Below are 121,896 nucleotides of genomic sequence, written 5' to 3'. Positions count from 1 at the left end.
ACAACTTGACATGAACATCCTTGAAGTAATTTATGCATCCCTATAGATAAGGCAGCCATGCCCAAAGCAGTTCCTTGCAAATGTTTTGTTCATCTTTTCATAAGGTTTCAATGAAGGTGAAGCCTGATAATCTACCACAAAGCTACACTTCTTTCCCCTTTACAATAAATAATATCAAATTTTCAAAGATGCTATAAATTCTTGTAACAGAAAACAAAACTCCATCTTGTGAAATTCTCAGAAATGCAGAAATAATAATTAAAAAAAATATGTAATATGCCAAAATGCCATTCTTTCCCTGGTTTGGTTTGCCTCTATCAAAACGTAGAGGTTTATTGTTCAATGTGTCATCTTAAACGGCATCGTTTGTCCAATTGCTGTTGGTTCTGTCAGCTAGGTTAGCATTTTTGCATGAAATTTAATCTAAGTGCACAGAATTTTTAGGATTTGGCATGACTCTGGGATCATCTTGGAAGTAGTTCATACATCCATAGTAAACTACCAGAAAACTAACATTTTTGCTCCTTAACAGTAACGGTCTTTAGCCACAGATGCTATACATTCTTGTAACAGCAACATTTTATCTCATGACATACTCCGAAAATCAAAAATCAGAAATGTTTAGATTATAGGAATGTCACTGTTTTTTCTTCCTGGTTTGCATTGTGTCTATTAAAATGCAAAAGCTTCTGTTCGTAAGAGACTCTGCCTGTTCAACATGCTGCTAGTTTTGTCAGCTGGGTGACAACTTTAGATAACACGCTACATTTTACGAAACGAGGTAGGAGCTGAGAGTCACAGAAATGCAATTTAGGAATGTGGTGCCAGAGAACGAAAAAACAAACAAAACCCACGTAAAGCTAAAATTACTGCAGAAACCACAGTATATAAACGTTGCTCTCAGGATTTCAACCAATACTCATTGAAAGTGGTAATTCATCACACTGACTTTAAATTTCACGTCCAAAATCAGTCTCTTAAAAGTGAAACTAGGTCTAAACAGAGAAATATGCATCGTGCTCCATCAGCTTACTGGGAGTGTTTATTCCAAAGGGTTATTAAAATAAAAATAAAAAGGGGAAAAAAGGAGCAGGTTAATGGCACTGATTGAAGTTTTTGAATACTAATTGCACAAAGGGAATGACCCTCTAGGGAAAGTCTGACCCATTCTTCGTTACACTACCCGTTGCATGGGGATTTGAGGCATTACTGCCCCCGGCACATGGCGCAGATCCAGCCTTAAATCTACGGGACTCTTGTTCCAGCTGAGCGAAGGGATGGAGATGCGGAGGGCACAGCATCAGCACCACGGCGGTCAGAGCGCAGCAGCAGCAGCAGCAGTAGCAACAGCAGCAGCAGCAGCAGCAGCTTCTTCTCCTCAGCAGCAGCAGCAGCGCACACAACAAGGCGGACAGGCTCGACCTAAATTATTTTAGTAGCGCAATTATCCGCAAACTCCCCCGAGGTGTTCAGCAGTCGGCAAAGGAAATTAATGAAGAAGGAGGGCGAAGTAAATTACACGACTCTGGTGAGACAGATGTTGGCAAAGTCTGCGTGAATGTAGGCAGAAGAAGAAGAGGGGCAAAGTGTCCTGAACAGAGATGTTCTTCTGTTGGACTGTTACAGCGGTGGAGGCTTTGTTGCCATGATTTCCTTCTGTGAAAACCTCAGCTGGTGAGTTTCGTTCATTCAAAAAACTTTTATAGATTTTCAACAGTTTTACTTGTTGTTCAACCTGAAACCAGCTGTTATGTCTCTGTGCCATTTCTGGAGACTAACAGACTGCACTGTATTTATAGCATGCGATGAGTTTAGGGTTATAATTTGATGGTAGGAGAATCAGTGTTGCCTTTATGTTACATTCTAGATCATTTATTATCACAGGATCACTGTTCTCTGTGATTTTTACCCCACATTTCTGTTGCTATTTGTAGGTCTGTCGTCACATTTTTTGTAAACTTGAGTTGTAAATTTTCCAATAATATCATCAAAAATGGATTGTAGATTTCAAAGATAATACGTCAGTTTGATTTTCAGTAGAATTAACGCAAAAAAGGAGAGAAGAAAGTTGCTGTTTCATTGTTTAACAATGATTCCATGTCTAAAGCTAAGTTTTCTGTTAATAAATTGTTATTAAAAATAAAATGTCGGCAATAAAGTCGACCTATTTGGATGTCTGGAGACTGGTTATATTTTTCATGCCTTCATAGCCAAAACCAAGTCTCCAGAATGGCAAATCCCATTTTCAAAAGCCCATAACAGTGTTTTAATAGTATATTAATTGTGTGTGGTTTTAGGGCAATGCTGAATTTTAACTCTGACCTATATTGACACAATTAATCCTTGTGTTTTTATTAAATCACTGGAAACCATTAATTCTGAAAACCCAGAAAGATATGTCATTATTGTCACTCTCCAGCGTTCAGCCTAGTTGCTTTGTTGGTTGTGTACATCTGTCTTTTTGTTGTTGTTGTTCTTGTGGAGTTAGAGTGTCCAATGTGGGAACAGTAATCCTCGGGATAGTTTGTTCTATAAACCTAAAAAGGGCCACAGCAGACTGTGTTTTAACTGCAGGATTACAGACGGCAGTAACTGCAGCCTCATTTCCCTCTGGGACATTGTGAGGCTGAGTGTGTGTGTTTAAAAATCAAGAAGCTTTCATGTCACAGTAACTGATCAAACCTCTGATTTTCAACCAAGACTGTGTCGGTTCCAAACTTGACTCCCCGTGTTTGATTTGGTTATTATCACCTCAGCTACGGTCTGATATAAGCCAGGATCAGCATGTCAGTGAGGGCGCAGAGGTGAGGCGAGACCAGCAGCAAACTCTCCGTCCTCTCCTCCTGTCATAATGAGGACACACATCACATCGGTTGTGGCTCAGGAGGAGCAGATCACCATCAAGGGAGAACCAAGGATTTGGCGCTTGGGATTTTGCCAAATGGGCAATTTAATCAGAGGGCATTTTATGCACAGGAAGTATGTCAGTCTCCTTGTTAGGAAATGATTTATCTGGACTGTTATATTGGGTAGCAGCTCCAGACCTCAATTGATTTCAGCCTCAGGCAAAGAAGTATATGACAAGCGTTTAAGTGGTTTTTGTGCTTTGCTTGTGCTACCACAGTGGTGGAAATATGCCACCAGGCCTAGAGGTGTACACGTTAGCACATGATTAAACAATGCATTCTAGCTGTACTAATACACCTGTGTGTCAGTACATTGTTCTGGCCGTGTTGCTTGTACGATATCCTGCAAATAGATAAGATGTAAACAGGTACACACATTGCAGTAAAGGCTGCAATGTTAAGATTTGCATTGCATGTTTTTCAAGATTTCAATCACCATTTTGTGGATAATCCAGCGCTTTAACAAACTCAAGATGTGTAGATTTAACTGCTGGGTCTGGTTTTTGGATTATGCCGAGCAAAATGATTAACAGGAAAAGCTTTGGTCACGGTTAGAGAGCAGGCTCCTTGAGAGAGTCGAAACAAACCAAAAGAGATTAAATACTTCAGTTTTCTGCATTTTCAATATCTATTTATTTATTTAATTTTTGTTGTGATTTAATACTTTCTCTACATATATAATTCAGTCCACTCACTTTCCACCAGTGGAACATGCTGTCCTTGGCTGGATTAACTTCCCAATGTGCCCCTGGGCAAAAATTTGTTATTAGGACCCCGATTCCTCCGTTATGTCTGTGCCATTATTTTTCCAAGGTACCCAGAACGCAAATATTTTAGAGGTGAAATGATGCTGGACCAAAATGCTGATAATAACAATAATGTTTTGGTCATTGGTAAATATTTGCTACAATTCATAGTGTGCTGAAGGTAAATGGAATATTTTAAATTTTTGACAGTTGAGTTGACAAAGCACAAAATTTGAATTTGCTAACTTGAGCTTTAGGGAATAATGAGAGGCAGTTTTCACAGTTTCTGTCACTGTGCACTAAACTGATTTGAGAAAATAACAGTCAGATTTAATGAGTGTTAGTTGCACCTGGGTTTTATATGGAAAAATGCAGCTTTTGCTTAACAATTTCTGTCTGTTTTTTTCCTCAACAGACAAAAAAACATAGACACACATTCATTAAATAGAATTTTACAAACAAAATGCTCAATATAACTAAGCTCCTCTTTGAATGAAGGACTGCAAGGTACTGCTAACTGTGCTGACACCCATTTTGGTGGCATATAATTACATTTTTTTTAAAGAGTGGGATAAAAAAATATCTTCTATAACAACAACCAAACTTTTTCTTAAAAAAATACAAAGCACTACAACTGTGAAGTTATCAAGCCATGAGATGATTTTACCCGCTCATTAGTATCCAGTGGCTCCCACTAACATGATCCGCCACATAGCATCTTTCCCCTGAATACCAATGTACAACAATCTCAGCCTAGCCGCACTAGACAACCCACGGCAATGAATTTAATTCTCTGCCAGGGTGGGTCTAGTTACCCTCGGTAAGCCTCGAGGCTGGATGCTCCTAAAACTGGCCGACGAATCACCATGAAGTGTAGAGTCAGAAGGCCGGCGTAACTAAGTGACGACAGAGGCGCGACGATTCTGACAGAAACAACCGGAAACAACTAGCCTAGCCGTGCTAGACAACCCACGGCAATGAATTTAATTCTCTGCCAGGGTCGACAACAAAAACGACAACAGTCGTTGAGCTCCATTAGCACCGACTCTGAATAATCTTTCTGCTAACATGTTTGTAATATACTTGAGCTTCACCCATTGACTGTATAAATAAGGCTTCACCGAACTACCGCATCCTCTGATTCCCGGCGCTCTAGGAACTACGTCAGCCTATTCGTTGCGCTGATTGGTTGTATACCTACCCAATTGCTGCAGAGTGATTTGAAAGACCACCTTTTAGCCCGCCTCCCTCCCTGTCGAGAGTTCCTAGACCCTTGTGCCTTCAGACCTGGGTCTAGCACGGCTAGGCTACAATAATCTAACACTGAATCAGGATTGCTTGGTCCATTTCATTTTTTCATTGTGTTCTAGTTAGCTTTTGAAAATACTGTACACTGAAAATGTCTCTATCATTTACAGAATTGTTAGGCATCAGCCTACCTTGAAGAATTGTAGACAAACTTCATAAATAATTCATTATGTTTTCGTTGTGCTTAATATTCACCAGTGACCGTAGCCTGAAAGTAATGCTTTAAATACATTGGTCATATACACTCACTGTCCACTTCATTAGGTACACTGTAAAAACTAACTGTAAAAAAAGCCTAAAACAGTTATATTCTGGCAGCTCGGGTGCCAAGAAATACCAACAAACCATCTTTTCCCAATAAAATAAATTTTGTACCACTAACCATGAATTGCACCTTGTTTCACAATTATATTTACAGTAATTAAAATGGATTTTTAACTAAAATGTGGAAAAACAAAATGTTTACACATGCATCCAGAAGTATATAAATGTGGTGGGGAAAAATAACACTTTTTATATTGCACTTCTGTAAAACACCACCACTACCCACTATGACTTCACTAATGAACATAACGTATAATTATCGCTTTTTTGATAACATCAGATCACACTGAAAACACCAATACTCCCTAAGCATAGAAATCCTAGCAGAGCTGTTGTATAGGATTATTTTAGGTTTTACAGATATGCCTATTCAAATGGACGTTGAGCGCATACATGTATAAACTCACAGAAGAAAAACTGATACAATTGCGTGAGAGCATGTTCCTGCAGCTTTGATTCCTTTCCAAAAGCAGCTCCTTAATACCAAGCTTAGCCACAGATGGAGCTGTCTGGGAAGAAGGTGTATCTGAGCCTGGAACAATGCATCCTCATATCTGCACATCCACCCACCACGATGAGATTAACATCGCAGTTATGCTCAATACTTTTCTATTATTTTTCTTTTGCAGAGGATGAATCTATCAATTTTCACACGAGACCCGTGCCATGTTCAGTGGTTTGTGTTTTCATCACACTCTCAACTGGTCCTGCTTTTGAAGGGATTGCACATGAAAACATCCATGCAGGGCAGAATCTGTACTGCACAGCACTTTTGAACTCATCGTGCACACGAGCACCATTCCGACCACACAGTCATTTGAACTCCTTTTGTAGATGAATAGAAAGATCAGATGTTCACTGCCACTGGAGAAATGCAGTCAGGGCATGAATAAAGAGCCGAATGCCACTAGCCCAGGGCTTGTGTCAGCAGCAGCCTTGTGTTGTTTGGCCATGAAAAAGCATCTTTATATTAGATGACTCCTTTCATGGTGCATGTTTTTTTTTTCGTTTTTCATCTTGTGTTTCTGTTCCCTTTTCCAAGATGAGTGTGTCCTTTCCCGTTTCATTATATTTAAAAACTTATTTATATTTTATTTTACTTATATTTTAAAACTAACTGGGTTAAGCCACGCAAATGAGATCCGGAAGAGTCTTAGAACAATACATAAGAGAGAAGGCTTCAAGGATGAGCATTGAAGCAACTTTCTTGCCTCTAACAGAGAGCAAAGCACAGCCAGTTCCTTCAGCTTTTCTATATGAAGCATCCAATACTCGCACACAGAGGGTGAGAGACTGCCAGGGTGAAGGAGAAGAAAATGAGACAGGCCCTGTGTTGAAATGTCGCAACGAATTCACAACTGTGGGAGTTTTTCATCCACTTTTACTCCTAGATTATCTGTCAGTCAGTGAGTTGCATGCTATGACTTAGTGCTTTCTTTATAGGTGAAGGGTTATTCAGATGGTCTTTGATCATCAATAAAGAAATTAGTTTGAAACATACGGGGCCCCTTATACTGATACACTCCTTCTTCTTATGTGTGAGGCACGCATAGGCGATAAAAACACGCAACCTGAAAATCAATCTTTGTCAGCTTTAAGGCTTGCTAAAGTCTACTTTACGTGATAATCAGTCAGGTGCGTGGTGGTTGAAAACTCATGTTAAGCTTGTTGTTTTGTTGATATTCACACAACCACATCCATCACTTTCTGCGTGCACAACCAAGTGCAATTTCACGGATGATTTCAAGGGCAGGCTGCACAACAACGTGCCCCAATTTGTACAATTCAGTGCATCAAGACTACAAAACCACACAAAAGATAGAGTCTTGGAAGGTTTTTAAGATGACACAAACTGTGAACTTCTTTCCTAAGTGCACTGAACTCTGTAACCTACCCATTATCTCCTCTTCACTGCAGACAAAGTGATCTCACTGCTATGAGAAACATCGCTTCCCGTCCAGCAGATTTGACAAAGCAAAGAGCTCTTAAGCAGTGAGAACAGTTAGAATATCAAATGTAAAAGCCGCCATACTGCTATATGTTCAGCCATAATTTCATCTCCTTGTGTCCATTTTCTGTTCAGTCAAGCTCATAGAGGCTGGAGTCTTTTCAGTATGCAGCAGGCAAGAAGCTGAGTACTTGTTGGAGATATGTTCCCTTCCATCCTGAGCTCTGATCAGGAACTACAAAAGAATAACTAAAAGTAATTAATACAATTACATGATGTCACAGTTACACAAGCAGGTTACTTGGAGAGGATAAGGAGAAGCAGTCTAAGGGTCATGTCCTTTTTGCTGCAGCTCCTGGTCAAAGTCTTTGTATCATCTATTTCCCTCCACATGCATGAAAGCATTGGTGATTTGTCAAAAGGCTTTAAAAACACAAAGTCTAAGCTTTTAAGGGCAAGTGACCTCTTGCAGTCTTGCAATTGCTTTGTCTTAGCAAAGACATTAGCTGTATGATGTCGCTGCACCACCACAAAAAAAAATGTGCTTTGGAAGAGATGATATTATTCATTTCAATATTTCTTTCAATTTAACGAAGGTCTAAGGACAAAACATTAAACCTTTGAGATGAGAACTGCCCAGATTTATTAAATTTACTGATTGGGATGCCATACCTTGAGATACCCAAGGAGGAACTGAAAAATGCTGCTGGAGAGAGGGACGTCTGGAATTTCCTGCTTGGCCTGCTGGCTTGGCAACCAGACTCTGGATTAGCGGAAGAAGATGGATGGATAGATGAATGATGCACAGCTCCATAACAATGTCAGACTCACAATGGACAGCTAAAAAAAAATACAAAATCAAAGCAGCAGAATCCCAGATACTGTATTCTTCTTTTCAAAACCAGAAACCTACATTACTAACAACGCAACTTAACAGCTAAGTGTTGTTCTGCAAAAGTCACCTTGACTTAGCTGCTAGTCTCAAGAGGGGGAAGAGTAGACTGCAGAATCCAGTCTGGCAACCTATTTTTTTTTTTATTTCTACATACCCACATTTTCTTACTTTTCAACTTGATTCAAGTTCTATAACTTGAAGCAATTTAGCAAAAATCCAATACAGAATTAAAAAAATATTTGAAGCAGCTCTCACAGTTCTTGAGAGGAGACTTTAGTGTGTGAAATTGACACACTTCCCCATTAAGGCATGTTCGTATATGTGATTTTTCGCCATTAACTGACAGAATGAGACTTGACTGAAAGAAGAGGCCAGGGATGGTACGGTTTAAAAATGACATGGGACTCTGACATGTGATCTGTGCCCTTCCAACACTCAAATGTTAGTTAATTTTAATCACAAATGTTTCTCAGCATAAACTAATGCCTAAAGTTGGTTTTATCTAAATGGCAGAGTGGCAGAAGGGGCAACTCATGTTCATATGACGTGTAGCTCAGAACAGTTTTGGGCCATTTGAGGTGGAAGATGGTGTCTATAAAAAGTTATCTTACTACTTAGAGTTAACTGGTGATCTCACAGGAAAGCAAAGTACCATCACTATGGTTGCTGGCCGTTTTACACACCATGTGCACTGATTTAGAAGAGTCAAGTAACTTCAGATGGGGAAGGCAACAAGATTAACTGTTTTATTATTGAATATATTTCTTCCAGGAGGCCTCCTCTCCTCTGCTGAGTGGTGTGCAACATCAGCCTCTCGGGGTGTAAATGTCCAAATAAAGGTTAAAATCTCTGGGCCTTCTGCCTTTGACGTAGTGGTTCTGCATTTTTGGTAAAGTCACTTTTGGAGTCACATAAAAAAATCACAAACCTTTACATAAAAGTTTTACCATTGCAATTCAGGTCTGTTAAAGTAGGGCAACATAGATCAGTGCTACCTATTGAAGAAATGTGCAAGAGGATTAAACATGGATTAAAAGAGAAAATATAAGTGTACCTCTTATCCATTCCATCCATGTTTCTTCCATCTATACTGTCGACATGTGAGAAGTGATAGTAATGCTTGCATGTATAGCTGACACAGTGAGATGACAGAATAAATATCACATACATGCCTTTAGAAGTGCTATTTGTTTAAATATACTTTAACACCAACGGACACGTCACAGGCTGCGGAGAATCAAGTTTGTGACCTGCCAGTTACAGGAAGCCTTGATCCCAATGCCTCCCACACATGTACAGCACTGGCTCTCAGATTAGCATGCAGGATGGAAAGTGTGGCAAAGAGGAAAAGCTCCACCTGCACACTCGTGAGGGGAGATTATGGAGTTAATCGCTTTCCTGTGAAATAGAGGAAAAAAAAAATATCACAATAGAGACCTGTGGGAGTTTTTGGTCACAGAGGTTCTTGGACAAAGCCACCAAGCAGAGAAACTGAAGTGTTTACGGAAGTATTGGACATGAGCAGAAGTTTAATTTTTGACACTTTGTGCTGTTTGTACGTCAGAGCTAACATTTCTCCTGATATGTGATTTCTATTTTGACTGTTTCTCCACACTTTCCCTGCATCAAATGTTTTCTGTCTAGTGTCTTTTCCCCCCAATTTCTCCTCCCTTTCTTTCCTTTCCTCCCATTTCTTGGTATCTCCACTCATTTTTCCTATTTTATTTGCCACACTGCATTACTTCCTTATAAGATCTGACAAAAATAACTGTGACCTTATTGTTTGAGTATTCCTTACATATTAGTTCTTCTTAGACATTAGTTTGTTTCAGAAAGTCCTTATATAATTGAACACAAGGCCACCTTTTGGTATTTGATGTTCCAGGTTGTACAATTAGCTGATTGCAGTTGAACCTTGCAGTCAGTATATAAGGTGCCCTGGATTAGTCAGTGTTTTTACATATGACCTGTTCCAGGTTAAGAGTCCTCTGTCTCCCATCAGTCAGCTCCCCTTTAACGCGTGACCTCCCATCATCTCTCTGATGTACGCTGATGGATCCAATGCATCACTTCTGTTAGCGGAGACGACCTAATTTGTCACATCACATAGGCGCTGCACTGAGACTAATTCCCTTCCCTCATTTATTTGTGCTATTATTAATATTGCAGACGGTGCACTTTGCATGACGTTGCACAGAGTCTTAACTCTCTCGTTGTCAGACTGAGGAATTACAGCAGAGTGCTTCACCCAACACACAGTCTGGAACATAACTGATGTGAGTGGATCTGTCAATGTGACCCACTTCCGCCACACAATACTTTGGTAAATACTCAAACACACACGTATTTAACGTATCTGCCCCTTTTCTATGTTTTACTTACAATCATGCTTACTTTGACATGTGAAAATATCCACTCCTGTGTCTTACGTTGAAATGTTTCTCATGGGATTTCATGTAAGTGCAGCAGGCAATCTCTATTAATATATATACTCATTCATGCAACACATTTTATGACAAGTATATCTAATAGGAGTGACACGCTCATGCTGCATACAGCAACAGGTAAAAGTAACAAAGGAAAGTGTTCCATCTATCTTACCACACACACACTTACTGTAACTAATTATAAACCAGAAAAAAAATTCTAAATTTGTGTCTCTTCTGAATGTGGACATTGTTACGATAGAGCTCATACCATCGGGCAGTTTTTTTTCCCTGAGTAAAAACTTTACCGTGTCAAAATAGGCTCAAATAACATGCACGATCCACAACATTCAGATGAAATAAATCCATTTCAATATGTAGGCACAGAGGCAAACAATTAATATAATCCCATTTGTCACAGGCACAAGCTCGCAGTCACACTTCCCTTTATCTCCATTCCACATGCCAGTTTCAAACATGCAAAAAAGCAAACGTACTCGAGTGGCTATATTAGTATTCGTGGCTCTGCGTTTTCGTCACAGCCTTTTTAAAAACTGATCAAATTAGAAATGGCTTGCTTGACCTCCACACAGAGTGTAAAATATCAGGAGAGACTGCAAATATTAGGCAGTGTAGTCATGAATTATGTAACGATTACATTCTACCACTAAACTGGATCACGTAATGATGACAGATGCCCAACTTTCACCTGTCCAGCAAAATATAATTCGTCAAATTTTGCCAATAAGCTAAATAGTTGTGTCTAAATATGAAAACCTAATTGCATGATCAGCTTGATCTTCGTATACCATATTATCACAGTTAGATATGAAAACAGTGTAAGAATATTTGAACAAGCCAAATTAATAAATGTGCAATTTCTTCCACCGTCATGTGATGGGTGATGATAAATACATTTGTTTGGTTCAGAAGCAGCTTCCTGCTGTGTTGTATATTTATTCCCATAGTAATGTTAGTAATCCAAGCTAAAACTAATATTATTTCACATATATGAATGACAACAAATAACTACCATAGTTTAAAATAAAGTTTGTGTAGTTGGTAGTTGAGATGTGTAGAGCTGTGCGCTAAACTTAACCAAACAAGCATAAATAAAATGTAGGGTTGCAGTCAGCAGATATCTGGAAAAGAAAAAAAAAGAATAGAATTGCCCAAATTTGAAAAAAGGGCCTGGAGGAGGTGCAGAAGTCTAGTTTTCATTTGAACTGCAATATGGCGAGAGGTCTGTATGGGATTTCTACCCAGTGATGCCAAAAATAATGCTTACCTCTGCTTTAAAGATCCCATGCGGTGATTTTCTGTGAACCATCTTTACAGTATTTTGAAAGATACACTATGGAGATGTGAGACTTTAAACATTTTGGTAGAAAGGGACACAATATGGGACCGTTATATCTACCAGTTACACGGGCTTTATAGCACTATCAAACTAAAAGCCTTTCCTACTCTGTCACAAAATATGATTCTTTCAAAATGAAATTACATGCATCCAATATCTCTATACACCGCTTTATCCTCACTAGGGTCGCGGGGGGTGCTGGAGCCTATCTCAGCTGACTCAGGCGAAGGCAGGGGACACCCTGGACAGGTCACCAGTCTGTCGCAGGGCTACATATACAGACACACAATCACACTCACATTCACACCTCCGGGCAATTTAGAATTATCAATTAACCTCAGCATATTTTTGGACTGTGGGAGGAAGCCGGAGTACCCAGAGAAAACCCACGCATGCACAGGGAGAACATGCAAACTCCATGCAGAAAGATCCCAGGCCGGGATTTGAACCGGAGATCTTCTTGCTGCAAGGCAAAAGTGCTAACCACTACTCCACTGTGCAGCCCAAAATTACATCTCTTTTCAAATTTGAATGAAAATGCAGTTTAATTGAATAGGGATTTCACTTTTGGAATACAGGGTTGAGATGCTGTTAAACAGTTTTAACTTTTTTTGTTTTTATTTTACAGATTTTTTGTTTTATGAAATTACAGATAATAACTGTACTTCTATGGATGGTACTTTCTTCTTTTACAATGTTTGACAGCATTTAAATAAGACAGAAAAACTGGCATTTCACAGGTATTTGCCAGCATTTGACAGAAAAATTCTGTATATTAAGGACTAAATAATAGCATTTTTTCACTGTTATTTCACAAATTATGTCTGTTTTGTGATGTTGCACATAATTAGTAAAATTACAAATAAAAACATCAATTCTGTTAAAAGTATTTATTTCATTTTATTTCAAACAGTATGTGAACTTTACAAGGCATCATTTTACCTCATCCAATTGCAATGTGAAATCTAATTAGCTTGGATACATTTGTAAACTTTAGTTTTGTTTTGTGTATCCAAGCAAGGTTTTAAATCCACAGCATACGTCTGCAGTGACTAAGCCACTGGTGGAAAACTTAACACAGTGTTTGCACTTCTTATAACTGTATTTTCTTGTGTGGTATCAGAAAAGTTTTCAGTTTTACTTTTCTGTTGCGTCTCACACATTTCATTTGCTAAAGACAAATGTGGCGTCTGACACGATCGTGTTTACAAGCTCTTTGCCAGACAAACCCAAAGGGGAAAGACCGGGAGACTTTTGTTTTCCTGCTCTGCACCCGACAGCTGTTCTGCCAGCAAACCTTTTAATATTTACTGCTTGCATGCAGGAGGTCTCGGGGGTCTCACACTGCAGCAGGTGCCAGAAGCCCTGAAAACCCCCAACACAAAACAAGAAGCACACGAACACAGCTCCACCGCCGCAGTCAAACACACTTCAAGCGTGCACGATCGCACAGGAAAACACACATAGCGCAAAGACACAAGCTCATGCTCTGTGATCCCCGCACTGTTGTTCTGTTCCAGCCGCTTTAATTGGGGATTTGAGCCAGGCTCTTGTCTTTCTCACTGTGACAAGCTAAAAATAGCTCTTTGACAAGTGTCAGAAAACCCAGCCAGGCTCAGACTGTGTATTCTCTGTCAGATGGGCCGCTTGGCAAAGGGATTCATGCTCTGGGCACCAAATTGAGAGAAAAAAACAACAAAAACCCCCAAAAGAACCAAAGACTGTCATCCTTTGGCTCATGTAGGGTCACATTCCTGTTTCATGCACCTGTTGTAAAGAAAGTTTTCGCCTGAAATCTTCATCTCAGTAATTGCTCACTGTCTGTCACAGTGTGTCACATACTGCTGCAAGTCCCTAAGTAACAGCGAGAGATCGAGTGTTGAGGAATAGCTGATAAGGTAAAACTTAAAAGAGGCGAGCTCTTAGAGAGACTTTCCCTGTCAAAGCTAATGAAGTCATAATCCAGACGAGAAGAGGAGCTCAGTTTAACTGAGAATCGCTGCTACTTCCTTTGCTCCTGGCAGAGTTACAACAAGATAATGAAATGAGTTGTTGTTCACTGTGGCACTTTGTTGAATGTGATCCCGGCCAGAAATGATCATGTTAGCAGTTTGGTGAATAGGAGAAGAGCTAAGTTGCTGAGTTGAGCATTTCTGACAAGTATCAACAACGCGAAAATGCCACACAAGCTGCTTAAAAAAAACACTTCAGAAAAACACTTCCATGCCAAAAACATTAATGATATGGTGCCCAGCGAAATCATGTCGGAATTGTTTTTAATTTTACTGGTAATTTGATCATTATAAGCATTGGGGAAGCCGAGAGCGGCTCTGTAGGGCCAAATAATTACTAACGCCGCAGCTGTGTTCAGTCAGTGAAGAAAGTCCTAATTTTAACATGTGGTGGCAACTGGCCTCAGATTGATGTAAGGCGATAAGGGCCCAAGCTGAGAGGCTTGATGAGTTTTGTGTGATGACAGAGCAGAGAGGGCAAACTGGGGAAGCTGAATTATTTCAAACAATTATGCGACAGTGGGAGGCCATCCAAATGCCGGCTGGACTCTGCCAAAGGCTCGTCTGAAGAGATGTTTTCTTCCAGTCCCATTGGCTCTGACGTTGTTTTCATTTGGGCGTCACAAGAGTTTATTAGGTAAGGGCTGGTCCTCACTTAGCTTCATGAACGTTGATATTTTTGACTTATTCAAAAAGGTTTTTAGAAGAACAGCAAACAGCAGCATGAGTTTGGTCAATCGGGCTCTGCAGTATCGGGGCAGACTCTGGGAAAAGCAAGTAAATCCGAGGAACAACTGGATGAAAGGACTTCACTCTGTGATCAAACAGCATTATTAAACTGAATTTAAGAGGAAAAGCCTTCCAAGAAATGAGATAAAAGAGGTGGAGGCAGAGTTTTATTACTACTATAAGCTAGGATGCTACTGTGAATCACATTACATGCTTCTAATATTATGAAATTATGGTTAACATGTCAGTAATTACTATGAATAAAATGCAAATTTTTCAGTATTATCTGAGGAGATCAGTATGAAGGAAGTCTTGTGGAAAGTACCGCATTGTTTCCTGGAAATTGGTTTATACTTACTTCTTCCTAAAAACATTATGCTATGAAAATAAATTCCTGCTCATTTGACATGTAGCAGGTCTGTATCATATTCCTGAAGGCATCGCGGGTGTTTTCAGTTCCCTATGTGTGTCAGAGTCTTACAACAGCGGTAACACCTCTTTAAGTGACTGTTGTCCGCTATAATTTGAAACATTAATAGAACCAACAAGTGGCTGTGCGTAATAGAAAATAGTTAGGGTAATTAACGCTGTAACGTGACACTCATGTGACTGCGCTCCGAGCAGGGCGAGAAATAGATGACGATATTACAAATGCATTTATTCCCTCACTTTCTAATTTGATGGATGGGGTCAGTACTGGCTGTGACTCTGAGGTCTTGACCTTTGGCTGGACTCTGGCTTTATGGTGTGTGCAGAGATGTGGAAGAGAACTGATCCTGATCCCTGATTGGCTCAAAGGGCTCAGCAACTGACAGCCTACCAGCCTGAGATATCACACACCTGCCAGTCTCTGTCTCTGACGACTTAGCTCAGGGGAGGAGGAGGAACACATTTAAATTGTGAACCTCACCCATGTTTTACACACCAACTGGACACTAATATAGGTTCTGAATAGCCAATATGTGTTGCTGGTTGCATGATATTGTCTTTATCTGGGGAGAGAAGATGAAAAAAGTCAAAAACTCACACTAGATCCCAGAGGAAAACATTTTTTAAATAATCATAAAGTTCTTTAGGATGCCAGTATGTCAATATTAGAAGGTCAAAAGTCAAATCTTCAAACCATCAAATAAAAGTGTAACTTGCACAGAACTACAAAAAATAAAAGAGAAAAGCCCGAAATGAATAAAAGTGTCAGTTTGTTCAATAAAAACTGGCCTCTGACCAATTTTGACTGGCTGAAGGCCAAGAAGCAATAAAAAAGGCGAGTACTGGTATCCGTTTTGTGTGTCTGCACTCTGATATATCGGTCTAACATTAGTCCTGGGAGTCTAAAAGCACAAGTGTTGGGTTGTGAGTCAGCGCTCCCAGCCAGCCAGCCAGTATAAGAGCTGTTTGCATGAAGAACAGGGATGAGACAAAGACTGAACAGCTCTGGGACTGTTGGCAGCTCTGCCACTCAGAGCAGAGGCTGCAGCGAGGGTGGGTCCACATGCTGGAAACCGTCTGATGGTGAAGAGTGAGAAGCTGCAGCTGCTGCAGGTTAGACTCAGTTTGGCATTTAGTATTTTTAAGTATTCGAATTGTATTTCTGGAGTGTACATGTTATCATTGTTTGTTCCGAGAGGAAACTTTGTGGTGTGAATGCAGTTCATCGTTTGGTCTTCTAGGTTCCTGTATAGCAGTGGGACATTGCGCCATGTCAAGAATTAGAGTTCCGGGGGTTTTTTTTTTCCCGTTTTTTGGCTTGTTAGCTTTGTTGCACGTAGCAGGTCCCAACTCAGCAATGGCTGTTGGAGAGGAGATACATAATTTACATCACATTCTTTCCCAGCGCTTGTTTTATTCAGCCGCCAAGGCCAGACAGAGGCAGAATAATGTAATTATGTAATATTTCAATGGACGGCATTTGACATCAGTTCTCCTCTTTTTAGACTGTGTTTCTCAGCAGTTCATTTTTACTCTTTACTCTGTAACGCTGCTATTTATTTCGATCCACCTATATTTTCATGACTTAAATCAAGTGAAGTCACAGTTTTATTGTGTAACACATTTAAAACTACAGCTGCGCCAAAGTGCTTTCCAGTAAAGAAAAATAAACTAAAAAAACAAAACAAAAACAGACTGGTGTTACAAATTAACCACACAAGTTAAATATTATGCTGAAGACTTCACAATGTTATTTAAAATGTGACTTTTCCTAAGTGATTTGCATTGTAGGGATTAAATCCCAACAAAATTTATTTAAAATACAACTTTACCTAATTATTTGAGATGTGATCTGATTTTAAGCATACTTTTCTACTTGCACTTACTCATACTAGTGTATAATTATGGTAACTGTATGTTTTCATTTGACATGATTTAAATTATTATTAAACAATTTAACTCTACAACATATTACTGTTGATGAAGCTCAGATAGTATTTTCTATAAAACTGTCAGCAATCACAGAAAAAAATCTTTCTTAATTTGTAGCTGTGTTGTTATCTAAAAACTAAAATCTAATTCCCAAACTAAAATAAGTAGATTTTCTGCTTTTTTTGGACTCTGCAAAATAGAATTTTATATTAATTTAAGTGCAATTAAAAAATGTTTTTGAAAGGTTATTTTATAACACTGTGTACTGTATAAAAATTATTAGAAAAAGTTATAGCTGTGACTTACTTTAAGCAGCCCTAAATTGCAAATCTGTCTTTGATTTATTAGCAATCAGCATTTAAAACTAAACAAAACAAAAGAACAACCCCAATACCGACTAAGAAAAAAATAACAACAGGTGAATTATGTCAAATTCATTCATCATTTATAATATATATAGCCCATTCAGGGCAACAGTTGTTGCATCAAAGTGCCCTTCACTAAAAAGGATTAGAATTTTCATTAGGGGAGTAACCCCACAAGTGTAAGTAGCGGTGTCAAGACCATAAAGTGGTATTTAACAGTGTAATTTTTATAATAGAGATAAAACATGACATAATACTACTTTACTTGATAATAGAAAAAACTAAGGCCGAGATCTTACAGTGTTATTAATCATGGACAATAACCTAACTAATGCCATGCTATAGCTAAGACCCTACAGTCTGATGGAATGTAACCAAACTCATTTAAATATAATGGAGACAGCATTATGGCACAATTAATTAATTAACAGCTAATGTTTTGTCCCTATAAAGGCATACATGAAAACCCAAAACTAGACAGAGGTGCTCACTATCACTTATTTTTAAATGTTGTTCTTTTTTGCTTAGTTGATATAAAGCAAATACGATACTGAGAAACTGTACCACTGTCACTCTGTTGCTGGCTCAGACTCCACTTAGAGTGCCTTAACTCCAGATGGCTGGCCCACGGGGCAGAGCTCTCATCCCAGTGAGGTCTCATCTGCACCCTCAGAGGCGTCGCACATGTGGCCGGGCGCACTAATACTATTTTTTTTTTTTCGAGGGCATGTCATATGTGGTCGCTTCCAGGGTGCTAAGTGCTGTTAATGGTACTTTCCCAGTCTTTCGGAGGATAAAATGTCCTGAATAAAAAGTGAGATGTATTCTTTCCTAATCAGTTAAGTAGGGATTTTGTTGTATGCGATACAGAGATGTAGGCTAGTCTCATCAGCTGCAACATCTGCTTCATTTTGGATACACTCTTGCTTCCCAAATGTGCACTTTTTGTTTTGTTCCTAATATCAAATGTTAATTATGGGACTTAGCTGTTGTCAGGATTCAAAATTACATCGCTATTTAGTTGTCTTGGCCTTTTAGGGGTGGTGATTTAGTATGCTGCCAATTGTGATAATCCTTACTAAACAAAGAACAAGCTCTAGAAAAGACTAGAAAAAGTTTCTCAGCCCTTCATTTAAGATCCACATTAGCACCGCTTTCACTTTTCTGTTTGTAACCAGCTTCTACAAAATAAATCATTTAACACCCAAGACAGGACAGCCTACTTAGAAAGTTGTGCTTGTGCTGGTTCCTTATGGTTTGTCCTGGTCTTCCATTAGCAAGAACATCAAGCTGATGAGCTGGACGGTGCTAATAGTTCTTAAGTCTATTTTAAGAAAAGCTGAAACCTGTGAACTTAACACTCTTAGTCATTGTAGTGGTGTGGGTAAATAGCTTGAGTTGAATTGAATTTTGGATGCTAAATTAAACTCTGCGCTTAAAGGTGTTCTTTTCATCAATTTGATAAGACTTGTTTTTCTGTCTCTGTTCTGTCCAGGTCACTCTAAAGGGCATGTTATTGACAGAAAAATATCTCTGCAGAGGGCTTAACTCAAGTCTGATCCCGACTTGACTGCCACTGGTTATGAAAATCTGCACTCCAAGACTGAAACGGTATGTTTTCACACAAGTTTGTACTTAATGAAGAACATCTGACTTAAAAACATGAAACAATTGTTTATGTAATGACTTCTTGTTACATGTGTTAATCATTGTCTTCGTCTCTTTTCAGGCAGGGGGTAAGATGTTTGTGGAGTCAGTTGTTCAATGGGGGGTTTTGAGTATCTTGCTCCAGTTTGGACTCGGTGTATCTGCAGGAAGCTGTCCTCCACGCTGTGTGTGTCGACCGGAGGCTAAAGAAGTCATCTGCGCTGGCAAACATTTAAATTCAGTGCCTGAAGGCTTTTCCAGTGATGCCAGACGTTTGGATTTATCCCACAATAAGATTAAGACTGTGGGACGCCGCCAGTTCTCTGGCCTCCCGCAACTTCAAGAGTTGGACCTCAGTGATAACATAATCTCCATGATTGAGGTAGAAGCTTTCTATGGCCTACAGAGTCTCAGGACACTTCGGATTAGGAATAACCGTCTCAAGATCATCCCAGTTGGGGTGTTTTCCGGTCTATCCAGTCTGCGCTTTTTGGATTTGAGCCAGAATGAGATTCTGGTTTTCCTGGACTACACCTTTAAAGAAATGGTGAACTTGCAAATTCTGGAAGCTGGGGAGAATGACTTGGTCTTCATCTCTCAGAGAGCTTTCTTTGGTCTGCAGAATCTGCAGGAGCTCAATATAGACCGCAGTAACCTGACCTCCATTCCCACTGAAGCATTGTCCCAGCTCCAGAGTCTGACACGTCTTCGCATGCAACGCCTCACCATTTCCACACTGCCCAACAATGCTTTCCGACGGCTCCACCGTATGCGCAGCCTCCTGATCACAAACTGGCCAGCGCTGGACACGATGGCTGGCAACAGCCTAATTGGTCTCAATTTGACCTCACTTGTCATCAGCAGTTGCAACCTCAGTGCTGTTCCTTACTCAGCACTTCGTCACCTAGTGTATCTACGCTTCCTAGACCTGTCCTACAACCCCATCACTGTTATCCAAGGTAACCTGCTAGGGGACCTACTGAGACTCCAGGAGTTACACCTAGCAGGGGGGAGCCTGCTACGAATAGAGCCGGGAGCCTTCAGGGGACTGGCCTACTTTCGCATGCTTAATGTGACGTCCAATCAGCTCACTACTTTGGAGGAGAGCGCCTTCCACTCTGTGGGGAATCTTCAAGTGTTGCGGTTAGATGGGAATCCCCTAGCATGTGACTGCCGGCTTCTCTGGGTGGTCCGTCGCAGATTGCGTTTGAACTTTGATGGACATCAACCCACTTGTTCCTCTCCTGATGCAGTAAGACAGCGTGAATTCAGAGACTTCTCAGAGAAGGAACTCCCGAAGCTGTTTACCTGCCGCCCCGCTCGTATCATGGACCGCAGGCCGCAGGAGGCTAGAGTAGAAGAGGGCACTACAGTTCTCTTTTCCTGTAAGGCCGATGGGGATCCATTCCCATCTATCACCTGGATTGCATCCCATAAGAATGTGATTTCTCCAACAGGAAGAATCAGAGTTTTACCAAATGGTACTCTAGAAGTACGTTTTGCCCAGGTTCAGGACAGCGGTACATACCAGTGCCTGGCAGGAAACGCAGCTGGTAATGACAGCCTAACTGTTGGCCTGTATGTGAAGGGGCTCCCGCGTAATCGAACCATCCCTTTCTTCACAGAGGAGGGCTGGGTTGAGCCTTCAAATTCCCAAGCTGCCAACTCCTCAGCTCAAATGGCCAAGCCATACCCGTTTGATGCAAAGACCCTAATCATCGCCACCACCATGGGCTTCCTGTCTTTCCTCAGCTCGGTGGCAATCTGTTTTGTCTTCATGTTTTTCTGGAGCCAGAGCAAAGGTCAAATCAAGCACACAGCAACTATTGACTTTGTTCCTCGGTCTTCCATGGGTGGAGGAGGAGGGGATGGAGGTGATGGTGGCAGGTTTACTATGAAACTTATTTAAACCCAGTGAAGAGGTGAGAGGGGTCTTCATATTGACTGTGAGTTGTTCTGCACTATGGACTTCCATTGGGACAGACAAAGATGGGGACCTCTGGTCTAAGGCCACTTTAGAAGTCAAATCAGAGCCAGTTTGTTGCACTTGTGCCAGTCCTCTTCTAATTTTAGAGCTGAAAGTTACATCTCAGCAACCACTTGGCTGTGTTATCTAACTAATGAATATCTCATGATCCCGGAATAGAAAGATGTTAACAGATTGTAGGCAGAGCTGTCTTATGATTGCTGTGCATTTTGTTTTCAACCACTTGTACTTTAAATAAGCAAATACTTACTGAGCGCAGGTTACTTTTTTATGTAGCATGTAATTATAAACTGTTCTGATTTTCACAGTTTGCATCATAGCACATGAATAGAGTTTGAATTTGACACATTAACACACTTTCAAGACATACCCGGTGCTTGTTTAATCATCCATATTATACTAATGTTCTCACTTTTGTCTTCACTTGCCAATACAAGCCAAGTAAACTTTTGCCCTTTGGACCCTCGGGTTTGCTATTTCTGCTTAACCACGGAGGTTAAAGACTGTCGGTTCAGGACTGTCGGTTCAGGACTGGTTGTAAGATTTTTAGATGTGAATATATGACTGTAAAGCTTTTGATATGTGCAATAAAGATATGGAATAGATTAGCCAAATAATTTCAGATTCTCAACTTAATGGTTAAAGTTTGGATATTTTAGAGCTTTGTAGTTTGTTTTGAGGTTGCTGCACTGGAAATGTGTTTTCTGTCATGAGTACTACTTACTTTAAATGATCATGTAGCAGTGCAAAGGGACTGATAGTTAACCATTATGTACATAGGAATGTATGCTTGCCCATTTCATACTTTAAATAAGTTTTTTCAAGTCTGTCTGATCTTTCTTTTGTTACATATTACCTTACTATATAATTGGATTAGGTGGCTCTGTCAAACAATGTTATGATTTCTCATTGTTTTTATATTCAAGAAACCACTTTCTTTTTTTTTTAACCCACACAAAAGACTGAAAAATATGTGCCTCAGTAACACTCTCACCATCGACAGAGAGAATGCTCACCTGATCAATGTTACCTTGTAAATATTTAGGTCAAGGGCGGTTGTGTGTGCTCGGTTTATTCTATCATTTTATCTAGTTCTGGGGATTAGTGTCACTCAAATATGGCACTCTTGTTGTGTGTAAACTTAGCTGTGTAGATGCACTACGCACAAAGCAATGCTTTATATTGCCAGGAAAAGAGGATGTAAATGATGCACACATACACCACTGACTTGTTTGTTATTTGCTATCTTGTAAATTCTTTTTTTTTCATTTTATGTCATTAAATGCCGATATTTAAACCTGCCTTGTGTGTATGCAATGCCTCGAATTGTTTTCTGTGAAATATCTTGGAATGTTATCAAATTATAAAAAAGAGAAACCATTCTAATCATCTTAAAACCAATCTCTCCGTGGATCTTCATCGGAAATGACTCTATTGTTGGAAAATTGGCAAGAGAACGACGCACTTTCTTGCATAAGCAGAGCGCTTAATCTCCGTGCTGTGAGCCCATTGGGAGGATTGTGTGTTTCAATTTGAGACAAAAAGTGGCCTTGTTGCCCCTTTACGAGACAACAAAACTACAGCTGGCAGTTAGCCACACAAATGTGCTTTTGTCTTCCCTTTTTCTGTTAAGACGAAGGATTATATGAGCAGAAGAATACCTCTGTGGCCGTCTGTTTTCTCGCAGTGCTGTGTACCTCTGCTGAGACACAATGAGTCTCTTTAGACATTTACTGGCATTTTCTCACTCCTTTGCTCACTATCCTTCAATGCTGACTCGCCATTTAAAAAAGAATATCGCACTTGAGAGTGATAAGATAAACGATAACCAAGGAATTACACGGATTTCGCTTTAGCACAGTTTAGAGACTTGCAGCGCTCTGACTGAAATCACTGGACAGTAAATAATTTCGTCCGTCTCATGCAGTTGCCCAGAATAACCCAGAAAAAAAAAGAGAAAAAAAAAGATAATCACGTGTATGAGTAGAGATTTAAAACCCTTTTGGATTACCTCTGCATGTCTCAATCTGTTATATAGGTCTGTCTGGCGGGTGCTATCCTCCCTCCCAGCTTGGCCCGTCATATTATCTATTTTAATACAAGTATTTGCTCCCATTGGACAGAAAGCCAAAGGGGCAGATTAAAGTGGTGTTTATAAGCCACTCCCCCACCCAATGACTGGCATGCACACACCACCGAAAACATTATGGTCTCTTCACATCTGCTGTTAGGTCAATTTCATCCTGCTTCTCTGGTTTGACGGCAAAGACGGGAGCATTTCTTTACAAAATAAGACACATTTTATATGCACAGGCATTTGGTTGACAGTGTTATCTAAAGTGAATATGTTTTAAATGATGAGAGCACCTAAATTACAAGCAACTAACAGCAAGAGTGGCAAATCTAAATATTCACATGCCTACAGATTATAAGAGCAGATATAAAGTGTGTCTATTTAGTATTTTTGTATCTTTTCATTGTAACAGATTTGCTGTTTAGGCTTAGATTTTGTTTCTCCGTTAGGTCTGCCTACTGGCCTTGGCTGTCTCAAACACAGCTTTGTCTGGTTTTGACTCATTTTGAAATGTCCTAGTCTGGACAAAAGTGGTCTCTGCAGCCCTTCAGTATAGAGATGAGAGGTCCTTGAAAAGATGAGAGAAGAGTGGAGATTTATCTGCCTGAATTACTGAGACAAAACTGAGCATGACTTTACATGTTAAGTCAGAAAATCCCAGAGACAGACAGCAGGCATTCCTGTTTGAACAAGAAATCTGAATTTCTAACGTGATCAGGCACTTTGAGGTCGTTATGTTGATTACACACTGGAAAACTAAAATGTCAGAGGGAAGAACAAGCAGAAACAATGTGACGTTCGGCTGCCAGGAGAAACGCTGTACTGTTACTGTTATCAGATGGATGAATACAGGTGGGATGAAGAAGGATTCTCTGCAATTTTAGGACATTTTATCATAAAACTGTGGCTCGCACCCCACGGTTCTTAGAAATGACATGCATATTATCTGACAATTACAATCAAATGTAATTGCTGCAAGGATTGTGGTACAAGGAAACATTTCTTAGCATGAATTAAGCACTTTTTCTTTCTTTTTTTGAAAGCACACCACAATCTTTCCTGACTAACTTAACCTTAACTAACCATAACATAACAAAAGAAGCAGATATTTTACAGCATGATCTCATATTTTGGCTGATAACAGTTAAATACATAAAATAATGGCATGCTCAGTATTGCCATTTATGCAACTTATAAGATGTGCATGGACATTCCCTCATTCGGTTAAATTTCCCCTCTGATGAAAATCTAAGTTTTATCCTGGTAAAAATGTCTATATGTCACTTCTTGTGTACTGGATGGCACATTATGAGTGAAAAAGCAGTCAATGCTAACTTAAAACTGCAGTGCACCAGTGAAAGTTAGAAAAACATGGATTCATATCACCAGGGTTTTCTATGTAACAAACCTAAGGAACCAATCCTGGCAGCCAGTGGGCTGAAGATTTCCAGATCTTCTTCAGAATCAATTTCCTGTTCAATCATGGCTAAATTATTCCAATATTACAACTTGTCCTTGTGCAGCACAGAGTCTTGCAGTTTTTTAGATGACTTACTGCAGCATGCAGTGGAAGGGTGAGTGGTAAAAGAGGCGGGGGCTTTAAAAATCTGCACATTCGAGAGGAAGCGACGGTGTAGAGTTACATCTTAGACACTGTGCAGTAGTAAGGGATTACTTTTCATGGAAAGGAAGCTTTTGAATATGCAATTTTGATACAGAGAGATGAATTTTTAGTGGATTAATAAATGACTGGAATCTGACTTTAAAAGAAAATGTAAGCCAATCAGTGTTGTGTGTCCCTTAAAGATTATTTGCTGTTGCATGTTTTGTTGCATATAATCATAATTTCCAGAAGACAGGGCTAAAGATTGATTTAAATGCAGATTCTGATTTAATATAAGGCCATTGTTCTGTTCTGTGGATTAGGTATTTGGATACCGTCTGCAGTTTAGGGATAGGCAGTATTTTGTTTCCATTTCTTTAGCTGTACTTTGCTTATTTAGTTCAACAGACTTGCAGTTTATTTCTGGTGATTGCTTTGGACGTGCCACTTGGAAGTTTATGTCTTCATATACTGACTAAGAAAAGAAACCTGCTGACAGCTTGGTCACTATTCCTGTCTCTGTTTGTCAACTGCTCTTTCACGGTTGGGGAAGACAATTCATTTCGTGCCGTTTCCAGGTTTTGCCCTGAGCTCCCTGCAACGCAAGCGCAAATTTTGACGGCATTATAGAGGAAAATGTCAAGTCAGGGAATCACGGGAGATTTTAGGCCTAATCCTCCTGACAGTATCAAGATTTGTATCACACTTCATGCCAGTGGCTTTCCATATATTTCACTCTGGAGCAAAACGCTGGACTGATGGAAGCTGATATTCCATTATTTTGCTGTTCTTAAGGTACTGCAGGATTTCTGCTTAATGAAATAATCAGTGTCTGTGTTTGGAAAATTAAATTCTACATCATATCCCCTCTTCACTGTGATATTGAGATAATTAAACTAAAAGCACATTTGCAACAATAAGTGTTCATAATCACAATTTAATAAAAATCTTTCCATATTTCCTGTGCTATCCAGCAGTCTACGCTTGAACCACAAATTAAATAGATTCATTACATTTAACAAGCACATACCAATTTACCCCAATTATCTTTAAGTGTTTGGTAATCAAACAGTCGGTAATGATTGTCTAATAGCTTTAGCCTGAGTCACTTTGGATAAAGAGGAAAGACTGAAAATTAACTACAAAGTAGACATGGTCTTTCTCCAGCTGTTTGCACATGTGCACTAACACACAGAGTCCACTCACTGATTTTAATTCATTCCTATTTCCTATGCTTGCTCTTTTATTTCCTGTTCCATTACATTAAGGCATAATATTTTCCAGCAATGCTCTTTTTCTTAATTCCTCATAAACACGCTGTTACATAAATGAACATATTCTTTCTTGCATTAGTATCCTTTTTGTTGATTTGGAATATTATGTAATATTCACACAGCCCACTATCCAGATTTGTTTCCTTCTCAGTTGGATCAGACAAAAAAAAAAGAGAGAAAAGAATATCGATCAGTGTTGCAGGTTACTCAAGCAAGTCGCCAAAAAAGGCAAAGGCTCACCAAAGGATGTCACCGATGAATCATTTATCAACGACAGCTAATCAGTGCGGTGAGCAGATGAAACAGACAGAACATCCTCCTTGCAATTATTCAGGAGGCAAAATCATTAAAATGGAGTAGTGGAACTTGGGACTGAAAACTCTACTTTTGCTGCCATCTAGTGGTTGAAAATTTCACACCCAAGCATTGCACTGAACAAATAAACAACACAAAAAAATAACGTCACTTTTTAGTGAAGTCATTTGTGAAACAGACTCATAAAGGCTTCATCACGAGTTAAATAATGTAGGACTGCTGTTCACCAAGTAGGCAGAGCAAGCAGAGAGAAATCAATAGGATCAGCTAAAAATACCAATTATTTAACTGCAATCCAGACAGACTGGGCACTGTATTAAGTTTTACAGCAGTTTGTACAAATCAAAAAACATTCTATCAAATTAGAGTTAAAATATAAGAACAATATTTCTTTTAAAAAAAGCATTATAAACTAAAGATAGCATGGCAGTACTATGTAAGTGAGCATACACTGTATTATTTTATAAGTAGATTTAACATTCAAACTAGTCATAAACATACATGTGTTCATCTGTCATTGTAACACATTTATCTGGCTGCTAATCACTCATTAAAGCACTAAATAAAAAGGAAACACAATCTCTTCTTACATCTTTTATACATGCAGTGACTGATGTTAACAACTAACCCTGAATGCCTGTGGAGTTTAGTCAGTCAGAGGTCATACAGCTCTGGCTGAGCTCAAAGGTCTTGATTTCAGGGGGCAACACTGACAGACAATTAAGGCTTTTGAAAGAAGTTAAAAAAGGAAAACTTGCCCCCTATAGTGGCTGGGGTTTCACAGGCTTGTAATGAATCTTCCAAGGATCCACCTGTGTGTCTCATACAGCACTTTATAGAGAGAGAAAAAGACAGGAATGCCTCTCCTGTGTTCATCAGTACAGTCTCCTACTGATTTCCCCCCTGCAAGGAGCTCACTGCTCATAGAAATGACTCACAGAAGCCCAGATGATGCTTTGGATGGCGCCTACGGGGAGCAATTTCGTGAAAAATGACACATCTGTGTGGCTTGAACAGGCTTTCGGCATTTAGAGCGGCGCAGTTATTCAAATTTGAAGTCAATTAACTTCACAAATGCAAGCACAGCAGAGTCAAACTGCTGATTCATTCCTATTCAGACACTGAGGAACTATTGACACATTGATTAGACATTACAGGGGAGGCAGTTTGCTGAGGCAATATCATTATTGGATGCTGGTGTGAGGGCTTGTGTGCAAACACAAAATGGCCATGAGAAAAATGGCTGGCAGACCTATATGTCAGAGAAATGAGAAATTACAAAATGCATCAGACAGATTATGCATAAGGACATGTATAAAAGGTGGGATCTGGAAGAGATGAATTAAAAAAATTAGATGTGTGTGTGTGGGGTTTTATTTTTAATGGGGCAAAAACATCTGTAAAAAACAGCAACAGGTATGACGTGTCTTGCTCCTACTGCTAAATTACAAACCACTGTGCTTCTAGTCATCCTTTTGCAGCCCCACATTTCATCCCTGAGCCCCTGTTGGAAAAGGCTACACTCCCCCCTTCATTTTTTGCCTTTTGTTTCCGAGGTGGAGCCTGATACCCCGACTTTACCAAACTGAACTGCCGGCGGAGCAGACGGACAAGAGAGGACCAGAAGCAGCAGTCGTTGGCACAGCTCTGGGACGCAGCAGCAGATCGGGGGAGGGAACATACAAGGCGGCTGCAAGGAGAAGGAAGAAGAAGAAGGATTTGGGGGGGGAAGCGCTTTGCACGGTTTGACATTCATTTTCATCACGAGAAAAGATGAATTCTTTCATCCTGCTGTCGCTTTTTGCCACGATCATCGCCGGAAAGTCACCTCGGCTGAAATTTGTGGTGCACGGTAGGCAGCTGCTCTATTCTCCCTGCATTATCAGATTTTTACGCATTTACACTCAAACAGCCAGTTATCCATGTCGTTTAGGGTGTTTTTCTTTTATCACGATCATGTTTGTGTGTTATGTGTGGCAGTGGATGAATGAAGGGGTGAATATTTGGAGAGATGAACGGATGAGTGAATGAATGAGTTGAATCAAAGCGTGAGGCATCCATTTGTTGTCCACTTCTTCTTATTTTTTTTTTTTGGGGGGGTGGGGGGGTGGGGGGGGTGGGAGCTGCATGAATAGTAGACATAAAGCCTGAAATGACAGGTCTGCCTCTGGATTCATCTCTCTAAATCGCCGCCCTCCCCCCGCTGACCGAGTAGTAAATTACGCGCTCCACCATTCGGGCCCAGCACACATGTTCACGGGCTATAACAGGATAAGCATCTGGAGGAAAACGAATTCTGCAACATATTCGCTGTGTTAACACTGAAAATGCACTGATTTAATGTTTTCTGTGTTTATTTCTTCACGTGTTTCTACTAATTCCCCCTGTTTCTGCTTGCGCGCCCGACTGGCAGTGTCCAATTTGGCTAAATTGGCTCAATTTGCGCAACTTGTGGCTTTTCTGTTGTTGTTGTTTTTAATGACAACTTGTGCGTTCGGTTGTTTTTTTAATATCAGCTCACTCCAAGCTCCCACTGGGTTCGTCTCGAGGTCACACCAACTCTAATTAGTGACCGTCCCTCCAGATCTTCCCATCTTCCACACGCACCGAGTGGAATATGAGAAAAATGAACAAAAAAGAAAGAAAAAAGAACAGACGCGCTTAAAAGCAACCTCTCCTCTGCCCTGAGGAGGAAAGGGGGGGTGAACATGGCGCCTTTTTTTTAACGCACACAGCCAGGCCCGTACCCTTTAAACACTCGCCGAAAAGCCATCGTTACTGTGAAATATGACTTTTTGGAGGTTGACACAGCCGCTGTAGCCTCCCGCGTCCTTGCGGAGCTGCAATGCGGGACAAGAGCAGCTGCTTCACACTGCAGCAAAGGCTCAGAAGAGGAGAGGGCTGCTTTACTGTAACACCCGTCGTAAATATGTATTTACATGTGCAAATATACAGCAAAAAAAAAAAAAAAAAAAAGCCCGAGAGAAGAAGGGAGAGAGGGGGAGGCAGAGAAAAAGGAGGGGAGAGCGATGAATGGAAAATTCCAAGCCGACTGCTGTTATCTATTCCACTCACGTCTTTTTACACCTCACACAGTCCTCTAATGTATTCAGCAATCAATAGAGATGGGGGGGGCTCTGTGCCAAGTTATCTGTATCTGTATCTCTCCCCTCCCCACCGATGGGTAGAGTACAAAACGCGCAAAATAACGGCCCAGGACGTGGATGTCATATCAATCAAACTCGTTGTTATGCAATTCCAGGGTTATCCATTGATGCCTGTCGTTAGAAATACACGCATACACACACACACACACACACACACACACATACAAAGAAGGAAGTACAGGTTGGAGACGGACAGAGGGGATCCATCAGAGGAACAGCTTCAGCACCTTGGACAGCTCCGAGGGACTGGAACGCTAAAAATGTCCCCATTTGGCGAAAAAAAAAAGCGAGCCAAATGAGGACGTTTGGCAGCTCCTCATACCTTCAAGGAATTGTTTGAAGGCTAGGATTTAGGTTAGAATGAGGTTTGCTTCGAGGAGTAGGAAGAGACCTGCTGTCATTGCTGAAGAGAATGGGAGTAAATTGGATTGCACTCATTTGGCATAGAGGTTTGTCCAAGTCTGAAAGGATGTAGAAACGACCAGAGAGACCAGGTTAGGACAATATACATTAATAAAGATTGGATGTTTCTATGTTTGTTTTATAGAGTTGACCTGCAAACATATAAACTAGGCTGACATTTAGAATTCTACATACAATGGAATGCAACAACACCATAACCTCCTAAATGGCCATGAAATTGAACACTTCTATTAAACAACGTCCACAGACACACAAAAAAATGATACTGATCATTATGCACTCAATTAAGGCAGATTTTAGGGTCACATGTTCAGGCATCGACCTGTCCGGGGTGTCCCCTGCCTTCGCCCGAGTCAGCTGGGATAGGCTCCAGCACCCGCCGCGACCCTAGTGAGGATAAAGCGGTGTATAGAGGATGGATGGATGGATGTTCAGGCGTAGTTACTAAAATGAAAGTGCTCTTTGTGGATAATGAAAGAGACTCTAATGTCAAATGACAAACAATTCATAATAAAGCAGCACAATTCACAATTCGTGGCCAGTTTGGGTAAAATTACACAACTGTGCCTTCAAATTTTGACACACCTGATGTGTCATCACCATTTACACATCCAGCAGTTCCAGATGAACATTATTATTCATTTTTAGTAGCGTCTCTGTCCACCTGATGAATGCAAGTTCAGTATTCACTCTACTTTTTGCCCCAGTTTGGTTGTCAACTCTTTAGAAGGGTGAGTGACTCTTGAGCGGCTAAATGCTCCATTATGTTGACCAGCTAGCTGCTCACTTTTGTATGCTTTTTGGTGCTTGGCAGGTGCAGTTAAGTTGGCTTTTCGAGCTTTTTCTCAGAAAATGGCTCCATTTGGGTGCTGGAGTGCAGACGGCAATGTGAGATAAATTTCATACAGGCCATGAACCCAAAACAGCTTGTTGAAATATGCTAAAAAGCTACACAGCTGAGGTAAAGTGACACATCTCTGTATGTTATGCAATTTGGGCTATTTATTTATGCCAAGTATTGATAAATGCAGCTTTAATAACAATAATAGCATAACCACTAACAGTCATATTCACTCATATGCAAATGTGTTTGTTGAGGAGTGGAAATAGCAGGAAACTGGTGGGTTTGTGCTTCTCCGTGTTTGTTTAAAGGACTGCATTTGGATTAGGATTGTGAATGGTGTGACAGAAAATGAAAGTCAGCCTTGCTTTACTGTGACTTATGATTGCGCACCTTCTTTGGAATTTGCCTGTTTGAGAATGACATCAAAAGGCAGATATAGGCAAAGTAGCAGAATTTTAAAAAACAGAAAAAAAAAAACCCAAAAGAGTGAGAAAGAGAAAAGACATGGAAACAATTTCAATGAAACATACTGAGTGGTTGAATGAATGCCTGAAAGAGAAACAGCAGCTCTGCTCAATTTGACACTTACAGCTGTATCCAAAATAATACATATTACTGAAGCTTTGCTATCATTTGTGTTGACCTTCTGTCTTAGTTGGAGGCCTGAACACGTCAATACGAAGATGGTATCAAACCAAAAGTCTCAGATTTTCTTGTCATTTTCATAATGGGAGACCTTGAGGTCCATCTACAAAAAAAAAAAAAAAAAAAAAAAAAAAAAAGTTTGCCATGAAAGATTCTAAGGAAAATAACAGCTGTCATATGATCTGCTGGAAAGCTTCAAAATCATTCCACTTTGCCTACGCTGCTTTTCTTTTCAATATTCAGAATGCCTTTCAAGTGGAGACTATTCACAGATATAACATCTGTGCTATACTGCTATACTTCTTTCTTTAATTTGCACATTTCTTAGTGCAATTAGGAATTTGTTTCTTTCAAAGTGGATCACTAATTTCACTTCAAGGATTACACACTCCTCTCAGGGGTAAGACACTCTCAGATCGTTGATTCTAATGAAGCCTTGTTTTTCAAGAACAAGCTAAAAAACAGAAAATAAGGCTGTTTATCAGAGTTCTTGAAAAGCTGACCTTTTAAAAATTCAAGGTTTTTCACCCGAGTAGCAATGATTGAATGCCTAAAGAGAAAAACAAGGAATGAAACACGGATACTTGCACAAACGGAGCGAAGCAGAGAACATTTAGGGGATCAGATTTCACATACAATGTGGCATATCAGATGTATTTGTGGGACCCTTTAGAAACTGTGTTTAGACATAGAAAAAATGGTAAAATGAATGTAAATTCTGTTCCTGTTGTGTGCTTTAGTTTTTTTTTAAAAGATGCAAATTAACAGATCACACAGTCAAGGTTAGTTGGGGAGAAGCTTAGCTTAAGTAGTAAAAATGCCTTGTACAGTTACCTTGTAAACAAAGTGTTATTTATCAAAGCGTATTGTGTTTGTACCTCAATTTTTTTGATTGCATGTTCTACTGAAAACATTAGCATTAGGGATATACAAATACGGATTTTTGAGGGGGTTTTTCTGGTTTGTTTTGTTTATTGGGGCTGATACTGATGCTGATTATTTGTCATCAAGAAACGCAGATGACCGATATTTGGAAGCGCTATACATTAAATGTAATGATTTAACAGCATGCCGTAGCAGAGAACTTTCCAGTCACAACTAGGCTTCTTCGTGAATAAGGGTGACTATAACTGAATATGTAAAACAGAAATAGGATGTTAAATTAGGACGCTCAACTCTGTTTATGTGGAATCAACTGAGATTGATTGGTTTGTCTCCTGCAGTTATGTTTGCTGAGTTCTCTATTTTCTACATCTTTCGCTGTTCTGTCTTCTTTATTGCCCACTAAGGTCCAGATCTCAAAACATTATTAAGTATGTTGTCCACACACCGCTGCAGGGTAATTTGTGGCTGCCTTCTAAACTAGCCACTAGCCGTTAGCTTAGCCTTCACCACTGTGAGAGAAGCTAGATTTCTGGTTTGTGGCAACGGTTTGTGTTTCTTCTTCGGATTTTGCAGTCTGTGCTTGAGAGACATGGCGGCATCAGACCTGAAGTAGCATGTTCACTTTATCAACAGTCTGCGACGCCAATTATCGGTGTAACCTTAATTTGTAAAGATATCTTTTTGTAAAACTTGCCTTGTATACATCCATATCCAGATATGTCCCTTTTGGCAGAACATTTCTGCCACTGTGAAGAATGTATGTTGTGTCATACGCGTGTTCATCTAGAATGTTGGGACAAGTTGTGAAAAATATTGGCCCTCAATTCCACTGTTAACTTGATGCTATGTAGTCATTCATGTGTGAATTTCTGGTAGAGAAATATCACACATGGTTTAATGTCCAGTAAAATCTGCACACTGTTTGTCAAGTCATGCTTTCAGTGGCTTTTACCACTCAGATTAACCAAACTCAAACATTTTTTATGAGTTTAAGTGGTGAGATTCTTTCTTCTAAATGGTGTATGAATGCCAGCCAAGTTTATTTCAGATTTTCTTCGAGCATGATGTAAGTCTGTGTAACAGAAGATTAACCTCCTCTCTGTTGTTGAAACCAGGCTAAATCAACAGACACATACTCAGGAGATTGTTCTGCCAAAGCAAATATTAATACAAATCTGTTGGTGTGCTTTGGCAGCAACATAATGTTCCCCTTAAGACTGTCAGACAGCGAAATTAATGTATATGTTTTTGCAGGCCATCAGCCATACCGGACTTCCTTGCGCATTTGTCACTTTCTTGTGAGGCTTTGCACAATTAGATTCCCACCAATAAGAGAGGCCGCTGTTTCCATAGAAACTTAGTTGGTTGGCTAGCAACCTGTATCACCACGACTCACCACTTCATCCTGATTTCTGCTGTCAGATTTCGTTTTTTTTTTTTTATGATGATTTCAGGGATGAGAAGGAAATCTCGTCTCTGAGAAGCCTTAACAGGTTGTGGTTTTGATATCAAGCTTTCGGACTGGAGTTTTCTGAAATCTCTTGACAAAATAAATGGAGACATCTCCTTCTAGAGCAAAGACTAAGTGAATAAAGCACTCATTATCCAACATGGCTGTTTTAAAGACCTCTTCAAGGTATTTTTTGTACATTTTCTGCATGTAGACACATCTTTCAAAGACAAGCTGTGGTTCAAATCTATTTCTAAACACAGGCACAGTTGCAGTGTAGGTAAGTGTGAGTCTGATTGGATGTGTGATTCACAGATGCTCAAATGTACTTTTGAGCCTTCTGGAGGTGTCCAAAGTGTAGTTTAATGAAGAATCAGTGACGGGATTTACCCACATGATTATCTCAGTGATATTTGCGCTCCCACCAGATGCCCTTTTCCTCTAGCACCCAGACTGAGTCCTGCAAAGGCTCTCTGTTAAATGCAGAAGCACACAGGGCAGTAATAGTGGATCAAGTGACTTGATAAATAAAACCAGTTTATAGCCAGTACTCCTTAAGCTGTTTCCTATACTGACAGGAGATTAAATGTAGATTAAAAATCAAAAGCTTGGCTCTTTGCCAGCAGACTTCAAGACTTTGATTCAACCTGCCTGAAGAGCTTAGACTGCTAAATCTGGATCATCTTTTAAAAATTATTTTCTGAAGCTCCGTCTTTGACCTTGTGTTACTGTGTTTGACCTCTACTTTTGAACCAGTTTCCAACAAAAAAATGTTTTCCTATCATTCGGAAGCAGCTTCCTTCCTTCCTTCCTCCTCTTCTTCATTGTTATTTACTGGTGTTTGTAGTCTATCAGTAGCAGTAGTCTTGTCATATCATGGAAGTCTTGCTGCTGTTGCTTTTCCTTTTGTTTATAGGATTCATCTCATTGAGTTCAGTGTATTTAAATTATTTAAACTCCACACCATATCACCACAGGGTATATTTTGATTGGGTGAATAAAAACCTACATTTTAACAATAAAACCAACAATGCACTCTAGTAAAGCTCTCATCTGCCAACTCATCCCTTTTTATTCTGATCCTTAGAGCCCTCTAGGTTCCACTTCAGCAAACCCGAGAACTACATCAGCATGTACCACCAGGAAGGAAGCGACACAATCTACGTGGGCGGCCGGGCAATGGTCTACGTTTTGACGTTCACTGACAGAGATGTCCGAGACTTTCAGGTAAAGTCTACTTCGAGCTTATTTTGCTGACTTTTAACCAGATGATCCAGTGGGATGTTTTATGGGATGTAATCTCTTAGGCACAGATAGACGTTTTTTTCTCGGGAAACCATTCTAAAGAGTAGTCATGAAAGACCAGAGCAACTACCAGATGAATACTGCTAAACCTGCAGGGTAGTCGACTTCAAAACCTTCCTTAGCAACCAAGAGTGGAAGTGTGGTTTGTACATAATTCTAGGATAGCTGATAAAAAAGGTAGCAGGCACCTCGATTATGTTTACAATGCAAGTCTTTGTGCTCAATTTAGATTTATTTCTAAGGTATGATTTTCTTTGCTTGTGTGTTGTTTGTCTCAATTTCAGTGTGAACTGTGTAAAGTCCAGAATTGACCCAAAAGTGTAAAACAACAGGACTGTACATGCTCTAAATTGTTGTATGGAAGGAAACATGTTAGCCAGTAAAGTCAACATTTACATGTCTGTATTATTTAAGTGACCCCAGCCAGTGCAGAATTGTGTGAATGTTGATCTGGAGTGATATAAAAATCACATGAATTTCATTATGACTGTTACGAATGAGAAGGCAATGCAAAAATAAGCCCCGTGTCCAATTCCTGACCGCATATAGAAGTCACCCAATTCTGAATTAAAACTGAAATGAAATCAAATTTCATGTGATTTGTGCAGTTCATACTGTTCTAAAATAAACACACACAAAAAAAAACAATTCTGAGTTTTGTTTGTAATCTGAGCACGTCCTTGGGTTTCTAGAAGTTTATTTGCGAAAGGTTTTGGTCACATTGACGCACTCAGTTCTGTGATTTATAGCATCTCAGTCCGGTTTTGAACTGAGCAAAGGTCTAATCAGCTCAAAACACTTGGGTGGAGGTGCAGGATCTTTAAATCAAGTCAAGAAACAATTCTGTGGCACAAAATTTCAAGCAGAGGTGCCCTTAGGCAAGACATTGAGCTGTGCTTACTTAGCAGGTTCTTGGTGTGAATCCGTGGGACTGTGTCAGGGCAGACCTGCCTATCTACTCTGCAGCAAAAGTTAAATATGAAACTGCTGTTCAACATTTCAGGGAAGTTTGCTCATTGGTTTTTCTTTTTTTTTGTGAAGCATTAGATGAAAAAATCAATAACAGTCTCTCATTTGTTAATTACAGAGCTGGAGACAGGGAGCAGTTAGCTTAGCTTAGCATCAAGACTGTAAACAAGGGGAAACAGGGAGAGAATGCTTATACATTCCTAAATGAATGAATGAATGAAGCCTTAAATTAACAAACTGGACCATAGCCCACGGTGCAGGTTTTTGCAAAAAATTCAGTTTGCTTTTGGTTAAATGCTAATGAACACATAAATGAACTTACAGTGTATTAAACCAGCTTGCTTTTGTTGTGCACAGTGCTGTTTGCATATTACATGAATTTTGTTTTAGAAAATTAATGAAGTATTAACAACGTATTTAAAAAAAAAAAAAAAAAAAACATCTTCCCCCGCTGCTGTTTCCCATGAGCTAGATGAAAATAAACACAGTTGCCATTTTTCCATGAGGACAACATGTTGAGCCAGAGAGGGCACAGAGACGTGATGGCCGACCTGCTGCTGACCCAATATAGCAGCCGAGACCCAGTGAAGGCAGTGGAAGTCAGGTCATGCATGCATTAATGAAGCTGCACTTCTCCCTGAGAGGGGAGACAACATCATTCACTGAACTAATAACAGCAACACAGGCTCCAGTTTACACAGCGTCTGGGCTACAGTCACACCATCGCTAAAGACTATTTTTCTGTACATTATAATCTATTAACTATTTTCCCGATTTGTTGATCTGTATAAATTATTCAGTTTTCTAAAATGATGTGTAGATGAGGAACAGTGCATGTTCCAACAAGGCTAACGTGCACAAACGCACACACACTGACACTGTCAAAGTGGAATACGTTCAGATTCTACTCTGAACATTTTTGCAAACATTTATTCAACAGAAATTCTTAGATAGCAGGCAGCCACTAAATATATTAAAAAGCTCTCTCTATTAACTCGATTTACTCTTTAGTGCTCATGTTGCTGTTGTTTCCAGTTAAGTGTAGCACACTTCCTTTTTGTATTGTCAAGACTTAAAATACTCCAATATGTTCAATGCCTTGGGTTTTTGCAAGATTTCACACTGAACCATGTCAGAGTCCAATCTAGTGACCATTTTTTAAATAGCAGCCCTGAGCAGAGTCCTGCGTGCGTCCAGGTCTGCAAAGCTCAGTAATGGAACTGACCCATTTCCTGTAATTATCTCCAAGGTAAATCCAGATTTGTCCCAACCCGTTAATACAACGCCTATGACCTGACCCATAATTTTACACACAGACTATACAGTCACTCACTTGAAAGAGCGCTATTTAACTTGCGCACTCGGAACATATAGAAGCACAAACTCAAGTCCTTATTGACTGTATTTGACACAATCAGTCACTAGCTATGTTACTACTTAGTATGCTGACAAGTAATTTCCCTGCTGTGCAGAACAAAAACATTGTCTGCAGTCCTTGGTTCTCCATTCATAAATCACAAATCCAAAAGAAAAGTCTCTTTACACTTGCTACACTCAAGGCTGGCATGGTGAGTACATTTTGCACAGTCAGTGCCAGGTCCGGAAACACTTTAGCAAGGTTGTGTCATAAGCTCTGACGATAAAAAAAGAAAAAGAAAAATCCTGGCAGCAGATTTCGGGTGATATTAGCTAATTGCACTACACACTGATTTTCATTTTTGATTTGTCCAGATCAAAAAATATATATATGTAGATTTTTTGTGCGTGTTTTTGCCCACTAGTTACACAACTTTTTTGCAGGTAGATGTATGTGGGTACGCAACCTGCTGCTGGACTCTGAGCCTGAGTGCAGCTGACCAATGACTGGAGCCCAGACTAATATCAATTACATGTTGATTTGAAAATAAAAAAAAACACATTAGTAGAATGCTTAAACCATGCTAGAGAACATTTAAAAACCATGCATCACTTTAAAATACTGATATCTTATGCACTTTCAGTGTTGACATCTACAGACATGGCTGCCTCCAGCTGCAGTCAGTCCTGACAAATTTAAGTAGTTCTCTGTCAGAATGAGCGATTTCTAGCAGAGACTGACTGCACTGTGAAGCATATAGCAGAAAAAGTTGCCATTTTAAATTCTTAAAAGCAGCAACAGTAAACACCAGCTCTTCGTGTCAGCCACACAGAATAAAAGGATTGTTTTTTATTGGAATTCAACAACTGGAAAAGAGGGCATTCATTATTAAAGGGTCAGAAAACTCAATTATCTCATTTGCAAATGAAGGCTTGCTTGGCCCAAGGGCACAACGCTCAGCAGTTTTCTCAAAAGGGTTTATTTCATCCTGCCTCTTTATCACTTTTTCTACTGCTCTCTCCACTTCAGTGTACCAGCAGCAACAAGTTCGCGGCAATTCTTTTAGAAGTTAGTGGAAGAAATTCAGAGAAATGCGAAGGCAGACTGAGTAAAAGCAGAGCTCCAGCAACAAGCTGTAAATGACACATGATGAAAAAGAAAAAAGACTCATGAATGCAGTGAACCAGCAGCGTGTTATCTAACAAGGTGGACTGTTTCTGTGAGAATGGGGTTTTAAGAACTGCACACAAAGTTCATGTGTTTCGTGCTGAAACAGAGCAATGGTGAAACAATTTGGCACCAACTAAACAGTCCCTCCTTCCTCCCACAGATCCCAGTGGCATCCGATCAGACTGCAATTGACACCTGCAAGGCAAAGGCGGCACCGCTCGAGGTAGAAACCCATCCTCACTGTCAGAGCCTGCATCACTTCTGCAGCTCCTCCTCCATCAGTGCATTATCACCCCCCCCCCGCCCGTTCATCATCCCCATCGTCATCATTATCATCTGCACTGAGTTTTGTGCTGCCATGTGTAGTTTTAATTCAATTATTGAGATTAGCTTCATGCTAATTTCGGGGGACGTAAGAGACCGTGATAATAACAATTCAAATAAACACAGAAAAAAAAAACAAATAAAGACATAGAGGCTGGTAATTTATGCAGATGAGATAAAATTACACAGGAGACAGCTTTACCTCAAAACAACAAATCCAAACATATTACAGTTCAGTGAGCAGTGAATAATTTAATGCGATTCCACAGAGAGACCGAGAAAATGGTAGAATACAGTATTCAAGACAGAATGAGTATTAAAACATGAAGATAACATTTCAACAGAGTGTTAAAACAGAGGTCTAAAGTGCAGGACACGGTGCTGTTTGATGTGCTGCTGCTTTGAAAATGTGGACAGAAGAATGGAACATCTTGGCATCTTAGCAAGATCATTTTTACCGGTTTACATCACTATATTATTGCTACAGTTGTGATAAAGCTGTATCATCATTACTTAGGTGATGTTAAGGAAGGTTACACTTTTAATAGCATGGAATGTAAACAAGATACATAATGGGAGCCATGAAATCCAACATTTGATCATACTTGAAGACACATATATTATTTTTTATGCCAATGGCCTCTGTGAGCAGCTTTCACTGGAATGAAAATGAATGAGGCATCATCTTAGTCCTACTCAAGGACAGACTCGCAATTTTTACAGTTTTACCTCTCCATATACTATTTTTTTATACATTAGAAGACATTTCTTGAGTGAAATAAGCAGCCAGCTGAGTGGGGGCGGCACAGCTCAGAGTGGCCGTCTTGTAACCGAAGGGTTGCCGGTTCGATCCTCGGCCCGTCGTGCTCATGTCGAGGTGTCCCTGAGCAAGACACCTAACCCCTAATTGCTCCTGATGGGGTCGTGGTTTCCGCCATCAGTGTGTGAATGGGTGAATGTGACGTATCCTGTAAAGCGCTTTGGGTACCTTGCAGGTATAGTAAAGCGCTATATAAATACAGACCATTTACCATATCTACCTTGAAATTAAGTCTGAATCCAAAAACATGGTTTACGACTGAATTAAGTTAAGGAACCAGTTGTGTCAAATTGGAGGTTGGGACTTTGTGTTCAATTATTAACTGTAAGAATCGATTCTGGTTCAAATGTGTATTGATGAATTACTGTAATATACAACTAGTAGCTAGTGAGCCTCTGCACATTTTAGATGAAGCAACAGTGTAGAGGCCATTCTAAAGTAGGAAAGGACTTTTTTTTTTTTACCAAAACAAGGACTAAATATTTAACTTTGATACACAGAGATGAGATTTTAGGGGTTGAATCAACGACCAGAGAGGAACTTTTAAATTGATCGAAGCAGTAGTAGGCTCCTATATGATCTTTGAAACAGGTTGGGCTCATTCGTCTTGTTCATTATGTAGAAATAAATGATCCTTTCATAATGAGCTTTCACAGTAAGATAGATTGGAAACAAAAACCATAGTCATTATTCTCTGACAAAAAATGCAATCCAAAATGTATCTAGAGCTAATGAGGGTTTTATGGATTAGCCTTGGATTTCACCATTTCTGTACTGCCACCCATATCTAAAAGGTAAAACCCACCACAGTTGTGTGTATGTAACTTTATAAAAATAAAAGTAAAAAAGTGTGATGGTGCATAACAAAGAGGGGAGTGTCTTTCCTGCACAGACAGAGTTCAAGCTCCCAGAGAGTCTGGCAGTGACAGATGGTGGAAAATGAGAAAGTCCTGAGTGATGCAGTAAAACCAACGGCCCTGTGAAGGGGAATGAAGGACAGGAGGCTACATCTTTCAGAAACATTCAGCCACAGGGTGTGTGGAAAACATTACCTCTAAAGAAAGATGGAGATTGAAGGTTAAGAGTAAGTGGCGCACCAAATTTAACAGACAGATTGGATGTCTAACTGTCACTACATGTCCAGAATGTCTTTCCAATTCAGCATCACTTTAGCTCAAGCACACGCTGTCTCTGAAAGCAAGGACACAAATGATAAAAATTGTTTATCTGGAACGTAAGTAAATCTTCCTTTAACTCCACTCATATCCGTGCGAAATGACCCAATCAGCTCTCGCCAGTTTGGGATCCGCATCTGAGCAATTTTCTCAAAATGAGTGATTTTACACTTGTAGATCAGTTAACGTATCCAAAGGTTTTTCACTCAGCCTATGGACAGTTGTATAAAATGTTCTGTGGCTCTGGAGGAGGGTTCAGTTCTGAGAGAAATACTCACTTGGCCTGAGTAATCCTGGCTTGGGGACTCCAAAACAGACGGGTATTTAGTAGAGATTCTTGACTTAGACTACTGGAGTCTCATGCTTTGATCTGCACCATTTTTTTTCTGTGTTGGTCCCAAGCCTACAATTTTAACTGAAATACAATAAATGTGCGCATGGGAGCTAGTTTAGATTAAGGTTACATTTGGAAAACTAAACATTGATTTAAGGTCTGGAAAAAGATTGTTACAGTTACAACCTGTCAAGAAAATATGTCCATATGGTGTTATACATACTGGAGGACATATCATGAGCGAAATAAACAGTCAACACCATGTCTGAGCATTTCCACTGCAGCACTGATGGTGCTGCATGATAGATTGTGGACAAAATCCATAGTCATTATTCCCTGCCAAAAATGCAATCTATTTATCTATTTATTATCTGAGGCTAATAAGGCTTTTATGGATTAGTCTTGAATTTAAGCATTTGTGCACTGCACACATTAAATCAAGTTTGTTATCGCAAAAAAAATTAAACAGTGATTTAGGAAAACTATCAAATGATAAATCCAGATATGTCTCTGGAGACACAGTGGAAGTACAGCATTAAATCCAAAAAACAGGGCCAGAGCTTGTTTGCCACATTTCTGCTTGTGTACTGTTTTCACTGCAGTATTGATGGTATCTAGGGTATAAAACTGAAATGTACCAATGGCTTGAAAACATGAATCCCACAGCCAAGGGTCTGATATGTAACAAACTTCAGGAACCAATAGTTCAACTTGCAGGGTAAGACCTTTTTTGTATTGTTCTTCTTCAGAATACACTTCCGGTTCCAACATACAACGCTAAATTACTGCAATACTGCAACTTGTCATAGTGTAGGGCAGAGCAGTTTTACAGTGTCTGAGCAGAGTGATAAACTGGTGTCCTCCAGCTGCAGCAAGTAGTGAAGAGATGGGAGGGTATAGATCTTCACATTCTGGAAGAAGCAGCAGTGTAGAGTTACATGCAGGCTATTTTAACCCATAAGAACCCATGGTGACACCAGTGTAACAAGCATTTTGAGTGCCCCAGTCTCTTCCTATTAAAGCTTTATGTCTGACCTTAACTCATTAAGTCCTTTAAGGAAAAATGGGTTAAGGCAGGAATGAGTTATATTTATAGAAAGACAAATATAAATATTTAACTTTTGTACACGGAGAGTAATTAGTGGTTTTATCAATGGTGAGGATAGGAGCTTTGAATAAGAGAGGACACAACAATAGTTCTCCGCATTAAACTGACATAGATACATAATGGCCATTCTACTACCAGCCTGAACACTGAAAGCTGACATCGGAAACAAACTGCGTGGAGCAGAATCTCTAAATAAGGAAGAAATTAGTGTATTTCTGAGCATATTGCTGGTATTTTCATGAGTTCTTTGGCTGATATTCTTGACAAACAGTAACATTTAAAATACTTAATACAAACTTCTGCTAAGTCAAATATGAAACCACTAAAGAAGACACTGGTTTGACTGGTGTAAACATGTTCTACAACAACAAAAACATGTCTGTTATTCTGCCAGATAGCATACAAACTCCCTAGCCCTAACTCTAGCCATTTAAACTCACTCGCTATAACTTCAGTGCTACATTTTAACTTGGACGACAAACAACTGCTGCCCAAACTATTTCTCTCAAGAACGGAAACTTGCATACATGCAGTAAAAAAGAAAAAGTCAGCCCACACACCCGCCTATCCAACCACCTACACACCCACCTACACACACTTGCACAAGCTCTGGCCCTGGTTTGGGCCTGGTTTGTGAATTTAGTTATGCACCTCCACAGTGTCTCTGGAGACCTGTCTGGATTTGGGATTTGATTGCTGTCTTTTCAAAGCACTTACCGCATTTTTTTTGTGAACTTGATTCAATGCGTGTATGACCTAAAGCCACAATTTACTCCTTCAAGTTATACACAGGATTCATTTCCATCCTCCATCCTGTAACATCTTGGGGACAGCAGTCCGTTTTCTGTACTTAATGAATAAGTGATGCATATGGAGTATTGCAGTGCTGTACTGCAGGTCTAAGCCTCCTGTGTGCTGTCTGCCAAAACTGTTCAGAGCATGGACGGCTTCCAGTTCTCCCCTTTAATCTCTCTTTCTTTGAGCAATCCTCCTTTCCTCTTGTAATCTGTTTTGTGTTGTGCTCCTGCTTTGTTTCCCTATCCCACCTTCCTCTCTTCCTCTGTGTGTTTTTCTGCAGTCCCTTGGCCGTTTTTCTTGTGTTCTTCCTCCCTTTGCGCTGCCTCTTTCTCTCTAATCAGTTTTCTCATACTCTCCTCTGTTTTTCCTCTCTTTAAATCTTTAATCCTTCTACCAATCTGTATGCTTTTCTCCCGCTCTGTATCGTTTTCTTCCTTTGTCCTTCTTCTTGTTGTCTCACTCAGTGTTCCTTTTCTCTAACAGCTGGAGTGTGATAATTTCATCACCGTCATTCAGAAAGTAAATGACACATTCATAGTATGTGGGACAAACGCTGGGAGCCCCAGGTGCTGGATGCTGGTAAGAGTTTCTTAAGACAAATTCCTTGAAGTATGTGTGTGTTCCACTTTTTTGTAAGCTGTAAGTGCTTTAACTTGAGTCTGAAGAATTAATTGCAATTAGCATTTATTTATTTGCTCATTTATTTCTTGTGTTGGTTAGATGAAAGCTGGGAGTTATTTGTAGCAGCAGAGGACGTTTTCACCAAGTAATGAATTTGCTCCCCCACAGATAAACTGAAACTGTGTCGAGACAGGAAGATAACAGAGAGTTCTGAGTATAATACATAAAGACACAGGCTTGGAATGAGGGTGCTTAAGATGTGATGTATCCCTCTCTCCTCTGCAGGTAAATGACACGGTGCTGACTGACGTCCAGGGTGCAGGGCAAATAGCCTCAGCCTCTGACATCTCACCACCCTACCCTTCCCAGAAGTCTATCACTTTGCCTGCAGGTAAAAGAAAAGCACACGTCAAGAGTTACACTAGAGGGAAATTACAAGTCTCCTCTGGAAATGTGTGTTCGACTGAGCGGGGAAAAAGAACAAAACCTGTAACATCCTTAACAAAGAGGACTTTCACTGTCGTCAGTGAGCCTGATGAACCTCAGCTGCAGGCAGCATGCAGGTAGTTAATTGGCTCCCTTGTGAGTCAAAGTGAAGGAATGATAGTTCAAAGTTGTTGTTTTTTTACTATAAGATGATATAAAGCAGAGAGAGGCTCTCTTAAGTTCAGAACTGAAAGGATTTGCTTTTCACTCTGCCTCGACAGCAAGAGAAAATAAAATGTTCTCACAAGCCATTAGGATTGGAATACAGTGCTGGTATGTAGCTGTCAACTTGGCAAAAAAGCTCAGCGGAGTGCAGGTGTGCTGCCTCACCAAATCAAAAGAAAACACACCTGTGGCTATTTAAGAAACACAGCAAGAGTACTCCAAGAAAATGGCAGCACCAGTTTGTGAAGATGTGTTTACACTTATTTGAAATAGACAGTAGTTTGAAACAACAAGTTTATGGATCGGTTGAGAAAGTGTTGGACTTTAACAAAAGGCTCCACAGTTTGTTTTCAGTTTCTCTCTGCGAGTCAGGGTTGGTTTCTTTTAAGCAGGCTCACAACACTAACTACTAACTACACACACAAACTATTTCTACCACAATGGAAAAGGCTTTATGACACAAATTATAACTCAAACCACATTTCCTTGTTTCCATTTAGAATAACCACCCTAATGCAAACCGAGATCTCTTCCAAACCCTAAGAGAAGGTTTCTTGTGCCTAAATCTGGCCAAACCTTTCTCATAACAGCATTTTTTTAAGGAAGAAATCTTAAGAATAATTTCTGTGGCAATGATGTGGAATGGTTGTGACAGACAATGCCCTGCAGGATGGATTGTTTTGTCGTCCAATTTGGTGGTCAAAAAACTGTAATATGTAATTTTGTTTTACTTTCCAGTACATATAATTGAATTGGACAACATCATAGTTATTTTCAAAGGTACTGATTTGCTTCAAATCAAAACTGACCAAATTTGAGCTCAAGTGAAGCCTGTGATTAAAAATGACACCAGTAGACTTTTTTGGATGCATATACACAAGTTTGGTTGGTTTTCCATTTGTGCGATTGTTGGAATTGTAAATGATGTTATGACCGATCACCAACAGCGATACTGAGAAAATAATGATTATTTAGGAAAGCAATGAATAAGGAAACTGCTGGGTAATCGGGCATGAAATTATGTTTTTTGATTGAAGACTCATTTATTCAAATTTCGTGAGAGCGTCGCCGTTTCAGAAGTCTTACTGATTTTTTTTCTAAAGCTGTCACTTTGTCACATAACTTATTTTGGAACAAAGCCACCTTCAGAGCTTTATATTTCCCTTTTCTTTGTGTCAGAAGCAGCAGAGTGACACTTGGCTCCCTGGAGCGATCTTTCTCTCATTATCACCCTCTATTCATATCATGCAAATGAGTAAAAGCTTTTATCTCAAGTACCTCGCAATACTTTAAAGAGTCAGTCCTCTACAAGTTAGATGCATCAGCAGATTTTAAAAAGTCATGTAGTACTTTGCTGGAGCATATGGACTCCATGTTGAACAAGATCTCCAATGATGCCTACTCATAAAGAGAATAGTGCTCCATGCTAATTGGTCAACATCTGCTATAGAAAACATGCTAACAAGATACTTTTCTTGTATTTAGTGAGTGATGAGTCTGCATTTCTATTTTAGGTTTGTAAATCACAAACATGCCCAAACATGCCGCACTTTATTCAGGCAAATTAATGAATAATGCAGTTCACAACCAACCAAAAACCCAGTTTAAAGCCCTATTGTAAAGTCACATCACCAACTGGCGCCATGGAGCTTTACAATGCATACAGCACACGACACCCTCTATCCTTAAGTTCAAGATCTAAAAAAGGAAAAGTTCATCCCCTCTTATTATCCACAACCGCCATTCAACCAATAATTTCACAGGAAGAGAAACAAAACAAACAACACTGGAATATAATGACAATGGCAACTAGTCAGGCAGTTGAGTGAAAAGATTCTTGCGCCTTACCAGATCATATATGTCATCTGTCAAGTATATCATCGTGAGGATCAGTTTGCCAAACATGCAACAGTCACCACCTGACATTGTGCATTCATAAGGAGAATAAATAAATCATGGAAAACATTGCTAAAATGGAAATGTGCAAAATAACTGCACAACTAGACTTCTGAAGTATTCAAGCAGCCATTTTTACAGTCTCATGGATACTTAAGAGAAAACTGTACGATGGTAGGGCTGTGAAGTGATTGCTTTTTGGAACCAAACGTGTTAAAATCAAAACATTTTTATTTTTCCATTGAAATGGAAATGTTTGGAGCCAGGCATACAAATTCTCCTTTTATAGTTAGACCCCAATGGAGGACTTTTTATTTAAAGTCACGTTCCGTCTTCATGCTTGAAGTGCTCTCAAAGTGTTTATTGCGGCTGGCGAGGTGAAGCACATATCAACTATAACCACATGACTTGACCTTTCCAATTGTGCTAGCTGTTACTCTGTGTCCGTGATAAACATTATTCTTGTATTTAGATCAAATTTAATGATATTTTAATCACACACGGGAGCTCTGTGTTCATCTCCACACCTATTATTCTTGTTTGAATTACTCAATAAATAATCTTTGCATAGATAAGCTAATACTTAGATATGTTAATATCTATGCAATGCAATCAATGTAATGACATGTTAACACCCTATCAGAAGAAAGAATGAAACTGGACCACTGTAATTATGTTTGTCACTATATAACCCACATGCACATACAAAAGTAGCAACATTTTGAATATGGATCTTCTCCCACTTTCACATTACCATGTCTATGAAACTATGAAAAGAACATTTAGTGGTGAAATAAATGCAAAAACATAAAATTGTTTAATTACAAAATAACTTCCCCTTGACATAAAGGCTAATATATATATATATATATATATATATATATATATATATATATATATATATATATATATATATATAAATATATAAATCTGCTCATATTTTTTAGATCAAATGATGAAAGATCACAGTAGTCTCCATTGGAAAAAAAACAAACAACATAATATAGCATCTATGCCCTAGCTTTCATAATGACCAAGATAGGAATTAAAAAGTGAAGGCAGTAAAATTACTCTGGGGTTATAGAGTTAAAACAGGATCATACATCTATGTATATGTTCCACAGGTTTTGTTTACTTCCGTTACTTCCCAGTGCCAAGACACACACACACACGTTTGTTTTTCTATACCGGTGGGGACTTACCATTGACTCCCATTCATATCGAACTCCTAACCCTTACCCTAACCCTAACCTTAACCATCACCAAATCAATACCTAACCCTAAACAAACGTTTTTGCACTTTTACATTTTTTATTAACAACGATATGGCCAAGAAAACGGTGTTGCCACCCGTGGGGACCTCATTTTAGGTCCCCACCGTAAGACAAGTCCCCACCTTTATAGCAAATAGTCAGGTCAAAGTCCCCACCGGAATAGCAGAAACAAGTACACACACACACACACACACACACACACACACACACACACACACACACACACACACACACACACACACACACACATACATACATACATATCTCAGAAAACTCAATATCTGACCTCATATCAGCATCCAACACCACTGAGTGTCTGGTTTGCTTTAGCAATGTCTGTGCAATTTGTTTTTACAAGATATTTATGGATTTCCTCCAATTTTCTCAACCATCTGCATTCAAAGGATGCATTTTGTTAAAATACTAATAAAATGGCACGTTTTGCATATCCAGTTTTAGTGGAAAAAAGGCAATCACTGCTGTTATAAGTCACCAGTTTCACAAGGTTGCAACATAGGGCATTAGCGCCTTCCCCCACTCCACTGGGAACGAAACTTCTAATTGTGTGATCATGAACGAGTGCGTCTCATTAACTAAATAGAGATGTGTCTAATTAAACCAACCTTTCAGTAGTCATAGCACTTGATGAGGGACACACAAGTCATCTGTTTGTTAAACCACACTGATGTAGAAGGATTTTCTAAAGAGACACTCATATCAATGAGAGGTTAGTTTGCGCTGCAGGATGCTCTTCCAGATGAGGATCGATCGCGGAGGCAACGAGCCAGCCCTTTGCCTGAGCTGAGCAGCATTCAGATAACGATCATTCCTAATTAAGATGTTACTGCCACGATTTCAAATGCTTCTCCCTCTGCATTGCTATGGAGACAGAGCTCTTAGTGAGGTTCTAAGAATATGGTGATTGGTGGCCGCTCGCCGGTGCACTGAGCTATTCTTTCTTGATGTCTTCTCTGCTCTTGCTCTCCTTTCTCTTCCATGTTTTGTTATTCTGTCTTTGTCCTCCTGGGTCTCCTTTTTTTCTTATTTTTACTCTCCTGCTCTGTGTTTAATGTTCTCCTTGCTGTGTCTTCCTCTCCTCTAGCCTCAGTCATTTCCCTTCTTGTGTCGCTCCAATCTCTCTTCCTCTCCCGCTGAACCTTGTACCAATCCATCAAGCTCACTGTGCGCCTTCTCCCTTTTTTTTTCTACCCACTGCTCACCCTCTTATTCTCTTGTCTGTCTGCTCTTTCTCACCGTCTCAGATGGGAGTCTGTATTCTGCTATGTCGTCGGTGGGAGGCTCCGCCGGCTCGATCCGGCGTACGTTTGGCCCCCAGAAACTCCTGAAGACTGAGAACGTTTGGCTGCTGAGTGAGTAGGAGGAGGGGAGTCACGCAGAGACTGAACAGGTTTAGACTAATGCATATGGAGATGTGGGTGGTGCTCTCTGTAAATCATCTACTATCATTCCCATGGGAAAGGACACGTAGGCGTATCTGCTGTCGCCGTCAGAAAAATATCCACAGCGATCAGTCATTTATGCTCCTGTTGATTCTGAAAATGTCCTTTGTAATGTTAGAAGTAACATTTAAATATTCAGATCATGAAATGAGGCTGCACATTGCTAAGCCAAGGAACATCTTTGAGATAATCTGTAAATAAATTGATAATACCTCATTTAAATGTCATCACCAGATCCACAATTTGCTGGTGCAGCCATTATCCCATCTTCGGAAAAGTTCAAAGAGGAGATCTACTTCTTCTTCAGCGAGTTCAACAAGACAGCCAGAGTGGATGAGGAGCCATACAGGGCCCGGATTGGCCGGATTTGCACGGTAATAATCCAACATACAACAAGCAGCCACAAGATTAAAACCAAATGTTTAATATTGTGTAGGTCATTTTTGTGCTGCCGTGTCAGGTGGGATATGAACACAGGACCTGCAGGGTTGTCTTGTGGTGTCTGATGCCAAGACGTTGGCAGCAGATCTGTAGAGTCCTGTGGGTTCCAGGGTTGTGCCTACATGATCCAGATATCAAAGATAGTCAATCAGACTAGTTTTGAAGTCAAGTAAACGCCTCAGGCTCTTGGTTGTGTTCCCTGAGCCCTCCTTGAAGGCTTTTTCAGTGGGGGGGTATGCTTGTTCTGCACCAAGGTTTTGGTGATGGATGCATGTCAACCTATCTATATCCAAATGAATGTCCCCAACAGAACATTGCATTGTAATTAGACGATCAATGGTATTCATTTAGGCTATTAGTGGTTATCATGTTGTGGCTTATCGGCATTCATACTTATTTATTTTATTGTGAATATGTGGCTGCAGTTCAGATGTTTGCATTTGTTTGAAGTCGTCACTCCCAACTTTTTTCTACTATAGATGCCTCTTCTTACGTTGCACATATCTGAGTTGTGAGACTGCTTTGTTCTCCTTAGACCGTGTAATTTAAAAAGATTTTTTTAAAGTAAATAGTTCCAGAAATTAATTAAAAATTTTGATATTTTATGTAAAAATGCAAAATATCCTCCTGCTGCTATTATTTGGTTTACATTTTCAATACTTTTCCTTTTTTACGGTCTTCTGGACTGAGGATAAAATCACAGGATATATAAGAGCTGCTGCAGTGCTGTAGGAACAAACTTGTGAGCATGTTGCTCTTCATAAATGCTTTCAATCAGGCTTGTCAAAGCAGGTGCTTCCTAATTAGCTGTCAAGAGCAAAACACCTGCTCCTCTATGTGATTCATGACCTGCCCTCTGAATTCATCCTGAAATGACTCTCCACACTAAGGAGAACCAAATGAAAAGATTAATGTTTAAATCAGAAAAGTTTTATGTTAAATGATGGATTGGATTTCCTATCTCAGGCATTTATGGAATTTGCCAATTAAGATTTTTGTTTGTAGATCTTTGCTCCCTTACCAGGAGGTACGTGAGATAATCAATGTCTTTTTCATCTCTGAGTGTTCGATAGAGAGAGATCCAGGGCATGTTTAGCTGTAGTATATTTCAGAAAACAGAAGCAGGGAAATTGCTATCATCAGTCAAGAAGCACAGGATATACATCGTTTTTTCTTGGTGTACTTAATCACCGGAGCAACCAAATATAAAATGGGTTTTGTTAAGAGTTAGGGAAGTGGATAAAGCTGGTACACGATGATGAGGAGTGGGGGGATTATTGTTTCCTGGATCTAGTAATAACTACTTTACAATCATATGATATCAGCCTCTTGATCCACAATTCATTTTATGTGTTTCCACACATGTAAAATGCACATGATGGTGTTTAAATAGGGCAGCTTTGGAACATCTCGAATGAGGCCTATAGCAATGCCAGACTAGCTGTGTGTTTCACTGAATATCTACCTTATAAGGGATTCTGGCTGCTTGTTCATACACTGTCTGATGGCCTACTTTACTAAATACACAGTCTGCATTTAAAACAGAATTAGAATTGTCAAGGGCATCTTTAATAAAACTACACTTACTGTTTCCACCTGCCTAAAGTCCTTGTGATAAATTAGGTTATCTTGGACTAATTGGTAAACTGAAAGCTCTGAAAGAGAACAAGCAACATCTTTCTTTTCCAAAACAGCAGAGACAGGGAAAGGGAGTCTTGGTGCTCTGGGTTCGGGGACAGCGTTGCATCTTGGCAGAGAACACAAAACTAAATTCAAATCATTTTGGCAGCCTGGCTTCCACTGTTATGACTTTGTTGCCCTTCCGTGTTATGTCCAGGTGGATGAAGGAGGCATCAGAGCCCTGCTGGCAGACTCTTGGACCACGTTCATGAAGGCACGGGTGATGTGCGGTGCAGGAAACACTCAGCAGCAGTACAACAACATGAAGCAGGCAGTGGTGTTGACCGCTCAGGACAAGAGGGCTGGGGTCCTGTATGGCCTTTTCTCCAATGCATGGTGAGCTGGAACAATACCATAAACCCTTTTCCTACCTTCACAGTTTGATTGAGTATATAAAAACTAACATATTTTTTTGAATTTGGGAGCACAAAGTTGTAAAGCACAATTATGATGGTAAACAAAGATGATCCAAGAAACGTTTTGACTTCAATCAGCTCAGTATTGACTTGTTTTCAAAAATGCATAAAAGTGTCTTGAGGATCAGGGAAAACAGAGCATTCAAACAATACAAAGAAACAAACTGATAACACAACAAACAGACAACACAAAACTTAAGAATAACTGACACTTGTCCACCCACATAGCAGTACACACCACATACCACACGGTTGTCTCTGTCAGTTTCTATTTCTATCTATCTGTAACAGCAGTTTTCTGTTGGATTCAGAATCTGTCAGATAATTTTCACTAAGTATGCAAATCACACTCCAGTGATATAAGCTGTCATACACATGATAGTACAAGTGCAGAACAGGCTGTTTTGTAATTATCTGCAGGGGGGAATAAATCTATTATTAAACGCATTATCTGCTAATTTTTGTGCAATTTAAATTTCAAATTACAAGTCAGAAGTTTGCAAACTGTAATAAGAACACATGTTTTTTTGCAGTCCTATATCAGCTAAGGTTTACAGCTCATGCTACAGCCTCATAGGAGTTTAATTTTGGAACTCTTTTTTCATATGTAATAGTGACTTGTGAAATCCTGTGGCTTCATTCAAAGAGAGATTCACCGGAATGCAGTGAGGATTAACTTTAATTGTCCTCTTCTGTTGACAAAACTTTCAATTTTAACCGCAAGTTTGCTCAAAACTCATTTCATTTGCGACCTATTAGCTAGCCAGAATTAAAACATACACACAGTAAACACACACCAAACAGTTAAACATTTAAATAAAAAGGTGATAAATTTAGGGTTTATTGCAAATCTTGTACCCTGACTATGTGTAGATGCACAGCAACGGGCTACACTTACTTTCATTAAAGGTAAAAGCAAAGGAGCTGCAATTGGAAACACTGAAAAAAATACAGCAAACTAATGAATTTTGAAAAGGAAAAGGTTTGATCAAAGATAACGGTGAATTACACAATAATTACAGTTAAATTGTAAAATTAAGTACAGCTATTTAAATTTTTATTAGCAAGACTTTAGCCTCACATAAAGATATCCACAGATTATAGATATTTACTGGCCATGAGGAAGATGTGAATTTCTAGCTGATGCTTGTCCCTCATAACCACTTTGTCTCGCCTTTATTGTGGATGTAATTACTCTTTTCCTTTGCTCAGGGGCAGAACAGTGATCTGTGCCTACTCCATCGAAGCTATTGACCAGGCCTTCTCCACGTCTAAACTGAAAGGCTACAGCAGTCCATTCACTGGCAGTCGCCCTGGGATGGTAAGAAAACCCAGCATTTTTTTTCTCTGTTCAGTCACAATTCTACAAAAACGTGCGCAAATGCATGAGTCAGTCCAGATTTCAGGCAAAAAGTTTGCTGGGTATTTTTTTTTTCAAAGGCCTGCGTTAACAAAAGAGAAGCAATTTTGAGCTGTGAGTCCAAGGGCGTTTTGTTTACTCAATCGCCCGGCCTGGTCTGAATCGATTACATCACTTCTCCCCGCAGTGTGTCCGCAAAAACCCGTTGACGGCGGAAGGTCAAAACAACATCAAAAACTTAGGGGTGATCAGATACCACCCAGAAATTGAAGATGTGATCCAGCCCGTCGGCGTGGCTCCACTCGACCTCCCCACAGATGACCAGATCACACATACAGTGGCGGACATCGTCATGGCGGTCAATGATGAGCACTACAGCGTCCTGTACGTCGGAACAGGTGTGTGCGCATGTATATGTGTGGGTTAAACTGTCGGTTTTTTAGCAATGAGCAACAACAAGTGCTTTATGTGTTGTGCTGACAATTTTTTCCTCCCATACTGAGAAATCCTCCTTTGTAGCACGAAGTTAGAGGCTGTGAACAAGCTGGTGGGTGGAACGATTACTCACTCTGACCTTTACTTTGATGCTGACACCAGCCTTAACTGATATGTTGGAGGGTTTTGAACATTTGTTACTTAGGCCAGCTGTTTGAGGAGTCCATGCAAAAGCTGCATTAATATTTTTTCAACCTCTTACAAGCAGGAGAACTTACAAGATATAAGACAGACGTATATCATTGGCATGCTAATGTGGCTCCAGCTACAGTCTTCACTACATTTAGCTAAGCTGTCAACCCAGCAAGGTGTATTTGTGCATGTGAGCTAATTTTTGTCTTCTTTTAGATTTGATTTGTATTTAATAAAGATTATATCACAAAAGAGCAAGCTCTGTGTCAGTAGACAAAAAATCAGTCTCACTGACATTTAACTTTCATCCTCAGCTGGTTACTAACTTTGTCAGGTTTATCAGAGCTCTGCAGCTGAAAACAGCAGCCCATTGCTGCATGAAACAGGGTCAGATGCTGTGACTGAACAAAACAGGTAATGAACTGAGCTCAAAGTGGTGAGCTCAGGAGAGGCTGCAAAGCTCTGCAGAAATTGTGTTAATTCTCTTTTTGTGAAGAAAATCCTGTAACAAGCAAAAGCAAGACCTGTTTTTTCTAAATGTCATCATGCTCAAGCCCCAGCTGCACCTGCTTCGTTTCTGTTGGATACAGTAAAATCCTGTTCTCTGCATCTGATCAGCAGTGTATGTACATCGGGACAAGTGAGCCGCTGTACAGTCTCAGGCTCTGGCAGCTCAACCGTGCAGCACCGGAGCAAACAGGATAAACAAATAAAAAATAAAATAAAGAAACATCACAGGCATCACAGGGAAGATACACTTCACTTCACTGCCCAATTGAAGCACTGAGCAGCAGAAAGTGTGGAAAACTGACACACGGTCGTAATCTATCTATCTATTCTGCTCAGCATCTATTCAAACAATTCCTAGCCTTCGCAAGACTGTTTCTATTTGATCAAAGCAGTAATTCTGAGCCACTTCTGTTGCTTGCAGCAGTTACTCCAAAAATTGCGTTGTGCCTCAGGGAGATTGCTATGGCAACCATCACAAGTCATATGCTCGTGTGTGTGTGTGAGCGTCTCACCACTCTGAAGTTCACCAAGAGATGAGCGAGTGTCATCTTTCACTGTGCAATATCTCACTGCTGCAGTCGGTTTGTGCTTGTCATTCATCAGGCCCTTTTTCTGGGTTGGTTGTATTTTAGCATGTAGAAAACAATGTAGTATTTAAAAAGACAGGTTGATGGCGTGAAACTGTGGGCTTCACTAACTGTGTCAGTAATAGGAGGGACAGAATGGAGAGCTATGAACAGCCATGGGTCTCTGTGGTGGCCTAAAAAGAAACTAGAGCAGTTTCAGTCGCACTGGTTTCTGAGGCCACGAGAACAGTTTGTACTGGAGATCTCCTGTTCCACACTGACAGAATGTTTCCCGTTTTGTGTGTGAAAGAACGTGTGTTGTCTGTCGCTCTTGAATATTTCTGCTGTAGGTTCGAAATCCGTTTGTGATCTCTGGTTCAACAGCGTTCCTTCTCCCTCCCTCGTCAATCTTGCATCACCTTCACTTCAGAGCACTAGCCATAAATATTCGCCACTTATAACAAGTCAACATCATCAATCTGCATAATTAATTTCAAACATGCTCTCATATCTGTACAGATGATGGAGAGAAGCAGCCTCTTGAAACAACGCCGTCTTTAGTAAGTAAAGCAGACAGACGGCTCAGTCTGATGGATAGTTGCATTAGAAAAGTCTAAACCAATCTGAGGAGTAGAGGAGGTAAGCCAAGGTCCACTGCGAGACCAGTGACAGTTAAATCAGAGCAGACATATTTTGGGTAGCCCTGGGACATTGGTCTTCCCTAGTGATGGAAATACCCATAAATATCTCTCAAAAAGACAAGCTCACAGACCGCACTATTAATCTTTGTGCAAGAAAAAGCAATGGCTGATATTACCGTGGTAGACAGCAGAGCAAATATCACTGTGAGTGTTCAAACAATAAATATCATTGAAGGGAATGAGCTCACCTTTTGTAAGACTCCCTCAGTTGAAGACCAGGCATGACTAATCGAATTAGTCTGCCACAAATGAACTCTGGTACAAAAGTCCTGTTTGGTCTGAGCCATTATATCTGGTCAGAATTCTGTCTTTCAAAGTCTCCACCCTAAAAGTCTGGTGAAAGTATACTACTACTACTACTACATATACTTGTAGCGTGAGAGGATTACGAGATGGTCAGTAAGTGACACGTCGTTTTTAGACAAAATGATCTCCCTTCAGACAGGTAGAAGTGATCTCCAACCATGTAAACACATGAAAATGCATCGCACATGATGATTCTCATGCAGTACAATGGACAAACAAGCAGAGGGTTGGTTGCTTAGTTGGAGAGTCACATGATCAGAGCCTGATGAATCAGAGTAAGATACAGTGACTGGAATTAACCAGTATGGAGGCAAACATGGGTGCCTGCACGTTCATTTCCAAAAACAGAGTTTCTAAAAATCTTTACCCAAGAAGGAGTTTTCCAAAAGATCTGCTTTCAGAGATTTGAAACAACTGCATGTGGATGAAAGTCCAAAATACATAGAATAAACTAAAAGCCCCCATGTACATGTGGAGAAGAGATATAAATATCTACTAATTCACAAGTCAGTCACTTTTATCAGCATGTGTCTTTCCTCTTTATTCAGTTTGCCCGCTGTTATATGTCGGTGGGAAATGTATTTCTGTATTGAAGTCGGGCTCAACAGCTGAGTAATCAGAACACCCAGTGGGTTGGACCTCTACATGGCACACTGCCTTACATATATTTTTAGATTAAAGTGAAGGAAACAGTAAATGTAAACCGTGGTATAGCACCTTACCCACAGTCCAACTCAGCTTCCTACAGTCATGGGTCACAGAACAGACTGCTTACTGAAGAAACAGGGACGGTCTCTTCAGTAGAAAGCAGTTCTAGAAACAGATTAACAATGGCTACAACAAGTTTTGTTGCAGAATTGTCACATTTTTTTTAATGTTGTACCACACACTAAATTACATTCGCCTCCACTGTGTTGCTGAGTCAGATGTCTCAAGTTCAGTCTAACTATCTAAACAGCCAGATGCCTCTTGGGAGAAGCCAGCACATTCTCATTTTAGTTTATTTTATTTGTATGCTTTCTGTACCTTTTGTTAATTTGGATGAAACAACGCGTTAGATGAATCTGAGGTTAAAAAAAAAAAAAAAGTTTGTTCACTCGAAGCACTGTGAAGTACCAAAGCACAACAATGCAATCTTTCCACTTATATAAGCCTGTACCTGGACAAGCACCGGCAGAGCATTTTTTATAATTATAATTAATATAATTTAAATGCAATTTATTGTTTTGGAAAAAGTGAATGACTTCATAAAATTAGACACATAAAGAATGAGATGCTTGACTTTGCAGTGGCCCATCTAATCTATTTACGGTACAGTAGCATGGTGAGTATAATCAATTATGCTTTGTAGGCTGTCTGTTGCCATATTTTTTTTCCATTTGCTTAAGTGATAATATCAATTCATGCTTGCAGTGATGCCACTTCTGCAAAAAATACTGCGTTTAGGCAGCAAAATTGAAAAGTAGTTCTTTTTTTTTCTTCTTTTTTTGCAATGTACTTCATTGGCCTGAAAAGATTTGTCCAGAGGAAGCTACACTTGCTGAAAATGATAATTTATCAACAGCTCTGATAATACTGGAGTCATCCTGAGCTAGACTAAATGATTTTGCAGTAGAAATTGAATCTGAGCAGCAGTGCAGCTGTTTGCTTGTAGAAAACCATTTAGGACAATATTGCTATGATAGCTCACAATGACACATCAGTTAACTTTCCTGCTGTGCCACATGTATAAATTATGCACAAGCTCTCTCTTAGTTTGGAGATCATATCAGCCATGCTCCTGTGTGAAGCTAAGGCTGTTTAATGAAGTCAAAGAAAATATGTTGACATTATACATTTATTTGTTTAGCACCATGAAGTGTTTGAAATGAGATTTGAAGAGTTATATTTGAGTACGTCATGCTGTGATAATGATGGACATGGAGCTGAGTTCTGATAAGGCGTGATTTGGGTATCAAATTCCCCCCTGCTACTGCCCCAACTGATGCTGACAAGTGCCACCCTCTTGAAGACCTCTCTTGGATTCCATGCAGCTCCCTCTGAGGCCACAATAGGGTTTTGTACAACTTTTTATATCCACCAAGAATCCTTTTATGAAAGTATTTAAACAGGTACTCTTACGAATAAATACTGAATCGTTTCACTCATCAGATGCAGGTTCGTATATAAGCCCGCCATTTGCCTTACATTTTACATGCCTTTCTATTCCACTCATGGTATCTGCATGTTACCTTTTTCAAAATTCACTTCACTATGGAAACAATAAAAACAATCTCTTAGCAGCAAAATGTCAAGTTTCAAATGAAAATGTCAAGTTTTGCAAGAGGATGTTAAGATGCAATGAGAGAGAAAATTCATTTTAGTAACAATGTTCCCCTCTGCATGCAAATGTTTCTCCAAAGTTCTATTACTGTTCTGAGGGGAGGTGATTGCTGCAAACTGGGCTAAACACCGTCCAAGACAGTTGTGATTGGTTCAAAGAAATACAAAGTAGCAAAAGCGTTTTTACTCTATGGCAAAAATGATAATGAGGTGCAGCCCGACCATTCTGCACAGTCCCGTATCAGCAGTAGAAAATGGTCTGACTATTCGAGGTTGAACCGTTTAATTACTTTTAATGTATTGATCTTGTTTGAGGCATGTTTGTGTGCACCAACAGGCCCCAGGAAGAGTAGCAGCCATGTCAAGAGAATTAAATGGCATCGTTTTTACGATAATTAAGATCAAGATCAAGACAGGTCTGTTTGCACATTAAAATTGCAGATCATAAGTATTCACAGAAGTTCCTTTAATATATAAGAACTTTTATATGAAAGGTAACAAAAGTGGCTTTCAGAATGTTTGAAAATAACAGATTTAAAATGAGAGGTCTTTGAAATGGTGCAGTGTTCAAACAATAGCTAGCAATCAGCAAGTACTAAATAATACAGGGTTCAAGCTGTCAAATAATTGTTTTATGAGTAAAAAAACTGTAATGCAAAGAACAATTTCACATTCCTCAAAGATGTCCACAATGAGTTTGGGTGAGTCACCCTCAGTCGCACTCAGTTGAGCACATTTATTTTAAATATTAGAACAATGCTGGAAAATTGTTTATTGGCATTTTTAGCTTTAGCTGAATTGCTTATATATTCATTCAAAGCAGAACAGAAGTATTGTCTGAGTCAACATGACTGTGACTCCTGAACAGCTGGTTTTCATTTCCACATAAAAAAATTCACTTATTATAACAGAAAAATGAGGCAGAGGGAACAGAACTATAGATGTAAACACATCCATTATCTCATTATCTTGTAGTCTATGATTAAAGCTTCCGTTGGTAATTTGCAGATAATCTATACACCCACCACTGCCATCAATAGCTTTGTTTTAATGTGACTTTTTACATGATTTATGATCAGTTGTTTTTTTTCCCCTTTTGTTCTGTGTTATCTTTTCACAAAACGAGGGCTTTAGTCTTATGTATTGATACACCCCCACATACTTTCATGCTTATATCCACCTTCTTGTGTTACATGATGGTGTTGCTTTTTTGTGTATGTTTTCCTCTAAATTGCATTTAGACATTCAGATGCTCAGAACACACTTTGGCTGCTCAATACTCAAACTTAAATAAAATAGCAAGACTCCTGGTACCATGCAAAAGGGCACCTTGATGCTGTAAAAGAAGAAAACATCATGCATCCAGGCACACATCTTGTTGATGCTAATCACAGCTGTTTGGGGAAAGGTGATGCAATTGAAGGCGAAAGGAGCTCACTTTAAAATGTTCGCCCAGAGCAAACTGACAGGGCGGTGCCATGCTCCTAATTAGCTAAACAGTGCACCATATACTCTGAGCTTTAAATCCATCTAACTAGTCTCAGAGGGACTCCCCTGTAAGATGCAGGCTGATGGAAGGCAGCAGTATTTGACAAAGTGAATTTCTTTGTCTTTTGATCACCAGCAAGAAAACATTCAGCAGAATTTCTGCTTTCATATAATAGACTCAAGGTAGTGCAGCTGTTCCTTCGGAGTGGAACCTACATTTCCCCACCAAAACTCATTTAGTGCACTTTAAATCGAGCTGAAATGAAGTTGTACTCCTTTTAATTATTGACCTGATTTCTATAGATAACCCTTCAGAGGAGAACTGATTATTTTGTAGCCATTTGGTTGTGGTGACATGTGATTTCTCTGATAAATGTCCTTCTCTGACCATGCCAGGGGTTCTGATGTCCCAGTTAACGGATGGTATTTTAAGCTTTTTCTTGTGGGTTCTTCTTGGTTTCATTGGAGTCACTTCTGCTCAAAAGTGTTTTAAAGGGAAACTACACAAATGTTGCACATGAAAGTGCTTTTATGAGTCTTGGGGAGTACTACAGCATGTATTAAAAATAAATGTATATAAAGCTTTTGCAGATACAGAGGGAGCTGCGTGGAATCAGATAAACTGAGTGAAGTTGAGGACTGCAAGTTTAAAAACAATCTGAAAAAATCTGGGGATGTGGAGAAGTGATAACTCTCTAGCGTAATCTTAATCTCTGCTTGGGTCTACATGTGCTATGCTACATTAGTCATTAGTAGCATAACACACCAACAGAATACAACAGAAGCGAGAACAGTACCCACCTAAAGGTCAAATGATTCAAAATTGTACTATGTGTCAGTAACTGCATGGCTTCTCAGTCGAACTTTATGGTATTTGCTCTATGTCAAACTAAAAACTAATAGCTCCACAGTTAGAATGAATTACAGCAAAACAATTCAGTATATCTTTCATTACTGAGATTCAAATCTTTATGTTTTACTATCTACTACTCTAATACTTATGTCCACCTTTATTTTTAATGAGGGAATATTTTTTTTATATTTTTAATGGGACGGTACCATGGAGAGATATTCTGCTCTTCGTCTGAGACAATATTTTTCGGTTGCTCCAAGCTCGAAGGATTGTGTTGCTCGGTTTTTCTTTGTAAAATACCCCAAAAGATGTTCTCTTTGATTAGAATAATTTGACATAGTTGTGGCCAGGTCATAGTTTCAATTTTTTCCTTCTTCAGAACGTGTTTAAATTTGTCAGTTTTCTTTGGATTGTTATCATGCTGAAATATTCCGCCTCTGCTAAGCTGCTGCAGACTAAAGGTCATCTTGTCAGCTAGTGTTTTGCAATATCCACAGGCAGTCAGCATTCTCTATAACTGTCATCATCTGACACCTTTTGCAATTATGCAGCCCCATATTATCACACTCTCACCTCTGTGTTTCACTGTCAGGGCTATGCATTCACTGTAGCAGTCCAGGTTCATGCCAAACATGCTGGACTCCATCTCAGCTGAACAAAGTTATCTTCGTCTCATCTGACCAACGAATGTCATCCCAGGCTTTCTGTATACGTTTTTAAAAAAAGTTTTGATTGCAATAGTATAGCAAGATTTAGCAATAGCAATAGCAAGATTTTGTCTTCGATGTCCATAGAGGTTGTAGTTACGCAATGCCTTTCTCACTGACCATAGTGATACTATGGCTTGTTCTATCCCTACTGATTAATGTTGAATTTGTTGCTACTGTCTTTGAATCGTGTGACATCTAAGTAAACTGGACATGTACTCACTTCTGTATCTGTAAATCTCAATCAGTGGATCAGCTGAATTGTCTTAATGTAGGTTCCAAGTTTTGACAAGGAGGGAGAATGCATAGACTAAAGAAACATACTATCTCTGGTTCTTCCAAATTGATTTGAGTCTTTTTTAAGGAGTGCAGTGCTGAGCTGATTGAATATTTAGTTCAAACGACGGATACAGCTCCAGCTGCAGAAAGGGCTCAAAGACAGGCCTGTATTTCAGATCAAAGTCTTGATTGAGTTTAGAGCAGTATCTGGCTGGTCCAAATGCACTTTAGTGAAAGCCAAGAGACTGGCAAATTGATTCCCTTTAAAGTTGCTCAGCTTTGGGTACTTAAAGAGACACTGAATAACCTTTTCACCAGAAAAAGCAAAACAAAAACACTAGACAGTTTTGCAAAAGTGTGTATAATGTTGATTTACATACTTTAATTGTACAATACGATTGTTTTGAAATATTCTATATATATGTTCATGACAGCAACAGTAAGGAAAGATGTAATTATGGTGAATAAACTGAGGTTATGGTTTGGAATTAAGGTTAATGTTAGGTCAGTAACATGCAACATGTGGTTAATGTTTGATTTTGGTAAAAGATCCTAAATTGAGTTGTGCTTGATGCCTGTCCCAAACTCCTTACCTTGACATTTTATTTTACTACATGAATGATATACCTCCTATATTTTACCCTAGGTGGAAACTGTACTGTAGCTTTGAACAATATAAACTAAGTTCCTGTGATACTGGGCTGTACATTGCAAGGTGGATGCATGTAGAAAAGATGAAAAGAAAAATACTGGCCACGTAATGATCTACAGTCACACAGCTTCGAAGTTCAACAGCTCACAGATGTCTGACTGTGAGCATGCTGTGTCAGAGCCCTAAAGACTCGCTTAGGAGAAAGCAACAAAGAAGGAATGAAAGATAGTAGACCTTTGAAAGCTGGCCGACAAAACCGAGCAGTTAGTCTCTGATTCAGAGGACTGCTGGAAATGGAATAAAAGAATGAGCAGTAGTGAAAGATTTCCTTCCCTTCAGTAACTCGCTGACAGATTGACCACCACAAGACTTAAATCTGCTCACAGCATTTCAGTCATGGAGGTGATACAGCAGAAAGCTCCCCTCAGGGATGGAAGAAATGTCAGAGCCATACACTTGTTTCAAGTTGACTTTATGTTCGAGATCAGAAGCTATTTTCTTTTCACACAGTGTGACACATGAGGTGGCAGTAGCTTAAAGGTTAGAGAGGCAGGCCGAGGTGGTGCCTCATAGGGGGAAATATGAGTTAAGGAAGTGAATGATTTTAGCTTGCAGAAAAAGGAAACAGATTTTGTTAGCAACAGAAGATGAAGTTGAGTCTTTAGCACAGCTGGAAAAATGTGTGTATCGGCTGCTTGCTGTTTGTTCAGCAATCAAAGGTTTTGGTCAGTAAGGACGTGGACAGATGTAAAAAGCAGAGGGGGATGTGTTTACAGTAAAAGAATGCATTCTCTCAGCAAACCCTTCGTGGATAAATAGAACTAAAAACAGGTTCACTCAGCAGATGCCACATAAGCTTAGCACCGTCACCCCTTTCCCCCCTCAGAATGTCTTGCTGCTATCTTTGAGCTGATACACTGTTCTGATAAAAAAGCACCAAAAATAGCTGTAGACGGGATTAAAGAATCATATGAGAATAAACTGGATGAAATGGGGGAATGTTATCTTTGACTACAGAGAAAAAGATTTGAAGTTTATGAAAAAGAGACAAGGCAGTTTGAGGACAAAAGAAGTCCAAGTGACAGCAAGAACCTGCTTGCCTAATTACAAAATGAGAAAGTGCCTCACTGAGGGGGCGCTCAGGAAATGAGGATGTGAGATAAAAAGGTATCACTGTAATCACATTTTCACAGTGGGGAAGGTAAAATCATCTTAGATGTGACAAAAGACAAAACAAGTTAGAGAGTCTTTCTGCAGGGAGCCTTTAAATCCGTCACGGTATTATTTGGAGAGAGAGGAGTGGTTGACTGGAGGCAATATAAAAGTTCACTGAGAGGAAATTCAAATAGGAACCAAAAATATTTTACTTGGCTTTGAGTACAATGAAAGTGTCGGCAAAAAAAAAAAAAAAAAAAAAGTAATAGGAAATCAAGAATTACTGAGAAGAAGCAGAGTGTGTAAACAGTTAGTCTGGTAAAGTAACAGCATATTGTGCAAAACAAAGTGATGGCTCACAGCTAGAGCAATGACTCACCAATTTTCAAGCTGCATGCAAGACAATACTACAGAGTAAAGTTGAACAATGTTGTGCCGAATTTCAGCAAATCTGTGAGTCTGTCTGCTGGAAGTTGGCACATCGTCGCGAGAGAAGCAGGAAACTCCTGGGGTTGATTTGAACTAAGTGACAGAAAGTATTCACACAGACTTGGTGCTCATTTGTGCAGCTCTGAAAATCACGTTTCCGTATTGAAAATGCACAAGTTGCAAAAGGAAAAAAGTTATTTTACAGAAGATATACTACTTTTTCAGTGAGGAGGAAAGGTTTAACTTGATCAAACAACCTTCCTTGATTTTGCTTCTGTATCACTGTAGAAGCAGGAATGTCCGACTAACTTGTCTGGCAGTTAATTGTGTTTATCAGCCTTATCAGAAGTGAAGTTGTTAGGGGGCTACAGCTGAAGTATTTTCAGCCTATAAATTCAGTTACTGAAAACTGTTACTGAACTCAGGAGACTTGGTGATGCAGTGATACTTTGCTCTGCTTTATTAATTTGCTGTAAGACCCAGAGAACCCATTAGCCTCTTGGCTTCTCTTCTGTCTGTCGTCTGTGTGTTCACAGGTTTTCTCTGCTGGAGTATTATCTGGCATGAGGATGGCAGGGTGCTAATTTGATTAAGCGCAAATTAATTCAGTCATGATTTAAAACACAAAGAAGCATGTAAGAGTGAAACAGTAATAATGAAGGTCCTGAGACTACATTTTGACACAGGGCTCACTTTGCCATTGAAGATTATAATAGTCATCATTGTGAGCTGTTTGCATGGGTTGGGTGGTCCTCAGTTACTGTAAGGCACAGCAGACATGGCGTTATGCGATTAATGTTCTTTTTTTTTTTACAAAGTTGCTCTACTTTGCTGCTGTCTTTCAATCTAGGCTCTTATCAAACATGCTTAGCTGATTGTATTACATTGAATGTGCTGCCATTTTTGTAATACCACCATGAATAACAAGCAGAAATATCTAAATCTTATCTCCTTTTATCCTTGGGGCAAATTAGGTTTTTAATTTTTTTTCTTATACTATTTCTAACAGCTGATTCACTTTGTCTTAAATCTTAATTGCATTTATTATTTTACCAATTTGTGCTTTACTAAAATAATCGTATCTCAACTTCTTATACCTACATTGTCTGTTTATTTGCATCTTTGTTCAGCTGTACTGGAAATACTTGATTAAAGGCCTTTATCAATCATGCTGATGTTCTGCTCTATTGATGCCATGTCTCAAGTGTATTTGTAGATTAAATTAGCTCAAACTGTTTGGCACACATGGGAAATTCCAGCTCCCTGATGATCTGGATCTCCAAGGACCAGCTGCACACTTTGCCCAGTTAGTAAACCAAGCTTCAGGCTCTGTTGTGGCCATAATGGTTCAGCCGACTTCATGAGAAAGCGCTTCTCTTATGTCAAATAGCATCTGCTGTAATGTAAAAGGTCTTAGCCAGAAGCCAAAATGAAAGTTCTGAGATATTGAATGCTTCATCATTTCTGACAGGAGCAACAAACAGAGCTTTGGTTATGTAATTCATCCAAAAGAATGAAAAAAATAAACTGAATGTATTTAACAAATTCTTCAGAGCTCAAAGTCTAAACTTCACCTCACCATTAGCAGCCTGAGTAAAACACTGCCTCTGTGCTATTGTAGCTTATACTGAGGTTTTGGCACCATCCACTGCAAGTACAGGTACACTATGTTTTCTCCTTATCTGTTCAGAAAAATTCTTGTCTGTCTTTTTGCATTTGGCCCTCCAGCCTGCCTTCAGGGTGGAAACAGTCCAAGTGAACCTAAGGCAACAAAAAAAAGAGAGAGAAAAGTGAAAATCCCAGATTTTAACATATAACTCCAAGAATTTGTGGCCTTTCTGTATGTATAAGTTGGATCAGTTTAGAAGACTGCAGACTTGTGATCCACCCCCACACTCCACTTACAAGATCTCCTTCTATATTTCCACAGAACAAGGCAAAGTTCTCAAAGTTCTTCATACAAGCGATGAGGTCTTCATCGTATCTCAGTACTCTCTGTTTCACAACGAGGGCCCCGTTCTAAACATGGCCATCGACTCCCAAAAGGTATGAGTAATAATGTTGCATTCTGATTTCTGCTGCATTTGTGTTTTCATTCTAAATGTTACATCGGGCTGATACAAGGTGTGGAAAGCTGCAAAACATGCAACAATTTATGTTTTCATGAAGATCTTTTTTAAAAAAAAAAACCTGCAGATAATCAGACAGTCATAACTGTGGCAATATCAAGAAACACGTTTGCTTTTTAATTTTTTTATTTTTAATATTAAGTAAAATATGAATTGGATTTAAGAAGCAAAACCCCCCAAAATTGTCTTGAAATCTCTTCCTGAGTCATTCTCACTCAATTGCGTGTTCATTTCTAGTGTGAATTATCTACAAAATATTGAATCTTGCCATTATCAGAATGCATAAAGCAATCTGCCTGTATAGAAGCGATTTAATATTAAAGCTAGAATTATAACTGGTAAAAATCTCCTAGTCACGCCGTCCTGTTTCTATCGAATAAAAAAATCCTTATTTTGTGCTTTAGTTGAGAGTTTTTCTGTCCCATGTTGGCCCGAAGGCCATCTTTGACGTTTCGCTACTCTTGCAGTGACTTTGGCAAAAAAAATTCTTTCATTTTATTGCGAATAATGAAACAACACTTGCGGATGTTTTCCAGTAATATTGCTGTTGTGAAAAAGCCCAAGAGATGCACACAGTATTGTATTTTTTTCTCCTCAGGGACATCTGTACGTTGGTACAGCGATGGAGGTCCAGCGACTGCCGCTGGCTGACTGCGGTCGCTATGGCGACACATGCAGGGAGTGCATCCTTTCTAGAGATCCATACTGCGGCTGGGACAAGGCCAGGAGGAAGTGCATCGCCATCCCGCCTGGATACAACGTCACATCTGGGTATGATTAGATGCGATATCACTGCTGAATAGCTATTGGCTGTTTTCACATGAGCAATGAGAGGGCACTCATTAGCAATTCTGAAAACCGTACCATTAGGAGAAATAATAGCCATGTGTTCATGTGCTCTGACTGACAATCCTTGGACCTGAGATGATGAAACTTGCTTTAACTACAAAGTAACTCCAGCTTAAAGTAAAGCATGGTGATCACCAAACTCACCACATGCATTGAATATTTAGACTTTTTTATTTTGTTACGCAATGCCTCTGGGTTTTATGTAATTTGTGAATTTCCAATTACAAAAAAAATTGTAAAGTCAATCAATAAGCCTTTTACTCCATTCTCCTTTTTTTGCCCCAACACTGCTGAATGATTTGTCCCTGCATCTTTTAATTTGTGAATTACAGTCGGTTAATGCAGAGAATCATAAGCCGTTTGCGAAACTACTTAATGCTGCTAATTTGTCTTCTCTATTATTTTCCAACAGGGCGCTCATTCAGAATCTGGACCATTCGAACTCCTCAGTTTGCGGGGAAGCTGCTGGTGAGCCCTTATCTGCTCTCTCCCACTCACTCTGTATCTTAATTAAACAAAAATAGGAACCTTTATAAGCAACTACAGTAAAAAGATGATTATCATATAATTGAGCAGAGAGCAAAAACCCACGGGGAGAGATTTTTTTTTTTATTATATTATTTCTTGCCCAGTTTCATAGCTCAAAATGCAGCTATAACCACAACTAATCATGGCAATTACTAGCCTGTGAAGGAAAGGCTATCTTCTCAAGTGATCTGTTTTTAACATTTATTTCTAGCCATGTCACAGGTGCAATATATCCTGTCTGGTGATACAGTAACAACTTTGGTCTTTTTTCCAAGAAAATGCTGATTAAAGATGATGAGAAGCAATGTGTTGTAACCTTTTAGCTGATATCTTGAAGCAAAGGGAAAATAAGACAGCAATTACACAAAACATGGCCAAATCCACTGGTGGAGTATGTCAGCTTTATATTATTCTCTATTTACAGTCAAAAAACATATAATTTCTCAAGCAAGTCTTTTTTAATGTTGCGTTTTTGCTTCCAAGCCCTGCTCCTTGGCCTTGGTTACTATACTGACTGCCAAGCTTTCCAGTCTCACACAGTAGGCTGTATACAGCGATAACATTCATATTCATTGCCTTTTTTTGGAAACCACTGGTGATTAGACAAAAGCAGGCTTCCCAATTTTAGTCAGAACTGTCGATCGTACCAGTTGAAATGACAACTAATTTTATTAGCTGCAAACAGGCTACTATAACAACCCTATGGTACAGTTGAAAAATCCATCTCCAGCTGACTTTTTGAGGTTTCCAGCTGACTCATATGACAGCTGGTTACATTATGTATTAAAAATGAAATGGAAGTAAGATGCAAATGAGATGGATGCGTCATGTGGGTTCTGTGAGAGCTCATTCCTGTGTCGTTCACCTGCCAGTCAAATGGAATGGGCGGTACTTAATGTGGACGTCTTCTTTCCATTTTCTAAAAATGAAGCTTCATCCTGGAGGTCTTCATTTCTGTTCTTCCACAGTGGCCTCCGTAGCTTATGCCAGCTATCCAATTCCTCTTCTGTTTATTCCAACAAAGCAAGAAACTGAAACTTAATTACCATTTGCAAAGCTTATAATTGGATTAATCCACCAGGGGGCCCCAGTGCAAAAATGATCCGTGGGTTCATATTGACTGCCTGTCAAATGGGTTCTGTGCCATACAGGTAATAATGTAGAGCTCGCCTTAGGGCTTTCTCATTCAAGTTGATATGTTTCTCGAGTGGTGCATATTCCCAAACAAATTTGCAAATGATCAAATAACCGTGAACCAACACAACACATAATGAATATGGGGACTTCAGGGTGTTTGTGTCCCAGCATGTCCTGGGCCTGAAGCGAATGCCTGCTGTGCATCACTGACAATTCTGCTTCAGCAAAGATCTACATAACAGTGTTCAGAGCAGCAAATATAAAATATGAGCTTGATATGGGCTTGGGTTTTATCAGGTGTCCACAGAGAGAAATTGAATTAACATTTATATTTGCAACATGAAATTATATATTTTGGTGTGACACTCCTCATTTCTTTGCACCTACAGCTCTGAAGCTGCGCCGAACTTCCCCTAAAGAAGTGGTGGTGCCATTCAACACCTCCATCTTTCTGCCCTGCCCTGTGCGCTCCTTCCACGCCACCTACCGCTGGGAGAAGGACAACTGCTTCAAGAACTACCCCTGCCTCTTCTCTGGAGACTTCTGTGTCCTGGGGCCAGTAGTTGACACTCCCCTGAAGGAAGGTGTCTTCCGCTGCATGGCCACCGAAGACGGATTTAAGGTGGAGGTTATATCCTTCAGGCTGGTGAATGATGGCAGGCCCCTGGCTGCCTCTCTTACCTCTACCTTGGGGCTTTCACTGTTGCTCGCTGTGGCTACCCTGTGGCTTCATTAATGCAGCTAACACTAATGCTAACTCCTCATCCTTACTGGCTCCCAATGACAGGAAAGACAAGGAGCCATTGTTCAGAGGTCAGGTTCGCAGAGCATTGAAGTACATGGTTGGGTTGTACGGTGATGATTCACCTTTTTCTATTTCGGTTTTTAGATAAAGAGTCTTGAAATATCTGTGAATAAGGGATTAAAATTCTATATTTTTTAGCCTAAAGCAACATATCTGCAACCGCAGCTGTCTTAAGATCAAAACTGGAAAATACATACATTAACATTTAAACTAAAGTGACTAGGAGTTACTGTCCACGAACTGGCATGTCTTTCAAGTTTAAACTTGATTCAACCATAATTAGATGCTTTGCGAACCTTTCCTCTCTGACTTAAAAAAAAGAGAAACATATCCTACGAGTTGGGCAAAAAACACCAATACCAGGCCAATTCTTTTTACCATTTCTCTACTTATTTTGAAATTGACTTGATCGTGCTTATTTGTGAATATGTAAACCTTTAATACCGCTGTTACATCTAATCATTCATCTTGTTAAACTTCACTGGTATAGCTCATTAGTACTTAGAAAAATGTCTGGTATTGAGATTTAAAAAGCCTTAACACTTCTGGGACATAAACTCCTAAGCACAATTTTGCAGTTGAGGCAGAATACTGCAGACTCGGTTGGACTTGGCGCTATAATTAGTGCAGCTGAGTCTAACAACATCGCTGGGAGGAAGTGTCAGCTTTTTGACGGGAAGTAGGCGGATGGGCAAGAGCTCATCCTCAAACATCACTGTGTCTCAGCACCTCCTCCTCAGACAAGGCAGTTTCTTGCATCTTTTTAGCAGATGGTATCAGACATCGTTATTACGCCTTGTTCACAGCTTTGTCCGTTGTTTTTCTTTTTACATGCCATCGTCTTTCCTCCTCCCCAGAGCATCAGCACAAACCACTCGCTCTTACAGGATGTGAAAAACACCACAACGTCGCCCACAATACCTTTGGAGCAAAAGTTCCACAATGTTAGCAGTAAGGAGCAAACCGCCCTCAGAGTCTTTCAATACCATTAAAACTCTACAATTATTAATCTCTGTTAATCAATACAAACGTCCACAATCTGGTTGCAAGTCATGCCAAACAGTGATCTTTCTGCTAATTCTGAATAAGCTGGCGGCAAATCATTAGTGGAAGAACACTATGTCCATCAGGTTTTGGGAAATGGAGCGAAGGCCACTACGGCAAAGAGGAGCTAATGTGCTGCAAGTGAAACACGATTCCTGTCAGCTCGACAATGCGTAAAGATGTGAACAAGGTGTTACGCTATTGCAATTACAATAACCGCAGACTTAGATTATCAAAGGGGCAGATGAAGCTCATGGAACTGCAAAGTAGAGTTGCATTTCATAGTTTGCCAGGAGAAAAAAAGGCTTGTACTTAAATCTGTGAAGTATATTCTGTATTTTATTGCTCTGCAGATGCCAATTTCAACCATTGCTGCCTACGTATGTGACAGTTTGTCTTGATGGTTTGGGTTTTTATGCCATAGTTAGAATGTGATATGTAACCATTGACTGCTTTGCCTCTTTCCCCAGGGACATCAGTGCAAACAGACGACAAAATTGTTATTTTTCATACTTGTATCTTTATGCTGTGAAACAAAAAGACTTGACAGATTCTTCGCTGGTGTGCAGCAGCAACCACAACCAGCAGTGAGAACAGTGAGTTTAGGATCAAACATCGCCCTACGCAGACACCTGCAGCATCATCCTTTCATATATTTCTTTGATAACCTTGGAAACAATATATTAAGCGGACAGATTAAATCGGAATGTGGAAAGAACAAGTAGTGAATGTCGCTGGGGTTCAGCTCTGCAGCACTGAAATGCCAAAAACTCTGCCAAACCTAATGAATACTGATCAGCTGACTAAAGAAGTAGACTTATGTGGCGAATAAATTATGCAGCGGATTAGCAAGTCCTCCAGAGCTTTGAGAATTATCACTCACTAATAGTGCATAAATCTGGTCACACTAAGCCTTCCACAGTGGCAGAAATGTCATTAATAGCTAATTACACAATGGACCCGGCTCGACATGTCCTGTATTAAAGAATTTATTTGACACCGTCAGGGATACAGACGAGCGAGCATGTTCTCAACTGTGAAAATCATGAGTTGTGTTTCTCACTCGGCTTGGTTGTGTGTTGCTGCTCAGGGGATCTGCTTGCTTTCTGCATTGCACTGACGCGGGCTACTGACTGTGCCACAAAAAGAGGAGGAAAAAAAATGGAAAAACAAAGCTGTGTTAAGCCTCATCCGGCCGGTGCTTATCGCTTCATCTTACGTTCGTTTGCAAAAAATCTCTCGCTCCCTGCCTTGCATAATATTTTGTGTCAGACAAACCCTAAGCACGTGTACAACATCGGTCTTCCTCACAGCCAAACACAGAAATACTGCAGGTCTAACATGCATATTAATCGTCTTTGTGTCTCTGTGTCACCACCAGGGTGGGAAATTAACACCAGCCACCAGACTTTGGCAGGAAATTAACTCGTACAGACATGCTCAAGGCATTTTTTTTTCCTGAATAACTTCTTTATATTGTAAATTTAACTGCTAAGTACTGTATGTGTTGATGTGATTAGATTGAGAGAGTTGTTACCACAGGACACATTGGGAAGAGAGGCCTATGCCATCCAATTCTAATGAGGCAAATTAGCCTGGTATCATAAGCTTCTTCACTGAGCCCCATGTCCATACTATATGCTTCCAGAGACCACCAGAAAAACAGCAGCATTCATTCATCATGCTTTCAAAAAAACTGCTGTACGTTGGACTTAAAACTTTGCTGTCATGCAGACAATTACTGTCTTGTCTGATTAGATGGCATGGCAATGCTATCCATGTCACTTCCATCATATCCCATCAGCTGCAGAACGTTGGTTCATTTTATCATGATTGTGATTCCTTAGTAAGATTTCAAGTCAAATGGTTCATTTTGGATGAACTTACTCTTGATGGAAACATCTAACTGGTCTCCAGCAAAGTCCCAAGTTCACCATTTTTTGTAACAACAGCTGCTTATCAGCTATTTTATGGAATGCCAACTACTTCATTAACTGCTGTGATTTTTGCATTTTGCCATGATGTTGCAGTCAGGGGAGACCTTGTATACTAGCTTTTTACTTAGTAACAACACTATTTAATACTGCTGTCAAGTTAAATGTAACATCCTGTTGAAAAAGTGAAGTAACTATAGATATCAAATGAATGTAGTAACTCAAAACTGTAAGTACAGTACTTCAGTAGATGCATTCACAGTAATTAGTTACTTTACCTCTGACTTCTGCAAGTATTTTGTTATTGTAACTACACACAGAAATAATCTACTCGACCACTGCAGAATATTAAAAATTGTACCATGTCTAAGCCAATGGATGAAGCTTTATTATAGTGTGGATTTGGGACATAGGGCTTCTTTACTCACCAGGAGGGATGACCTAGTGACAGAGTGTTAAATAAGGCCACTGACTCGCCCTCTTTGGGTAGGTGGAATCAGGCCCTCATCATTCAGCATTTTACCCAATCATCCGTCTACACCGGACAGGGCATTGCTGTAAAATCCACACTCGTGCCACTGAAATTTATAGCATTTACCCACACTTGCTGGCATGAAATGCCATCTCCAGTCAAGTCCATTCAAGTCCTTGCTTTGATATGGATATTCTCGTGGCTGCTATATCGAAAGTCAGCTATCACTCACTCACATCTGTCATCATCAGCCAGTCTGATAAAGGCTAATCCCCTTCAAAGCAAGCTCTTGATTTTGCCTTCAGGAAACTTTTTTCTTTCTTTTTTTTTTTTGTGGATCACGCTATCTGCTGTAAACGTCGAGTGAGGCGGGTTGCTGTTTTGTTCGCTCTGGGGTTTTGAGTGTCGAGTACTGTACATGATGTGCGCTCATGATTCTGTGTCTTAATATATCTAATTTTAAAAAGTAACATGTCAAACTCTATTATATTAAAAAAAGGAGAGATTTATATTTGTGCCATGCCAGTCTAATACCATCTCATAACATGTATTTTTAAGTAACAGATATCTATAGTGCAATAGATATTCATGTAACAAATCCATATTGACATTTGTTTCCCCGAACATGTGCGGTGAAAATTAATAAAATATAAGAATAAAGAAATGATTCTTTGTCTTTATTTCAAAGCACTAGGAAACCAAATCCGTAATCCACCCGAAACTATCAGGATTTAAAGGAAATATACCTTAAAATGAATGTAGAAAATTAGGATTTTCACATATTACAGCATATTATATTTCTAGTAAATCCACTACAAATTGACAGCTTTTAAGAGATAAAAACCCATTAAAGCTCTAAAAAGTCAAACTTAAACCATACTAGGAACTTAGCTTTAAACAATTTAATGAGCAGTTGCAGTGTTATCTCACAATGTTATCTCATTATCCATATTTTTAGATTATATTCTAGAGTTTTAAGCAAAAAGTCTCACTTAAAATCGACTTATTTTGTGCTTCACATAGCATTGTGCAAACCTACACACACCACATCACAAAATGGTCGACGCTTATTGCGAGTTGCCCGTCTAGACGAGCAGGTTTCATCACCATCTGCTGGCTGATATTTGGTGTATTGATGAGAATATTGCAAAGGCGTCACAGGCCATTGAGTGAGTAAAATTCACTGACATGATTCATAAATCCTGTTGATACAGTCTGTATGCCTTTATGGATTTAAGACTACTTCACTGTTGGTACAGCAGTTCCTCTGAAGATCGCCTTCAACAACGAACACAAACTTAACAGCATTGCTATCTGCTGCAACAGTTAGACACGCTGTAGCAACAGCCATGAAGGTATTTGACAGAACCTTTAAAAAAAGCACTCTCTGATTTATCAGCATCTTATCTGAAATATGAATTTATGTCTGTCCCAGGAGTATTAAGCAAGGTTGCCGCTAGTCCTCTCAATTTTATGATTGGCTGAACTGTACACACACCAATTAAAATAAGTCTGTTGAGGGAAGTTATGTGCATACTAATTAGATCTGTCAAGGAGGATAAATTTTCACACTTCTAAAACACATCTACAAATCTCTCACTACTGCCTTTTCATGGCTTTCCCCATCTGAGCAGCTTCAACGTGATGCAAAGATTTAGCTCCATAAGCATATTTTTCGTGGATTACACTTTTGGTTTCGCACAGAAGTGAACATATGTAGCTGGTGTTGCACGTTCCCACAGAGTCAGCACTGGCCGTTCCAGAAAACGCTTGAATGACGGAGTAATCATGTGTTGACAATTTCATTCGTGTGGGCTTTTATGCTGCACCACAATTATAATAACAAGGAGCTCGAACACATGTGCTCCAAAAATAATTACGGCTAATTATTTCCACTTCACTGTTTTTGGAAGAAGTCACTTCTATTAAAAATTATGACAATGAGACGTATGAAAAGCAACAATGCAGCATAATTACTTTGCTTTGAGAGTAGTATTAATCTACTAAGAAAGAAGGCATGAGACATATTTCTTAAAATAACAACATATTCCCCTAAAAGAAATTAAATGAGTTCTTAAATCCAGGGCTAAAAGATGAAACCAGAAAAAGGGGAATGTTCTCACTGAAGCTCTGTGTGTCTATAATTAATGAGCAAAGAAACACCTTGAATTCTACACATAGGGTTCAAAAAGGATGAAATGCAAAGTTATGTGACATACAAAAACAATGTCAGTGGAGAAGGTGTGAGATTTCCAGAACAAACCCAACCTTCCTGACCTTAAATAGGCAAACTTCCACACCATCACTGCTGATAGAAAGCTCAGGAAAAACCTGTGACTAAGCACAGAGTCAGTGAGCACAACAGGCAGACAGGAATCCAGCTGGCAGTGGTCTGAGCTGAAAAACAGAGCTGAATCACCGAGTCTCCTAAAAACCACCTTAATATCAAAACAAACGGAAGGCATTCAAGGAAAATATCTGCAGTCTAATGAGTCATACAATAAAACAGATGACATGACAATGAAAAAAGCAAATGAGTAAGCATTCAGCATGACCTTGCAAAAAAAATGCCCAATGCAGGCCCAGAACCATTAGGCAAAGCTTGATCGTTATAATTGACAGCTGTTGTGGCTACATTTCTATTGAGTAAAATATCTAACAGAGTGACGGCACACTGGCAAACATGAAAACAAAATATCTGAATTTGATTCCAACCAAAGAAGACATTACCACACCAATTAAAGACAAGTTACTTTATTACACAGTGGACATTAAATCCAACAAAACTGTTTGACAGCACTGTTTTGTTAACCCAGCTCAATGGCCTTCACTATCATTGTTGAATTGCATGCTTCTGCAAAGATGTGAAAAGAATCAGTGCATAATGAAACTACAGGGGCAGTCTGAGAGCACTTCCCCCACCAAGGCCAATGCAAATGTATTAAAATATTTTGCATTTTTTTAAGTAATTTTGCTAAAATTAAGAAGGTAATTCACATTTGCAAAAAATTTTCATGGTTTCTTCCTGTGGTGATGCTCCACCTTTCCACCAGGTTTCATAAAATTTGGCCCAATGTATTTTTTTTCATAAACTTGCAGACAGACAAAAAGACAAAACAAAACAACATAGGAGTTTTACTTTGCCCATGCTCTACCTCAGGATTACCTGATCTTGATCCTGCTAAAAACAGACAGACGGAACTGAAAACACACCTTCAGGAAGGTAAGAGTTAAGAAAGAGCCATGATTTCAGTGGTACTTCATGAAGTTGCTAAACAGAGAAGTGGCACTTCTCTGTTTCAAATGAAGGGACACTTCTCTGTAGGATGGACTTCCATTCAGTTCCTTTCCAATATTAATTTTCCAATTTGGGAAAAATTGTACAGATTTTGATTATTTCACTTTTTCTATCACCACCAGCAGGAAAAAAAAGATATGAAAGATTTGAACATATATCAGATGGATTGGCACCAACGTTTGTGCATACATTTATTGTCAGATGTTGTAACTGATTTCACTGAACCGAGCTGAACTTCTCTTTAGCACCACAGTAGCATCCACTTTGTGATTTTGAGTGAAATGACTGGACGTGTTGCAATGAAATAGAGCATTCATGTTCCATTAAGAATGATTTGGAGTAACTTCAGGGATCTGTTAAGTTGAAATGAATGTGATTCCAATCAGCCTAAGCTGTACTTTATGTTTACAGCTAATAAGTAAATGCTGAAAGGGAAACATTATATCTTCTTATATCTGGTAAACATCAGCATTAGGATGAGCCTGAGTACAGCTTTGCAGAGCCTCATTTTGACCAGAAGCATTTTTTTTGGCTAAGCAGCAAAGGATGTTTGGAAACAGAGAGCATGCCCCTGGCAATAAATCTGCAATGGATATTGATATTTTTAAGAGAATGAATTCTAATTTATTTAACAATTTTATTTCCTGCACCAAAGTTTCATTTGTATGTATGAAATAAAAAAATATATATTTTTGTCCAATTTTACAGCCAAATTAGCACATTCCTTCTTCGCTGAGGACGCTCCAGGGCCCCCCTCAAGTTCAACTCGACATTTTAGCCCAATATCTTCTCTGCCCATGCTATACAAGTAGCAAAATTATCTGAGATCTTTTTCTTAAATGGAGCACCAACAACACTTGAGATCCTTTATCCTGTTGCACAAGTCAATTGCTGATCTTCCCACTCGAGAACACAGAGGTGCTTTTATCAAGGACCACGAGTAGGAGTCGCTATCTCACTCTGCAAGCTCACTCTCTCCCGACATTTCTTGTGCGCGCAAATTCTGTCCTCGTTTTCTGTCTATAATATGGCACGCATTAGCACAAAGAGCCATTAAAAATAAGTCCTCCGTTCTTTTCGCTTGGTTGGCCACATCCATTCTCGTGCCGTTATCTGGAGCATACACAGACACACAAGGGCTGTCTGTTTTACACAAACACATCCAGAGGAGAAATTCTCGCGTCTTCTCTGCGATTGTGCTTGGCAGACACACAAACGCAGAAAAGACACAGAGTCGCTCTCGACCAAAGAAACGCTCAATATGAAAACTGCTGATAGTGTGGTCCACGGATTATTCACAGCAGTGCTTGAATTGAACTGGTGCTCACAGATATACGAGCCCGAATCCGAAACATTCAGGACTTCTGCCCAGTTGTTTTCCCATTTACTCTTACCAAACACATAACCTGTTCTCTGAATAAACAGTACAAATGTTTTCAGTGAAATGAATCCAAATTTTTTGGGGAAAAAATGACAGACTGTAGAAATTATGTTACACCTGAAGAAATTTCCAAAGCTTGAAGGATATTACTTCTTTTTCTGCCTGATGAGCTCCACTTTCTAACTGCAGGGGAAACTACGGCTCAGTAGCACAGTTTTACCATCCTGTTACTCTTAATTACCTCTGACTTAATTTCTGGTTGGTGTTCGGGAAAACACAAAAAGGACGAGGAATCCCACTTATACATAATATCACAAGCCCAGTAACCTGACCTGTACATGCAGCCTTATTACACAGGCTCAGAGCTAGTTGTACAGGCAAAGTCTCACTGGTGTGGGAGCTGTAAGGGTGCACAACTGCATGGGAAGTAATTACATAATATGAAAAACACTGATCCTGAGTGCAGAGACAAAGCCAGTTTCCATACTCCCAACACACTCAGTGCATTTGCAGAGGTGTCCACAGAAACCTGGCACAGCTTGGATGTTTTCATTTCTTTTTAGACCTTAGGGTTTTAAAAAGTACATCTTGAGGAGCCGTTCCAAAAGATGCAACATCAAAATAAGCTTTCAAACCTAATTTAAAGGTGTAAAATGACCAGTTTCTTATCTTTCTATTAGGATTGCTAAAAATGCAGTGTTATTATTTAATAAAAGGCCAGCAAGACAAAATGTTACTATCAATTTGTTTTTCTTTCTTATTGTCCTTTCACACCCTTGGTTTTGCACTTCTCTGTTTTCTGTAATCCATAATCTATTTTACCCATCCCTTTCTCAGAGCCAATTATTTTCCATTTTCAGCAGCACAAATTCAATTCGTTCCATTTACTGGGTTAGAGACATATTTCAAGACCTGAACACATAAAACCAAATGTATCTGCGCAATGGAAACTGACATCTCTTACAGTGACAGTTTTCATCTCACGTTTGCCAAGATTTTCTGTATTTTTCAGGCAAGGCAGTAAAACCTGAGGCAGAGAGGAAAAGCTCCCCCTGATAGTCTCCACATTCCTGAGCAAAACACACACACAAGAGAAGGCGAGAGGGAAAAGGAGGCAGGCAGAGAGGGAGGGAGGTAGAGAGAGAGACGTAGGAATTAAGTAAGCTGACAGAGTTGCCACAGGCGAACTCATCCGGCGTTAAGTCACTTCTCACTGAGCTGTTAAACATACAGCACATGGAGGTTAAAATGTGTTGTGAAAAGTCCAAGTGAAGACAAGAAGTTGAGCGTGACTCCCATCTCAAGGTGAGTGAAAGGTTTTTTTCCTCTCATGTCTGTTTCAAGCTTGGTGCCATTTAAATATTTATCCAAAAGTTTTGTATTATCTCACAAAATTGACACCTTTAATTGCACTTATATCCACGACAACATGAAAAAATTTCATGCTTCAGAGTGAATGTATTTGGATATAGCACTGTCACTGTGTAAACAGAAATATTAAAGACTAATCATCATCACAGGCTAAAAATCTCTCTTATTTATGGTTTATTTATTAGAAACAGATACAGACTGCATAAACTGAAAGCAGCTATCCAATGCAAGAATCATAGAGTTTGTAGCCAATGCTGATTTGTAACACCCGTCCCTAGAAATCTGTCTGTGTGGAGCAATATTATCATCACAGGGCCAAGATATGATAACAGCACGCAGTAATGAAGCGAAGAGAAACGATTCAACTCCGTTGGTTTCAAAGCAAATACAAGAGAATCTGGAAGCCACAGTTCAAATTAAAATGATCAAAGAAGTAGACAAAATGCCGCCATGGCGAACTTCTGCTCCTTGCTGATTGTGATTGTCACCCACATCCAGCGAAAACAACCCAAAGAACATCATTACCTTCCCAGACATGTCTTTTAACGGCTCACCAGTTCCAAAACGAGGTGGAGGAAATAGCACCTCACTAGTTTTGAAGGTGACAATTTGTTGATTACTGATTTCACATGCCTTCAGGCTTGGCTTGAGTGTTTAACTGCAATCATAGATTAGATCATTCTACACACAGATTCTTATTCATGTGTCTGCTGAGAAATTGCTCTGTGGGTTAAAGACCATGTTGCTCAAGGTTGCCTCAGTGGCGGGAAACGGAGAGACATTTTTCACTTCCCTTAACTAGATTTAGTTTGCTGGGTCAACCAGCAAACTGTCACATCCCGGCTAAATGACATTTTTGTAAACATCCAGGCTATGTTGGGTTTAGGCTGGTGCTGTTTCATCTTTTTAGCCACACATGACTCGGAGGGATGTTGGGTGGTTTGTCAGCTGCTGGATTGTCAGTGCCTTGTCAAATAGGTTGCTTTTCCTTTTTGCCATATTTAGGTCAAAATTTCAGAAGATCCAATACTTTTGTTAATGAAATCCCAGTTAGCTTTGGCTGATGTTGATTATTTTATTTGCTTAACATCTGCAGGTAACAAAAGCTCAGTCAGAGGTGACATCGAACTTCCTTGTGTCGCAATTACTGTTTCAATGACAAAACAGTCACGAGCTATTTGGTTGGCAAACTTCTTCATTACTGTAAATATATCTATGTGACAATAGAGCTATGTGGCCTAGAGGCAAAGGATGTTTCAGGTTTTCACTGCACAGCAATACTTGGTAGCTTCAGATCTGATCATTCCCAGTTTGAGTCTTTTAATAGGATTTGTTGATTATTATGAGAAAAAGATAGACCGACACCAGGCTTACTTATCGCTTTAAGTCAACACCTCAGGCTATTACCCTGCCTAATTGCTGGCACATGTGAAGCTCTTACACTAAATAAACTAATTTCAGGCAGGTTTGAGCAGCTTTTGGTGTCACTGTTGCCTGCCTGATAATGTCTGTGGCGCTTCCTCGACAATCCTGTGAGACTCAACCACTCTGAGAAGATTATAAGCTGCAGGTTTTGTTGAGAGTGAGCATATGCTGCAGTCAAGATGCCTGTGGGTTCTTGGGAATTCGTTTGTATACTAAAGTCGCTGAACCTTAAATCTTTTTCAATCTGGCCCAGCGTCACTTATCTCAGTATCATAGCGCTTCTGCTTATGTTGAAACCTCATTTATTTTTTCAGGGTGGTGTTGAAATCCGCAAAGGCAAACCAGCTTTTCCTTTATATCCAAAGAGGCGTGTGGGACCGTAGGGGACGCAGTTCATTTCTCACCAGTATACACTAGATTTACTTTTTTCAGGTGTTGCAGTGAAATGGGCACAGGGAGTAGTGGCTGTATGACTCCATCTACCTATCATGCCTGTCTAGTATGAGCTTCCTTGGTTATCGCCTCCATTTGAGTATACTGTAATTAGTTTTGTATTGTGGATGGACTTAACTGTGACAGGAGCAAGTGGATTTGACTGTGTTGACTCTCAATCAACTAAGTAATGGTAACTTTACGTGCTTTAATTGAAGACAACTTGACTTCTTCTTAGTTCTTGAACACATTTCATCTCCCATCCAAGAGGCTTGAGCCACATTGGGTGTGAGAATAAATACCTGAAACTCCCAAACAATCAGTTAGAACTAAGGAAACCTCTTCGACAACTAAAAAAAAAGTCGAGTCTACTCAAGCACATCAAGAAACAAGTGTTCTCCAATAATTCATGGTTATAATAGGACAGGTTTAAATGAGATGTTTAACATGAACACAATCTCTTTGAGAATGATTTCTACAAAGCAGCTTTGACTAGATACGCTAGTGTGTTCTGACTGCATATACAAGTAGTATAAGCTGGTGACAACAGAGTCACAATGCACCTTTCTGGAAACCCAGACGGCCATTTAGAGATACGTTTCTGGACCATTTAAGTTTAAAGTAATGGTTTTATTCCACCAAAGTTCTTTGCTGAGGTAATGTGGCATTATTTTTATAAAAAGAGTAAGACCCACGGCTCCACGAGCTTTGGTATTACTTGCTCATTCTTTGATTACTCATTCATGTTAGTGTCACACAGAACAGCAGAGACAGCAGGACAATGGCATGTAGGTGGAGTCATAAAAATAACAATGACAGTGCAGATTGTTCTTTGATGAGAATGAGTCCATTGTGAAATATGTTTTTGCAATAAGACAGAACACCATAACCTTTATTATTCTTTATTCCTGCAACTATTCATAAGGCATTTTTTGCAAACTTCTACTACAACAATTGCAGCAAAAGCTTTCAAATACAATATGTTCTATACAATAGACCTTTTTTAAAGTTAATGTTGTGACTTGTCATAGCAGAAAAAGTCCAGGTAGAACTAATATTCTTCAGCTCTGACAAAGTGCTGTGGAGAAACAGATCTGTCTCTGCAAGACTAAGATGTAACTGATAGCATTCATAATGGCGATGTTCCATTTAGGTGTAATAATCAGCCATAACCCTGAGCTAGAATGTGCAGCTGAATAGTCCTAAAACACACTGAAACACAGAGAATTTAATGGTTTTAATGTTATTAGTTACCCTTGTTTGACATGTCATGCTGCAATTTTTCCACTTTGTCATCCCATTTAGAATGTGGACTTTCAAATTTAGGAAGAAAAACATTTTGTCTAAGCAAACACAGGTGTGATTTTTTATGGTCCGCCACATCTAAATGTTGAAAGACTGTTGCTCTGATTTCCATTTCCTCTCTCGGTTAGTGGGAGGAAGTTGATGGAACAATGACAGTTTTTAATCAAATTTTGTCATTTGATTTTCTCAGGATGATTCCCTGCCCTGTCTATTTCCATTCGCAACAGTCCTCAACTGGATGTGCTTTATTATTGTTACAACAACTTGTGGTTTAGATTAAATTTACATCAAAACATCTTGGACTGCAGCCTTAAAAGGTCAGTTTACTCTTCTGAAATCATTTTTTTCTTATTAGTATCTCGTTAGCAGTTATTTTTTTGTTTTATTTGTCCTGATTCTTGACATCTTTCTCCCTTGAGATGAACAGTTTTCATCTGAACATAGTTCTTATAACGTCATAGGGTTTATCCAGAAGAATGATGAATCTCTCAGAGAAAAAGCAAAAAGCCTATTTTGCAGAGAGTTGTCTAGGTAATCAGCACATTGAATTTAATATTGTCTGCGTTATAACTCTTCTATTACACTCTGTAAGGCAAGAGAACTCTTGATGTTTAACGGCAACAGACTCATCACCTAAACATGTCTAGTATTGATTCTGCACATATTAAACATGATGACATGGGAGCAAAATGTTCTTCTTGAGCACAAGCCCAGCTGTGCTTGTGGCGCACGTAAACACGGAGCCTCATTAAACGAGAGTAAAGAACAGTCATCAGCGAAACAAGTCTACTGCCAGATTAATCTGTCGAATGAGGGCAGTCGGCATGGTGCTGTCAACACATGTCAATGAAAGAACTGTTTGCCGTCAACTATCGACTGCTGGGTAAATATTAGCTGCAGTAATAGAGATTTGAATTCAATTGATGGCGCTGTTCTTGGTGTATCAGAAAGATATCACAGTTTAATCAGCAGTAGAACCATTTATTGCTTCTTTCCTTGCCCGGTTGCTAATAGATTGCAGGACTATTACGTCACACTATAGAGGTGCAGCATTTAAACTGAGTTGCTATGGGCCAACTTTGCCTCCTCCTTCACAGCACCTTTATCCTCCTGGACCTTGAAAACCGGCAGACATTAGGTTGTTAACTCATTATTAATTTGATATTTTTGTCTAATTCTCAGCAAGAACTCATGTGGGCAGATGACGCGATGAGTTTTACACCGAGAACCACTGTGCAATTTAAAACTGGAATCTGTGGTTCTGGGAAGAGGTTATTTAGATTTAGCTGGTTAGCATATATAGTGCTGAGTGGAGTTTAGGTTTGAGATCCCCAAAGCAGCCATTAAAGAAAGGCACTGAATAAGCAGAATAAATGACTGTACGTTACAAAGTATTATAACCTGGTGATTAATTAGCATGTGCTCCATCTCTTGCTCCTCTCCCCGTCCCACTACTCTGTGCATGAACGTGCACAAGTTCTAACACACACAGGAGACACTGCAATAGTACTGTGTGAATCTATCACTTTGTCTGTTTCCTGTTTACAGAGTCAGGCCATGCATAAACACTGGAATTTTTTTTCAGCACGCAAACATTACCTTGAAGCTCATGTGAGAAGTTCTACAATTCAACAAATTTGCATTTTGTGTCAAGACACAAAATAAGTAAAATAGTGACGCAAAATAAGTAAAATAAGCACAATCCAATGCAATGACAGACTCAGTCTGTCAAGTTTAACTATCAAAAGGAACATTTGAATAGATAACCGCTTTACAGTTTTGCCACAAATTTGAACTTTGCGTGGTCAAAACTGGACTCACCACCTTTACTGTGAAGACAGAAGTGAAATTTGGACTCATGCAAAACAACACCTCTTCAGCTTATGTTTAGGTAAAACTACTGCAGTCGAATACAAGAGTGACGCACAAAATCTTGACTTCAAAAAGGCTATGATATATATGCTGGTCATGGAGACTAGAGAGATGCTACTTCAGCTGTATGTTCATTTTGCAGGATGTGGTTTGTCATGCAGCTGAACTCTATTACACCCTGCTTTTTATCAAAAAGTAGATTTTGCTCATGTCCCAGAGGCAACAAAGGTAGAAGTGCCACTCACAACAGCATGCCTTTCTGAGATACTGGTTAATTAAATGTGCTTCACCCAACACACAAACTATTAACAAGGTCCAAACACTCTCTTCAGCTAGCCCCAGGTCTGGTTTGTTAATGATTTTTGTTGGGAGATTTGTATTCCATTTAAAGATATTTCATTAGTATAAAAGTTTCAGAACTTAAGGACTTCCTGTTGCAATAAAACTTGGACTTTCATGACAAGGAGTGCACCTTTCAAACAGTGAGACTTGCTACCGTACTGAAATATTTCCTCTTCTGTTTTTTTTACTTTCTTTTTTACTCGACTGAGTCAGGATGACGTTTCAGAATGAATCTGAGTAAGATCCAAAGATGAACACCGTCATTGTTGCCAGACAGTGTCAGTTAACATGACTAATGTGTAAACTACTTCTTCGATGTCAAAACAAATATTTTTCCACCTCACATTTCCTGGCTGTCTTTCCAGCTTCTGCTATATAAACCTGCCTGTGAGTCAGCACACGTGGAAAAAAACTGACCCAGAAATAGGCCATATGTTTAGTATGTATACACAATTAAGTTATCTGTAGGTCTCACGACTGTATAACGTAGAATGTATGTCAACACTACTGTTGTTGCAAAGTCAAACCATTGCAGCAGAGGAAAACATTACTCAGAGGTGGAACAGAGATCAGTTTGTAGCTTTGCCAGCATATTTGTGCACATTTTTTCACAGATAAGGCTGCATACCATAGAAGAGGAAAACTTCACATGTGTGAGCTGTCCGTGAGTCAACCACAAAAGTCTCTCTCCTTTATAACAGATCCTGACACAGAAACTCGTGCCTGGCAGGTTAATGTCAAACCTGATAAGGGTTGTGAACTCAGTGCTCAGAACATTTGCAGGAAATATGCAGGTTCGGTCTGTGTTGTGAAACTGAGGAATTCGCCTGAGGCAAATAGGCAGGTTCTTTGCAAAGAGAGAAAGGGCACAAAAAACGGATGATTTTATTTCACTTTGAATATTTTTGGGAACTGGTTCCAATTTGTAGCTGAAGATTTTCTCCTGAGCAGGATTACGGGTAAGCAGATGTGCTTGTGACAAGTGGCCATTGGTTTGATCTGAGTTAAAGCCAGAGCACCCATCAGTCCGAGAGACTTAAAGGCTTCCTGTGGAGTTTCTTGTAAACAAACCAAGTCTGTATTTACATTCAGAGTTAATAATTTAACAGGATGAATGTAGTCTTCCTTCAGTTTAAACCCAGCAGTGTCTACATTCCTGTCTGGGAATTGACAAAATGAGACCCACACCTGAACATTTCTCCATAATGTTAAAATTGGTCAAAAACTCTTTGGCTACATTCCTTTTCCCTTTCATTTAAAGCAGCAATTTGAAATTAAAATAATCTTCATCCAGGTGAGCACTTCAGCTCTTCAATTAATTCTTATGGCTGCTCCTTTTGTGGGCAGTATAAGTCTTTTGCTGAGGCTCATCGGGGTCGATCTGGGCATTCTAAGATTCCCTCACTATTATTCTGGAGCCACAGATGGCACTGCTCAATGTAAAACCAATAACACCACAAGAGAGTTTTCGTAAATCGCTCAAAAACAGCTTGCCTCCTGCACACGTTGGCCGTATGGTTATTCCTTCTCAAACTATCAGGGGCCTTCTGATCGACCATCTCTGATTTTCTATAAACTATGTGTATTTGACATGGTATCTGTGAAAGTTTAGATTGATATATATAAAGGAATTTGCCAAGATTCATTTATTTTTTCCTAAATTGTTTACTGACACACTTTTTAACACTTATTTTTCCCACATTGAAATTTGAAGCTCTGTTTGGAAAACAATATCTCACGACAACGTATAAAAGATAAACGCCTGAACTTTTCACTGTTATTCATATCATGTCACTGATGAAGAATCTGCAGCTAGCACACGAATATTCTCTGATTAAGGGTAAGTTGAAGTATGAACAAATATGAAAGCCATAACAAACTGCCCCATCTTTCAACACACGTACACCAAAAAAATATGGTCAACTAATGATATTTTCTGAACCATGTATGGCATATCACAATATTACAAAACACAAAGTGATTTTCATAACAAGAGAGTGGCAGAAATGAATGACATGAGTTGATTTGTATTTTTTACACCACGATAACTGCTATAGTAACTCATGACTTGGTTGGTACTCAGTCGAGGGCATGTAATGGTTAAATGAAGCCAGAGGTAGTAAGATAGGAAGCAAGCAGCAGCTGTCATTTTGTTGACCCATCAGTCCACCTCCACCTGCTCCCCACACTATTTCATGCTCTGCTCCAGAAGGACAAGAGTCATAAATCCTCCAAGTGCTAGAGGGGCTTGTCACTTGATTGTAAACATACAGTTTCTGAGGTCTTCCTGGACAGACTGATGCCGTTTTGTCGCAGGGTCTGTTTCCTCAGAGCCTCACACGTAGCCTAGCCGCGCTAGACAACCCACGGCAACGAATTTAATTCTCTGCCAGGGTGGGTCTAGTTACCCTTGGTAAGCCTCAAGGCTGGATGCTCCTAAAACTGGCCGGACCAATCACCATGAAGTGTAGAGTCAGAAGGCGGGCGTAACTAAGTTACGACAGAGGCACGACGATTCTGACAGAAACAACCGGAAACAACTAGCCTAGACAACCTACGGCAACGAATTTAATTCTCTGCCAGGGTCGACAACAAAAACGACAACAGTCGTTGAGCTCCATTAGCACCGACTCTGAATAATCTTTCTGTTAACATGTCTGTAATATACTTGAGCTTCACCCATTGACTGTATAAATAAGGCTTCACCGAACTCCCGCATCCTCTGATTTCCGGCGCTCTAGGAGCCTATTCGTTGCGCTGATTGGTTGTATACCTACCCAATTGCTGCAGAGTGCTTTGATAGACAACCTTTTAGCCCGCCTCCTTCCCTGTGGAGCGTGCCTAGACCCTTGCATCTTCAGAACATGGGTCTAGCGCGGCTAGGCTACCTCACACGCTCTTTTTATTTGATCCATCATTTTACACCATGTATTAACCTAGTAAGATCCCTGACATTATCCCGTGTAGGAGCCTTTACATGAGAATTGTAACTTAAAGGCAAAAAAGGATTGCAGTTTTGACCTTGTAAAATGGTGAAATAATAAAAAGTGAATGAGCTGGTGACAGACAGGCCTTACATAACTATACAGCTTGAATATTTAATTATTAAAGCTGTGCACTGCCTTGTTTCAGTCATGTAGCTCTATTAAACTTGGGCCAGAGAGCAAAAGGTCCAGACATTGTATCAGTATGTGATAAGTGTAGTCAGAGATATGAAACATTTGGAACCTGTTCTCAAGAATTGACACTACAAATTCACTCAAAACACTTAAAAAGGTGCAATTAGCAGCCTGATTTCTTGAAATAAATTTTAAAAAAAAAACCTCACTGAAGCTGAATGTCCTGAAGGCCTCAAATATGAATGCAATACAAATAGCTGGAGAAAAAATGGCATCGATTCCTTCAGTGGTAATGCTTGGTGATATGACAACATCCCTTTACAACAGTGCCTTTTATGCCAGGAGTTGTACTGAGAAAATACTATTGATGTTCATTTAATCTACTGTCAATTTCCAGTAACAGCTGTCCACTGTGGATCCGATTAGATAGCCAAGGAGTGTTTCTGGTATCTGCAGTGAGGATACATTATCACTGTTTATAGGACACGGAAGCCAGACAGTGGCGACAGTAAACACACGAGGAGATTAATTCATTCAAATAATACTATCTGTCACATGCTATCTTGTGTTTATCTAGCAAACAGTGTTAACAATGTGTCGGTCAACTGAGAGAAAAGAGGAGTGATTGGTTAAATGTCAGAGAAACAACTGTTGAGACAGGAAAAGATGCACCGTAACAAAATGTCCTGAAAAACTACAATAAAACACTATTTGATTATATTATTGTAGTCTACTATTGTAATGCCCTTAAACTGTTAATTAATGTATAATTAATTATTGCACTCTACAGTAGAAAATTAGGTTCAGTATTGAATTCTGTGCTTAGGTTTTCCAAAAATAAAGTGTGCTATACAAGTTTAAATGCCAATGTGAGAAAACAGGAAGCTTGAGAGAACCTTCGAGAAACATATTCTAATTGTTCCTTGAAAATGAATGTTTGGGATGTGTTTGTTATCTTTATGATCCACAATCAAGATGTTTAATATTTAAAACTGCACATAGTACTAAAACACCTAAGACAATAAAGGAGAAAGGAGAAAGCCAGTTACATTTTTATAGAACTTGTAAATGTCTGACAATATTCAACATAAAAAAAAGAAGGAAATACATTTAAATTAATGAGAAAAAAATCTAAAAAAACGTCTGGCTCAGGGCATCAGTGAAAAGACAGCAATCATTTTTTTAAGTACCGAAATGACGTTGCTACTCTAAACAAATGCTTCGTTGTGCAAAGAAATGTCATGCCTGTTTGTACAAATGCCAGCTGGTACTGGTCATTCTTGTTTTAGATCCAAAAAAGCTTCAAATGTTATGGTTTTGGATTTTGGAAAAACAGTCCACTACTGTTGGCATTGGGCTGTATCTTTACAGTTATTGCTCAACACATAAATATGTACCATTGCATCATAAATACACATCAGTTTATCTTAATTTGGCTAGAATCTATTAACTCAAATAATATTCGGCGGTGAGCTGTTTTTGCAGCTGCTTTAAAGTGATTTTAATTGAGCTCAAACTCCAAATCAAACTATAATTATCAATTCACTATGCTGTGTTTTTCTGGTGGCTGTTTAAACTCTCACAGACTGGACACTAATCCATTATAACAGCCTATGATAACCTAAAATAAATATGGAAACAATGCTTTTCACTGCCCGTATCCATCCAGAGCTGTTTATTCAAGTCACGTTACTTCTGGAATAGGATGAAACTAACACTGTTTGCTTAGCTCTGTCATAAAACTTGACAACAGCTCTTCCACGTGAGGATCAAAATAGTGCGTAGCTTGGACGACTAATATAAAGGTGGGATGAAGAGAGGGGGATTTGAAAGAGTCTTCATTGCAAGCCTTGAGTGGAAAACTAGAGGGTGAGTGCTGTGCAGCGTTCAGTGTTATTACTGTTGATGTTTACGATGCGACCAGTGAAAATTACTCTTTTAAATGGATGAGGCCGATCTCTTTTTCAGCGCAGATTTGCTGCCTGAGTGCATATAATGACTATAAAGTGATGTTTGTAGCCTGGTGCCTGTTTTCTGTCCTGCAAAATAAGCTAAACATCAGTTTACTCTACAGGTTAATGGGAAATGATAGAAATGAACTGATCAGGAATCTTTGAGAAGTACAGACTAAGATTAGTTCCTCTCATCTGTCTGGCTGTTCTTTTATCAGTGTGATTTCTCTGATGTCTTTCAGTGCGTTATTTACTGGGGTTTCATTATCTGACCAGAGAAGCATGTATGTCATTGACAAACAGAAAAAATGTCACGCATTCATGTTTTGCAAAAAACGAAGATCTAACCAAGTGCAGTATTCAAATATTTGGACTCAGAAATCTAGTTCTTATTTATTTTTTAGTACAAATGGATTATTTCAAGTTGACTTAGTAAGAAACATTGTCACAATCTATCAGCAAACTATGCTTAACTACTGCAGATTACTTGAAATTATCATTTTTTAAATCTTCTTTTCAGAATTTCTGTGCGATACCGACAGAAGGACAGCCTAACTTAGAATGTCACATCAAGTACAACTCTGCTAAATGTACCCATTTTACATGCAAGCATGCTTAAATCTAGAACATTTGATCAAATATTTCCCAGTTTTGTTGTGCGCATCTCACAGGAATTCGATGGCAGTTTGTTTCAGAGAACCCGTGCACCACTGTGTGTCACAGTTTATTGTTGCTCAGCACAAATAATGTAATCCTCCTCTATTCTGTAAACCATGTTTTCAGGTCAATGAAGTGGATATAAAGAATGTTGCAGATACAGCAAAAGTGCAAAAGTGAAAGAAAAAAGTGCAAAAGGAAATAAGAGCAAATGTAAGAACGAAAGAACGAAAGAAAGAAAGAAAGAAAGAAAGAAAGAAAGAAAGAAAGAAAGAAAGAAAGAAAGAAGGAAGAATCTAGTAAAGAGCATAGTAATTCAAGTAAAATGTATTGATAAACACACAAAAAAAGTCTTTTTTTTTCCTTTCCAGATTTATCACAATGCTTTGGAAATTAATTCCTCTCTGTGCCCTCCTCCTTGGAGTTCTCACATCGCCGACTCCATCTTCACTCCCCACTGTTAACACGGAACGAGGACCCTGTCGCATCTACAACTCCGGTCGGACTGCAGACTGCCTGGGACGGCAGCTTGAAAATGTTCCATGGAGACAATTTCCATCCACACTTGAAGAAATAGATCTCTCCTACAATAAGCTTCAAGCTGTCAGCGCTGATGACTTCCTCCGCCTCCCTCAGCTTCGCATCCTTCAGCTGCGGTACAATAATATTTCACACATTGACGATGACGCCTTTAAAAACAATGCACTACTGGAGCATCTTGACATCTTTAATAACTCTCTGCAGGAAATCCCTGCCACAGCTCTGACACCTCTCTTGAACCTAAAAATACTCTACATGTCTAATAACCTCTATAAGCGTGCAACTTTGGCTGATTCCTTCTCCAAATTTGTGAAACTCCAAGAACTGTCGATGGGTGGCCCTCTAGTGATGGGTCTAAAGAAAGGGGATTTTCAGCCCTTAATGAACATAAGTTTACAAGGTTTTGCTATCAAGTGTTCCTCCAATCTAAGTTACTATGAGCCTGGAAGCTTAAAAATCATCCAAACAAAGCGAATGGGCTTTGACATGGCCATAGATCAAGAGCCAAATGCTCTCCTTCACATGCTACATGACCTCGCCAACAAGACGTTCATCGTCATTCAGTTTCGTAACCTGTTTGAATTCACGTACTACATGGGAGAGGAGGACATCTTCCAGGGTTTAAAAGACATCACAGCTCATCAACTCATCTTCCACAGGGGTAAATTCAATGAGAATCTCCTGAGGATGGCTTTAATGAACTTACAACTGGCCCCCATCCAAAGGTTGAGACTTCAGTACATTGACTTTGCCCGATCACCAACATTTGTTGACAGCGGAGCAGGTTCAAGCATCACAGACCTGACACTTGACAATTTGGATCTTTGGTGAGTATTTTACATTTGTTGCATCATGAAACAGTGTAAAATGTTTGAAATTGGGTGGGAAATTGCTTGTCATATGGCCACAGTACAATAGGTTGACGCTCCCACATGTCTGTATGTTTCATAATGCACTTTGCAAGCGCAATATTACATGTAAAAAGTTGGAGTTTTTATTAAGCAATCACTCTTGAGGGTTTCAGAATCTTGCAAATAGCAGCAGTGTTTCCAGACTGAGCACAAAAAGCATAAAGAAAGCCTGAGAGACTCTGCTCAATCATCATAAAAGCAAGCAATAAGGAAAAATAATCATTCCTGTCTCAGGCCTTCTGTTTTATCAGCATGAAATGAAAGTTAAGAATACATATATAATAAAATCACGACAAATGTCTTTTAGGACATGTTACATAACATTTACAGATGATAGATGCTTCAAGTCTTCTGTCACAGAGCTGTGACAGAATAAGTTGCAACAAAATGAACTGAGCTTTAGTTTTGACGGCCATCAGTCACTGCATGTGGAGTTTAGTCTGCAGAACTCAGTGCTGTCAGTCTCAGTCATATCAACTTGAATGAGAGAAGTGGAGTATTTATTGGAATACAGCCTAACATTTACCTGTCCAAAACTGATTTTACCCACTCAGTTTAAATAAAAAGGATTACTTTTGGGGTATATTAAAAAAAACACCTAGTGTTGCAGCACTGACAGCCAGAACTGCTGCAAAATAAAGCAAAACTCACAACATGTGCATGATTTCAGTCTGTTCTCTGTCATATACAATTGCCAATGTTCCTAAAGGCATGAACATTTAATTCAAAATCAGTTTAATAGCCAATAATGAACAAAAGCCAAGCTGCACTTTGTGTAACAGACTTTTCAGTGTTAAGAACTATTATTTTCTCATGTAGACTATGCTTTCATTGTATCATTCTGACCAAGTTCCTTCCAAAGATATGTGATAGTTTCCAGGATTAATCATTTTTAACATCAGTATTATTGCTCAAATTAACTATTTGGCCTGTGCCGTATGCTAGTAGCACTACTTGGCATGGAAAGTAACTGTAAATTAATATAAACAGGGCAAAATTATTTCACCACTGAGCATAATTGATTCAGAAAGCACTGAATTATGTGGTTTTCAATAATCACAAAAGCTCAAAATTATTGTTGAAAAAATGGGTATTTGTTTTCCATTTGTACTCACACAACACACTCAAAATCTCAATTTCTTGTAGGTATATCAGCAATCCTGATGTGCTGCGTTTCGATTGGCGTTTCACCTGGTTCAACAAAATTAAGAGACTGTCTATTCGGTACGTGTATTTCAACACTGTACCTTGCGATGCCTGGGTTGAGATGGAAGGTGTACAGTTTCTGGATGTCTCCAATAATCGACTAAAGAATGAGTTTATCTTCAACCGGCGATGCGATTACAAGGGGACCATGCCAAATCTTCACACCTTCAACATGAGCACCAATGACTTGACCAGTTTAAAAGACATGTCATCTCTTACAAGGGATTTCCAGCAGCTGCAGGTGTTGGACTTTAGCAACAACAAGCTGGGATCGGCTGAAGAAAGCCGAGACTGCGTTTGGAAACAAAATATCACTCGGCTTATCGCTCACCACAATCAATTTGTAAGTGAAGCCCTCAGTTGTCTGCCAACCACTGTACAGTACTTGGATCTGTCCTACTGCAACCTGGACCAGCTGGGCATGACGTACTTTGAAAAAGCCACCAACCTGAGAACCCTCCTACTAAGTGGGAACAAAATTAAGTTTATCCCGTCCAAATGGGAAAGCCCATCCTTGCGATCACTAGCTCTGGATGGAAATTCATTTGGTCTCATCAGCAAAGAATCCTTTCAGGACATGCCTCAGTTGTCTTGCCTGAAGGCAGGGAACAATCCTTACCACTGCACTTGTGAGCTTCGTGCTTTCATCGAGGACACACTTTCTAAAAGGAAGGTTAATCTCACAGACTGGCCCTGGAACTACAAGTGCTACCACCCAGAGGCCCTGCTCAACACATTCATTGCTAAATACTTCCCAGGAAAAGTTGCGTGTGACATCAGACTAGTTATAATCATCTGTGTTGCAACCACTTCAGCGGTGATCCTGATACTTATGCTGATTTGCTATATTTTTGACCTTGCCTGGTACACTAAAGCCACATATCAGATCATCAGGGCCAAATACAGAGCTCACAAGGAGAAAGCAGCGGGGGATTTAGAGACTTTCACCTACCACGCCTTCATATCCTACAGCCACTCAGATGCTGACTGGGTGAGGGACCAGCTTTTGCCCTGTTTGGAGAAAAACAGGAATCCCTATCGTCTGTGTATTCATGAGAGGGACTTCATGCCTGGAAAATGGATCATCGATAACATCATTGAGAACATTGAAAGCAGTCGCAAGGTAACAGAGATGCAGTTTTATATTGCAAGCATTATTGGTGCACATCCACAAATGTTTGTTTGAACAATTCAGCATAAGAGGTAGTGAAACCGGCCAGATTGGGCAGACAGCTTTATCGAAACTTTGATTTCAGCTGATTGTTGGTTACAACATCATTAACTTGACGAATTGTAAGTTCTATAATAAGAAGAACCCAGAGACACTTCTCCTCTGGGAGCTCCCACAATTACCTTGCACTGAAAAAGCAGAACTGTTTGATCATCTTAAATAAACTGCTTCAACTGGTAACTTCTTACTGAATGTAGTTGATCCAAATTAAGTTAATGAGTAATATTTATGCCACTGGTTTTGGGTAGACGCACTTCATTCGATCATAAAATTTTTTTTTTCTTTGTTAAACCTTCTTAAACATTGCTGCCACTTAATTCTAAGGACAGTCAACTTGAAGTTTCTATTTTTTTATTTGCTCTCCCAGAACTTAAAATGTAAGCATCATTTTATCATTAGATTTAATATTGTTTCCTTGTCTTCACCCTTTAATACTACTTGAGGAAATCTGGATTAAACTACTCTATGCACTTTAGTTTAAAGTGCATAGAGTAGGTTTAATTTAAACTCCTAGTTCATCTTATCCTATGTAGGAAAAGTATTGCAGTAGAACAGGACTGCAAGATTTAATTTCCTTTCTTCCTTTACTTTCATTCCTAGGTAATATTTGTCCTCTCTCGGCACTTTGTTAACAGCGAGTGGTGCAACTATGAGCTGTACTTTGCACAGCAGAGAGCGATGGGAAAGAGCTTCAGTGATGTCATCCTGGTGGTAAAGGAGCCCATCGATCCAAGCTCTTTGCCCAGCAAGTACTGCAAGCTTAAGAAGATGCTGAGTACCAAGACGTACCTGGAGTGGCCCCAGCAGGTTAACCAGCAGCCGTTTTTCTGGGCACAGCTGAAGAGTGTCCTGGGCAAGCCAAAAATAACCCAAAACAGGACACACAGCGTTAAGAGCAGAACCTCATCTGTCGGAGGAATTTCAGTGATTAGGCCTCCCACTGAGGAGAGAGACCCAGAAGTAGCTAAGCCTAATGAGGACAAAGAAGTAGAACCTAATCAGAATCAAATACCTGTGGAGGCATTTTGACCTAAAGATTGAACAAATGCCAACATTCCCTCAGGATCTTTCTCAGTAAAGGCCTGTGACCTTTTTAGTGAGGGCTATGTCAACCTGGAAGCAAAATCCAGCACCTCATTATGATGAAAAACAAAAACCCAATCTCTTCCTGCCCATGGCATGCTGTCATGTTATCCCCGAGGGCTGAGCTGATGCCCTCTGCTCCGCTTTCCCTCTGAGCATCTCAGGCCAGGTGCCCTGCTGACAGGCACTGAAAGGGTAGCTCAAATGAGATCTCCCATGTCGCACTCTGGATAACAAGCGAGGGCACAGGAAGCTGTGGTGACAGGTGCCACACTGTGAAAGGACTGTGCTCTGTTACATTCTTGGCCCTTGGTCATATGAGACCATGAATACTCCAACTGTGATGTTCCAGGCCCAAATCAAATGCCACACAGATCATATACTGTAATAGCAATAGAATCGATTACAAGTAATTGTGACAAAGCTTACAAACTGGAACCGGTAATAATCCAGCACTTTGTATTAACTCGTTGAATGTTCTATAACCAGCTCATAGATTTTTTTTTTAGGGGAAGCCTATACTTTAGTGTTTTGAGTGTCTTAAGCAGACTCCTGCCATAACAAAGGAGAATGAAATGCATATGGCGCACATATGGTTAGGTAGTGACAAATGTATTAGCTCAATGTATTGGTTTGACCTGACTGTGTTGTTTTTCAGACTCCTCCCAAGTCTACACTTTCAGCAGGTTGGTGATAGGGTCCCTTATTTTTTAAGAGCAAACAACAAAATAAACAAGACAAAATCTCATCTCACAAGCTTTGAATGTTATTTGCAGTAAAAGATGTTTGGCCACTAGACACTGGCAAGTCCAGAACACAGTGCCTTGACATATCACACAAAATGGAATCATTACACTAATGCATTCGCAAACAATTGTCTTCTTTCTTATCTTGCAGACATACAAAGTCACATGCAATGGAAGCTTTGAGCCTTTAGGTGTCTTTACATGCTACAAAAAATAAAATAAGACTGTAAATCTGTGAATGTAAACTTGTCCCTTTTACAATCCAGCTTTTTAAACTCATGATTTAAGTATACTTTGTACTTTCTCGATGTTTTTAAGCCTTCTGTTGTTCAACACTTTGGTCAACAGCAACTTTAACAAGTAATTTGGTTTGAGCTGAGCTTAGACTTGAGTCATGGTGGTCACTTTTTCTTTTTTCGGAGAACATATTTGATTTTTTTTTTTTTTCACTTCTAAATGACGTACCTTTTTTCTTTCAGCTTCTGTAATGAGTGAGTGCCTTACCTTAATTTTCCATGTGGCTGCCATTGGCAAAGTTTGCAAATGACCAGCAGATGACAGCCTTGGCACTTTTTTTCAAGTTGACTGTCATCAGTTCCCTGCAGAGAGACAAAGAGAAAGAGAGAGTGAGAATGGTCAATGTGACACCAAGCAGCTTGGTATGTTTTTTGAAAGCACAGAGAACATGTCACCAGTCTGGTAAATCGGTTTCTATTTGCATTAATGACGAGTAAAAAGACCATATAGATGCTTACCACTGCATATGTGAAATACACTGTGAAACACATCTATCTATCTATCTATCTATACCCTACTGACATGGAACACATTTTCTATGATATTTTTAATGGTGAATCCTAGTGTAACAGCTCATATTAAAGAGTGCAGTATGTGACTTGTTTTAATTGCTTGTATAATGCTGGACATTTACAATTCTTTCTGAGCCATTCTGGGGTATTTTGTACAACTCAATAAAAACAAAACTGCTTCAGTCATGATTGGCAAAAATGTGATGAATGTCTGCACTTATAGAACAACTCTAATCCGTAATCAGAGATGGATGCTTTGGTTTCTCACACTAATGAGAGATGAGAGGCTGTTTTTTCCAGTCACACATTCAGGCAGTTTAATGCAAGCATGTGTTTTATCCGTCTCTGGTCTGAAATAGTTTGAAGTTTCCTTTAATGAAGGAGACAAATATTGAATTCAGAAATATTACTTTGTTCCAAGCTTACAAAAAATATATATTTTCCAACTCAAGCAGCTTTTACAGCAGATGAATTAGCTCATTGTGGTTCTGATATATTATACTGTATATCGTATGGCATTCACACACAGAAAAGCATCATCTTTAACAAATGATCTCACCTGCTATGACCTTGTTTATAGCACTGTGGCTGTAGGTTACAAATGCACTTCAGTTTGGTGTCCCAGTTAAATATTTAACTAGAAGCATGCAATTATCCATAATCTTTACACCATACACGCCACCTGCAAATACTGATGCAAATCAACTCGGAGAATTTCACTTGACAGACCTGCACTTAATTTGTATTTCTATTGAAGCTGCACTGTCATTCAAGCATAATCATTTCCGTACTTGCAAATGATGTTGAGAAAAAGCATTAGTCATACCTAACAAGCATAAGCGAAGCCGAATAAAATGGACTCAGAGCAGCGCACAGTGAAAAGCCATGGCAGGAAAAAGGAAGGAACCGCTTGAGCTTATTTCATGGATAATTAGCGTAAACTTTATTTATAACTGTATTTTGCTGTTTGAGATGCAACTGAATTTACTCTGTCTTAAATTTTAAGCCTTTATACAGTAGAGTCTTACTGATATTTAAACCTCTTATATGACCGTCAGAGACGCGGAACATCCTCTAAATTGACCTTGTAGTTGAAATATTTTAACTATTTCACATAGCATAAATTTGAAGAAAAAAAATTACTGAAAAGCGAAAAAGGAATTTGAAAAGACCTGGTATGTTGAATAATCTATTAAGCTGCACTCATAAAGATTTCACTAGCATATGAAAACTAGCTACAAAGGCTCTTTCTCAAAGTTTCAAAAGCTACATTTTTACTGTGATACAAAGAAAATACACTATCTAGTTTTTATGCATTATTTAAGATGTTGTCCCTCATGGCTGACCCTTTTGTCAGCTGGGACAGAAAATGATCTCACTCATATCACTTCAACCAAATGTTCCAACATAACTTTATAAGGTGATGAAGTTTAAGGGGAGGGTGTTTGCCAGCTATGCTCTGGTGGCTCACCTGTGCAGCGTTGATGTCGGTGCTGTCAGGAGGGAGGTGCCTATCTGATTCTGATTTATTTGCACACAGGTGCGTGCAGCCCATAAAACAGATGAGGAAGGAGCTGAGCTGAAGCCACTTGCACCACCACCTGTTAGAGTCAGCGTTCAGGTGAGTTTCTGCTGTTCTTTCTTTGTCTTACCTTCTTTATTTTCCACATGCAATGTCATCTGTGGTCTGTTTTTGTTTTTTTTACATTTGCAAAAGCTGCTCATGCTCCGGTTGCTGCCACAGTTAATTAATGGCAGCTTTGCGTTTGATATTCAAAGGGTTTTAATTAGCTCCCTGATCGCGCCTGGAATAAATGATTAGTTGCAATCATTGAGAATAATTAGAGGAATCTGGCTGCGTGTCATTCAGAGTAGAGAGGTGGCATATTGTGCTCTCAAACTGCAGCTTTTCACGCATTCTCTCGCACACAATATGCTGTGCAATATTGATGCAACCACGTTGTCGTTCATATAGGCTGAAAAGAGTTATCAAAGCAGTCGAACTGATGAAATATGAGCAGCCTCTCTGAGGTTAATCTTCAGCATTAAGGCATCAGGCTGTTCATATAATGTAATGTAACGCAAGCCACGATGTAGATCTATTTTATGTGCAAGCTGCCCTGCAAGGGGTCTGTCCTTTGTCCTCTACTGGTTCATGGAGGTGGGAGATGAAATGACTGCTCCCCTGTATCTGCTTCTCAGGTGTCTGATGGTGAAGGGCAGGTGTAAGGTTAGACTTTTAAACTGTTTTAACTCTGGTTATCACTCCTGACACTTGTCCATGTGTGTCCTAGCTGGCCTCAAGCTGAGTTTGGCAGCAGACATCAGCAGGGTTCAGAAAAGTTTGCTTTAAAAATTTTGTGGTAAACACAAAATGTTGCAAAATGTAAGCGGCTTTTCATTTTCCTTTTGTTCACCACCATCTTGGTGTTCTATTGTCTATGCAACTGCCCATCATATTGCACAGATTGAAAACTGATGTTCTCCCACATGAGTGAACTGAACCTCATGTTGGTGTATTTTGGCAAATGCATGCACAGCCAATGTGTTCAATCAGAATGAGTCAAAAGCAAAAAAATAAATAAAAATAGGGAAACTGTCTTATGAAATGCTGCAAGTTTTCTAACTGCTTTTATTCATTCCATTCCAACAGGTTACTAACCTATAGAGGCTCTGGAAATCCAAAGTCTATGCTTAATATGAGGTTAGCATGTTAGGATTCCTGTCAGCTAGTGCAACGTAGTTTTATTTTTGTGCCACAATAGTGTTTTGTTCTGAAATCTAGCCTTTGCAACTCTTCAAACAGAATGGATCCTGTGTTTTACTATTTAATGTGCAGCAGCAAGATAATGAAATGCGACTGCCTGGTAAGCAAAAGACAGCATTGCACCTTGCCAGGAAGTATTTCTGTTTTAGTCTTATGTATGCTAAGTTGAGCTAACCAGCTGCAGGGTGTAAAAGATATATTGCTATCAATCTAACTCTCTGCAAAAGTAAATATGGCTAACTATATATTTCTATGCCTTCATGAGTTTATTTTTGAGAGTCTCTTAAAAGGAGTGGGATGGTGCAGGGGAAAAAAATCCAATCTTGAGAGAATGTGATGCAGTTTATTTTCCCATTCTACAGGAATCGATAGTTTGGCAGACAATGAACCTGAAAACTCAAGTTCGGCTGCACCTCAGTGTCAGCCTTACTGATGGCTGCTCAGGAAGATGTAACCCTGTGAAATATCTTGTCTTTCTTTCCCTCCATCAGTCTTGGGTTTTATATGGAGGGAGCATTGACCTATAGTGTGCTGGTATATGAAGAAAAGAAATCCATGAACATCACATTCTCTGCCTTTCAATACCACTCAGTCACATCTTTGGCAACCTGATGACTGAAGTGATTTATTTCTCCAGCATTCTGCTGGAAATAAATGTCATTGCTCGGAATGCAATCAAGGCTTTCTTTTGCACCAGAGTTCATAAAGGTCATTGGAAGCTGTTGGTCCTCTGTATGCATCTGAAGCACAATGATTTGTTTTGTCACTACCCAGCAAATAAGCCATTTTCCTCCTGTCTTCAAATTGTGTGAAATAAAATCTGTTTAAAATGCTGGCTATCTTGATTTGTCCTTCGTCTTTATATCATAGGACTGCAAAATGTGTGCCAATCTGCAAGGAGCTATGGAGGACCTCATCGCGGTGTTCCACCGCTATTCAGGAAAAGAAGGTGACAAGTACAAGCTTAACAATAAAGAGCTGAAGAATTTGCTGCAGGAAGAACTCACAGATTTCCTGACGGTGAGTATCTGTTGACCTACCAAGAAAAGGAAACATTTGGTGCAGACTCTTCTTTCTTTAGAACACTTGAATATCAAGTAAACAGACCTGTGGCTTTTATTAAAGTGAGATTAGCAGGTTAAATAGATGCGAGCTGATTTGGTGTAACTGAGGTGTCCATTATCACAAAACTCTCACGTTTAGCCAAGCGAGATCACCATGGTAACCAAAGTGGCACAGTGAACCTTGAAGATCATTCAAACCTATTAACTTGACCAGTGACTTATCAAATGCAAAGTAGGTAAAAAAACTACCCTATATCAAAGCCACATAATGCCTTCTCTATTTACAGCCCCACTTTCCATATTTTGATGTTGGTGCATCTGATAATACCATAGTTTTCTGATACTGCTTGTAGCTGAAAGCTGTGTGAACTTGTCAGCAGCAGCTAAGAGAGCACCTAAACAGCTGATGTAATATTGTTGGGTGCAACAGACAATGATGGCATAGAAACTGTAATTCTGCTCCCACAGTGAGAAGTTGCTAACGTCTACTGAAAAAGGCACATTTCTGAGCAAAAATATGCTAATAAATGACTAAATGCAAAAGCACTCTATTGACAAGATATGAAATTACAATAGATGGAATATTGCTGAAAATGTATGTATTTTGTGGTTCCTATAATATGTATGTGGCCTTTTAATCACTGATGGCCATTTGTCAGAACAATTTACACTTCAGAGATATAAAGCGACGGTAGACTGTCTGTGCCACTTTCAGTATGCCTAGCTCTTTTGAGGCCCTTTTGTTGATGCATTACTTCTATAGTTTGTAGCATTTCTGGGATGAGCTAAAGTGACAGTTCACTGTACCTTTTTAATATTCTGAACTTTTCAAGGCTTGGAAGTGTGTGACATTGGGATTTTATTTTGAAACTAATTTTATTTATTTTATTTTTTTTCCCTCTTGCCTCTTTCAGGGCTGCAACGAGTCCAGTGGGGTGGAGAAGATCCTGCATGACCTGGATGAAGATGGGGACGGTGAAGTGGACTTCCAGGAGTTTGTCGTTCTGGTCGCTGCACTGACTGTCGCCTGCAATGACTTCTTTGTGGATTATGACAAGAAGTCAAGGAAAGGCAAAGAAGACTCTTGTCAAAAAGACTAAAAGTGTATTCTCTGACAAACTAAATCAGTTCCTTCCATAACATAGTCATGGTAGGAGTGTAAAGGTTTAAATTGGTCCTTAATAATGCAGCACCTTGGAATGTTGGAAAAGATCACTGCTAATCAATCCAATGTCTTCTGGGTTCTGTCCTTCAAAATGCCTTCCATCTGAATAAAATGTTATAAAGATGGACTGTTTCCATGTCACTGTTATTTTAGAAAGCAGGCTGATTTGCTTTTTATGGGCAAATATTGCAAAAATTTCCCCTCAGGCCACTTTGCAGCTTTTCAAATGAAACCATTTCACTCAGCAAGTTTACATTCATATGCACTGATACAAATATGCTGAAGATGAGACGCAAGACTAGAATGAAGGCCAACAAGTGGGAATGCAGCAATGCTGAGCACCACCCAGTGTCTAATGGAGGTAAATCACAGCAGCCCGCTGGCCTGACGTCATCTCTTCCCACTAATCCAACAATGCGCAGCTCATCCAGAAGCTCTGCTGCTTCTGTTTTGTTCTGAAAGGAAAAATGCTAGATGGGCACATTAAATGACGTCAGTCCTGGTGCCTCTGAGATACAGTCTCTTTCATCAGACACATTATGTGCTGCTTGTTTCAAAGGAAGAAGACTGTAAAGTTGCTGATAAAACAGACATTTATTGAAGCAACATGGCAAAAGAGGCCTTTATGCCATTCTTCAAATGATTTGACTAAATGGGTTGTCTGGGTTTAGATATGGCATATGTTAGGTGTTTAATGACTCCTCAAATGTGACTCTTTTTCTACAGTTCCTCTGCAATGAGACCCTAATCAGTTGGAAACAATGGCCTGTATGTGAAATAACTTGATCTTGGAGAACAGCGCATTACCTCAGTTTTGGTTCTGTGTGTGTGCTGAAGCGTAGCAGAAATGTACTGTAATCTTAGTCACACTGTCTACAGCAGTGTTTACAAATGATACCAAGACAATTTTGCAAAATGTTGCAAAGCTATTTTAATGACAGCTTAATGGAACATGTTTTGATCAGCGTGGGAGATTTCAAAAGTTGTGTAGTTTGACAAGGAAAATAATCTATATAGAGAGAATATACACACAAACATACAAGTATATAAGTATGTACGTACATATATACGTGTGTGTATGCATCTAAGAAATGAAAATGTGGAAAATAGAAAGCTGTGAGAGTTGCACAGCCTCACAGGCAGCCTTCCATCCTCCGTCTTTAACACAAGTAGGGCAAAGAAGCATTTAAGGTTAAACATAGCCCTCAGTGGGACTGCACACAACGCAGTCTGGAGAAACTCGATACGGCTCCTTACAAAGTCGTAAAGCTTCATTTATTATGCAGGCGCACTTGTCTGACAGGCATTTATGCCGAAACTCCTCAGAAGCACAAGCTCTGGTGTCACGACTGCAGCCAACAGATAACATAGGGTCGTCTATGGTACAGATAAAGTCTACCCTGCTACCACCAGGTGGCACCAGATAAGGCTGCAAATGCTGCTGCACTCTGGGTGAAGCTCTTAAGAGATTATTGTCCTGAAATAGCTGTTTTGGAGGACAAAGCGTTGCAAAACATCATTCAGCTACAGCTCTTGTAACGTCTCAATAACATGTTGAGAATTGGTACAACTAATTTTACGAAACAGCACAGTCCCAAACTAGTCCCAAACTGTTGATCGTCACACTTATAGTGATTTTAATCTATGGTGTGATAAGTAAGATAAAACGAATAAAGAGCCCAACCAACCAAGTTCTCAGATCACTGGTAAATGTAGTCATTGTTGCTGGGATTCAGACATGGACAGAAATGTTCCTTATATCAAAACAACCTGATTTGAAATATATATATATATATATATATATATATATATCTTTCAGCTTTTTAAAAATGTTCCGCATTATTCCATTGTGAAAAAAACTGAATCAGCTCACCTCCTTAGCCTTCTGAAAATCCTTCAAAATACATTCACCTCCTCTCTAAAACTCAGAAGTGGAACACAGGCTGTTCACCTTTGCCCTCGTACAGCCTTCAGTTAAATGAAAGAGCTAAATCTTTACTTTTAACTGTTTCAAAGTGTTTTCATACATAATTGATGAGGGAAAAAAGACCACTATCATTTTTTTCCCCCATACTTGACACTACTTATATTGTACAGTTACCAAGGCCTATAAAACACTGCTCTCAACCTTAGCTTTACAGCTTTACTTTAATTTGTGCAATGTTCAGCATTATATTCACATAACTAGCAAAACATCACTTTACTTAGATTTATATTTATTCAATAATATTTTTAACACTATACCTTAGTAATACCAGTGAAAGTTTTCCCTTTTTTAAGTAACTTGCAATAAAAAAAACTACTTTTCACAACTGAACCACTATATTTTTCCCTATTTTTCCGATTAGAAAATACTAGTCAGACACACAAAATACTGGTAATATTGTATGATTCCAGATAAAGTGGACATTAGAAATAGTACAAATGTCAAACATCAATACCTTCTAAGTATAACTAAGGATTTTTCTATTCAATAAAGGCATAGGGAGGATGAAAAATAAATGGGCATAATAATAAACGGACTGACCTTGGTGACTTTTTGTCTCATTATGCATACACCACTGGTACATTTAATACAGTTCAGTTTTGATCTCAAAGTATAATGCTGTTGCTTATGTAAGACTTTCATGCAGCTACCAGGATTCAGTGCTGACAAATTCTCCTTTGTTTGACTTCCATTTGGTTCTTCTATAGCAATAACCACAAAATAAGAGTCCACTACTCTGTTGTCTGTTGTGTTTGTACAAAAAGTTATTCAACCGGGTCCATTGCTTTATGAAGACAGTCTCATCAATATGTTCACTTTGAAATACATACAGTTCAGTTTAAAACCATTCATGCTACAAGGCTTCCTTGCTGTCTTAAATTATTTTAGCTAAAAATGACGTCTAAAATTATTCATATCCCTTTAAAATATCACAAACCTTTGAGAAAATCCAAGCTTCTATACTATTCCATAACGTCCTGGGAATTTCTACTATGCTCCAGAGCATTCTAATACACGATAAACAGCTATTAGTGTTCATCCATGAGACAGAGTTGTGTACTGTGGCTTTTAAAAAGATAGGGAAGGGCTATAAAGCCACATTCAAGTGTTTTCAAGTGCTAATTGTATCCTGATGAATCTGAGCAGTTCTGGTCGCAGCATCTTGAAGCAGACACTCCAGCAGACACTGCACAAGGCTGGTCTCCATGGACACTAAACAAGGAGGTGAGGTTTGCCATAACATCCCTAGTTTTTTTTTTGCAAAAATTCAACTGGACAAAGAAGAAAACTTTTGCCTGTCATTGTTGTAGTTTAATTAGATAAAAATGGAGTTGCTTGGACACAGATGTGGCTTTCATTTGGCAAAACAAATCAGAAGCCTTCAACTCAAAGAACACCATCCCCACAATGAAGTAAGATAGTGGAAATACAATACTTCAGGGATATATTTCAGCCAATGGGCAAGAGCACATTGAATATCTGGATGAAAGCTTCAGGCAGTCTGCAGAAAAAAAATGGGAAGATAATTGTGCTAAAAGACATTTATCTGAAACATACATCCAAAGTGGTCAAGAACGACAAAACAATCTCAACCTTTTGGAGCAGCTGAGAGTCAGAACCTGAATCCCATTGAGAGTCTGTGGAGAAAACTAAAGAACAGAGTGATGGAAAGGAGGACGTGCAATTATAAAGACCTGGCAAAAGAAAAGTGGCCCACAATCCCACTGGAGGCATGAAAAAGATTGTTAGCGTTTTTTCATCAGTAAAGATGTTTTTTTAAAAAACTGAAATTGTGACTATTCCCCATTTAAATCTCCAGCCCAATCATAAATTGTTTAGTCACTTTTCATGGCGATTCCAATTTTAAAAACATGGATAAGTAATTTAGGGTTTAACTGTAAATAGGTCTCAGTTGTTACTTGATGTTATGTTAATGCAATGTTTCAAGAAGAATCACCACAGACTAAAAACTCCACAGTCGTTTTTCTTCCATCTGAAATACAAGCTCTCCAAGTTATTTTCTCACATCCTGTTCCGAGCTGGACTTCTGAACAACGTTAACAGTTGTTGTAATTTAATAGTCATATCAAAGAAATCTACCTGTGAGACACGCTTGTAGCATTTTAATTGAAATCACCTTTCAGAAACATTTCAATATATAAAGAAACCAGTTACCAAACACAAGGAACACACTTGGAACTAGGCCTTCTACATCAAAGCGCCACCCAGTGACTGATAAGGGTAATTATTTAAAGTCTGCTGGTCTGACATCATGTCTTTCTCCTGGTGCTCATCCAGCAGCTCGTCTACGTTTCTAGAATCTGAAATATCAGCATTAGATGACCTGGGAATGAGAATGATCTGGTCTGAATAAGAGTCTGGTGATTTCATCACATTATACATACATTCAATTGAACTTTCATCAAATAATTAGTAGGTAAATTTGATAAAGATTTGTTGTGCATGTACAAAGTCCAAAAAGGAATGTAAAAGTGGTTTAATGTCTTGTTTAATATTCCATTCAGCTCTGGTTCGATTTATGCTGCTTCTCAGTAAGATGTAAATTGCAATTCCTTCCACCTTCTTGGAACCTGCTGTCATCCTCTTTCAGTTACTCTCAGGAGAAGTCTAAATGACTCTTTAACACCTGTACATCTTCCAGAGGTGAGATGTAAAATCGGAGTGCTTCCTCTTCCCCCTTGAAGAGTGTTGAAGCCATCAAACCAGCCTCAGCAGCAGCCAGGTGGGCAGCAGCTCTGCAGGTGCAGCAGGAAGATTCTCCAACAGAAAAGCTGAGTCACTGTACCCTCTCTTCTAAATCTCACATTCAGAATCTTTCTAGGATCACAGCAGTGATTCAGTTCGACAGTGGCTTCTTTATTCTGCGCAGTGTTTGAGGTTCTTTAATGATTAATGATTATTTACTTGCATTGTTTTTGGTCTGGTTTATTTTTTGGTTTACTCAAGCTAAAAAAAAATCATGAAAAATCATTACAACTCACATAACATAAAAGATAAAGATGAAAGGGGCACAAAATAAAAGAAACAGCATTAAATAAGTCTTCCAGAGACATAATGCAAGAACAAATTTACATTATTTATAATCTTTGATTTAAAGTTGGGTACATCTCCAGATACAGATATTCCCACATTTTCAAAGAGATGCAATATTTATAGACTGCTTTCCTGGAAGTGCTATCAATATACATAGCAAATGGACTAAAGGGTGTAATTCTAACTCCTCCTGTACTCCATGATATGAATCACTAAGTTCTATCTAAAGACTAAAGTGTAGATGCTAGCATATGTCCCCACTGTGAAGATAACTATTAAGATTTGACCCAGTTGTAATTTAAAATCCTTTAGGATATACTGTTTTTGTAACTCTAAGACATAAAAGTATAAATGCTACTCTCAGATAAGCTGAGTATATTGATATTTTACTCTAAAAACAGCTAAAAAAAAAAAAAAAAAGATTCATTTCCAGTTGGCAGAGAGTTGCAGTCCCTTAATGAAGCTAGATTTTAACACAGCCATGTGACAAGGCTACAGAGCCCCACAAATGTGTCCTGACATCCTTTGTCTTCATTACCGCAGGGCAAAGCAACATCTAAGGTTAAATGCAGCCCTCCCCAAAGCTGCACACAATGCAGTCTGGAGAAACTCAATACAGGCCCTTACAAAGTCGTGAAGCTTCTTCAATTATGTAACAGCCGCTTGTCTGACGGCCATTCATTTATGCAGAAACTCATCACAAACACAGGCTCTGGTGTCATGATACTGCAGCCGCGAGCAGCGACTGTAAAATGCAAATGAGCAATATGGTTTGTTGGTCTGAGAGAAAAGAGGCCGCATAGAGCAGAAAGTCAAAGGTCAGCCAACCACTTACGAAGCAGCTGCTTCACAACCACGCATCAACAGTGCCCTCCAGTGTCTGCAAGTGGCAACTAAAAGGCAGGTGGCATAATACTCAAATAATAGTGGATAGATTTTTACTGTAGGCAGTGTTTTAAAAGTGCTCCAGCATTCAGTTCAGAGGTTTTTCTCAGCTTCTACTCTGCTGTGATTTGCTAATGGTCCTTTAATGGCTATATTGTAAAGTGATGTGTGCCTCACCTGCTGGGATTCCACCAGCTGCTGGTGATTTTTTTTTTACCTGGCACTGAGGATTTTCAATTTTATGCTGTCTGGTTTTCTTCAGAAAACTATTACATTTTGTCAGGAATGGAACCTTCACCCTTCCATGCCATCTTGTGATTGACAGTGTCAAGTTATTGCCATCTGCTGGACTGAACCAGTGGAGCAGACAAAGATTGACATGATAAAGGGATGTACGTCTCCAGTGTGTCTAGAGATCCACAAAACATGAGAAAATACCATCACTTTCTTGTTTGCTCCATTTGAATGTTTAGAGCAGATGCAAAGAGATTTAGGAGAGAGAATACGATTTAAAGCTGCAAACACTGAAACAACCCAACTAGATAAGGGCTAAAATCAGAGGTGGTACAGCAATAGTTTGAACTAAAATTTTAATTATTTGGTTAGCCCCAATCTCCTCCATAAGGCCGAGACATTAGACCCTTATATCACTGTCATCACAGCTTCAGTGTCTAACTTCATGAGGGCTCAGAATAGTATAAAAAGGAAGAAAAACACACTATTGTACACATTGCACACATTGCTTAGAAACAATTTACAGCAAGAGATTCTATCCTTATTGTGACTAACTGAGCTGCTTCAGTTTTGTGACACTACAGTGTTACATTTTGCCAAACAACTAAAAGTCAGAAAAGCCACAACCAGATCTTTTTCCACAACCACAACCTCTCTCCAAACCATCCTTCCTGTCTGCCCAGTGACGCTGCTTGCTTTTCACTGGGAGGAAACCATAAGCACGCTTTAACAGCTCTATAAGTTACGTCTTAATAAATCGATCTATTGGAGCTTTTTTATGCTACACTTTTGTAGCATATCATTAGGAAGTCATACTTTGCAGCAAAAGAGTTGAAAGCCAGGCTATCAACTCTGTGAGGCTTTAATGAAACATCTGGTAATGATTAAGAATTGTTCCACCAAGGGAAACACTGTGTCAGCACTGGAGAATGGTCTGACTGTACCGCATTTTTATCCTCCTAGAGGGGAATGACACACTCAGGCTTGATTGTATTTTTTTTAACCAATTACAGTTGCCCTGGTTGTTGCCAGTGATGGCTCCCCTGCAGAATAGCAAAGGGGAATAGATTCATGGATCATTTGCAAGCATAAAATGACAAATTCCCTCCAGTAATCAACTAGACCTGCATATTTGCGTGACCCAACTCCTCACCAAAACCTGCCATGTTCAGCATGATCGCATCATTTCAACACTACTTCAGAAAGCAAGAATTTACTTACCATGGATTCCAAATTGGTGATGATGATTCCACCTGGGTCATGATTTATATTCCGGAACAATTCACCTCCAGCCACAATATCCACTTAGCAGTCAGAACATATTCAAGCCTCTGCAAAGTAGCCCGCACGTCTTGGTCCAAGTTCCCAGAGCTTCAAGTTCACTAAACTGGATTCCACCATCTCCATACCGGTCTTGGGCTTCTTCCTCGAAACGGCCTTTACCATATACACAAACTCGGCGTCCGAATCCACCAAACGCTGGGTTTCCGTCAACTTCACCTCCCAATAAATGGCCATGGCGCACCTGGCGCGCGTCTCCACCGTGTTGGACCTCTCCAAGACAGCGCATGTACATGTTTAGGAAAGTCCTTATCTTCAGCCGTTCCAACAAGAAAAAGATTATTTCAGCTGTATGTCATCAACTCGAGTCAAAATAAACCAAGCTTCCCGCGCTTGCGTGATCCTCACCTGAGCCATCCTCGTGACCCGTGACGTCATAGCGCTGCAGAGAGCATCATTACCTCCCTCTAGTGGAGGGCAAATCGTATTAACCCCTGTTCCTGCTCCCACTGTGTCTGACCTTTATAGTCTCACTAAATCACTGCATGCACATGCTTCCTTTCATCCCAGCATCCATTCTTCTACACTTCTTTCAGCATGTAAAGGAACATGGCTCATTCTCCTAATACAGCTCCAGCAGTCCAAGCGCCCCATCCAACAACTCAAGGGACTGCATCTCAGTCTAACCAAGCTTCCTTTGCTCAGCTGCCTCCTCCCCCTCCATTTCCTACTCACCTGTCCTTCTTCCCCTCCCTCCCCAACACCCAAATATTTTGTCAGCGTTTAACATGTAAACCAAAGCCAGTCGCATCAATCCAGCGCCCATCTCTCATATCACCAGCCTTACATCAGCAAATTCTTGTCAGTATCTACATAGATTTAGTCCAGGTCCTCCAGCCATCCCTCACAAATCTCAGTCACCCCAGTGGACTGCAGACTAGCCAAGATTTAATGAAGCTTAACCAGCCAGCTCATTCCTAGCCAGAAGACCTAACCCCCACTGAATTCTCACTAGCCTTTTCAGTTTAGAGAAATGTGTAATCTACTCAGCCTACCCTGACTGAATACCAATACTGGATAATCACCTTTCAGTCATTCTAGACATGGCCCCATCCCTCAGAGAGACGGCTTTTTTTTTTAACAATTGCATTCTGTTTGCTAGACAAGCAGCAGGGTGGCTACAGCAGTTCGAGGGGACTTTGGAGCGGTCTTGACTGTAAAAGTATTTTGCAGCATTCATGACCAAACATGACCTATGTGAAGCCACAGCATAAACTACCATCAACCCCCTCCAGTCACATACCTCCACCGCAGACAATACTCAGGTACCTATCGCGATCTCCACCCATTATCCCTAAATCCATAGATACACTACCGTTCAAAAGTTTGGGGTCACTTAGAAACATCCTTATTTTTGAAAGAAAAGCTGTTTTTTTCAATGAAGATAACCTTAAGTTAATCAGAAATACAGTCTAGACTCTAGACATAGTTAATGTGGTAAATCACTATTCTAGCTGGAAACACCTGATTTTAATGGAATGTCTACATAGAAGTACAGAGGCCCATTTCCAGCAACCATCCCTCCTGTGTTCTAAAGGTACATTGTGTTAGCTAATTGTGTTGAAAGGCTAACTGATGATTACAAAATCCTTGTGCAATTATGTTAGCACATGAGTAAACGTGGGAGTTTTCATGGAAAATGAATTGCATGGGTGACCCCAAACTTTGAACGGTAGTATACATCCATCAGGTAATGTTTCCATCTTGATAGGCCATTTTAACAACCCATCTTTCCCAGTCATCTATATCAGCCTCATAGTCCTCGAATGGCAGAAATGTTCTGGTAAAAAGAGGTTCATTCTTGACCTTTCCTCTCCCCACAGTGCACACATACCAAGTCTCAACAGTGTCATTCTATGTTCAGTTTTCTCCACGCAATATCCAGCCATCGACTGCCAAGCACGACTTTCCACTGCAGAAGCAGCCTCAAGATCTTTGACTCCCTTTCTCAAGCTCTATGTTGGATCTGCACCAATGACTGCATACTCCCCTCACCATCACCCCTCAATCCTCACCTCCATGTCTTGGGCTTTCAGCCCTTACCAAAGCCATCTCAGAGCTTAGCATTTCATTTTCCAAGGAGAAAATGTTGGTGGCGCACACTTCAATAGAGTTTTTAGGCATCACCCTCGACTTCCAGGCATTTCTTTCCTCAGAAAAAATACAGCACATCACCCTGCTACTCTATCTCCTAACTGACAGATGTATAAAATAGCAGCTGCTGGCTCTTCTCAGCCACCCAAACTATTACATTCACATTATCCCCCAGGGAAAACCATTCCTCTCCAACCTTTGAACAAAAGCAGCAGACATTCCCCCTCTTCATGACAAGGTCACTCTAGACAATGTATGCAAAATGGAAATGCGTCCGGCAGCACCTTCTGTCTTCCTGGAATGGCATGTCTTTCTTCTACAATGACTACATCACTCAATTTGGGGACATCCAGCTTTTCACAGACACTGCTCATTCCATAGGCTTCAGCAGTTACTATAGCGGATGGTGGTTCGCTTCCAGCTTCTATATTTATCCACTCAGACAACATTACAATAACAGAAACAATAAACAAAGGTAGATCATGTTCACCAGTAATCATCAAATCTCAATAGCTTCACCCCACGCATGCTCTCGATATACCTAACCGGCTACACTAGAATCCATGTTCATGTGGCCATTTTTGGCTTCCTAAGATCCTCTGAGTGCACCAACAGCATCCACATGACTCCTGTCACTTCATCCCAGTCCGTTAGACCTCACAATCCACTCCTGACTTTCTCATATTCACTCTTCACAGAAGTCTGCTACTCCCAAGCCTCCAGTGTTTCATCAATCACCCTAGAGAAACCATCTAGACAACCTCTTTGTCCACCCTCATCCATATTCACCTAACATCACCTTCATTATCATTGTTGTTGCATGGTCCTTGCAAGTGAACTGTAGTATAAGGGACCTAAACCTGAAGTTTACATCTGGTGAGTTAGAGTAATAGAGCCATGAACACCTTAAATTCTATGTGGAGGTTTGACTGATAAAACAAATAACTCTACATCAACATAAAACTGCTGGTAGATTTTTGCCCTGCACCATCTGTGCTTGGTTTGTGTACATTTTTACTGGAGAACCATGGTTTTGTTTCACCAGTTGCTATGGGCCAGTGATTCCCTGTTTGTATCACAATTAGCTTGAATTATCAATAGGTTGACAACAGGGACAGGCTCCCCAGTGTTCACCCTTTATTGACCAATCTGCACCTGTGTATATGTGTGTGTTGGGGAGGAAGTGATTCCAGCAAGCACAAAGACTCAAAGTGTGTAATAATTTCCAAAAACCATAAATGACATCTCTAAATTAAATAATGCAAAATAAATTATCATGGTATCTCTCGTTTTACAATGACAAAAGACCAAGAGAAAAAAAAAATTCTAAACGTACAGCAACTTTGAAAGATGCCCACTGATTTTACGAACTCAGGCCTCAGAAGTCTGTTAGCTTTAAGTAAAGCTGCAGAGAATGGAATGGATTTTTGTCCCCAACTCTTGCATTAGAAGTGTACAAGCACCAGTTAGTTGTTTTTTTTTTAAAAGAAGTTTAAACATCAAAACCTGTTTCAATGTTAATAAGCACTTGACTGTTTTCATGACATACTTGAACAACTGTGAACTTACCCTTCAATCTCCGTACAGTTTAGGTAATCTGAAAGGTGAATTTGTGTTGACTTTTCATGTTTGTCAAATGAGACCGACCTGTAAATATCTGTTTCCAGTAAGAAACGCATCATGTCGATTCTTCTGTGGAATCTGTGGATGACAGTTGAACTATTCTATACTGCTTTGACTAATTTGCAGTTTCAGTATTCTTAAAAGCAGTGGCATACACATACTCTGACAGAGGTAAGGGGTTAAAAACAAGCCACATCCTCTGCATGAAAGTCACAGAGAGTTTATTCTAACCATGGGCGTAACCACCATCTCAGAAGTGAGGGGGACAAATTTTTCAGAGCGATTTATCATTCTCTTACATTTAATTGCACCGTCCTTAGTGGCTAAAGAACCACATAATCCCTAACAGCCACAGTAAAATGCCAGGGGACCAACTAGGCTAGTTCTTTAAACTACAAAGTATAAAACTTTAAACTATAAAATCTAAAGTTTTAGTGGCCAAACTCTAGTTGAGTTGACAACAATGTCCCTTGAACATCTACTGGACGAGTAGCCAAAGGTGCCAAACACTGAACATGAAATGATCAGTACTGCCTGGTTTCTCCCTGCAATAGATATCTTATTCTCAGGAAGTTATAATCTCTCCTTACCTGTAAAGACCCTACATCCTTGTCCCTGCTGCTGACTCTGCTCTTTCTGTTATGGCAATAAACATAAAAAATGTGGTAAGAAAAATTCTGAAATAGCATTAGGAAGAGTAAAAATTGCAGTAGAATTTAACCTCAAAATCACTTTAACCCATAGATACATATTTTTTTCTCAGCCACTTATATATATATTTTTTCACCTCTGCAGACCCTGCATGGTCAACATTACTGCTGGCCGCCGCCTCTGGTCCATCTCCTGCCTGACTCTGCTCTTTGTTATGGAAATAATCATTAAAAAATCTGAAAATCAAAATTCTGAGATAGAATTAGAAAGGAGTAAAAAATAGTTGTAAATTTATACCATAGATAGCCTATTCTTTTTTCTCCTCCCTGACTCTCCTCTTTTGGGACCAAAAGACTTAAATACATGGAGAGCAATTGTGAGCACATCTTCTGCCCAGAAATGAAAGAGGACTGGGTTTATTCCAAGAATAAACTAATTAGCAGTAATGTAACAGAGGCAACCACATTTGAATTATTGTTAACTAGCTTAACATATTGATATATTGCCACGTTTTACCTTGTCATCATTTAGCTAACAAGTCTAACATTGTTTGCATCCAACAAGGTCACACAACTTACACGGTTTGTTTAGAAAAAAAACTGCGTAAAGTTCTTTTGCTTCTTGCTAGCTCTGGCTGGTTTGCTAAACATTACTCCAGACGCACGTTCAGCACTGCTCAGCACAGCAGCACGTGTCCTGTGGAACACCTGCGTGAGCATGCGCTCATGGTGCATTCAAAGACGGCTCGGGAAAACACGTTACTGGATGCTAATAATGGGTTTAGCTGTTGTAACGGCTGAAAAAAGTGCGGGGGACAGAGGGGACAGATGTGGAAAGTGCGGGGGACATGTCCCACGCGTACCCCGCGTCCGTTACGCCCATGATTCTAACACGTGCCATACAGAAGACAACGTTTACTGGTCCACTCTGACTTGTTTTAAATGAAGACAAGAGGAGTTCAGATAATTTTCTTTTCTGACATACTCAAATCACAAAGCTGTGCAGCTAGAAACTCTATGTGGGCAGATCTATGGAAGACGTCTGCTGAGCTGAGAAGACTCGTGACTCTAAAATAGATAGACAGTCAGAGAAACATTTTGAGTTCATATTGAGATCATAATGGAGAAGATGCAGCCTGAACATACCACCACCAAGGACACACATGTAAAGCTTTTCCTAGAACTCCTCAAACTGCAAATAAACCAGTTTTTCTATACGAGTTATATAAACTGGTATAGCAGCATGGCTCAATGGAAGGCAATGTTTCATAAAACTTTCTAATCTAAGACTTTATAAATATATATTCATCCAAGCTTATCATGCATATTTGTTTGTAGAGAAGTGGATGTATGAAGTCAATTACCCTGAACTACACACAGGTGCCTATAGTCTAACAGAGTAACCAGGTGAAGCCCATCACAGCCACAATCAATGCATTCCTAATGATGCTTTACAATCTTCTGCTGCACGTCCTGGCACAGGAAAATCAACATCAGCATTCTAGGAATTAACACACGTCAAAAAAAATACTAAAATAAAATGCATTTTTAAAATTCATAACAATCTACCTTGAGATGCTTTCTTGTGTCTCTTTCACTGTGAGCATTCATTTGCATTTTGTTTGAACTAAATGTTCAACTAAATGCTAATGACATGCAACGACAGGCTGAGGCTACCAAGTTATCTGCCAGGAGACATGATGAAATCCTTTGAATAATCACAAACTGTATCATACCAGAACAAAAGAGGCATAAATCAATACAGTCACCTACAAATAATAATTGTATTTACACAACCAAACCTTTATGAGTTGTACAGAGTTCTGTTCTGTTCCCACAGACAGCACTTGTAAAGAGATGAAGGTGAAAGTAATTCTTTTTTCTTCTATTCTTTTAATCTTCTTTGACCGATTCATAGAGGTGAGTGTATAATTTTATAGTGCACTTTGTAACTTTAATCTCCAGTAGAAAAAACTAATTAAACAGACTACTGCTGTTTCTTGTTACTGTTGAAGCTGATTTTGCCCTGGCCTTGATGTAATACCAATTTGTCTTCTTAAAAGACTTTTAAATCAGCAGTTGAATAGAAAAAGGTTTTGAGTATTTCTCCTCGGACATTCAACAAATTTGGAATATATCCATCTTTGGTAAAGCATTTGAAGCAACAAAAGAGGTTGACAAGCCACCTGTGTTGATGGGAGATGAAGATTCTGCTCACTGCAGATCTTCTGTATGAACTGATGTTCGCACGCTCACTATTTCACTCTGACTCAAATGCCACCTAATGCACAGGTCTGCTCAAGATTTGAGGGTTTTACTTCCTTCCTTTAGTGAACATCGGCAGGGACGCTTAAAAAAAAGACAGAAATCATAACTCGTGGATGAGAACCTGAACAGCCTGGTGGACTTTCAAGAATTTGTTTCTGTGGTTTCCAGTCTTACTATGTGCAGAAATCCCAATTTTAATTGTAGATACTACTATAACTGTTTGTAGATACAGCAAAACAGCTAAATATGACTGCCAACTAAAAACTGATTTTACAAATAAGCATAATGAAAAATGTCTTTACAAAAATATCCAAGCTGTTACGAGCTGAATCACTTCTGTGCAGATTTTAATGACTCTGATTCATACCAACTGTCAGTCATTGGCATTGATATTTTTAAATTAATGGTAGCAGCCTCTTTCCGCAAGATAATGCTCCCTGCCACATTGAAAACACTTTTCAGGAATGGCTTGAGCAATGTGACAAAGTGTTCAAGGTGTTGACCTGACCTCCAAATTCACCAGGTCTCAATTTGATCAAGCTTAGTAAACGTCTACGGGGTCTGATACATAGAGACGCCTCACCACAACTCACAATACTTCAAAAATCTGCTGCCAATGTCTTGCACCTGATACCACAGGTTCAGAGGTCTTGGTGGGCAAGTGGTTTCAAAGTTGTCGCTATCTCTGGGATAATTCAGTAACTGCAATATTTAGGATTTACCGGTAATCAACTGGATTTTGTTCTTTTTTGTTTTTAGAATAAAATACATAAGGTGTCATGTATAAGAAGGCAATGAATGAATTTGATGCTCTATAGAGAACAACCACAAGCAGGGACATTGTTTCTTCAAACCTGCCCTCAAGCCATGCAAAATCATGAGCAAGGCTCCCAAACAAAAAGCCACGCAGCTCATAGAGCAAAAAAACGACATGATGCTAGATGTAAAGTCTCTTACTTTTTAAGGAAATTTTTGTATAAATGGTAAAAAAAAAAAAAAAAAAAAAAAAAACAACTGTAAATCTCATCATGAATCATTGATGGCATGCAGCTTCAACAGTCTCCCATACCACCACTCTAATGAGTACAGTGACTGACCAGCAGATGGAGACACAGACTTCATGATGACCAGCTGCCAACTTGAGGATTTTCACTTAGGAGTGTGGTTCATTAAATTAATTTTATTTTCCTTTCCTATTATCTTTTGTCCCGTTTGATTAACTCGGCTGACATTTTTATTTTCCCACAATCCTTGTCTAATTACACAGAAAACAACTTACACTACCAGTCAAAACAACTTCTTATCGAATGGTTTCTGTTGAATTATTTTCTACATTGTAGATTGATACCAGGGACATCAAAACCATAAAAAAAATGCATATGCAAATTATGTTGCAAACAAAAAAGTGATAATCTTCAGTGTTAATCTTCAATGTAGAAAATTATACAAATTAATAAAAAGCATTAAATAAGAGTTGTGTCCAAACTTTTGACTGGTAGTGTACATCACTCAGAAAACTGAACGAAAAATTATTAACACACCATGTACCCTGATTCATGAAAATATGTGAGAACTTCTGTATTGCCAGACCTTGTTTATCATCTTGTGCACGCAAATCACAGCTTATGGTATTATAGAATAATGTTTAAATGAATGTAATGAACTTTCAGGTAAATTCACAATTCCCCATCTATATTAGCGAAAGTATTCACACCAGTTACATTAACTGGAAATGCTAAAGGTGACTATCCTGTAACATAAACACTGAGTTTCTGTTTTTTGTATTTGGCTCTGTTCATGCCTCTCGGTTACAAAATTAGCATTTCTGTGTGTACAGCTGCTCCATCAAACAAAACTAACATGTTGTTTTTTTTTTAATGTTTCTTCTCTTTCTGTTTGTTTCACGTGTCATTAAATTAGACATAACTGGCATCCTACACAGTCCTTGTCAAACATTATAGTGCCGTATGTGAGCAGGAGGGTGGTGCGTTTTACAGTTGAATTGAACAGGAAATGTCTTAGTCACAGTGAGAGTCAGTGAAAAATTCAATATCCTGACCTCGTGTGTGGAGCGACAGTTGTTGGAAAGTGTTTGCACATGTATATATGAATGTGTGTTCTCTGACAGCACAGTGCAATCAAACCATGTTTGAGGAGCTGCATATATGAAATCAGCCATGTGCACTGTATTGACGAAAACATTACGGCACACATACATAAACATCAAAATCCAATTCAATTATATGTGTGTGTGAGCAAATAAGGGTGATTTCATATTCCTGTCCAAATAAAGGTTAGAGCTACTTAAGAGCTTAAAAGGATGATGTTTCTCTGAGTTTTCTGGGTTAGATTTGCTCCACGGTTACATGTTTTCTGTTCAAAAAATCTGCTTGAGGCTGCAGTATCCTTTAAATCAGTTGCATACAGAGTAATGAGCACAACATTTTCAACATTGAATCAGCCACTTAGATTTGTATAGTTCTTGTGTAACTAAGTGTGTTTTGCCTGGAGGTTGGCACAAGGATAAAAGAAAAAGAATGAAAGTAACATTCCTAATTTCCTAATAATTGTCAATTTCCTGAACAGGTCTTAAAAATAAATACTGGAAATGTTGAGGAGTAGTGAGCAAATACCTCTATAAATCAAGATGCTGTTCTAAACTCAACATAAACAACCAAATTCCTACTAAAATAAAATACTATCAAAAATAATCATAACTTTGTCTCTTCCTAGGAAACAGTGTAAGAAATAAAAGGCCCGCAAATAATGTTATGCTCAGAGGACCATGAATATTCACAGTAAATTCCATTACAATATTGTAAATACATATTGGGCCTTTTTCACTGCTTTTCACAGTTTTAATTTGCACAGGTGTATTCATGGTAGTTCCATTACACTTTGGGAATTTCCTGTTTTTGTCGCATGCTGTCGTGATTTACTGGGGCACTTAAAGCTGCTGTCCGGAGTTTGAATCGCAGCGTCTCCCAAAACACTGGTGGTCCCAGCCTCCCTCCCTCTGATTTCGCCCCTTTATTTGTGCACCCGCGCAGTACATGAGAGAAGTACCCGGAGTGCTGCAGCATCTCGCCTGTTTTGCTGTTTTCCCCTCTTCTACATTTAGTACATTTAGTAAACAATAAAGGAATTACGTTAGAATTCTGTATTGAGTCTAACTTGTCCTAATACCAAAATAACATGAATCTGCTAGGACGAACGAGTAAAGTTTCAATATGTGATTACACTCGTGTATCCCTCTCGATGACGTTGTTTATCAAACTTAGTGTATTTACGCGTGTATATGTGTTACATTGTTTATTTATTTCTATCTAGAGTTCAGAATTGCATGACTCCTCTGACGAAGAGTATGTCCCAGACGCCCCAACATCTTCCTCCAGAGGTCGGGCATCTAAACGAAGCCGTCAGGCGGGCTATGGAGGCCGTGGTCGGGGAGCGACGCGAGCACCCCGAGCCAAAAAACGTCCTGCAGTCTCTTGGCCTGACAAGCCGTGGGATTGGTAACTTTTCTGGAAGTTGCTGAGCCCTGATGCTCTCTCCTCCTCAAGCAAAACAAATGTGCGCGCGGCTGCGTAGTGCGTAGCTCGCCCACCTCTGCATGGGCTTGCTTGCTGTGCGCGTAACCGTTGATTGACAGCATGACAAAGCTGAAGCTCGAACTTGATTGGTCGGCAGCAACCGGTGCTTTTTGGAATAACATGGGGGTCTATGAGAGGAAGGCAGAGCTCAGGAATAAATTTTCATATCGCGTTATACTAACTTTATATTATAGTATCGAACTAGACTAACACATTTAAGCTTTGTTAAAAAATGATACATAAATTGAAAACAAACGGAAACTCCGGACAGCAGCTTTAATGGAACTGAGCCATTATTAATTCCATCTATGCTCTCCTTTCTTTGACAAATCTCTCCAGTGAAAAAGATTTACTGTGTTGTCTTGACATGGACCAACATATTGAACTATCCAGCATTGTCATTTTAAGCTTTAACAGGTGGGGCAACCTTTAAACCTCCCCACGCAGGTGCTCACACACACCCACACAGATTTGCAAGTAAACCAAAAAAAAATTCTATTTGACAGAAACTGAACTGACCAGTAAAAGAACAACACTGGCGATTTCATTCAGCACTCAAGATGACCCCTGTTGTAATGTGAATGGTGACGTAGTAGTGCGTTGTTGCAGTAGCGCGCAGCCAAACTGCCACAGAAGGAAACTGCTGTCTGTGTAAAGCATGAATGGGATGTTCAGCTACATTTCCAAGTGTCCAAAGGTAACCAGACCAACTTATATACACAGAGATGGCAGAGCAAACTTGTCATATGGGTAATTTTGGCCGTTATGATGGATCCCAACAAAGACTACAATGTGAGCATCTCTTATTTTAGGTTGCCATATTGGTGCAGGTTCAACTTTCAGCTGGAAATTGTGAGAATGGAGCTACAATAAAACGTTGAAATTGTTTATCTTTAGATTAAACCACTTTCATAATAAATATAATTCTCTGAAATAAGGCAAGTAAGAAACAAGGCTGGATTTATCCTTACAAATGGGTGGTTGTAAACCTACATAATTGGAAAATGACATTGTTGAGTGGCTGTTTCACCTTTCTGGTGATATAGTTGTGTACAGATGTATTTTTATGTGCACATCCATCTGTTTGCTTACAGGTTTGCATTAAGCTCATGCAGAAGGGCAGAGTGTATACCGATCCAGTTACCCATTAACAGAAAGATTGGGTCGTCTTGTATTACCTGACTTCTTTTGTTTGAAGTAAAACCTTCTTCTGCAGTTTTACTGCTTCAACTTCTCTTTCTCGTTGGCTAGCTACCTCCTTCCTGTCAGCCCACTAGGGAGATACCATCTGAACCAGCCCCAGGCTGGAACATGCTACAAGTATTATCTTTCATAAAGATAATAACTATTTATTTGAGTTTTTGTACTGTGCTTTTGTAGTAGGTCACTAATATTGTGCAATAGCCTCTAAGCCTGGTTGTGAGGCGATAATGAAGCATCAGGTGATCACCAAAGCTTGCAAAAACTAGGAATTTCTTCACCCAGTTGCACAAACATTTAACAGTTGAGATGTTTGAACTAAAATGCAGTGTGCATGGGGATAAATCAGATGATCACAGTCATTTGGAGTCAACCTCTGGACATTGTCTGGACCAGATTTGGCCCAATCAGCATTGTCTATGTGTAGGTGTTTCTCTGGATGATTTAAATTGTTTTTGGACAAGATGAGAAGACAAAGATATTTGCAACTCATTTTTAAGGCATATCAGTAAACTTCAAATATGTCAACCTCATGATGGCACTTGTGGAAAAGTCAGATGATGTAGAGACTGTCCACAAGATACGTGGAAAATGTAATCTTATGGGGATGGTAGATGAAACTTTTTATGATTACCTAAGTAGTAAGGATTAAGCCTCTGGGGAAAATGAATGCAATGGAAACCAGTGTAACTAAAAAATACTTAGTTGTAGGTATGTATAGGTAAAATCAGCATTGACATAGGTAAGAGGACAGTGGTTTCCAGAGTCAAAGTCACAGGCCTTGTTGTATATACCATCAACCATCTTGAAGCACTGTCACCTCTCATGCTACATTCACTTTTACTGAAGAAGAGAACAATCACAGGTATAATGGGTCTTTTGAAGAGAAAAAATCAGTGTAAGCTAAACAGATATTGAAGAGATAATAATAAAATAACAATAATAAAAATATATTCTTGAAAATAACAGCAATCACATTCCGTCACATCAACAAAATTTTGTAAAATTCTAATGCCTTTGAAAAAAAGGCATAAAGTTCAAGATCTTTTCACACAAATGTTTCTGACGAGCAAAACTGCTTTTTTTGTGGATCATTTCTACCCGACAACCTTAAATGAAGGTAGGAGTTGTGACGCCTGGAGTCTGGTCTTCATTATCAGACGATACTTAAAATTTACTGCTTGGAGTGAAAGAGAGTTATCAGTGCATCCCTGCTGTTTGCATAGTTTCTCCAGTGAAAGATGGACTTGGACAAGCAGCGATAGGACTCAAGTCAATGTTTACCTCTCACCTTTCTTATCAAGCTGGAAGTTTGCCCTCTGCCCAGACAGAAAGCCCCTCACCTCTCCCTTCAGTGTTTCCTCTGTTCTCTTCACAGCAGGTCCACTTGTTGAGCAACACACCGATTACAACGTTGACAAAGTGAGAACTATGAGAGCCGAAACTGCGAAAACATAAGCGCCGATTACATTGCGTTTAACTCAACAACAGGTGGAGAGTGGACTAAAGCCTGTACCTGTGGAAGAATGTCTGTTGTGAACTTGAAAGGCCAAGCATTGTGTCGTCGACTATTAACCTTTATCAGAGAGGTTAACCCTAATCCCAAATATAACTCACATCGGCTACATGCTTCTTATCTTTCATTTTGTCCCACCTGGTGACTCCTCCTTCATTTCTTTGCTTTGAAAGCAGGCATAGCTGTACAATAGAGTAATCCACCGAAAAAATGTAAAAAAAAAATGTCAGGTTAATACTTTAATACTTAAGTATACTTTGATTATTGGCTAAAAATAGATGCAACAAGGAGGTAGTTTCAGAGGGTTTTAATCAAGAACAGCACCTTTAAACTAACAGCAGGTTAGATTCATCAGATTCTGATTAATCAGATTTGATTTTCTAGTTCAGGACAAATCTGACAGCCACTAAGTTTTGGAGAGAATAAAAC

The 121,896-nt window shown here is 39.4% G+C and overlaps 3 protein-coding genes across 4 annotated transcripts; all 3 read left to right on the top strand.

Annotated features, from left to right (window-relative positions):
- The first annotated feature begins 1,289 nt into the window (after positions 1 to 1,289).
- lingo4b (leucine rich repeat and Ig domain containing 4b) lies at positions 1,290 to 22,316 on the top strand. Of its 2 annotated transcripts, none has more exons than XM_022213162.2 (3): positions 1,290 to 1,674; positions 18,876 to 18,991; positions 19,110 to 22,316. In XM_022213162.2, the coding sequence occupies exon 3, from the start codon at positions 19,122 to 19,124 to the stop codon at positions 20,934 to 20,936; it is 1,815 nt and encodes a 604-aa protein (XP_022068854.1). In that variant the 5' UTR covers positions 1,290 to 1,674; positions 18,876 to 18,991; positions 19,110 to 19,121; the 3' UTR covers positions 20,937 to 22,316. The 2 variants fall into 2 exon arrangements, with proteins under 2 accessions (XP_022068854.1, XP_022068856.1); XM_022213164.2 differs by lacking the exon at positions 1,290 to 1,674 and adding an exon at positions 16,056 to 16,196.
- Positions 22,317 to 27,715: 5,399 nt separating this feature from the next.
- On the top strand, positions 27,716 to 73,010 carry si:ch211-113g11.6 (uncharacterized protein LOC559008 homolog). Its single transcript, XM_022213158.2, has 14 exons — positions 27,716 to 28,132; positions 34,782 to 34,921; positions 38,656 to 38,718; positions 43,538 to 43,633; positions 43,961 to 44,066; positions 48,759 to 48,866; positions 49,191 to 49,330; positions 51,235 to 51,413; positions 52,706 to 52,814; positions 53,041 to 53,251; positions 65,379 to 65,494; positions 66,176 to 66,348; positions 66,839 to 66,894; positions 68,481 to 73,010. The coding sequence occupies exons 1-14, from the start codon at positions 28,054 to 28,056 to the stop codon at positions 68,825 to 68,827; spliced, it is 1,923 nt and encodes a 640-aa protein (XP_022068850.1). The 5' UTR covers positions 27,716 to 28,053; the 3' UTR covers positions 68,828 to 73,010.
- A 5,032-nt stretch (positions 73,011 to 78,042) lies between these two features.
- Positions 78,043 to 101,147, top strand: tlr18 (toll-like receptor 18). The gene is made up of 8 exons (XM_051956404.1): positions 78,043 to 78,330; positions 89,872 to 90,867; positions 92,098 to 93,280; positions 93,989 to 94,408; positions 94,999 to 95,157; positions 97,567 to 97,647; positions 99,664 to 99,813; positions 100,772 to 101,147. The coding sequence occupies exons 2-8, from the start codon at positions 89,882 to 89,884 to the stop codon at positions 100,955 to 100,957; spliced, it is 3,165 nt and encodes a 1,054-aa protein (XP_051812364.1). The 5' UTR covers positions 78,043 to 78,330; positions 89,872 to 89,881; the 3' UTR covers positions 100,958 to 101,147.
- Positions 101,148 to 121,896: the final 20,749 nt, after the last annotated feature.

This window comes from Acanthochromis polyacanthus, chromosome 12 (assembly GCF_021347895.1).
Source record: "Acanthochromis polyacanthus isolate Apoly-LR-REF ecotype Palm Island chromosome 12, KAUST_Apoly_ChrSc, whole genome shotgun sequence".
Lineage (NCBI taxonomy): Eukaryota > Metazoa > Chordata > Actinopteri > Pomacentridae > Acanthochromis > Acanthochromis polyacanthus.
The sequence above is the reverse complement of the archived record's forward strand: the minus strand, read 5'-3'. Positions and strand labels throughout refer to the sequence as shown.

Coding starts and splice junctions, on each gene's coding strand:
- lingo4b (XM_022213162.2), top strand. CDS start 19,122: ATGTTTGTGGAGTCAGTTGTTCAATGGGGGGTTTTGAGTATCTTGCTC.
- si:ch211-113g11.6 (XM_022213158.2), top strand. CDS start 28,054: ATGAATTCTTTCATCCTGCTGTCGCTTTTTGCCACGATCATCGCCGGA. Junction 49,331..51,234: donor GGATTGGCCGGATTTGCACG/GTAATAATCCAA, acceptor TGTTATGTCCAG/GTGGATGAAGGAGGCATCAG. Junction 53,252..65,378: donor CGTCCTGTACGTCGGAACAG/GTGTGTGCGCAT, acceptor ATATTTCCACAG/AACAAGGCAAAGTTCTCAAA.
- tlr18 (XM_051956404.1), top strand. CDS start 89,882: ATGCTTTGGAAATTAATTCCTCTCTGTGCCCTCCTCCTTGGAGTTCTC. Junction 93,281..93,988: donor ACATTGAAAGCAGTCGCAAG/GTAACAGAGATG, acceptor TTTCATTCCTAG/GTAATATTTGTCCTCTCTCG. Junction 95,158..97,566: donor CAAGTCTACACTTTCAGCAG/GTTGGTGATAGG, acceptor ATTTGCACACAG/GTGCGTGCAGCCCATAAAAC.